The following is a 144,179-nucleotide window of genomic DNA, read 5'->3' on the forward strand; positions in this document are numbered from 1 at the left end:
TACATACATCCAATAGTTTTATTGAACATTCGCGCTGCAATCGTATCGTGTACTTATGTATAGCACTACCTGTAGTAGACCTTATAGAGGACTAAAAGTGCCACATTTTTTCTCTCAGCGAGTAAACGAAACAAAATACATATTGATATGAATAATCAAGCATGTTAGATCGATACAAACAACATATTCGCATACAACAGGAATAATTTTGATAATATACATATTTCATCCATTTATTTTTAATTCGAAGTGAAGCTTTAATATCTCACTTCGCTATATGCTCGCAAATCACATTTCTCATTTTCTCTATTACGTACCTATGTAATATATACATACATACATACATATATGAATTATATTTATATGTATATATGCTCAAGTTAGATTGTCTACCTTTGCTACAATAAAGGGGGGAGGCTAGTTAGTTCAATCTCATTCTCTCTTCGTGTTAAGGAATGTTGGAGTGATAACAATCTTACAGAATAAAAGGCAAGTTCATATTTATAGGATAGAACACATTATGCCAGTCACATAAAAATACGAGTTCTGTAAACCTTTTATCCATTATTAGTCACGTATAAGTAAAATGATATACATATCATTTTATAACAGAAAATATCTTTTCTTGGCTTCACGAATCTTCTTTTGTAGATGTATGTTTAGAAATTAAAAATTTTTTAGATTTTTTACTTAAAATGTAAATTTTAACAGATTTCGAAAATCGGCGAATATTAAAGCGTGGGTCTTAGGACAATGTCCCATTGCGCAGTACTTCAGGATAATTACACTTGCTATTTGAGTTGAATGAATTAGTATGGACATTGAATGAGTATGAATAGAATATTTAACTTCAAAGAAAAGAAACGAAAAAAAAAGAATGTGACCCTTTCAATTTTAGGATACGGAACGCATCCCTTTACTCTAAAGTTTACTTACGTAGAAGTATATATGGACTATTGATTAAAAAAATATGAAAATATAGTTCAATTATGAGCATATTTCAGAAATAATTTGTCAAGCATCAGTTACAACCTTAATCAGTTACATGGTTTTTGTTGATATATTCTTCAGGATTTTATAACACCGCAATAAAACTATTATCTTGCTCTTAAAAATAATTATTAAAGATGTTTGCAAACATTTGTTTACTATTTAGTTGGTTACTAAATTGTCTACCATTTCCTATCAAATATTTTTACTTCAAAAGGAGATATTATATAAACCTCGTGATGGAAATTTCAAGCGACATACCGTATCCGTACAATATATTTTTTAATTAAAAAATATGTATATTTTATTATAATTTGAGTCATAACTTCGAAACGATTAATCATTCGATAAATAAAGCTTGTGTTATTAGTACTAATATCTCCTTTCCTTTATAGGAGATTGCTTTTAAGGAGACAATTTTAATATAAATTCGTCTCATTTTTCAAAAAAAAAAATTCTCGTTGACAATTTCTTAATTTCTTAGTTTCTGGTTCTTATTCGTTACAGCATGTGTACTTTCTTTTTGATCTAAATCTTTTGATTTAAATGAATAAGTCTCCGAAGAATGTGAATACAGGCTGGATCTGTACAGAATTAACCGATGTATAAAACACGCCGTCATCCTTCTTACCATCAATCCTTTCTTACGAATTGTTACGATCTGGATGTATGTATAATAGCAGCAAGTTCTCCAAACCTTTACCAGACTGTTCGTTCACTGACATTTCTGATGACCGATAATGAGCATTAGGACGATAAGGAGATCAGAGCCTCGTCGGCGATGATCCGCGTTGGAATTCGCGCCGATCGTTTGCCTCTTCTTACCGATCCTTACAGTCGGCATTGAAGTTGCAACCGATGGATATTCTACGTATCCATTGATCATGTTATCCACAAATAGAAGCTTGTTTTCGATTTTCTCAATTTCTGCTGAACCATAGACGGTTTCATCCTCTTCATCGTAAACAGATGGCCGAGCCGCTGTTTGAGCTTTCGTAGGTCCTGAAATTTCTGTAATAAATGAGAGAAAGGTCATTCCACATTTACTACTTTTTATAAAATAATGTTGAGAGAGAGAAATAGTGTTACCTTCTTCCAAATTCTATCAAGCGTAAGAACCTACAATTTTTAGAATGAACAGTTCTGGTATATTTTCTTTTTCAGATAATTTAGGCAGCGAAAATTTGTTTAGATAGAATAAATAGAATAGATGGAATAAAGTTTATCTTTCCTCGAATGATAAATTTATGTTTTCTGCTAATACTAGTTAATAACGAGGTTTTGATAGATTTATTATCTATTTATTATTATTTGATAGATTAATATTCGATGCACGTAAGTAGCGTGCGGAAAATTTCTTTTACTTTAACGTGATTGATAACTGAAGAAATTAGATATTGAATTTGTTTGTAATATTTCGATCAAATATTCTGTATACAAATAATAAAAGTTCACTGATTTGTTGTTAAAGACATTCGCTTCATCGGCGAGAACAACAAGAAATCAGTAATTTTCATGAGAAAATTAGAAACAAGACCGATATAAAGTGTAATCGTGAATAAATAGAATAATTTTGTAGTTTATTAATTACAGAGAGAACCGAAATTTTATATAGGGCTGGCAAGAAGAAAATGCCTTAGTTCTAGCTGAGTGAAATTCTTAAAGTAACTTTGACTAATTATAAATTTTCTACTCTAATTAAAATTACTTTACTCATATTGAATAACAAGTTTACACATTGAGAATGGTGGCAGTGAGTCGTCGGCGATGTTCTCATGAGAAAGGAAAACTTACACGCTGCAGTATGCTGTGTGCTACGAAAAGTAGTATAATCCCTGTATTACGGAACAACATTGATTCTTAAAACGTGAGAGGCTCTCACGACGATTTATGAAGGACACGGCCGTGCGAGATCCTTGAACCGAAGTGCACCGAAGATTCCCAGGGTCGTACGTAAGAAAATGAGGATTGACCGAAAGAAGCCGAACGCTGTTAGAGGGAAAATCCTCTGGAGGATTCCGTGGCAAAGTGAAGATGCTTGTAAACGCGATCGTGTTCGATACACGTTCGAGCGAAATGCCTTCTATCACACTGCGATCAGTCTTTTATCCAAGATGCAGCCGGGCAAGAACAATTTCCACTCGGATTTTCCGGAAAGATTCGTTAACCTGTCGTCTAGACTGCTCGTATTAGCCGTGGAATAATGCCAGACCGGAGATGAATGTTCAGTGTTGAGCGTTACAACTATCAATCGAATAAGCCCTATTCTAATTGATACTTGACGATTCTTTCAGCTGGACCCGTGTAGTACGAGGCTTTTCGAATGTAACTGATTATTCATCTTATCTCGTTATTTATCGTCAGATCGACGACCATAGTTGTTGTCATTGTGTCGTTAGTTTTCGGTTTCGGTATTTGTTCTTGCGTTTATTTACCTTTCTTGGAAATACACAGCTTCTGTTTTATAAATTTTATTTTCTCTTGCATATGTGTGTAGTATATGCACAGCTACATTTCATGATTTATCGAAGGTAAAATTACTACTGTCGAGGGGAATACAGAAGTCATGCCATAAGCAATCGAACCGTGGCTAGTGCTATAATTTCAAAAGGGGACATTTCGTACATTAGCGCACATTAACGCACATTAGCGCATTTTTTGTTATGTTAAAAATTTGAAAACGATTGTTGAAAGAGAAAAAGGTAAGTAAAAGCAAGCATAAAGAAGAGCAGAGAACGACATCTAAAAAATGGCGATAAAAGAATAATATGATATAATTAAAATATAAATTTTAATACGTGTATACGAAACTATAGCTATTTACAAAATTGATTGGAGATAGATATGTAATTCTAAATCATACTTACCATACAATCGAATACTGCTCTCAACGTCACCAAGAGAATTTTTTGCCACACACTTGTAAGTACCCACGTTGTCTTTTTGTAAATTGCGAATTGTTAACACCATCCGGACCTCGAACCTTGATTTTTCAATTGTCTGCACGTCATGTTGTTGGCTTGATATTATCATCGCTATAGAAATAATTTTTATATTGTATTTAATTATAATTTTATTCCGAAGAAAGTATTTTAGTCATAGTAATCACAGATCGTAATCATATCGTAGAAATGTTAACAGGGACATGCTAACGGATCGCATGCGATGCAATCTGTAGGTCGCATATTTTCATTCATTACAACTTATGCATATACAATGTGATAAATAAACCTCTTAATCTAACCTATAACCTATTTAACAATAAGATAAGAATGAAATAATTCTCATGATTCTTATGGGGAAAATATCAATATCGGCGAATATCAATGGCAAACGATACGAATTCTCAACAGTAAGTTCTGTGTACGTTTTAATTCGCGACAAAAACCTATACCGAACTTGATGAAATTGTTGTTTTACTTTGTTATTTGTCAATGACATGACACTTGAGCTGAAAAATTTTTTCTCTTGAAAATTATTGCGAACGTCCGAAGAGAGTTTTAAAAATTTGTAATTTAAGAACAATAATGATAACTACTGGATTAATACACATTTGAAAAGTAGAAAGTTATTACTAGCGTTAATAAATTTGAAAATAATTTTCACTACAGAAGGAACCGTGATCGTAAGTGGCACATATTCTATGCATGAGTATAAGATGCGTATTTCTGTATGTAGTATCGATATATAGATATACAGTATATGACATCACCTGCGAATATTGCAAACGAACGGAAAGAACACGGAACAACGTATGAAAGTATGCAAAAATTCACTTCTTTAAACGCGCCCTGAGACTCCATATTACGGTTGAAATGTTCTTGTACATGAACACGCACGCGCGCACATACGCATTTATGTATATTTATATAGATGTATATATGCATAAGCAAGATAAAGAAAAAGGGCCACTGGATTTTTCGTACAAGCTGAAAATTACATACGAATGCATTGGAACGAACTGCTCCGCAAGAATTGTGCTGAAGCGAAAGCATGTCGTCCATACAGTGTTATGAACTGCTCGGAGAATATATTTGCGAACGAACGAGTGTAATTCATTCATGCATTTGTCTATACCTTTTTGCTAACTTCTACACGGAAATGTTAAACCTTATAAGGAAAGAGAGATGCGTTTCTCTGTTCTTACGCGGGCACGCCTTAGAAGAAACACATAAAACGTGGTCAATTCGTTTTAATCGTGCGAGTTAATTTCTTCAATTAACAAAGCTATCCTTTTTTCTCGAGAAGTAATTTTGAAGTGCGAATATCTTTTTGATTCTATCTCTTGTTTCTGACATACAGCATCTTTTAGCTTCTTAGAAGTTGTCTACCTATTTGAAATAAATCAGGTATGTAAACCGATCGATATAGAACACTGCGTTCTGCGGGGTGTTCGGCTAGTGTTTCACATAATTTAGTAAATGTTAGATACAATGTATATACGCACATATGTACGTAGCGTTCACATTCGTCGATGAGTAATGAATGTAGTTGCACATTACGAGACTTCGTTAAATATTTAATCTGGTTTTACTTTACCATAATTACTTTGTGGCGACCGATGAATGATTTTATCCAATTTAAGTACATATAAAGTATAATATAATTTATCGTGTAGATATTACCGTTGCGCTATGAAATATTTTAATATTGTTCTAAATGATACTAACTCGATTTGATGAAACTACTAAAATAATCAAATAATATGGCGAGTAAATCAATTTTATTTAAAAAATGTTTTATATGTATTGTTCTGAATGATACTAACTCGATTTGATAAAACTATTAAAATAATCAAATAATATGGCGAGTAAGTCGATTTTATTTAAAAAATGGTATATCTATAGAAAGAGAATGTCTATCGTCATTGTTGGAAAGAAAACTCGTGCGACAGTGTCACGACTGGCACACTTCAAATCCGACGGACTGACGATAGAGATAAAGATGTGGCGGCACTCGGCGACAATGTATATCGCTGAAGTGCCTAATGAACCATCAACATCCCAACGGTCCTTCCACCGAAGGTTCTAGAAGAAAGAGCACGTGGCAACGATCGCGGACTCCTAGCAAATGCATGGACGGTGGGGATGTTGAGGGATGACAAAAGAAAGTAATCGGATCCGATCGAAAGTAAAATCATGAGAGTCAGTCTTAGAAAGTCACGCCTAGAGTTCGGAAGTAGATTGTAAAGTGTATTGATGTTAGAAAAAAATAAAGTTTTCTTTTTTTATTTTTCACCTCAAATTCCTTTTTTATTTTGTTATTTTACGTGACAACAGCATAGGGGCAAGCAAGATATTGCCCTTTATCGTTTACCACCATGCGTTGCTATATTGTTTTATTTGTACATACGTATATGTGACAATGTAACGCTTTTGGCCTTTTATAGCAATATGCGTGCTTATATTTATGACCATGTCGAGTCTATTAAAAATAGCCAATTAGGTCTGCATCCCTGTTCTTCTTTTCAGCAATAAAATGAATGTAACATACTCAAATGTTGCACGAATAACCTACATATTGTATATTAGTAGAAGAATTATCGTATTAGAAATTATTTACACTGAATTTTTCAAGGAATGATTCCTTTTTCTTGTTTGAAATAAAAAGGAACAAAATAAGGTTATTATACGTTTGTAGTTAAAAATGTAGGAAGTAAACAGAAAGGGTGTCTTAGAAAAGCGATGCAAAACGATAGAGAGCGGAAAAAAGAAACAACGAGCTGCGCGCACGCTATATAAATGAAATTATACTACGTGAGAAGATTTTTGCAAAGTCGCATCAAACTACAATACTATATAGCCAGCAGAAAGATATTACCGTTATCCTTGACCCAATAATTAATTGACTTGGGCGAAGCCTCGACAAAACATTCCAAGACTACATCTGTATCCAGAGGAGCACCTACCAGTTGATTAGGCACATGAATTACCGGCGAGACTGTGAAACAGAATTCCAAATAGGATTTGTAGAGGTAGAATGCTAGTATGTTTTTCTTTGCTCGTTTTGTTAGAGATTGGTAAATTATTATCGGCCAGGATAGTCACTATTACTCACAATGGACGTTGATAGAAATACGTTTGCTGACCGCCGGTGGCACACCGTTGATAGCGATGCACAGATAAACTCCCATTTCGTTCCTCGAAATCTTCATCAGTCTTAGCTCTTCGCCGTGGTACTCGTTCACTGAAGTTACTAAACCAGATAAATACCGATAAAGATCTTGTTAATGCGATATTACGAAATTTTCTACTGTATATGTACAACTAAATAAGTTATATGTACATATACATGTACAAAAACAAAATAAATATTTTCTTCATTTTTCGTAAAAGACGTGTTCTTACTTTTAACAAAGTTAGTTAATTCTACAAATGTGTTTGAACAAAAAATAGGTTACAATACATATTTGCAGAAAATGTAAAATGCAACAGAGAATTTAAAAACATTAAATTACGCAAAATGTATTTCACAATACATAACAATAAAGGATATACGATACCTTGTGAATCATTTCTTTCATTATTATTATTTGGTGTTTTATTAATATGTATTTAATATCTATCTTATTCAATATATGGGAATTTACGTTTAATTCTATGCAACTAAAAGAAATTTTATATAACTAAGCATGTATAAGTATATTGTTTAATAATTTATAATTTATAGTGGCAGGAACGATTGAATCGTTATGTTAAGTTTTTGAGCGAACTTTAGCTTGAATTTTTATATTCTTTTTAACACAAGTGAAGCAATAAAGAAACTTATGAATTGAGCTAATTTTAACGTAAACAAGAAATTTCAAAAAACATACAAAATTTCTTTAAATATATTCCTAACAATGCATTCAAACCTAATATCGTTCTTACGGTTTCGGTTTGTTAATTAGTTTTGAACACAGTCATTTGTAGTTTTAGAATAAATTGCTATGATAATTAGAAATTTATCAATGTGTTTCTTATAGTCTGATATTAAAATTTGAGATATGATTGAATATACGATAGTTGAAATAATTTCAAGATAATATAAAACAAACACTATATTCGGGAATTTTTTAATCATGCCAAAATATATTTAGATTGGCAGGAAAAACTAGCCAACATACCTAATGTAAGCGTTTTTATACAATTTGTTACACCTGTTCCTTCTCTGTGCTAGTGATAATATTGCATTAAAACACGCTATCTTTAATGTGTTTTGCCACAAACTTGTGAAAATATCGATTTTCTTAAAATTTCGAGATATATTTAAGGTATCGGTTCACAGAACTCGTAATTCCCCATTTAATTATATAAGAACAGAAAATAGTAGGATCGTTTGCATACAGCAAACGTGCATCGTACGTTCCTCCAGTTTCATTAACAGTCACAGGATTCTACCTGGAGATGAATAGAAATCTCTGTTAGTAATACTATTAAAATCTACAGTCGTTAAGCAGAAATTTTCATTATTAAAATTGACGAAGGTACTCGAGGCTGTCGTTTCTCTTCTCTGCCTAAGTTGTTGTCCGTAAGGATCAATTAAGGAAACAATGTTGCGCCATATTGTTTAAGATGCAGTCCCTATTTAGCTACGGTAATACAATTTCTGCGCTAAAATAAACGTCTTTTTATAGCGAAAATTCGAGTTAACCATTTTATAATATGTTTTCTGTAACTCATAACGTCAACTTCATAACATCAAAATTTATCTACAAATCTTAAATAATATTATATCATTACTACTCTACGGTATGTTAAGACGACTAATATCGATATTTTTTCTCTTTTTTTTTTAACAGAAACGTTGGAAACGAAATAAGTTACATATAATTTTCTTAGAGAAAATTTCAACTAAAAAGGTAAGTTCCGCAAAATCGTCGTACTGCTTGCTAGCCATTTCATGCGAAATCGCTAATTAATGAGTTTGTAAATTATAAATCATCGCTTAAACTTTCGGTGAGCTGTATTATGTGGTGTAACATCGGTAATTACACAAGTATAATATTCAAAATTTGTCAGGAAACCACGATTTCTTGAACAAATTGAAAATTGAAAGTGAATGATTAGTCAAAGATAGAAATACAAAATAAATAACTTAAGAAACCTCGAAATCTTCTAGATAACGATATTATAATATGATTAAAAGCAAAGAAAATAGTGAATAATTATTACTATTATTGGAACGACGATATTATATATTCTTATAAATTAATCGCGTATGACATTTATAATTCAGATTTCATAATATGTATTATATTTTAATGTTCAACTATCTGAAATTTTATGTTGCTCAGATATTTCTCGTAGCCAGAGATGGAGAGTTGAGGTGGAAATAATTGTCATCTTCTACGACAGAATTATATCTAAAATATGGTAGAGATCATAAAACATTCTACAGATTTTGTGAAAGATAGTGAAAAAATTGAAGTTCGTTTTTGTGAAAGATGTATCCTACTGACATTGATTAGTGATTTCTGATATTACGATAACATGACACTTCATGTTCGAATCAAGATGAAAACAAGAAAAATATCAAATAATTCACGTTTAAATTTCCTACAAATGCATAAACACTGCAGTCTAAATAATTAGTTTGTTCGAAATCAGCATCCCGTTATCTTACCGTTTATTCATAGGCGCGTACACGAAATTGAAATAACATCTTACAATGGATGAAGTTGCAGACCTCGTAGTTGGGTTGGCAACATTTCTCCCTCGATACCCAATAATTATCGGTATTGTAGGCTAACAATAAGTTATCCCGTTTGCGCGCAGTTAGGGGCCACTGCACTTAGCACGTGTCGCGTCGAGAGGGTTGCACTCGCATACATTGCCACAGCATCTTCGATATAATTCGCCTGCTATTAGTAACACCATGCTGAAGTGAATGCTAAATGCGTCGTTTAGGTCGAATCATCGATGTAGAACATAAAGAGACAATGAGGAATATAACTCCGACTGATGCTACGCATTTCACGATCAACCATTCCGCAATTTTATGAACGCTATCTACTGATCGTTTCACGGGCATGTTGTGACGCCACGCCACAACACGCCACGCCAACGCCCCAAGAACGTAATACAGTTGTATGCATGGCCGGTGATATTATTAAAAAGTGGATTATTCCGAGAGAATCCTTTCCTTTTTTTTTTTACATTTTTTTGTTTAGTTTCGACGCAAACGTGCAGTAGATGCATATACAGCAATAACATCTGGAATACCATGGTGTCTGAATGTTAATGCGAGTCACGATCTTGATTGCTTTACAATTAGTAATTAGAACAGTTAAACCAGTCAGAACCTGTATTATGCATACGAATATAATATAGAATAAAGGAAACAAAGGCAAAAATATCTGGTTTGTCCGGAAAGTTCATCCTGATTTTTAAAGAAAATTCAAACATAGCACATTTAAATTTCGATCTACATCTGAATTATATAAGTGCCATTTTGTTCCACAACCTTTCTCCATCTTTTACACAACGTAAGTATCCCATTGCTCCAAACCTCTCGGGTATCTCGACAAAAATCTTTTCAATATGATTCTTAATATCGACCAAAAGGTTAAAGTTTTAGCCATGAAGGGAATTTTGTAATGAACTAAATGAGTGAAAATCTGAGGGTGCAATGTTTGGTGAATACGGGTGGGGTACACATCCCAAGCAAGATCTAACAGCTTTTGTCAAGTAGTCAAAGACACATGAGGCCGCGCATTGTCCTAATGAACAGCTTTTTGATTCGCTAATTCTGGACGTTTTTGTTCAATTGCTATCTTTAATTCGTCTAATTGCGGGCAATGCTTCTCCGAATTTATCATTTGGCTGTTTGGTGGAAGCTCGTAATACAAATGTAATACGTAATATGTAAAATGTAATTGTAAATAATCTATTTTTCATTCCCCGTCATTACTTGCTTAAAAAATGATGTCTCTTAAAATAGATAAAATCAATCAAATGATAAAAGAATCATCAGATTCTTTTCCGTTAAATCGTGGGAAATTATATATCAAAACATTTTACATAGTCAAACTTCACAAAATGCTCATGGATGATGGATTTCGATACTTTTAACATTTCTTCTAATTCACGCGTCGTGGGTTATTCTCGATCAGTGTTATGTTCTGATTTTCATCAATGGTGGAGGGCCTACCCGGACGTACCCGATATTCCAAGTCGAAATCACCAGCTTTAAACTTAACGAACCACTCCCGCACAGCTCTTTCAGCTATAACACTGTTATCATAAACAGCGCATATTTTGTTTGCTGCTTGTGTGGCATTTTTGCCTCTCCAGTAAAAGAAAAGCATCAAATGCCTATAATGCACTTTGTTTCCTTTCATATTTAAGAGTCTATAAAACTAACAAAAGTTAATATATCTTAACCAAACTTTTTTTTAAAAATGCCTGAAATATCACCTTTTAGAATATATGCACATGTCATTTGTTTTCAATCTTCTGATATACTCAGACTTGCTCTAATGCTACCTACCGAAAATTGGAACGAACTTTTCGAACAGCCCAATATTTTAGAAAATAGATATTCAGTTGCAGTTGTGTTTCAGTCTGTACTATTATGGAAATAATACAAGTCATAAAACGACACTATATAATGAAATAATACTAGCGGTACAACGTTTGTAATAAATCGAGGATGCGGATATCTCGAAATTGTCTACGAACGTGCTTATGTATATAAAGATAAACCAATTTCGTGAGTAAATCGTTAACGTGACCTGTACAATCGAGACTTTTATCGATTCCGTAAGACGTTGCACAAAATGTTACTTAACAATTTCTAGATAGTTACACGTCCCTTATAGGCAGTTTCGGGTGAGTCCGTCGCGAAGTAACGGTTCTCGATGAACTAAGGAAACTAAAATACGAAGTGAATTAGGTTAGAGGAAAATATAATTGTATACTCCACGTTATATCGACGAAACGGTTGAAACGTCAGCTATATTAAATCTCACCATGAGACTTCTGGTTCAAGGCGTTCCCTGCAAATGGTTTTCGAATTATAATGTTCTTTCCGTCTTCTCTGCGCCACGATATGCTAGGTGGAGGCACGCCTCTTGCACGACACATTAGCTTCACCTGTACATGTTATGGAACCAAAATTATAAAGAAACTTCGTTATTACCGGCCGCGGAATAAGGCCGTATCACGTATAAATGTTTGAAAAAATTAAAGTCGCAGGCTCGTGCGTGAAAACTATTCGAGCGAACTGTTGAACTGAATTTGTTGAAATGTTGTTCATGTTGAAATGGTGTATATAGAGAAATTTCGAAAATTTATAATTAAAGGGAAAACAAAGTGTAGTTTCGACCAATCGCGAGGAGACGCAATTACGAAGAAACACGTCACCGGGAGTCGTAAATTCCTGTTACGATTATAATAATCGACGCCATGAATAGATCCATCCCCTGATTTCCGTTGAGACAATAGGGGTGGTTGAGGTGGTATAACGCTGCGATTAACAGGGTTACAAAATTTATGTTTCCAACACTTAAGAGTTACACTGAGGCGTATGTACAAGTTAAATAAGTGATTGATTTAAGGATAGTAACCCGGTAATGACATATTGACTATTCTAACGATGAAGAATAAGTGAAGTTCGTTCTTATGTGATTACGGAGGAAAGCTCGGAGTGGGTGTGTCTTTTGAACTAAGGACGTGGATTCGTTGTTCACACTTTTCGTTAGGACAGTCAAAGGTAACGATCCGCGATAACGTGCAATAAACCTAAGGACTGTTTTAAATATCCGTTATAAACCGAAAATACTTACAGGATTAAAGGTTCCTGCAAGCTAATAAGATTCGGTTTATGGTCGGGCCTTAGGTAACACAAAGGCGATAATCTAATTCTAAAATGACAAATTTTCGGACGACGGAGAACGTCTCGGCTGACTTCAAAATTTTCGTGACGTCAGCTATTATGAAATGAAAATTTATGAAACTTTTGTATGAAATTACATGGCGCAATTGTTAATTATCGTTGAAAATCGTTTCTTTGGAAACTCAATAACCAGAGAAATTTATAGTTTCATATGGAACATTGTTCATTACCGAGTGATAAATTTCATCGCTACGTTTCACAATCTAATAATTGTTTTACTTTATTAGGTAAAAGGCGTTTTGAAGTATTTTAAATTCTTTATCGATAAAATTTCAGGCTTATCATTCAAGATGGACCGTGTTGAAGAAAACTATAAGTAGCTTGAATTTATAATGCACAGTGCTTTGGTGTTGCGAGACTTTACAGCAAAAATATGTCATGCGATAAAATTAAATTTTCCCACCATTTTAGAGACCAATAAATTTCCTACTGTACGTAGCGAACAATACTAACAAAGATATGTATCGCAAACGATCAGTTTCAATAATCATGAAATCAATCAATATGATGCCAAGTAGGAGACGGATTCTGTTTAACGACGTTAAAAATATTACACATATTTGAATGGTAAAATATATAACACAGACGACAAAATATTAATATATATTATTCATATGATTGAAAATAAATACAAGAGCATCACGTAAGACGCTACAGAAATCTCATTTACGATATTACACGTAAACTAAATGTTGTTAAATATAAAAGAATGCTCCGACTTTTAAAATTGAATGATTTTCTCGATATTATAATTGTGTGATGCTTAAATAACATGACATAAATTATATTACGTAAATTGTTTACCAATAATTACCAAAGAACCACCGATAAAGCTCTGAGCTTCGATATATTAAATTGGAACATTGCATTTCTAATATCACGATTGGAATTTAATTTGACATATCTTTACGACGTTTATGAATTTACGACCTATTTGATGAGAATTAAATAAATTAAATTAACTTAAAATTGATCGATATCCACGAGGTGTTTCTCAACCTCTTACACCAAATCTATGACCGCTATTTTTTATTTATTATTCCTTATTCGTTATTTGCCGTTACTCATTTTCACGGGAATTTCACGTGCGAATGTCTCTTTCGAATTTGAAGAATCAGCTTACACTATGTTTAAGGGAGAAAGGGAGAAAGAAGGTGGCTTTGAACAAAATTTCGTCGTTGAACGGAACGAGATAAAGTTCTCTCTATCAGTTTAAGAATATCAAACTCCGCTGACCAAATTGCAACCAATTTATCATTAGACAATAGTAAATGTTCAATTTAGTCGATGTTTCGAAGGTGGGCCATGTACATGATTCACAATCGGTGAAATTCGATTGATTCGAAGTTTCGTAGCATATCTGAAAATAGAATCAGCTTAGAATTTCGTTCATTTCCGGGATGAGCTTTCCCCGTTACGAGTTGACAATCGACGCACTGAAATCAGTCGATACCCTGTTTCGATTAAAATAATAGGGGTGGTTAATTGATTATAACATTGAGTTAACAACGTGTTAACGAACAATACACCTCTTATTCCAACAACTGTTTCTTGTAGAATATAAGTTTTAGAGATAACAGTTAAGACGTCGACTGATAGCCAATAAGTTAAGATCTGACTGAACGGAGTACACAATATAAGTAAAGATAGTGACTGATCAAAAAACGCAACGCAAGTGAAGTACGGTGACGATGATACCGCGTAGGAAAACTAGTGATGGGTGTCTCTAAGGATACAGGATAAGCGGATTCGTTGATGACAATTTTCGTTAGCAAAGTGAGGGCAACGGCCATTGGTGCTAATTGGCTAAGAAAAAAGTTGATGAATAAAGAAGGGTGCTAGCCGTCGCCGAAAGAAGGTCGCTCGCGGGAGACATCGTACGTCAGAAAAACCAGATTTCCTGTACTTTCCCGGAATTAACAATAACCCTAAGGACTGCCTCAACTTAAAACATACTTGGGTGGTCTTAAGGACCTTAACTGTAAAACATTCTAAAATTTATGTTAGGTCCTTAGGATTATTGAGGATATGCAATAAAGATATTTAGACATCTGGCGGCCATCTTGCCCGAGGAGCAATTTTATGTAGAAGGCCACGGGACGTAACAATTACTATCACGATTAAGTGCGAGTTAAATGTATGCCTATCGTATTTCTCGACTAAATTTAATGAGAAAGACTAATTAGCCATCAATTTACCTGCCCTCCTTCGCGTACCATGACGTCGCTAGATGTTTCTTCGGGAATAAAGTCCGGTGGCACGACAACCGATAACATACCTGTCTGAAAAGATATAATATTACCTTGTATCAGTTAATTTTATTCATTTATTACGCTGCTGATATTCATTTTACTAACAGAAATCTTTAAAGCTCGAAGAAACAATCTTTTTTGTAAAAAAAAGGCACCAATTATTAATATTGGTTTATGAAAGTCTTATCCAAAATATTTCATTTCATTCAATATCAAATATTGAGCGCATTAGTAATGCACAAACAAGCTTCGTGTTTCAGTGATAATAATACGTTACTGTTTCGGGGAAAAATCGGTAAAGCTGAAAATATAATGATGAATGTTTGTTATAAATACCGTGTCTAGCCGATACAATTGTCAAATATTTTACGTCATGTGTCGATTAATTAATACACGAGCAAATGGAAAGTGGTGAGTTTTATGCGCATTAAAAGAAATGAAAAGTCGCGAGTGAACATATCTTTCTAACAAGACATTTTCCAATCGGAACAGGAATTCCGTTGGAGTTACACGATATTGGTAATTCCTCTCTTATCTCAATCAAGTTCGTCAAAGTAACAGATCTCCGTCGAAAGTGAATCGAAACAGACATAAACCAAGTGTTTCTTAACTTACTAGTGGAAATCCAACGTTCCTAATCTCTGACTCGAATCATAGTCTCTCGACTAGTTATTTCAAGCTGAATTAACTAGCTCGAAGATGGGCCCAGTATTTCGATCAGGCTCTCTTGAGCAAAACCATAACTGCACCGCTCTACCTCCTCCGTGGCAAGAGGACGATATATCCCTCCTTACAATCGACACTAAAAACACTAAAAAGCGTAAACTAGAAACAATTAAAACAAACGCAAACACTAGCCAAAACAGTCAACAGGCCGTGTAATCACCTACAATAGATACGCAATACTAGAATCCACAAACACAATACAGACTCCATGGACGTTACGTAGCTGAAACACTAAGTAACCAACATACACAAAAAATCCCCCCCCCCACCTATATTCATTTGTGATTGCATCGACATTCAAACAATGGTAGAGTCCATTAAGAAAGATATAAACAAAGAAGATTACAAATTAAAAATAAATAATAACCAAGTTAAAATTTTAACTCAGACTAACTCAGACTCCTATAGAAAACTAACAAAGCTACTAAAAACCTTAAATGCAAACTACCACACTTATCAACCTAAACAAGAATACTGCCCTCCCAAACACTCCATCGCCAAAGAAGACTTTGATAACTTCCTGGATGCTCTGGGCAATTGATTCATAGCTGGAGGAGACCATACAGCCAAACATATCCAATGGGGCAGCAGACTTACCATAGTAAGAGGCAAAAATCTCTTGAATAGCATAAACACCAACAGTGTCAACTACCTCACCACATATGAACCCACATATTGGCCCACTGGCACCAACAAAATAACTGATTTACTTGACTTCTTTATAACTAAAAATATCTCGCCAAGATATGTCCAAATCAACTCCTCGGAAGAACTCTCTACAGAACATTCCCCCGTTATAGCAACAATTATCTCAACAATTATCGAAAATCCACCTAATGGCTTTATTCATAGCCAACTCACCAACTGGCAACTCTTTAGAGAAGTCTTTAATCATTCAACATCAGCCTTAATTTCCCTAAAAACAAATGAAGATATCGAAACAGCCACAGAATACTTAAACAACAGCATGATAAACGCTCTCCGCTCCTCCACACCTACTAAGACTTCTATCAACAAACATGAATACCCCCATTACATATTTAACAAAAATCGCAGAAAAACGTAGGCTTAGAAGAATATGGCAGATCCATAGAACACCCGAGGACAAACGCAAACTAAATAACGCGACTAGGAATCTAACCAAAATCATTGAAAATTATAAAAACGACTGTTTCCAAAAATATCTCGCCAATTTGTCTCCCACAGCTGACTATGTAAGGCTTCCAGGAAACTCACGCGTCCCCGGCAAATAATCCCTCCTATCCGCAGTCCGCAAGGTGGCTAGGCGCGTAGCCCTATAGAAAAAGCCAGTTTGCTGATCACCTATCTAACGTATTTAAACCTCACTCCTCCAAAACTGCCGCGGAAATAACCGAATACCTGCACTCTCCCTTCCAAATGTCTCCTCCTATTGAACCCTTCACTTCTGTAGAAGTTACAGAATTAATCCGTGGCCTGAATACCAGAAAAGCATCGGGGCATGACCAAATATGTAATAAAGCAATCAAGGAACTTTCCATAAAAGGGATTGCACTCATCACATCTACTTTTAACGCAATTCTTCGCCTTGAATACTATCTTGAGTCCGGGAAAATATCACTGATTACTTTCATCCCTAAACCCAGTAAACCAATACACGAAACTAGCTCCTATCACCCAATTAGTCTTCTACCTTCTTTGTCAAAACTATTCGAGAAGATGTAACGAATCGACTCCTTCCACCCTTAGAGGATTTGAAAACACTCCCAGATCATCAATTCAGTTTTCGGAAGCAACATTCTGCAATCGAGCAAATCCATCGCATAACACATAATGCCAGCCAAAACTTAGAAAAGAAAAAATATTGCTCAGCGGTATTCCTAGACATTCAACAGGCATTCGACAAAGTATGGCATGAAGGGCTTCAAATCAAACTTAAAAAAATCCTACCACACACCTACTACTCCATCTTAAAGTCCTACCTAACCAATCGACAATTGATAGTTAAATACTTAGACGCCACTTCCACAATATTCCCAATAGAATCTGGCATACCCCAAGGTAGTGTCCTCGGACCCCTGCTATTCTCCATCTACACTGCCGATTTACCAATATCAAAAGAGATAACAATAGCAACATTTGCAGACGACACAGCGCTATTAGCTGCCCACGCAGACCCGATAATTGCTTCATCAACTCTCCAGCGATGTCTCGACTCTATGAAAAAGTGGTTTCATATATGGGGCTTCACAATTAATGAAAAAAATCCACACACGTAACCTTCACGCTCCGAAAACAAACCTGCCTCCAAGTCACCATCAATAATACAACAATTCCTAACAAGGACACAGTCAGATATCTGGGCACGACCCTGGACAGGAGATTAACTTGGAAAAATCACATCACAGACAAAACGAAGTAACTCAAGGGCAAACTCAAGAAATTCTATTAGCTCACTGGCCGACGTTCCAACCTAAGCACACAGAACAAAATTAGCCTCTACATAATAAAACCTGTCTGGACCTACGGAATCCAACTATGGAGAACAGCAAGTAACTCCAATATTGAAATACTTCAACACTTCCAATCGAAAACGCTAAGATCCCTAATTGATGCACCTTGGTATGTAACCAATGAAACAATACACCGCGAGCTAAAGATACCCACAGTCAAAGAGGAAATAACAAAATACAGCGACAGATATAGCAAAAGAGTCAATAAACATCGAAACCCCCTAATCACTGGACTACTTGATACGTCGGACCAGATCCGCAGGCTGAAGAGGCACTACCCGCTAGACCTAAACGCTAGATTTAATTAGATATTTATATTAAGTAATATTTACTTATTTATAACACTTACTTATAAATTATACTTATCTATAATAATTATTAACTTATTATAAATAATTAGCTACGCTACGCCAGGAAAAATTACTGAAAATTCTCAATGCGAGAATTGATTGCAATTATTAATAAATAAAAAAAAAGAAAGTTCGAAGGGATTTCCACTGATTGACTAAAGCCCTTTTTTCTACTTACCACTATTGGCACGTAAGCCGCCAAGTAACACGACTAAATCGTGCGCAACGTCGAACAAAGCACAGCTCCATTATTTTTAATGGAACCACATATTTTTTAATACATTAATCAATCTGTTATGGCATTTCTTATAACAAATTAGTAATCTACTTATGTCGAAAAGCTATTATAGTATTGAAAACAAAATTTTAATAAAGAAAATAATTAAATTTTTTGTTTCTGTCAAATATTAACAACTAAGCATATGTGTAGGATATGTAGTATCGTAAATATAATATTGATGATTTATTTACAATAAATGGACTGTACAGATGTTGATTAAACGGAAGACAGATGGTTGTTTAATATGAACTAATCGCAATAATGGACTATAATTTAGGCAACTCAATAGTTAATTTGCAACTCTCGCCATCACGAATCCAACGCTCTCTCTCTCTCTCACGCTGACCACACTCTCACGACAACGCTAGTGTCACGTACAATTAAGGCTTAGCTTTTAAAGACAAGAAGGTTGAGCCGTAGCACAACTTTATATTTCTTTTCTATCGAACTTTATTAGATAACATAACTTTATAAACACAGTTTACGCGACTAATCTGAGGGATGTTGACTGATGAGAGTTTGTAATTTCAGTCCCGAGGTGTTCTGGTATTATTACGGTAAAAGCTCGGTGTGGGTGTGCCCTTTGAACTAACAACGTGGATTCGTTATTCACACTTTCCGTTAGGAAAAGTGAGGGTAACGACCCGCGATGTCAATTGGTTATAGCACACGTTAATAAATGAAAATAGGAGGAGGAAGCCTTCTACCAACGTGACTCGTAGGTGACACTGTTCATGGGGAAAAGCAGCTTTTCCGTTAGGTAAATATTCACTTTTCCACCGTAATTTGTACGAACGTATAATAAATCTAAGAACTGTTCCAAGGACCATCCATAAACCAATAACACTTACAGGGTTAATAAACTGAAAGTTTAAGTTTATGGTGGGTCTTTGAGGTTATTGAGGGTACGCGGTGAGGACCTGCACACATCTGGCCTCAGATGTGCATTGATGTCACACTAGCAACACCATCTCGACAACGCAACTCGCACTCTCTGACTTCTCGATTCACACTCTCTGCCTTCTCCACTGACACTGATTGTTTCAGCATCCCTTTGTCTTCCACGTGTTCCGCAATCACTCGTGGCCAGGGTCACATAGGCCTTTTCTACGAAACTATTCAATTGAAGGACCGACGACACATTGATGAGTCCGACGGCGCTTCGGCTCTCGCGACACTGTTTATGGTTTACCCGATATCTCTTAGGCCTTTTGTCCACGATACCACAGTTATGATAGACAATTTTTCATAATTATAATATTAAATGTCTTACATACATATATGTGTATATATATGTTGGATGAGTACAAGGATTAAGGTTGTGGGCGTCAAATGAATCTTCACCGGAATTAGCCATTGATGCGGTACAACACAGGTGTAGTTTATTGCAATAATGGGATTTTTACAGTTCTGACAATTAATCACGGCGATCAGGCACTCGCGACACTAGTGACAATGGCCTCAGGTTCAATCACGAATCCGTGGTCAACGGGATGATAGATAAACGTTCTCACAAAATCTAAGTCTGACTCTTTGTTAGCAAAACGTGAAATAATCACTGATCGTAAAGAAGTTACTCTTTTGTCGACGAGATCACGAGAGAGAATGACTTTCCGTCCCGATGATGCCACAAAGGAAAACTGTGATGGGATGTGTCTAAGAACACGAGATCATCGGATTCGTCGAGGATAGCCTTTGTTCAGGAAGTAAGGGAAATTGACGTTGCTGCTAATTGGTCAATCTTCGTATCGGTGGTTAGAAAAAGATATTAGCGGCCCTCGAGGGAAAGTTGCTAGTGGGAAACGTCGTTCGTTGAAAAAATAGATCTCCCCTATCTTCCTGTGGTTGGCACAACGACTGTTTGTCTGTTTGAAGGACTTTAGGCAACTAGATCTTAGTGTTTATAACGGCCCTCGGGCAAGCTGATCACGTACTGTGGAGACGCCTCACTTTCTGTCCGAGCAGTCGAGCTATTCAGACGTGGAAACTAGTGCCTCCGTAAGTGCCACAAGACTGAAAGAAGGGACGTGCAACAGAACCAATCGATGATGGAAAACATTCAAAAGATACCAACAATAAGAATACTAAACAAAAGAGAAACATACGCTATAAACAGAGCCCAAATAAACCAACAAGTGAAGTACAGAACTGCTCAAATACAAACGAAATAGAGATGGAAATCATACAAAAAGACGACGAAAAGAACATCAACAAGGATCTACCACAACATAACGAAAGCTGGAAGACTGTAGCTCCCAGCAAAAAAAGAAAAATAAATACAAACACAAATGTTAGGAGGACTACAGAAACAGAAAGACAACAATGGCTACAAGAAATTCCCACACAAAACTCCTTCAGCTCACTGACAGAAGAGATGGACACAGACCCTACAGAAAAACCAAGAACACACGCCCCCAAGCCACCACCAATCTACATAGACGCTAAAATAATAGACCCCCTCATTGATCTGCCAAACAGCACGGCAGGAAAAGAAAACTACACCATTAAACAGCTCAAACTGGATCAAGTAAAAGTACAAACTAATACCCCAGAAACCTATAGGAAAGTGACAAAAGCGCTAAAGGAAAAAAACGCTGGGTATCATATTTACCATCCAAAATCTGACAAAAGCTACAAAGCAGTAATCAGAGGTTTACACCCTAAAACAAATACAAACAAAATATGCGAGGAATTGGCCAAGATCGGACACCAGGTAAGAACGATCAACAATATAACCAGATTTGATACTAAACAACCATTACCGCTATTTTTAATAGAGCTTGAACCTAAAAGTAACAACAAAGAAATATTTGAAACTAAAAAAATCAAACACAATAATCACAGTCGAGCCACCCAGACATAAAAAAGACAATGCATGCGGTGTCAACAATATGGACACACAAAAAACTACTGCAACAGAAACCCGGCGTGTGTCAAATGCGCAGGAAAGCACCTAACAGTGAACTACCCACACACGGGAAAAATAAATGACGCAAAATGTCACAATTGCGGTGGAAATCACCCAGCCAGCTACAAAGGCTGCGTAGTCAGAAAACAACTACAAAGCAAACTTTTCCCGCCGATTCGAAACAGGACACACAACAATTTCCACACGCAACAGGACAACACAGAATCCATGTCAACACCAAATACACAGCATGTAATGAACAATAACCACATTAACACCAACACCGTTAGAAGCCGAAGCTACGCACAAGTAGTCAACCGGTCGTCACCCTTAGGCAATCAAGAACAGAACAACCACAGCAACGACACTACAGAAATCAAAGAGTTAATAAAACATTCCATAAAAAACACCGAAATACTTACAAACATGATAAGCGAACAAAACGAACTCCTCAGGCAGCAAACACAGCAAATAACAGGCATGCTACAATTACTTACTAACATGATGAGCAAAAAATAAAAATAGACATGCTTAAAATAACAGCCTGGAACTCTAACGGCCTACAACAAAGGGCCCCAGAAACTAAAACATTCCTGTATAGCAATAATATCGATTACTCACCAATTCGGATTCAGAAACAAACACTCCACAAGAGAACAAATGCACAGACTCGTCAATGAAATCTTACAGGCGCTGGAAACAAAACAATATTGCACGGCACTCGTTATGGACATCGAAAGAGCATTCGATAAAATAAACCACACTAGCCTACTTCAATCAATCAGGAAACAGTTCCCGGAGCAGATATACCAATTAATCAAATCATACTTAAGCAGCAGAGCCTTCATAGTAAAAATCAAAGACACATACTCTGAAGTTAAAGAAATCAAGGCAGGAGTTCCGCAAGGAAGCGTCCTAGGACCAATTTTATACACATTATACACGGCCAACATAACAACAACTAACAATAACAAAATACTGACATTCGCCGATGACACAGCTGTACTAGTCAGGCACACTAACCCTGCAACAGCAGCTACATTACTACAAGAACATATCACAAAAAGAGAAAAGTGGCTTCAAGCAAGACAAATTAAAGCAAACCCCGATAAATGTGTCACAGACGAAATTCGAGCAACTGTATATAACAAACCGAAATTCCGAACGCCTTATCGCGTGTGACCGTCCGGTCAGCACCCGTTCTCAGCCACCTGAGTGGCATTCGATCACTCCAGCCATTCTCCGAATTTTACACTAAGCATAAACAAAATCTTCTCCCACTCCAACGAACGGAAGAATATAAATGCTCCCTTCAAAATCATCCAGTCAGTCTAATAAAAAAATTCTTAACTAATCCAAGTATCGAAAGTGTATCATCGCGAACCGAAAAAATTGTATAAATTGAGTAAAAAATAAAAAGAACTTTATCTCCTTTTCGGAAATTAACAAGTTCCTTATTTTTATCTTAATTTTACACGACATTTTTGGCGATCCGTGCCAGGATCTATTCACTTCAGTGCAAACGAAATTACGATTTCGGCGTACGCGCATCATTGAAGATCGAAGGATCAACGGACCCAGTGCGAATCTTTGCTACTACGAAGCCCTGCAGCAACTTTCAACGTTCCACTACGGTGAAACTAAACGAGAGGACTACGGTCAGCGCAGAGCAAGCCTACGAATAAGATTCGGAATCTAGAACCAGCCAGAGAGGAAACATCCCTGAGACTCCTCAACGGTCATAGCTACTACGGTAAGCTGAAAAATCTGGATTCATTTTCACGATACCGTGTGAGAAAACCCAGTTTCTCAAGCGCTTCGAGTCCAAATAGCAACAGTAGTTCAGACTCAATAAGCTCAATTAGAATCATGCCCACATCACGAAAAGACAAAGTCGAAACTATTGAAACCGTTTCTACAAACGGAGGTACGGACAATTCGATTCGTGCCATACTCGACGTGATACAAAAACAAATTGAAATTCTTGCGCAACGTGTAGAAGAGACACAACGGACGGCCGACAGTGAAAATAAGAAGCGTGCAGCGGAAATAGAACTATTAGGCAAAAATATCTCTAAAATAAAAATAGGACGCGACGCTACTACAGAACTAGGCTCCCTTATTACTATGGACGAATCTGTTGCCGCGAGAGATAGAACTTCCCCACCATGCGTTCCAATTCGAACAGAAGAAGGCAACCATCCCTCTTACGAAGACCGTCCACCGCAATTCGCCTCTCCGAGCTTACGGGCCAAAGACGCGATAGTATGTATTCCGCAATTAAACGGCGAAGACAATATCGGAGTAGAAGAATTCATACGCGAAGTACGCGAATTACGAGCCATGTGTAGCGAACCCACGCTACTATTAAAAATGATCAAAATCGGGAAAATCGCGGGTAAAGCCGCAATGGCCATCTGCAATATACCGATATACGAATACGGACACCTGTACGATGCCCTAAGACGAAACGTAGCCACTCAAGACTCTGTTAGAGAACATCAAGACCAGCTACGCGAAACGAGACAGCGTCACGACGAAAGTGTGCAAAATTATATCATCAGGTTCCGCAGAGCGCTCAATAAGTTACAATACAGTATAACGAACGAATACCGTGACGAAATTACTAGACGAGCTATGAACGACAGGATTTTAAAAGACTCCGTGATCGATTTTATCCGAGGCCTGAAAGGCGAAATAGGACAATTACTACTCGCCAATCCACCATACAATATCCTTGAAGCCGAAAAGAAAGCCACCGACATCGAGCGATTCTTCAGGGAAGATCGAAATCGACGACCAAAACCAATAGAACGATTACGACTTCCTGAGCAGCAACGACTAACAACCAATAATCCAAATCCGATCACTAAAAAACCAACTCCAACACCCAATCCAATGCCAAGAAGCTTCCGACAAACCGAACAAATACCACTTGCCCAAAGGACACAATTAAAATGCTTCAAATGCAACCAAATCGGACATGTCTCCAGTCAATGTAAAAATTTTCGAACACCCAGCCAATTTCCGAGACCACCAGCAGTCCACAATCTCGAGACACACAAGGAAGAAATAGAGGAACCAATAGACAGCGACATAAATTCCTCATTGACAGCGGAGCAGGAATTAATATACTCAAGCGAAGATGCGTATTACGACCAAGAATAACAAAAGAACGGAAATTCTCGATGGGACACTCTAAATTTAAAACCAACGAACACGCTTTGATAAAACTATTTGGCAAAACTCTAGAATTTTTTGTGGTAGAAGACAACTTTCCAATTATAGAAGACGGCATACTCGGTTTGCCAGCCCTATCTAAATTCAAATTTGAACTCTCGAATCAACAATTAAAACTTGACAATAATATACTTTTATTGCAACAGGAAAACGACGTACCTCCAAAACAAGCAGTGTCAAAAACAGTCTACCTGGAAGGAAAACCGACAACGATATGCTTTATCAATGGTGGTGAGTGCCCAGCCAAAATGACTAATTTTATCGAAAATTCAAATACGTATGATCAAGTCTCCACGTTTAAAGATTTAGTTAGACTTTCGCATATAGAGAAAACCCTCCGTGAACCAATCGAAAAGATATTGCTGTTCTACCTCGACGTATTCAATCTAGAGACCGACTTATTACCATGCACTAATCTTGCTAAACACACAATAACGTTAAAAGAAAATAAAATCATTAACACAAAATCTTACCGACCGCCTGAATGCCATAAAGAAGAAATCAAACGACAAATGGACGAAATGCTACAAAAGAACATTATAGAACCATCTGATTCTCCTTACAATTCACCAGTCTGGGTAGTACCAAAAAAGGCAGACGCCTCAGGGAAACAGAAATGGCGAATTGTAATAGACTTCAGAAAAATAAACGAACTAACTGACCAGGACGCATATCCATTACCTGACATAGACGACATACTATCCCAACTAGGCAACGCAAAATTCTTCTCAGCCCTCGATTTATCCTCCGGATTCCACCAAATCCCAATGGACATAGACTCTAAAAAGTACACAGCATTCTCCACACCACAAGGACACTATCATTACAATAGGATGCCATTCGGTTTAAAGAATGCACCTGCAACATTTCAACGCATGATGGATACCGCGCTAAGAGGACTCATAAATAAACATTGCTTCGTATATTTAGACGACATTATAATATTCGGACAGTCGATTGAAGAGCACAATAGCAACCTCGCGATAGTATTGCAACGCCTACGCGAACTCGGACTCAAAATACAGCCGGACAAATGCGAATTTCTCAAACCAGAATTAGAATATCTTGGACATATAGTAACCGCCGAAGGTGTAAAGCCAAATCCCAAAAAATTAGAAGCCGTTAGCAATTTCAAACAGCCACGTAATCCCACAGACATCAAATCGTTCTTAGGACTAGCAGGTTATTACCGTAAGTTCATCAGAAACTTTTCTAAGATCGCGAAACCATTGACCGAACTTACAAAAAAGGAGACACCATTTCATTGGACAGATAAAACCCAGGAAGCATTCCAGACATTAAAAAACAAACTCTGTTCATCACCCGTACTAAAATTCCCAGACTTTGCGAAACCATTCACATTAACGACTGACGCCAGTAACGAAGGTATAGGTGCAATCTTATCACAGGACGGACATCCATGTTGTTATATCTCGCGAACTCTAAACCCACCGGAACGAAACTATTCCACTACAGAAAAAGAACTTTTAGCAATAGTATGGGCCGTGAAACGCCTCCGACAATATCTGTTAGGACGGAAATTCCTCATCCGAACCGATCACCAAGCACTAAAATGGTTACAGAATTGCAAAGACCCCTCATCACGCTTGATGAGATGGCGATTAAAACTAGAAGAATACGAATACGACATAGAATACACGAAAGGAAAAGATAATACTGCAGCCGACGCACTATCTAGAATACATGTTCTGACCAGACGACGCGAAAATTTGAACATAGAACTCGATAAAAAATATCACGATTGGGAAAAATCTACCGACGCGTTACCCAAAATTCTCAAAATGACTCCGAACCGTAAATCTTTCTATCAATTATCCAAAGCAGAGCTAGGAAATTACGACAGAATCGAATGGTTAACTAAATTAAACGAAATTATTCATATAAACGAAAAGATAGGTATAGGCGACGACAGTTTCACAGAGACCGAAAAGAACGCGATCAAACAAATTTTACTATTCCTGAACGACACCGTAAAAGAATTAAATTTTGCATGGGAACCAATTCAAACATATAGCGACGAAGAAATAGACGAATTATTGAAAGAAAATCACGATTTAGTAGGACACCCCGGTATACAAAAGACATACGACCGCATTCGTGAACGGCACAGAGTACCAGATTTGATGAAACGTATACAACAACATATAGAATCATGCGACACCTGCCAAACATCTAAAACTACACGTATCAGACCGCGCGAAGAACCTTGTATCACCGACACACCCCTCGAACCAAACGATAAAATTGCTATGGACTTATTAGGCCCACTGAAAAAGACGAAAAAAGGCAATCAGTACATTCTATCCATACATGACGAATTGACAAAATACTTAATACTCGTACCACTAAAAACTCAGCAAACGGAAACAATTTGGAACGCACTCTTGAATCATTACATTTACATCTTTTCCGCTCCAAAAAAGATATTAACTGACCGCGGACAGAATTTTATATCTAGTTTAATGCAACAGTACGAAGACGCGTTCAAAATCAAACATATCGAAACGACATCCTTCCACCCACAAAGTAACGGATCGTTAGAACGGACACACGCAGTAATAACAGACATGTTAAAATCGATACAGCGAAATTCGGATGAAGAATGGGACGATCAACTTAACTTTGTATGCCTTGCATATAACACAATGATACACGACTCTACTGGTTACACGCCATTCGAACTCACATTCGGACACCAAGCCAATCTTCCCTCCACGATATCCAAGAATCCCCAACGCACATACGCAGACGAAGTCACGTTCCGCAAAAAGGAATGGGACTCTAGACTCCGACACGCTCGCGAAACATTGATCAAAAGTAAACAGCGATATCAGCGCGATCAAAAACGTAAAATTATAAAACCTCAATCAGTTTTCAAAGAAGGAGACTCTGTTTTAATACATAACGATCATAAAAGGCATAAACTTGATGTGGAATGGTTAGGACCGTACACGATTGATAAAGTATGTACTCCATACTATCTGATTCAAGACAAAAAGATACACGGTAATCGTTTAAAACCTTACTTTCCAGGTCGACGCTCCTCTTTGCCGGAATAGTATCCGCGCAAATAAATATTACACCATTAGAAGGAAACTCTGTATTCGTAGAAAACATAGGAAAAGGATATTTATACAGCGACACTGCCAATGTAATAGTAGGATTAGACACTAGCGACATATACGAACAGATAAGCGCAATAGAATCATATAAATTAACAATAGACTCACGTGCAATCAGCAAACAATACGTCGAAGAGTTAGGCGGATTACAAAATCGCATCAATAACCTAAAACAACTCGCAAAACACTTGAAAGCGTTAACACATACCCGGAGCACACGAGGTTTGCTTAACATCATAGGTTCCGTATCGAAAAGTCTGTTCGGGACTCTCGACGATGATGATCTTACGCTCATAAACAAAAATATGGACAAACTATTCGATGATAATAATAAAATCAAGACCATAATAGCTAATCAAACATCACTTATTAGAAAAATTGTAAACTCAGAAAACCTAAACCACTTAGAGAGATCATATAGTGATATATTAAAATTACAACAGCAGGCAAATATCGATAGATCTATGCTTAAGATGATCATGAAAGTCGACACCGCGATGCAAACTTTACACTTCCAATTAGATGAAATATTTAACGTCATGATATTAGGCAAACAAGGAATAATTAGTCCACAAATACTTGACCCCAATGAATTCATAGAAAATTACGCCAAGACAATAGGTAGCCAGATGTACAACACCGCGATTTCTGCCAAAACCGAACATTTTCAATTCATACTCGACATCAGTGATCTTAAAATCTTCACAATAGATGACAAAATATTTTTCAAGATCATAGTACCTTTAGTCTCTAACACAGAATGGAACATATTACAAGTATATCCTATCCCGAGTAAAAGAAATGGAGTATTTTTGACTCCAGTAGTCGAACATCAGATATATTTAACTTCAGGTCTTTCATTTATAAACGCTGATATCGAGTATTTCAACAAACTTTGTAAGAATCGAGCCGGAACCACTATATGCAAACAAACACTACCAATCCATGACAGAAATTCAAGAACCGATTGTCGCAGCGAAATAATAAATTTCAAACCACACATTGAACATTGTCAAATAACTGTACTTAAGATTGAAGACATTAGCTTTATACCGCTCAAAACTAGCAACTGTTACATTGCGATACCAGCAAATCCGATAGAAATAGACACAATTTGCCAAACGAAACATACCTTACAAAAACTTGACAAGCCTTCCATCATAAGAGCTAACACTTCTTGCGATATATTGTACAAAGACGAACACATGCGTATAGGCGAAACAAAAAACGAAGTCATATACGAAATCAAAACAAAAACCCTAGCGCTCAAAACAAACGATAGTTTCACTCATCTATTAGATAAACTCGAGCGAGCACCGAAAATAATAGATAATTTACAAGGCTATAAAACAACGATCGATAAAATAGGCGACGAGATAGAAACTCTTAATTTCGAACACAGAATTTAAAATATACAGTATTGGGGACTAACCACGCTCCAGATATCAGGGTACATAGCATTAGGCATACTAGGTATATATGGATTAAACAAAATAGGGGTATTCAAATGCATCAGGAAATGTATACCGAACAAATTATGTATCAATTTATTTTGCTGCCGAAATGAAACTGTAATCAACAGCCACAATGCGACAGCCCCACCAGTACCACTCACCCTGGGCTCAACACCCAACATCTATATTCCAACCAACACATACCACTCAGATGAAGAGGAGGAATCAGCTGTAATTTTCAAGCCACGTCAAGTCCGATTCCACAAAAATCTTCTGAAGAAAACTTGAGGGATCAAGTTCAATCTAAGAAGGGGGGAATGTCACAGACGAAATTCGAGCAACTGTATATAACAAACCGAAATTCCGAACGCCTTATCGCGTGTGACCGTCCGGTCAGCACCCGTTCTCAGCCGCCTGAGTGGCATTCGATCACTCCAGCCGTTCTCCGAATTTTACACTAAGTATAAACAAAACCTTCTCCCACTCCAACGCATGGAAGAATATAAATGCTCCCTTCAAAATCATCCAGTCAGTCTAATAAAAAAATTCTTAACTAATCCAAGTATCGAAAGTGTATCATCGCGAACCGAAAAAATTGTATAAATTGAGTAAAAAAATAAAAAGAACTTAATCTCCTTTTCGGAAATTAACAAGTTCCTTATTTTTACCTTAATTTTACACGACAAAAGCAAACACATTACATCACACTGCGAAAACAGAAACCACCAAACATTGTATTAAACGGCACACACATAATACAGACAAGGCAAGTCAAATACCTAGGACTCCACTAAGATACACGACTCATATGGAAACAGCGTATTAAAGCAACAATAGACAAAATGCAGATGGCAAGGAGACAAATGTACTGGCTAACAAGTCGAAAATCCAAACTAACCATAGAAAACAAACTAAAAATACATAAAATGGTCATAAAACCAATCTGGACATACGGAATAGCATTATGGGGAACAGCAGCAATGAGCCATGTAACCAAAATAGAGGCAATGCAATCTAAAATACACAAAACAATAACAAACGCGTCATGGTGCGTAAGAAACGAGGACATTCGGAAAGACATGGGAATACCAACGGTCAAGGAGGAGATTAACAGAAGTGCAAGAAGGTACAGGGAAAGAACAGCAACGCACCCGAACCGGCTGGCAACGGAAACTGTCGGCGCAACAAACATAAAATGAAGACTAAAAAGGAAATACCCAACAGATCTCACAAAGGACATAACCTAACATACAAACACTCACCAAACCAAAGAAATAAAACAATCAAATTCGAAGATGGTATCCCACTGGGGGTAGCCATCCACATGTTATATTACTATATCACTAAGCTACAATATTTTACCAAATTGTCAAGTGTAAATAAATAAATAAAAAAAAAACTTTCTGAACGAAGGCTATCCTCGACGAATCCGATGATCTCGTGTTCTTAGACACACCCCATCATAGTTTTCCTCTGCAGAATCATCGCTACGGAAAGTCATTCTCTCGTGAGGTCGTATTAGCGAGTTACTTAGAGTCTGTACGCTCGGTGGATATTCCACGTTTTAACAAAGAGTTAGTTTAGTTATACTTCCATCGTAGCCACGCAAGTCGAGTACGATTTGGGCTTTGGAAAAAAGCGCATCCTGTTATCCCGCTGACCGTGGATTTGTTATTGAACCTAGGATCATTGTCACTAGATTCTCGAGTATCTAATTATCACGGTTACTTGTCAAATTCTGTAATAATCGTATTTGCACTAGTCAATGTCTTCTCTATTGCATAACGACAATGTGTAATCTTTTTTTTTTATTTATTTGTTGAAATTACAATCAATTCTCACGTTGAGAATTTTCAGTAATTTTTCTGGCGTGGCGCAGTGACATGGCTGTTTATTTACAATAAGTTAATACTTATTATAGATAGGTATAATTTATAAGTATTATAAGTAAGTGCATATGCTTAATTTGGATAATTAAATGAATCTAACGTTTAGGTCTAGCGGGTAGTGCCTCTTCAGCCTGCGAATCTGGTCCGTCGTATCGAGCAGTCCAGTGATTAGGGGGTTTCGGTGTTTGTTGATTCTTTTGCTGTATCTGTCGCTATATTTTGCTATTTCCTCTTTGACGGTGGGTATCTTGAGGTCGCGGTGTATTGTTTCATTGGTTACATACCAAGGTGCGTCAATTAGGGATCTTAGCGTTTTCGATTGAAAGCGTTGGAGTATTTCAATGTTGGAGTTACTTGCTGTTCCCCATAGTTGGATTCCGTAGGTCCAGATAGGTTTTATTACGGTCTTGTAGAGGGTAATTTTATTCTGTATATTTAGTTTGGAGCGTCGGCCCGTGAGCCAATAGAGTTTTTTTAGTTTGTCCTTTAGTTGCTTCCTTTTATCTGAGATGTGTGTCTTCCACGTCAGTCTCCTGTCCAGGGTCATGCCCAGGTATCGGACTGTGTCCCTGCTAGGAACTGTTGCATTGTTGATGGTGACCTGGGGGCAGGTTTGTTTTCGGAGCGTGAAGGTTACATGTGAGGATTTCTTTTCGTTGACTTTGAAGCCCCATTTGTGAAACCACTTTTCCATGGAGTCGAGACTTCGCTGGAGAGTGGATGAGGCTATTACCGGGTCTGCGTGGGAAGCTAATAGCGCTGTGTCGTCTGCAAATGTCGCTATTGTTATATCATTTGATATAGGTAGGTCGGCAGTGTAGATGGAGTACAGTAGGGGTCCGAGGACACTACCTTGGGGTATGCCGGCTTCTATTGGGAATGTTGCGGAAGTGGCGTCTAGGTATTTAACCATGAATTGTCTATTGGTTAGGTAAGATTTTAGGATGGAGTAGTAGGGGTGGGGTAGGATCTTTTTAAGTTTGTATAGTAGCCCTTCATGCCATACTTTATCGAATGCCTGCTGGATGTCTAGGAAAACCGCTGAGCAATATTTTTTCTTTTCGAGTGTTTGGCTGATCGTATGAGTTAAGCGGTGGATTTGCTCTACTGTAGAATGATGTTTTCGGAAGCCGAATTAGTGGTCTGGGAGTGTTTTCAAGTTCTCTAGGATTGGAAGGAGTCGGTTCGTGAGCATCTTCTCGAATAGTTTGGACAGGGTAGGTAAAGGACTGATTGGGCGATAGGAGCAGGTTTCGTATATCGATTTACCGGGTTTAGGGATGAGGGTAATCAATGAGATTTTCCAAGCCTTAGGATAGTGTTCCAGGCGAAGGATAGCATTAAAAATCGATGTGATGAATGCTATCCCTTTTGTGGGAAGTTCCTTGATTACTCTATTGCCTATAAGGTCGTGTCCTGCTGCTTTCTTGGGGTTTAGGCGACTGATTGTTTCTATAGTCTCTGCAGAGGAGAAGGGTTCGACAGGAGGGGACATTTGGAAGGGGGTGTGCAGGTATTCAGTAACGTCCGCGGCGGCTTGGGGGGAATGGGGTTTGAATACTTTTGACAAGTGTTTTGCAAACAGGTCGGCTTTTTCTATAGGGCTTCGCGCCCATCCACCTTGCGGACAGCGGATAGGTGGGATTATTTGTGGGGGGGCGTGTGAGTTTCCTGGAGGCCTTCCATAGTGAGTAGTTGGCGTCGGCTGTGGGGGATAAGCTGGCGAGGTATTTATGGAAACAGTCGTTTTTATAGTTTCTTAAGGTTCTGGATAGCTTTCTAGTTGCGTTGTTTAGTTTGCGTTTGTCATCCGGTGTTCTATAGGTCTGCCATACTCTTCTTAGTCTACGTTTTTCTGCTATTTTTTTAGTATGTATTGGGGATATTCTTGTTTGCTGTTAGATGGCTTTGTCGGTGTGGAGAGGCGGATTGCGTTTATTATGCTCGTGTTTAAGTATTCCGTGGCTGCTTCGATTTCTTCCTTTGTTTTTAGTGGGGTGAAGGCTGAGGTTGAGTGTGTAAAGACTTCTCTGAAGAGCTGCCAGTTGGTGTGTTGGTTGTGAATGGAGCCATTAGGTGTATTCTCGATGATTGTTGAACTGACTGTTGCTATCACGGGAGAATGATCAGAGGAGAGATCAGCCGAGGAGTTGGTCTGGACGTGTCTTGATGGGATATTTTTAGTTATGAAGAAGTCGAGAAGGTCGGGTATTTTGTTGGTGTCAGTGGGCCAGTATGTGGGTTCGTATGTGGTGAGGTAGTTGAGGTTGTTGTTTATTATGCTGTTTAAGAGGTTTTTGCCTCTTGCTGTAACCAGTCTGCTGCCCCATTGGATGTGCTTGGCGTTATAGTCTCCTCCAACTATGAATCTATTGCCCAGGGTGTCCAGGAAGTTATCAAAGTCTTCTTTGGCGATGGAGTGTCTGGGAGGGCAGTATACTGCTGAGGTGGTGATTGAGCCATGACAGTCTTCTATTACTACGTTTGTTGCTTGGAGGTAGTCTTTCTGGAATGATGGGAGTTCGTAGTGCTTAATACTTGCTTTGATTATTATTCCGGTGCCACCGTGGGCCTTTCCGCTGGGGTGTTGGGTATGGTAGAATTTGTAACCATTTATTTTCAGGTAGCTCTTGTCGGTGAAGTGGGTTTCCGATACGAGCATTACGTCGATTTGCTGGTGTTTTAAGAAGAGTTCTAGTTCAAGTTTGCGCTAGACCGATGGCGTTCCACAGTGCTATGCGCCTTGGTTTTATTTTGAGTCGGGGCGTGCTAATTTTTCCACGATGAGTGTTAGTAGCGATAGCAAGTGATTTATTTGCTCTGATTGTTTCTCTATTAGCTTTTCAAGCCTTGAGGAGTTGTCTGTGTTAGGTGGGTTGGGGACACTGTTTTGGGGAAGATTCCTTTGGCTATTCGGGTTATTTTGGATGCTTTGTACTGCTTGGGCATAGGAGGTTGAGGTGGAGATGAATTTGGTAGGACTGGGTGTTTGGTTGGTTGAGTGGGTTGGGGTAGTCGTGAATTTCGGCGGGCTGGGTGTTTGGTTGGATACCTCTTTTGCTCTGAGCTTAGGGTACCTGTTCGTGTATAGTGTTTTATATGCTGGGCAGCCTTTGTAGTTGGCAGGGTGGTCCCCTTGGCAGTGGATGCATTTCGCTGGGGTTTCCGGTGATTTGGCGCACTGGTCAGTGGAGTGAGAGCCTGCGCATTTAACGCAGCGGAAAGTATGGTTGCAGTATTTCTGCGTATGACCGTACCTTTGGCACCTTTTGCACTGCACTATTTCTTTTTTCACGAGCGGTGGTTCGATCTTTACTATCGCGTTCATTAGGCGACTGATGTTGTAGATTTCCTTATTGTTCGGCTTTTGTTTAATGTCTAGGAAGAATAAGGATAACGGGTCTTTCGAGACTATATGCCTTATATTACTTACGTTGATGACTTCGTGGCCGAGTTTTGAGAGTTCGTATTTGAGTTCGTCTATGTCTGCTGAGTGGTGTATGTTTCGTAGGACCACCCGGAAAGGCCTTTCCTGTTTGAGTTGGTAGGTGTGGAAGTTGGCGTTCAGGGTCCTGAGTGTCTTGGTGAGTTTTCTGTAAGCTTCTGGGTTCGTCGGCAGTATTTTTACTTTATTGTTACTTATCTTAAGGTTATATTCCTCCTTGCAGATATCTCTCTCTAGGGACTTGATCATTGTCTGTATGTTGATGACGTCGTCCACAAATATTGGTGGGGGAGGGGGAATTCTCTGTGAGTGTTGGTTTGGTGGCGGTTCTACGATTTCCATGGCGTCGTTTGAGGATTCCAATACGGCGAACCTGTTGTGAGTGTTTATTTGCGTTGTTGTTTCTATTTTCCTTTTCTTTGTAGTATTAGCGTCGTTAGTGCGGAGAGTTCTGCTACACTTCTGCCACGGGGGAGGTAGCGCGGGGTAGCTGAGAGTCTGCTCCGGAGAGCCTGGTCGCGATTGCTGGGCCATCATCGAGCTAGTTAATTCGGAATGAACAACTAGTCGTGAGGCTATGAGGCTAGTATTCGGGTTGGGGTTATGTGCGTGGGATTTTCTTCTCCCTAAAGGGTAAGGGACACTTGGCTGTGTTCTCTTTCGACGGTTGGGCGACACGTGTTGTTTTCGAACTATGCTGGGCACTAGAGACACGTCTGCACGCTTCGGCACTCCACAGCGAACTGAATGTGTAATCTAAATGAAGATTCGTTTGACGCCCCTAACCCTAATTCTAATGTTACTCCGGCATCAGAAGTGGGATCAGTGCCGGCTATAACAGTGCAAGAGGTTACGACCATCGTGCGCGAGTTAATTCAGTGTGGAACCTAACAATTTTCCGCCACCGCGTTTTAACCCTAAAACCGTTGGCTCCGACTCCGCTGCTTGATCCGTAGCTGTCAATCCGATTATGGAGGAAAATCCTTTACAAAGCAGTGCCCTGAATATAATTTCAATAACAAGTGTCGAATCGACTTACGTAGTGATCAACTGGTGGATCAAGTCATCCGGGTGAGTCGTTTCCATTTTACCCCGATTTTAGAACCGAGTGTTCACTAATTAAAGAATCCGTAGTCTTGAGACTTTCTGGCAAAAGAACGATTGATATAGTAGTAATGCGAGGAATAAGAAATATTTGTATTAAACGTACATCTCAAATCTTGTCCGTTGCCGATGTTAGTGGTTTTACATTAGAGATACATTTTTCATGTTCTCGCTGATAGTTATTTAAAATATGATTTATATGATTAAATTTTAATTATTAAATTTTGAATATGATTAAAAATTTTAAGCCAACGTTTTGACGTAATATTACACAAAATAACCTCGCTATGTGCAAAACAAGAATAATTCATGCCTGTAATAAAACCGCTGAAAACGAGATCGATGTTAATGAAGTTGACAATGAGGTGCGTGGTAGTGATAAAAGTCGATTAACCTTTCTTTTCAAAAATTCAGAGATTCATCCGATACGCGTTTCCTACGTACTCGCGTAAATACAAGCCAGTTAGAAATACAATTAGTTGATCCTAACATCACCGTACAAAGGAGTCCTAATAGACTTCGCGAGGAAGAACGGAGAATAGTACGTGAGAGAATAAGCTAATTAATTAGAGCAAAATATCATAAGGCCTAGTAATTCATCGTTCGTGAGCCCTATGTTACTCGTGATGACGAACGATGGTTCAGATAGATGATTTGTAGATTTTCGAGAACTAGATAAAAATGCAGCCGCGGATCGGTATCTCTTACCTCTTATTGCGGATCAAATTGCGAGATTGCAAAAGCAAGATATTTTATTAGTCTGGACATGGCCAGCAGGTTTCGCCAAATCCCTATTTATCCTAATTATGCAGCATTGGTTTCCCTCGATGGACAATTTGGACAATAAGTTGTTGTTTTCTTCAAAATTCTTTTGTGCCTTTGTTCGGTCTAGTCGACGTCTTTTGTTTGCATGGCATGGTTGCGTGCGCGTCTAGTGTTTCTTCCGGAATTGTTTTTCCGAACGGCGATATTATGCTGACTCCGTCGAAAACAAGGATTTTTGCATTTTCAGGCAACCCTAATAATTTTGCAACTAATACTTGTCTACATATTCTAATATTTATGTTCTTCCTTGTTGCAATATTGTAAACCGTCAAAGCGTTTACAACGGAAATCCCTAGAAGGAGTTGCATGCCAAGTTTTTACAAGGGGAGTTTATTAAGTCCAGAAAATACAGATTTTAAGTACATTATTCACAATAAACATGAATTTTTGTAATGGTATGTGGGGTAAAGGTACCGATACGCGGCGGTAGGACGTAGCCATGCTGTATTATGTGTCGGCGCTTTACATTTTTTGTTGTATGATGCAGTTTTTGGATTTAAGCCTCTGGGGAGCGGAGCTTTTTTTTTATTTTTTTTTTCTGTCCTGAAAAACTTGGTCGCAAAACAGGACGCTTCAGTAGTTTGCTTTTTGGGTGCTGTGTAACTTTGGGGAGGGGTGGGATGAGAGGGATGGGGTGGGGGGTGTCAAATAGGATTATTTACAAATATTTACAAATATTTACAAATATTTACAAATATTTACAAATATTTACAATATTTACATTTTACACCTGTGTTATGCGGTGTCAGAATTGAGTTCTGTCAGTTGCATGCCAAGTCTTCTGTACCACTTGATTCCTTCTATAATTGTGGTGGCATAAGAAACCATTTGGTCGGAGTGATCTGTGCCACTTACCTTCATTGTATTCAACAACGGCTGGTGGTTTTGATGTTGCGAATAAACAAAACGAGAGATCATTCTTGAGATTCCTTTGAAAACACGTGTGGCAGCCAGCGTGCCATTCGTACGTTGTTATTTATTGAGATGATGTTCTAATTATTGCCTACTCCATAGATCAAGCTCTAGGAAGATTGTATACCATATTAAAGACCCTTGTAAATGCCGGATTTTCTTCTAATTTTTTAAATGCTCTTTCCTAAACATATCGGTACTCTATTTGGGACATGTAATTCATAACGGAGAAGTTCGCCCCAACCCGGGTAAAATACAAACCTTGAGTTCTTTTCCTGACCAACGACCGTCACACAGCATAGACAGCTCATAGGTTTAGTTTCTTACTTCCGAAAATTCGTCTCTAAGTTTTCACTGGTAATGAAACCTCTATGCACACCTACTTTCGGTAACAAAAATATAACTTGGACAGATAAACGCGAAAAGATGAGGCAAAAGGTAATTTCTGTCCTGACTGATACTCTGGTGTTAAAGATATTTGACCCTAATTATCCGATAGGATTATATACTGACGCTAGTTCGGATGTATATGGGGTTACTTTAATGCATAAGGTCGAAGATAAAAACAGGGTAGTGGAATATTACAGCAAAAGAACTAGCCCTGCGGAATCTAGGTATCCTTTATATGAACTAGAGACGTTAGCAGTTGTTAAACGCCGTTGAACATTTTCGCCACCATCTACATGGACGAGAATTTCTTGTTGTTACTGATTGTAATTCCTTGAAGCCATCTAGTCATGGGACGAATTTAAATGACAGGGTTCACAGGCGGTGGGCTTACTTACAAAATTTTACTTTTGACATTATGTATCAAGAAGGTAAACGAAAGGCCCACGTAAATTTCTTCTCGCGAAACCCCGTAGACTTGGATCACCGTACGATCAACGAAGTCGTAGAGAAGGAAATTAATCTGACCGAAACCTCCGAAGATTGGCTATCAGTGGAACGACGTCTTGACCTTCAAATTTCTGACATCGTCAATAAATTGCAAAACTAGAAGCTCACGGTAGATATCGCGAATACGTATGAGTTACGGTCCGGTACCCTTCATCGTAAAATACAGAGAAAAGGCAGAACTCTCTGCTTGCCCATTGTCCCAAGAGGTTTTAGGTGGTCCGTTATTAACCATGTGCACCAGTCCATTATGCACTTAGGTTGGGATAAAACGCTTGAGAAACTATACGAGTATTACTGGTTTGAAGGAATGGCGAAATATGTTCGCAAATTCGTTGAGAACTGTCATGCTTGTCGAGTTTCGAAGGCTAGTTCAGGTAAAGTACAAGCTGAACTACATCCCATACCTAAGACCAGCATACCCTGGCATACGGTACACATGGATATAACGGGCAAATTAAGCGGTAAAAGTGATTCGAAAGAATATGTCATTGTTTTGGTCGACGTCTTCACTAAATTCGTATATCTGCATCATACTCGTATAACAGATCCCCTTAGTATCGTTAAAACACTTAAGTATGCTATATTTTTATTCGGGAGTCCTCGCTGGATAATAGCGGACCAGGGAAGATGTTTTACGGGCAAAGAATTTCAAGATTTTTGTCAAGATAGACACATTGAACTCCACTTAATGGCAACCGGTGCTAGTAGGACCAATGGACAGGTAGAGCATATTATGGGTGCTCTAAAAAAATATGTTCACAACAATAGAAATGACCGGGCGGTCTTGGCAAGACGCGATTGGGGAAATACAACTGGCTTTAAATTGCACCACCAACCGCGTGACTAAGTCGAGCCCATTGAAACTGTTAATCGGTAAAACAGCAAGACCCTACGGCTTGTCCCTACCCGACAATATCGAAGAAGGAGAAGTAGGCACCTCTGATGTAAGACAGCAAGCAATAAAGAATATAGAGACTAGCGCTAAGTATGATAAAGATAGATTCGACAAAACTAAAGCTAAAGTAGTTAGGTTTAATCTTGGTGATTTTGAATGAGGAAAGAAACCAAAGTAAATTAGATCCGAAATTTAAGGGTCCATTTGTAATAGCAGGATTTTAGAGGGAGACAGATATATTCTAAAAACGTTAGACGGCAATGTTACGAAGCTGAAGCGGTCGTGTATTCGCACGTACTGCCAGCGGCGATGTTACGAATTTAAATTAGTCATATATTCGCACGTACTACCAGTGACAATATAATAAAACTCTGTGCGGTCGTGCAATCTAGAAAATCGAGATTCATCTGGGTACAAAATCGCAAATAGTTCATCATGCCATTACGATCCGACTGATAAATCACAGAATGCAACTACCACTTTGAATACAAATTATAATGCTACAAATTCTTGTTCTCTTTTATTTTTCTATTGTCAAACCTCTGAACGAAATTTCGTTGTTGAAGTGGACCCTTGACTTATTTGGAACAGTTAGTTGAACGGTAAATGATATCAGTTACGTCGAGTCTAATGTTGGAAAAACGCAATATTTTAGTTACGCACGAGGACGTGTGATTGTCAGGATGGCCGTGTCGGAGATGAAAGGACATCGAAGCCTCCTCTTTGGAATTTCGAGAAAATTCCCTAACACCGTAATCTAGATTCTATCATAGACGTAATTAAACAATTGTCGTTTTTCGATCCGATTGTATTTGTTCGAGATTTGTGATAATAAGCTCGAGGCGACAGCCAGTCGCCGAACGTAGCCGCGGTCACGGGATGAACGCTTTGCCTAACAAAGGTATGGAGTAATTCTATAGCTCTCCTTAAAAGAAATATTTGTAGCGGCTGGTGACAGTAAACATTCTAACGGTTTCTGTCCCGTGGCTCGCCACACGCAGATCCTATTCTTCGGGCAAGACGATCACGAGATGCCGACGCATCTCCACCAGCTAGCCTGAGGGCCGTTATAAACATTAAGATCTAGTTACCTAAAGTCCTTCAAACAGACAAACAGTCTTTGTCGCAACTATGGAAAGACAGGGGAGATCTATTTTTCAACGAACGAAGTTTCCCGCTAGCAACTTTCCCTCAAGGGCAGCTAGCATCCTTTTCTAGCCACCGACATGGAAATTGATCAATTAACAGCAACGTCAATTTCCCTCACTTTGCGAACGAAGGCTTTTCTTGACGAATCCGATGATCTCGTGTCCTTAGACACACCCCATTTTAGTTTTTCTTCTGCAGCATCATCGTGACGGAAAGTCATTCTCTTGTGAGGTCTTATTAGCGAGTTACATAACGTTTTTACGCTCGGTGAATATTTTACATTTTAACAAAGAGCTAGTTTAGTAATACTTGTACCGTAGAAAGTCTGGATTCGATCTGAAATGTTGGAAAATTAGGTCTCAAAAGACCTAATCTTGACTCTATCTAGAACTATATCATACTTTGTCGAGATGAAATGACCATACGAGGGGAAGCTATAGGGTAGAGAAAGGGGTCGTACAATTTGTACAGCAGCGTGTATGTTGGTGCAGCCATGCTTTGAAACCAAAAGGTACAGCTTCCTTGTGGGACTTCGAAAGAATGAACAGTGACGTTTGTCTGGTACAGAAAATATCTCGATAAGTACTCTATTTTTCTCGTGCTCGGACCTTGAAAAACACTCCATTTTCCTTAAATTTACAGCACAATTGAGATGTAAAACAGTGACGTAATAAACAATGAAAGGGAACCATAAAGAATAATATGCACCGTTAAGATCGATATGCGGTTCAATTTTATTTTTGAAAACTTCCGTGTTTCCACGACTAGCAAACACGAAAGCAGCCAAGTTTAACGAAGAAAAATAATCCAGCAGATTTTACTGTCATAAGCATCTCCAACGGAAAATGTAGAAAAGAAAAGTTTTGTAACAACAATTGGTTAAGGGGAAATTGGAGATCTTGGAATATTTATAAACTAACAAAAGGTTTTATTACAAAAATGTCTATATCAAGAAAACTCGCGCTATTTTAAACAATATGTTATTATTTTAACAAATTCGTATAGTTTATAGTGCCTTAAAATAAAGATCTCCCAACCATATTTATTAGTAACATAATTCAAAAGAAAGTTACGTCTAAACTTACAGTAAACTTCTCTAACATAATATTTCAATACTTATAGAAATTTTATTATTATAAAATATCGTCATGTTATATTTGACCACAATCTAAAAAAGAATAATGTATTTTACACTAAACCTACCAGTGTTGGTCAAATTGACCATTTACAAATTTTTACAAGAATTTAACCATATTTAAATGTTATCATATCACTTCATAATTTATGACTTTTTACAAAACATGCATACAACATACTTCTTGGTATATACCTCGTTTGCTTTTTTTTCTAAGAAAAAATTGTGCTCTGTCCCGCCTATTGCAGGCGGTCAATTTGACCGGTCGATAAAATATTTTATTTACTCTTAAAATAAATGCAATCAGTACAAATAAAAGGCCATCTCAAGGTCAGATAACAAACTAAATCAGTAATAAGAATTAATAGCAACTGTTACGCCCGTAATCTTGTTATAAACAATAATCCATCCCTCGATCAAGATTGCCACCAGGTGTCAAAACATATCAACTCAGGTCCATAATAATCCTAAGGAACCGCCATAAAATTTGGCATTTTTTACGGTCAATTGTTACAAACATTTTAAAAGTTGAAAAGTTTCTTAGGGTTATTGCTCATTCCGATAAAACACGGGAAAAGCGGGATTTATCCATGTTTAATGGTCAATTCCACTCTTGAGCAACCGGAGGCCCAGGGCACGAGATTTCACACTGCATTTCTCTCTTTTGTCTCAACGGAGTCTTAGGCCATCAGACGACGCTCACATACATATTAAGGATGGGATACATACTCGTGTGTGTTTCCGCTCTACGTTCCCTCACTCTCGCACGTACAATACAAATGTACTATATATTCAACAATTAGTTTTTGAACTCTCACTTTTATCTATTTCTAGTTCATCCCCTGAGCAAGTACTCTACATAATAAGTATAATTTAATTGAGACATTTGTTACTATTATCGCACTAGAAGAATTTCGAAGAAATGGCATGATAAACTTACCTGGCTTTTCATCGGATCTGTGTTAATCTGACACATGTAGCGTCCCTCGTCTTGCTCTTGTACGTTCTTTATGTGAAGATTCCAAGTAGTATGGTCTCTATGTGATACCGAGACCCTGTTATTGTGAGTTATTACGTGATCGTGGATCGCCTGGATCGCCTTAGTATCCACTTTCAGCCAACCAACCTATGGAAATATTTATCTATTACAAGAAAAACGATGCAAACAATTAAATTGACAGTTTAACGTCGATACGGTATTGCAATATTTTAAACGTTCGATCGTTCAATTTACTGTCCTATTTTCTAACCATAACTTTTCTCACAAACAAACATTCTACTTGAAGGAAAAATTGTGTCGTACAATGCCAATTGATTATATCGTTACGTAGCTTCCAATTCGAAAAGAAGATTCGCAAAATAGTGTTTCAGACGCAATGAAACGGCGGTTGCTGGGAGAGATGCGGCAGAGTGTTCGCTTCTTGAAGTTAGCTTTAATTTAATTTAGCGAGCAATTTACTAGAGCCAGTGGCATGTAGGTTGAACCTGCTAGTCAAATGTAAATCCTCAAGCCAGTCAGATCGAAAGGGTTAATGAGACGGTAGCACACTGAGCAAACGAGAACGATCAGAGAGCACAGACGTGTTCATAGATTTCGATGGTCGAGAACACCGCAATTTTCCTATAGACTGGCCGAATACGGAATGCAAACAAGCCGGATACGTACGACACGGACGGGGAGACACGTATAGGTGGAGCGTATGCGTCTTCTATCTCCTTGGCCAAATTTTGAAACGATATTTGCATTTTCCTTAGAATATTCCAAATCTTGGGAAGTCGCAGAGGCGTATTGTGGGGATCTTGAGAACGCTTGTATTAATGGAAAATGTGTTATGGGGTGTACTGGGGCAATGCCGTAATGGTGTTCGAAACTGTTTCCGGAGAATGACTCTCTCTTTACTAGAAAGATGTAGTTGAAATTTGTTTTCGTCGTATCTATGTATAAGAACCAGAAATTCTCACGGCTAGTTAGGAAACCGAGCCAATCTGTTCATCGTTTAAAAATATTGAATTTGAGTCAAAGTTATACATAATTGTTATAATTAAGTTATAATTTCATACACATTGAGATTTTGTCATTTGCTTTTTTTGATAATGTCTCTTCTATAATATTAGTTTTATTTCTGGCACTTCAAATATAAATCTGCAACTTGAACAATTCTATTAGAATTTTTAGAATATGATGCAGTTAGTTTAATTGGTTGGTTTAAGATATGATCGGATAGAGTGTGTTGTATTACGAAACATTCTAGCAGAAATTGTGTATGCACGGTTCAGTCGCATTGTTGAACTTACCGTGACTCGGCATTAAGTTGTAAATAAAAAATTAGCTGCGGCAAATTTGCTTGTTACCACTTTACTATCGCATAATGTCATTAGACGATCGCAACTAGATTATTTATTTCTTTATAACTGTGCCAAAGTGTTCTTAATGGGAGGGAGCAGGCTTGCTGTTATACAACACCTCTTGCTCACCTTCTGTGAACAGCTACCCTTTGAATTTTTGACGTCGTCTTTTTGCTATTATCCATCTTCTCATTTGTCTAATTCGTTGAAGTTGAAACACACGTTATACGGACGGCCTTCATTTACGGTATGATAAACAGTACAATTTTTCATACGTGTATAACCAAATATTTATAGTTTACAGGATAAAAGTTGTTCTCCGTTTTAACCGAGCAAACATTAATTTATTTGCCTGGTCGTTTCTATCCTGTTTGAAAATTGCTAGCTTAAACGTTGACAGCACAGAAGATGGCAAGGCTGCCGTTGTAAAAATTTGGCAATAACAGTTTCAATAATAGCAAACAATACATCAGATTTGTATTAGTACATCCGACGATGCGTAACTAAATTGTCTTCGCGGTGACAGATATGAAATCAAATACGACAGGGAAAATGGTTTCATTTTTGTGTTCAAATATAAGGATGTGACAGTAAGAAGAATATCGAATGAAGAGCGCTTGTCGGTTTAGTGGTATATGTATACGTTGTTTGAGGAATTGGTTTTGTTGGCGAAGATACTTTACTTGGATACTTGTGATCGATTTTTCTTTTGGTACGTATGTATTCAGTCTGGAGTACATAGATTTTTAAGCACAAAATGCGCTAAGAACATTCTCAAGTACATGTTATACCGACTAGTCACATATTTAATAAGTTATTTATTTCGGATGTGTACTATTGACTACATTTTCATTATCTTCGCCGAGATACAGGATAGAAGACATTTCTACATATTTTATTATTTTCTATGATTGTATGAAAAAATTCCTTAAAACAAAGTTATAAAATGTTTTCGTTTGGAAAAATTTGGAAAGAAAATTGTATAAAACGAGTTCACTTCCAATTCACTGCAAAAAGCTACTACGATTCTTTGTCTGTCAATGAGACATAGAAAGATTTGAATAAAATGCAATTCCATAATTGCGACTCGTAATGAATCTTTAGTAAATTCTTGGCTTTTTACAATGGATGAAACAATAGCGTCGACGAGGGAAAAAAAGTTAAACGAATAAAAAATCTGGCCGGTGTACGCGTGTCCCACCTTCATCGAATGAATTTTCATTAGGGGTAACTTACCCTGTAGCCCCCTAAATGATTGACCAGACACGTAAAAGTTGCATCCCTTCCCAGCGATACCGTTACATTTTGGATAGTATCAGCGAATTCGGGTGGAAAAGCACCGCCTGAAACAGGTACGATGCACGTGAAAAACTTTTTAGATTTGCATATCTTGCTCCCTGCAATTTAAAGACATGACGTTCATTTACTAAGTTAGATACACTTGGTAAAGAATTGTAGAGCAGTTATAGAGTAGAGAGCAAGAAATGAGATAAGTTTTGTCTAGTAAACGGAAGATTTCATAGTCGCGGAAGGTTGGAAAATTCCGTGGTTCTAATTAATTAGCAGATGTAGGTGAGTTTGTGCTTTTACTTTGACACTCCTGCTCCTATGAGAAAACATATCTTCCTTTCTAAAAATTAAAATATTTCCAATCGCGGAAAGGAAAACATATCGATTTTAGTAGTTCGAATACTTTAATTCAAAATATTGCATTTTAAAACAAGCTACATTTGTGACGTTTGTCATTTCGAAACGATGTTTATTATACAACAATCTATAGGAACGTTGAACGACTGATATTTGAATCTGATCTCATAAAACAGCGTATGAAATTAAAAACATAGAATCAATTTCTATTTCCAGGCTTAATAAAATACCTGAAGATGAGAATAGGACGGCTTTCATCATGACCTTCTTTCTAATTTTGGTAATAGGTGGAACAGGCACGATAGAACGGTGCGCGATTTCGAAAACGGAATAACATTCAAATTTGCTTAGTGCATTTCATATGTAATAACGTTGTTACATTATTTTGGTACTTAACGAGCCACCGTTATTTACGATTTATTATTTGATAGATTGATGCGCACAAGTGATACGCTTTTCGAATATTTTACTCGTAGAAATGATGTTGCTATCTTTCCCCTCTTTCCTCTATTTTCATCTATTTCCCTGCATTGTGTACGTATATACGCACGCGGGCTTCTATTATCATATCCTTTCTAAAATTCACCGAATTAAGTATACAAGTTCTTTTTAACATGTGTAATACCTATAAAAATCACAATTACAAAACAAAAATGAATTTTGTAACGGATAAGCATTCGAAATGGTCGTTGTAAAGAAAGCTGTTGGATTAGATTAAGTTCTGACATGACACGTTACATGATATTTTTGAGAAGGTTATTATATTTTATTTATAACTCACAGCCAAATGTTTCATGGTTGCTCAGATGATGATTTTTAGACTTTTGCTTCTGGACGCTTGGTAGTGGCGACGAGTCTTAAGCACATTTATGTAATACTTTTATAGATTATTCGAGTTAATTTATTGTCAACATATACATACGTGCAAATTGTCCAATAAAAATAAACGGTCACTAGATCAACCATGAATCCGTGTTGTATTCTCGTGTATTTCGGTGAAATTTCCGTATAGTCTTCACAACACTTATCAATGGAAATATTTATATTATAAGAATAGATTATATTTAATATCGTTGTGTATGTTTATCCATAAGAAGGAAAACTATTCATCCCTCGTTGGGCACTAAAAGACGCAGATTTTGCAATCGCAGAGCAGATGCTTTAGTAGTTGATGCGGTCATACATCAAACTTCATGTTTAATTTTAGTGACGCAGCGCGTTACAGGATAATTTGATACAAAATAAACGAGCCATGGTTGTACGACGCCTATAATATTAAATGCCTTACATTTCGTACGATATTAAAGGGTACTCGGTTAATCCTAACTAGCCCTTCCTACGAGTTCTTCATTGATGAATTTCGAAGTTATGCGCATTTTATCTCATGTCCTTCGCGCGCGTTGCTCCACGGAAAACAGTATGAAAATTATGGAATTTATTTCGAAAAAAATTCGACGAATTTTTATAAAGTAACGCTATATTATAGGATGTACTAATTAGTGTTAATATATTTGAAATCTTCGTATTCTACGTACTATGTTCAATTTTTTGAACCTGTATATTAAGATGATACGGATTGCTCACACGATAGAACTGTAACCACAACTGTGTTCTTAACATCGCAAGGTTCAGCATAGATATTAGCAACATTTAATAACTTAAATGTAAACACAGATCCAGATAATGATAGTATCAACCCTTGCTTTGTGAAATCATGTATATTTATAATGTCCAGAATTCTTCGGGCAATCTTTAATAAATTGGTATAGATTTCTTCCTTCACAAGATGAAGTAATAGCTATTTTAAAAAACATTTTTTGGAAAAAAGTCATTGAGTAAAAATTAATTTTTATTTAACTGAAAGTGTTATAAATAAATCTCAAAGAAATTTCTCAGAAAATTGAATGATTAAATGATATTAATATCTAACTGTTCTGATTACGAATAATCATTTATAATGATTAATCTTTTATGGCTACCGCTAACCATTATCGATGTCGGAAATTTAATATTGATTACCAATGACCATCATGACTCGAATTTTATTTTAGTTACCGATAACCATTATCGATCAGGAAAAAATTCTTTTGTTACTTTTCTTTTCACAAAACTTTTTCTGATTATATTAAACTATCGTCAATTCTTATTAACATGAAAAAACAATTATAAAATTTATTTATTAAGCGAGAAAGATATGAAAATATATGAAACAAAGAATAAAATAAAAGATATTATAGTACAATATTTTTATTAACACATATTAGGCAGTTAACGCTCCTGGGAAGCGGCGGAGTAGTGTCGGACTTTACCGATTAAAACCCCACGGTGGTCCGCCTGACGCTCAACAGGGATGCCCCGGGACCTCTTTCGAAAGACTGCCAAAGCACTCCTGCGTCTTCTCCCACTTTGGGGGAGGTTAGTTCGGGCATTGGTAGGGACCTTCCCTCTCAACGCTATTCTCTGGACCGTCATACAATTCTGAGTAGATCCCAGAAACTCCTCGGCGTGTCGACCCCTATGACCACCTAGAGCGGCGTAGGGCCGCCCTTCAGCGCGGAACCCTACTAGGGTGGGATGTTCTCCCGTTCTGCCCACTCCTTTAAGAGCATTACTCCTTCGCAATAGGAGCGGATTACAAGGAACTCCTGTTGTCCCCTCAGCATCGCTGTCACAACTGACGAGGGGATTAAGCAATTAACTGTGTCCGACGTATATACACGTCAATTCGAAATTTTATTTCGGCGCGAGTGATGTGTACATTCGTCGTGCAAAATAAAAAATTACCATTTACTATAAAAACTCAAAATTTTAGTAAAAAGTAAAATAATATAAATGATGTTTTGTGGTATATCCGCTTTATACTTCCAGTAGAACTATTATGTAATTTATAAAGAAGGAAGTATAAAAAACAGAAGTGTTACGTCGTGTGAGATGATCCGTACGACGTCCTTCATTGTCTGACCGTGATAGCAACAGTCAGTTCAATAATTATCGAGAATGCACCTAATAGCTTTATTCATAATCAACTCACCAACTGGCAGCTCTTTAGAGAAGTCTTTAATCACTCAACTTCAGCCTTAACTTCACTAAAAACTAATGAAGATATCGAAGCAGACACGGAATGCTTAAACATGAGCATAATAAACGCTATCCGCTCCTCCATACCTACTAAGGCTTCTATCTGCAAACGTGAATATCCCCATTACATATTAAAAAAATAGCAGAAAAACGTAGACTAAGAAGAGTATGGCAGACTCATAGAACACCGGATAACAAACGCAAACTAAACAACGCAACTAGAAAGCTAACCAAAATCATCAAAAATTACAAAAATGACTGTTTTCATAAATATCTCGCCAATTTGTCATCCACAGCTGACTCCAACTACTCACTATGGAAGGTCTCCAGGAAACTCATGCGCCCCCGCAAGTAATCCCTCCAATCTGCCGTCCGCAAGGTGGATGGGGGCGTAGCCTTATAGAAAAAGCCAACCTGTTTTCTAAATACTTGTCTAAAGTAATTAAACCCCATTCCTCCAAAGCTGCCGCGGATATTACTGAATACCTGCACTCTCCCTTCCAAATGCCTCTTCCTATCGAACCCTTCACTTCTGCAGAGATTATAGAATCAATCAGTCACCTAAATCCAAAGAAAGCAGCAGGGCACGACTTAATAGGCAATAAACCAATCAAGCAACTTCCCATAAAAGGGATTGCACTTATCACGTCGATTTTTAACGCTATTCTTCGGCTTGAATACTTTCCTAAGGTCTGGAAAATCTCACTGATTACCCTCATCCCTAAACCCGGAAAACCGATATATGAAACTAGCTCCTATCGCCCAATCAGTCTTTTACCTACCCTATATAAACTATTCGAAAAGATGCTAACGAATCGACTCCTTCCACTCCTAGAGGATTTGAAAACACTCCCAGATCACCAATTCGGCCTTCGGAAATAACATTCAACAGTAGAGCAAATCCATCGCATAACCCACATGATCAGCCAAACCCTTGAAAAGAAAAAATATTGCTCAGCGGTATTCCTAGACATTCAACAGGCATTCGACAAAGTATGGCATGAAGGGCTACTATACAAACTTAAAAAGATCCTACCTCACCCCTACCACTTCATCCTAAAATCCTACTTAACCAATAAACAATTCATTGTTAAATGCCTAGACGCCACTTCCGCAACATTCCCAATAGAATCCGGCATACACCAAGGTAGTGTCCTCGGACCCCTACTATACTCCATCTACACTGCCGACTTACCTATATCAAACGAGATAACAATAGCAACATTTGCTGACGACACAGCGCTATTAGCTACTCACGCAGACCCGGTAATTGCCTCATCCACTCTCCAGCGATGTCTCGACTCCATGGAAAAGTGGTTTCATGAATTGGCTTCAAAATCAACGAAAAAAAATCCACACATGTAACCTTCACGCTCCGAAAACAAACCTGCCCCCAGGTCACCATTAACAACACAATAATTCCTAGCAACGACTCAGTCAAATACCTGGGCATGACCCTGGACAGGAGGCTAACTTGGAAGAATCACATCACAGACAAAAAAAGCAACTCAAGAACAAACTCAAGAAATTCTATTGGCTGACTGGCCGACGCTCCAACCTAAGCACACAGAACAAAATTAGCCTCTACAAGACCGTAATAAAACCTGTCTGGACCTACGGAATCCAACTATGGGGGACAGCAAGTAACTCCAACATTGAAATACTTCAACACTTCCAATCGAAAACGCTAAGATCCCTAATTGATGCACCTTGGTATGTAACCAATGAAACAATACACTGCGAGCTCAAGATACCCACAGTCAAAGCGGAAATAGCAAAATACAGCGACAGATATAGCAAAAGAGTCAACAAACACTGAAACCCCCTAATCACTGGACTACTTGATACGACGGACCAGATTCGCAGGCTGAGGAGGCACTACCCGCTAGACCTAAACGCCAGATTCAATTAGTTATCTAAATTAAGTAAGATTTACTTATTTATAAAACTTACTTATAAATTATACTTATCCATAATAAGTATTAACTTATTATAAATAATCAGCCATGTCACTGCGCCACGCCAGAAAAATTACTGAAAATTCTCAACGCGAGAATTGATTGTAATTTTAATAAATAAATAAAAAATAAAAATGTATAAAAATACTCGTAACTTCGTCAATTTTGCTCCAATCAACTTGAAATTTTGACACAATATTCTTAAGATGTTATGCATGCAATTAAAAAATGCAAAAAAAGATTCTAAAACCTTACCCCCCCCCCTTAATAAGCCTAGGGAACCACCACAAACAGAATCTTTTTAACGGTATCTTTAATCCTGCAATTATTTTTGGTTTATGGCTGGTCCTTAGCACAATCCTTAGTGTTGAGGTTATTCGGTATGTAAACAGAGAAAACACGTGGATAAATTGTAAGGTAGAAAATATATTTAAATAGAAGTGTAATAAGTAAAAATACAATTTGAGCTGGTCCAGATCCGCACGCTAGCTGTGTTACCTAATAACTGAAAAACCCCGAAGCCAACGTCGCCTGTCTACTGTTTATGGCCTGACTTCGTCGCAGTCTTTTGTCTACACGCTGTCGATGGCTTCAGTGCTTGAGAAAACTAAAAAAGACCAGATGTAGAGTTTTCTTAGAAGTGGTAACCACTTCAACACCCTCCCTAAAACTCTACATCCCTACAAACAATTATCTGAAATTTACAAATTATCTCTTAATATTTTTTAACTCTTGTCGTAAATATCTGAAAATTAATTTGTCAATGCCTTCTCAAGTACATTTGCCAGCCGCCTTTCTCTTTTCCATACAAATTAATTTATTACAAAAAAAAAAAAAAAACTAGAAGACTAAACAGATCATGTAGAGTTTTTCCTCTTTTTTTTTGAGAAGTAATAATCACTTCGACACCCTCTCTAAAAGCTCTACATGTTTACAAACAATTACATCTTAATATCTTTTTTACTTTTCAAACCTAACTTTTTCCTTAAATATTCAAATCCTCGGTTTTGGCAACGCCTTTGTACATATATCTGCCAATTGCTCTTCGCTTGTTACATACGTTATATCAATTTCGCCTCTATTGTATAAATCTCGCAAGAAATGATATCTTATGTCAATATGCTTACTTCTTTGATGGAATTCTGGATTCTTAATTAATTTCACGGCACTAGTATTGTCTACACATAGCATATACTTAAGGATCTCTAATTTACATTCAAGAAATATTTTCTTTAGCCACATAATTTCTTTCGCTCCTGAGGCTGCACTGACATATTCAGCTTCGGTCGTAGATAGAGCTATACATTGTTGTCGCTTACATTGCCATGTGATGGCCGCATTCGCATACTTACATACAACGCCTGATGTCGACTTTTTTGTTTCTTTGTCGCCTGCATAGTCAGCGTCGCTAAAGGTTTCGAGACTGCCTGCTTTTGTATATAAGAGTCCCATGTCTGCGGTCCCTTTTATGTAGCGCAAAATTCGTTTGACTAATTTCCATTGATACTGGTTTGGATTCTCTAAGTGTCTCGCCGCTATATTTATTGCAAAACTAATATCTGGCCTACTTACGGTTTGTAAAAACATTAAGTTCCCTACGGCTTCTCTGTATGGTGCGTTACAATCATTATCGCCTATGTTACTTTCGTTCCAATTAGTCTCGATAGGTGTAGAAACACTGTTTGCCTCATTCATATTAAATTTTTCCAATATGTTTTCGATATACCTACTCTGATGAATGAATATTGAACCATCTTCTAATCTATTAATTTCAAGTCCAAGAAAACTCTTTACTTCTTTCGAACTCGTAATTTTGAATTCTTTATTTAAATCATCGAAGAATTTATCAATTAAAGATTCGTCTGAAGCTGCTACCAGTCCATCGGCTACGTATATGGTCATCAACATTAATTTGTCGTCTTCTGTATAAATATAAAAACAAGGATCTGCGTTACTCTGATAAAATTTTAAGTTCGAGATAAATTTTGTGAAACGTTCCGTCCAACATCTTGGAGACTGCTTTAAGCCATATAGGCTTTTTAGCAATTTACAAACCCGATTTGTACCATCATCATAACCTTTAGGTTGTTTCATATAAATATCTTCTTTCAGACTTCCATATAAGAATGCGGTTTTAATGTCGAACTGTCCGAGGTGTAAATTATTTTTGGCTGCAATACTGAGCATTAATCTAATTGTGTCAAACCGAGCAACGGGACTATATGTTTCCTTATAATCTATGCCTTCTTTCTGTGAACACCCTTTTATTACAAGTCGCGCTTTGTATCGTTCCGAGTTGTCCGGATTTAGCTTTATCGTTAAAACCCACCTATTGCTAAGTACCTTCTGATCTTTAGGTTTTTCTACAAGTATCCACGTCTTATTTTCATGGTGCGATTTCATTTCATCATTCATAGCTGTTTCCCATAACTCTTTCTTTTCGGATCTCATCGCTTCGTTAAAATCCACCGGTAATTTTTCCGCTACGTACGTTACTGGGTTACCATAAAAATCGATTCGTTTGATCTTATCTCTATCTCTCAATTGTCTCACATTGTCGCTAGTTCCATGAGGTTGTTTTTCATGTTCACTCTCTGCACTTTCATACGTACATGCTCTATCGCTCTGCGCACTCACATCTTCGCGCTCGACAATTTTCGGTAAACTTAATTTTACGAATTTCGCATTTTCTAGTTCAGGCTTAAATATTACGTCACGGCTTAATATTACATTTTTTACTGTTGGCACGTACACTCGATACCCTCGTCCGTCATCTAAATAGCCTACCAAATATCCTTTGTTAGCCTTTTTGTCAAGTTTTGTCCTTTTCTCCGCAGGTATGTGAGCAAAGCACTCAGTACCGAAAACCCTAAACTTTTCTAAATTCGGCGGTTTCCCGTACCACAGTTCATATGGTGTTTTCTTATCTTGTCTTGTCGGCCCCGTCTTATTTATGACATGTACTGCTGTGTTCATGGCTTCGGCCCATAAGAACAGCGGTAGATTTGGTTTCGAATATAACATCGACCGACCTGCCTCTACTATTGTTCTATTTTCCCTTTCTGCGACACCATTCTGTTCAGGAGTGTATGGGACGTTAATCGTGTGCCTAATTCCCTGACTTCTTAAAAATTCTTTGACTTCTTTATTTTGGAATTCTTTCCCTCCATCACTATGAATTTCTTTAATTTTATCCTTAAATTGATTTTCAACTTCTAGGCAAAAGGTTTTTAGTTTTTCAATTACTTCTGACTTACGTCGTAAGAAGTAAATCTTTGTGAATTTTGAAAAATCATCTTTAAATGTCAGAAAATACAGTTTCTTGCCTAATGACTCGACTTCCATAGGTCCACATACATCCGTATAAATAATTTCGCGAGGTTTAGTCGCCCGATTGATTTTCTCGTGAAAACTCGATCTATGCTGTTTCCCGTACGCGCAACCTTCACAGAAAAAGTTATTATCCTCTGCAACTTTCATATTTGAATTCTTTAAGAATTCTTTAACATGTCTGATGTTCTGATGACATATCCGTTCGTGCCATAACTGCAATGTGTCCGCGTTTGACTCCGCTCTATTGCTAAAATTACAAACTGACGGTATGATAACTCGCATATCTACTTTATACAAATTTCCGATAACCGAACCTCTTGCTATTATTTTCTGATTTTGTAAAAATATGCAATTGGTCCCTTCCTTTGAAATACAAAAATCTATGCCCCTTCTTGCGACAGATCTAATCGAAAACAGATTTCTTTTCATACCTGGTACGTATAGAACATCGTTCATTGTACATGTTACCCATTTGCCGTCCACAAAAGTCTCTACTCTGATTTTTCCTTTGCCGCACGCATCCATGAACGTACCATCGCCGATCTCTATCTTCACCGTGTTATCGAATTCTTCGAAAACGCTGAACCATTCCCGTCGTCCTGTCATGTGATCCGTAGCTCCTGAGTCGATTATCCAAACATCAGGGTTTGCCGTTTGTATCGCTGAGGTACTTCCTAATAGACCAATTCCGCTGTGATCCCGATTTTGGTTTCTAGGTTCCTGGTTGTCTCTATTGTTGCTTCTTCTGTTATTTTTAAAACAGTTTTTGCTGGTGTGGCCTTTCCTTTTGCATATAAAGCATCTAAAGCAATCCTTCTTTAGATGGCCAACTTTTCCACAGTTAAAGCAACTTGGTCCTTGTTTCTCGTATTCACGTTTACTTGACTGCTTCTGCTGTTCCCTTTTATAATTATTACCTTTTGTTACCAGTGCCACCGATGTTTCCTGGTCGTCTTTCTTCCATCTAATTTCTTCCGTCATCAGCCTGGTACTAAGCCTGTCTAAGGTCTTCTTTTCTTCTTCCACGGAATCCCACGCACTGTGAAAATGATCGAATTTGTTTGGTAACACCGATAAAATGCGTGTTATCAGCATTTTCTCGCCAATTTCACTCCCAAGGACTTTCATCTTCGCCGCTATGAGTTCCAACTTTGATAGGTTGTAAGAGACATTTTCAGATTCTTCCCATTTAAAATCGAAGAACTGCTTCTGGACCATATTTAAATTCTCATCCGACTTCATGTCATATACTGTATTCAGCTTTTTCCACATTTCATGTGCTGTCGTGCAACATAAAAGAAGATCCAACGGTTTCTTTCCTACTGAGGTCACGATTAATTTTCTCGCTAATCGATCTGCTTTCAAAGATCTTCCACGAGCGATTTCTTTCTCCGCGCTGTTACCTGGATGACACAAATTCCCTTCACACACGTTGATCAGGTCGTCATCTTCCTCCAAAAGTGTACGCATAACAAAACGCCACTGGAGCCAATTTTCTTCGCCGCGTAACATCTCGACCTTCGCACTTGCTGATTCCATTTTAGCACTATCCCTTATTTTACTAAGCACAACACTTTAACAATTTATTCACTTCACGTTGCTACCTTGCAATTTACAGCCCTGGGCCTATAATCTGTTGAGGTTATTCGGTGTGTAAACAGAGAAAACACGTGGATAAATTGTAAGGTAGAAAATATATTTAAATAGAAGTGTAATAAGTAAAAATACAATTTGAGCTGGTCCAGATCCGCACGCTAGCTGTGTTACCTAATAACTGAGAAACCCCGAAGCCAACGTCGCCTGTCTACTGTTTATGGCTTGACTTCGTCGCAGTCTTTTGTCTACACGCTGTCGATGGCTTCAGTGCTTGAGAAAACTAAAAAAGACCAGATGTAGAGTTTTCTTAGAAGTGGTAACCACTTCAACACTTAGGTTTATTATACGCTCTTAAAAATCACGGAGAAAGCAGGTAGTTATCTAACAGGAAAAGCGGGTATTTACCTAACGGGAAAAGCTGGTTATTCCCATGAAGAAGGTCACCCACGAGCCACATTGGTAGGAAGTTTCCTCTTCCTATCTTCATTCATTAACGTTGGCTATAACCAATGGGCATCGCGAATCGTTACTCTCATTTTCCTAATGAAAGGTGTGAATAACGAATTCGCATGCTTAGTTCAAAAGGCACACCCACACCGAGCTGTCCTCCGTGATAACACGGGAACGAACTACACTTAATCTCTAGACTTGTTCTCAGGACTTGAGCTACACTACAGAACAGTCACCGCATCTCTAGACTTGTTCTACAAACAGTTCGAGTAACAGTAGCAATCGAAGCTCAGAAGTAACAATCAGTCATCACAGTCGCCAAAATCGAAGACATTCAATCGACAGAAGTCACATCAGCATAGTTGCCAACACGAAACGAATCTCAGGTTGTACTCACTCGTAGTATGGCAGTCAACATACGCATAATTATATAAAATATTGAAGTTATTGGATTGTTGAAAATATATATTATAACCTGTTAATATCAGCGTTATACTCATTCAACCACCCTTATTGTCTTAATCGAGATAAGGGATCGATCGGTTCGTGGCGTCGATTATTCAAATCGTAACAGGAATTTACGACACCCGTTGGCGCACTTCTTCGAGATCGCGTCTCCCCGCGAACGGTCGAAACAAGAAGTTTGATTATTTGATTATGCTCTTTGGTATATATATATATCTATGGTAATATCATTATGCCCCGTATAATGTATTGCTTTTTATAAATTCGGTTAATTATTTTCCTCAATGCATCGGCTATTCCCCGAATTGCTTTGTGTACTTTACTTTATTATTGTTTGACAATTTTTAAGTTTTTAATAACAATACCTTTTTTCAACAATCAATTGTTAGCTTTTTATCGAATAAAAATGTGATCCTCCCTTGTTTTGCTTTAATTTTTTCGTAAAATTTATAACAGGAGTATTTACTCTGCTCTCGACGTGTACTCGTCATTGTTTGATTTTATCTGCGCACCCCGTAAGGGATTTTCGAAACTAGACTCCGGAATTAAAGGTTAATATTGCCTGTTCTTGCTGTTTGCGGGTGATTTAAAGCTGTTTCGTGCCATTGATAATTATCGCAGTCAGCTACTTATATAATCGAACCTTACCAGCCTAGAATTATAGTTGATTCGAAATAAATTAACTCTTAATCTATTTAAGAAACAGTATTATTCATTACACACATAGAAAAAGCACTACATACATTTTTTTATTGCATAATTAATTTTCTGTTGTCTGTTGTAAATAATATTTATGATATTGACGTTACCTTTTCGTCAAACCTCTCTTTTGCTAGATACCTCTTCAATAAAACCAGCAGTGCATTTAAAACTTCCGGTTTTCCTAACATACGTAGTCATTAGATTATTTAAGAACGTTAACATGTACATTAAGAATTCTGTCTTATTATCCGTGTATTCCTCCTCACTTGCAATACTGATCAGCAGACTCGCCTTTCTATCAGTATTACCTTTGTAATATGTTTGAAAATACACATCGATTTTTCCGTTTAGTCATCTGCGGTTAACGTGTTATCACGTTTTCTCGGACATGCAAAATCAGTTAAATTTATGTTTGATTATGTTTAACTTAATAATATCACATAAAGTACGACAAAGTACCACAAGTAAAGTACCACAAACGACTCGTAACCGAATTTGTATGCTAAGGAGTTATATACACGCGAATAATAATAATGATGATACATGTATATTATTTATCATGCAAGCTCAACGTTGATATGAGAATACAATTTCTGAAGCATCCCGATATTTACGATATTTTAATTGTTATGCGTTTCAATCACAATAAAGTGTTGATGCATACTGCTTCATTGAAAATGTACAAGCAGTTTTCCAGTATCGATTATACAATTTGCTTACGCGAGATTCGTAAAGCTATTAGGTTGGCAAATAGAATATTTCATCTATGCATAACGAAACATTTTTGCGTTTCCCGTGATGTGTATTGGTAAATTCGGTTTGTAACAACGTATCTTTTAAAAAATTTTCTTTGAACAAAGTTTTCAACTGCATAAATTTTTAAGCACATACAACGAAGTATCGATATCAATGTAATATATTTTACAATAATATAAACATTTAATTCATTTGCGAGTTACAACAATACAGATAACAACATTTACGATATATATTATAATACAGTAATTTTACTTTTTTGTCTAATTACAAGTGAACAAACTTATTTATATGGAATTAATTTATAGCTAAAAAATATGTAATTTCATAAATACATACATGCTTCGTAAAAATTAACGTATCACCATTTATTTAAATTTTTCATTTATTGTTAAATAAATTGATTGTACTAGTTGTATTAATCGGTATGTCATTTTCAGCGAATAGAAACGATGTAAAATTTTGCAATTTTATTAATTTATTCTTTCGGAAATAACTTGTTTTCCAGGTGAGAAACTTTAAAGTCCTTCTACATACATACATGTAACTAACAAGTTTGCTAGAGACGCTTCGTGGTTTTGTAAGTTTCAAGAGCGTTGAATTCCGAACAAAGAATCGTACTTTTTGCTAGTCTGTTGGATACAATTTGGTTGTAGCTTGTAATTATTGTAACTGCTCGTTGTTACATCTGACATGCTAATCTAGAATTTAAAGTACGTTTTGCTTTGTCGTCATCCATTTTTCCGTTTCACTGGTCAATAATATAGTATCGTGGGCGAAAGGCCTAAGAGATATCGAGCGAACTACAAACAATGTCGCGAGAAAGCCGAAGTGCCGACAGGCCCAATAATGTACTGCCGGTCCTTCAATCGAATAGTTTCGCAGAAAAAGCCTGCGTGACCCTGACCACTAGCGGTTGCGGAATACGTGCGTGGTGGGGCTAAGACAAAAGATAAAGGGATGCTAAGAGTCAAAGACGAATCAACAGTTAGTGTTAGTTGAGAAGCCACAGAGTATTAGTTGAGAAGTCAGAGAGTGCGAATTGAGTTGTCGAGATAGTGTTGCTAGCGTTTTCCAGAGAGTGTGGTCTGCGTGAGAGAAAACGTTGGAACCGTAGTGACGAGAGTTGCAAATCAACTATTTAGTTGTCTTAATTATGGTACGTCATTGTGACTAGTTCATGTTAAACAACCATCTTTTCCTGTTTAACCAACATCTGTTTAATCCATTTATTGTAAATAAACTAATTGTAGTAAGATCCTACAATAATGCTAATTTTTTTTGGCAGTATCCAAAAAATAAATCAAAATATTTTATCCGAATCGTTCAACGGGACAACAAGAAATATTCGACAAAAAATCACAAGAATATGATTCCTTACCCAATTACTTTTTATTAAACATCATTTTTCTTTTTGTGATAAATAAGCTCAGAGAAGTTTCCATGACAATTATCGTCGCTGTCTTACAAAATTTTTGCTCAAAAGCTGCTGTTGACAAGCAGAGTGCAAGACTAATTAGAAGCTGCCGGTTGCAGAGGGTATCACAAGGGCATGAAATTACAATAATTAGCCCGACGCTGTCCAAGCTCGAGACTTTTAAATCCCTTTTCTGCGTCATGTCAAAAGTACACAGGGAGGAAGAAAACAAATGTTAAGCGACAACAGCTAATAGAAAAGAACAAGAAGGGCATGGATAAGGAAAGGGAAGGAGAGAATGGAAAGTTTAAGTAAAAGAGCCGAACTGAGAAGTCGCGAGATAATAAAATAAGAGGCACGACACATTTTCGTTCGACGGGGCAAGGTAGCGCTTGTCAGGTAAATTGCAGGACAAAAGGGGTGGAAAGATTCCGGAGCAAAGATAAGCCCAGAATCAAGCCGTGAGATCTTGAAGAGAACAAGGTTGACCTATTTATCTTATAACAGCGATAATAAGATCAAAAAGTATTATAAGTAGAAATAACAATCGCCGTGGGACAAGCAGTCTGCCGAGTGGCAGGGAGCAAAGTAAATTGATGGTGGCTGTATTACGTGGAAATAAAAGCGAGGAATAGGTTAGGAAACCTAACCTAACTCCCTCAGCACCGAACCGGGAAGGAATAAGATTTTTGTATTGAGTCTGAAACTGGAAGCTTTTGTATTATTTTAATTTGAGATTGGCATAAATTCTTGAATGGCCCTCGATGTGCTTACATTCTTTGTTCTGACCCGGTTTTGAGAAGTTGCAGGAAAATGGACTGGCTTCTTGCATTTATTCGAGAATAGGAGTACTAGCTATTTTCATGAGTCATTCGTAAAGAGTGCTCTTTCCATTCGAACAGAGGAAAAGAAATAATGTGTATAAAATAACACAATTTTTCAAGGAGCGACGTGCATATATGTATCGCTATTATATATATCTTTTAGTTTATTTTGAAAAAGAAATTGGATTGAAGTAGCTAGGATTCATATGTACTCTTTAGCGTGTAGGTACTTTCATACAATGCGTGTAAATAATTACAATTTTGCATCAAAAACATTTATACATATTTAGATAATTGCACAAACAGAATGACCGAATTCTCACTGATGACAAAATGCGTCATTTTGACGAATTTGACAGCTTTAACAATGTAGTTTGAAAACACTCTATTTCCTTAATTTAAAAGAAAATGAATATAAAAAGTTGAATCTGATATTACATAGTACTCTTATTTTCAAAATGTCTTAATAGTACCTCGTTATAAAAATTTGCTGTTTTAAAATAAGAACGTTTGATCCTTGAAATGGTAAAGATAAATTTCGAGAAAATTGATTTTTGTTCCTAATCGAATAAGACATACACCAAATTTTTTTGCGCGGGATGGTACTCTTTCTACTTTGATATTATAATATCGTTACTAATTCTAAACGTAACCTTAACTGATCCATCCCAAATAGCAAACGACTTGGTATTTCACCAGTCGAACGACAGACAGAATTGTTTGGTCCAAACTTTACCTTATTTAAAATTTTAAATCACTTCTGAATATTTGGATAATTTTACCAATATGAGTGCGATAACGCGGTTAAAACGTCAACATGTATGTTGCGTTGGTATGAGGTGTTACGATTGCGATCAAAACATGTTCCTAACTAATTACTATTTAAGAAAAATTTTGAATGTGTCCGAAGAGGAACGGGTCCCGCAATCACTTATTACATGATGGGGTATATTTCTAATAATATAATTACGAAAATAGGCCCTTAAGTGTTTGATTGTTTCGATTGCCGTTGTAGATTTATAAGGGTGAAAATTATGTGAAACCGTCAATCATTGACAATATGTATTTCATGACATTTTGACACACTCAAAAACCGACAAATTCTGGAAATATATTCAATTACTCTGTTAATTCCTAAACCACTGTGGCATGTCCTAATTTATTGTACGTCATTCTTCATTGATAGTAAATTATAAAATAAAAGCCTACCGTTGCATCGGAAAATTTTTTATATACCAATACGTCGTACCTATACATCGTACATATATGTCGTATATACCAATTCGTAATATTTTTGGTTTATACTAATTGTCCTCTTATTTACTCATTCTGGTTCGTGTCACGTAAAATTCGTGATGAGGAAATAGAAGAAAAAGGAAAGAACTGAGCAACAGCTCAACTTGACTGTCCTTTTATACTTTTATATGGTTTATTCCAAAGGTGGTTAAGTACAATATTACAATGTTATGAAGTAGCGAAGTTACAAAGTATTAAAGTGGTTGTTCAAACCGCGGCCAAGACCATGCCCAAGACTGGTCCCGTGGTCGAATACTCGCAGTTTTATATGTTTGAGTTTGTAGCAGTTGAGGGGCAAGGAGAGGATCCTGAGTGCCCTACGTGATGGGGGGAAGTTTGGTGCTGGGCTGTGTGTAAAGGTAAGGTCAAAGTCTAAAAGTTTATTATCAAGAAGTGTGGAATGACGATGACAGTTAGGCCTTGACCTAACCTTTGCACATGGTCCAACACTAAATTTTTCCCATTACGTAGGGCAGTCAGGATCCTCTCCTTGCCTCTCAACTCCTACAAACTTAACATATAAAAATTATTTTAACTTCGCTACTTCATTGTAATATTGTATTTAATCACTTTTGTGAATAAAAACCTACAAAAATATAAAAGGACAGTCAAGTTAAGCTGTTGCTCAGTTACTTCTTTTTTTATCACGAATTTACGTGACAACGCCGACGTGCATTACTGGTGGGTCACACGTGTCTGTTCCGTGAGGCGGAGCGCATCACGGTGGGTCGCACTTGTATTTCACAAAATAGATAGTACAAAATAGGTTCATGTTATTTCATCTCAACATTATAAACAGATATTCAATAATAAGAACATAACAATTGAATATTATAAACTTAACATAATTATTTACTTTTTATGCAATTTTTTAAAAAATGTTAGACAGAGTGCCGGCTGGTCCTTACAACGATTACAATATGTCGATACTTTTTTGGCATTATTCGTAGCATACTCTCTACCTTTTATTCTAGAAATACGTTTATAACGTTGTTTACACCACCGTCTCGTTTTTCACGCGGGCCCTTGGTACGACTGCAGAAAATGTGAATGATTTTTAGGCTGTACTTCATTTTCACTTGGTATTTCGTCTCTGTGGCGATTCACTGTACTTAAAAGGCGATCAAACTTTTTTTCGCGAAATTTTAAAATTTTAATACTTTTAGTATCCCATTTTCTATATATTAGGTTGTTCGAAAAGCTTCTTTTGTTTTATAAGGAAGTAATAGACGCACAATGTTTTTTGTTTTATATTAGTTTATTGAATTATGCACGAACATAATAATAGTAATAGAACGAAATGGAACATGCCTAATTCAATAAAATAATATAAAACAGAAATTGTTGTTCATCCATTATTACCTTATGAAACGATAGAAATTTTTCGGACAACCTAATACATACCATGCATTTACGAGGCAAATCCCGCATATTAATTCTATTACAATTTTTCTAACCATTTTACGGTTCTGCGCAAACAACTATAATAGGATGACATCTCATCGGATAGACCAGCCCCCTTTTTAGCATCATTATAAAAAACAAAATGTCTGGCTTTAATTTACTACTTTTCCCCTGAATAAAAATACACCTGTGATTTTTGGAAGTAGCTAGCATATATACTGGCCTTTTGTGTTTAGAATTTTTTTGATTGAATAAATTTCGTTGTTATTGGTTCTGGGTTCAAGTTCTATTAAGAGTAATGGTAATGGTTGCTTCGTATCGTATCTTGTCATATTGTTTATTGTTCTTGTTTGATGGCCAATTTTTGTTAGTTCGTCACTTAATGTTTCTGTGTTAATTTTTGGATGTAATCCTCTTATAATTATTTTGTATATGTATTTGTGGTATATAGCATTTTTTCCTTTAATTCTTTGATCACTTTCCTATAATTTTCTGGGGTGTTTGTTTGAATTTTTACCTGTTCTAATTTTGTTTGTTTTATTGTGTAATTATCCTTCCCAACTATATTGTTTAGTGGATCAATAAGCAGGTCTATTATTTGCGCCTCAACAAATATTGGTGGTGGTTTTGTAATGTGTGTTGGTTTTTTTTTTTTTTTTTTTTTTTTATTTATTTGTTGAAATTACAATCAATTCTCGCGTTGAGAATTTTCAGTAATTTTTCTGGCGTGGCGCAGTGACATGGCTATTTATTTACAATAAGTTAATACTATTAAAGCTAGGTATAATTTATAGGTATTATAAGTAAGTGCATATGCTTAATTTGGATAATTAAGTGAATCTGACGTTTAGATCTAGCGGGTAGTGCCTCTTCAGCCTGCGAGTCTGGTCCGTCGTATGGAGTAGTCCAGTGATTAGGGGGTTTTGGTGTTTGTTGATTCTTTTGCTGTATCTGTTGCTATATTTTGCTATTTCCTCTTTGACGGTGGGTATCTTGAGGTCGCGGTGTATTGTTTCATTGGTTACATTGGACCAAGGTGCGTCAATTAGGGATCTTAGCGTTTTCGATTGAAAGCGTTGGAGTATTTCTATGTTGGAGTTGCTTGCTGTTCCCCATAGTTGGATTCCGTAGGTCCAGACAGGTTTTATTACGGTCTTGTAGAGGGTAATTTTATTCTGTATATTTAGTTTGGAGCGTCGGCCCGTGAGCCAATAGAGTTTTTTTAGTTTGTCCTTTAGTTGCTTCCTTTTATCTGAGATGTGTGTCTTCCACGTTAGTCTCCTGTCCAGGGTCATGCCCAGGTATCGGACTGTGTCCCTGCTAGGAACTGTTGCATTGTTGATGGTGACCTGGGGGCAGGTTTGTTTTCGGAGCGTGAAGGTTACATGTGTGGATTTCTTTTCGTTGACTTTGAAGCCCCATTTGTGAAACCACTTTTCCATGGAGTCGAGACTTCGCTGGAGAGTGGATGAGGCTATTACCGGGTCAGCGTGGGAAGCTAATAGCGCTGTGTCGTCTGCAAATGTCGCTATTGTTATATCATTTGATATGGGTAGGTCGGCAGTGTAGATGGAGTACAGTAGGGGTCCGAGGACACTACCTTGGGGTATGCCGGCTTCTATTGGGAATGTTGCGGAAGTGGCGTCTAGGTATTTAACCATGAATTGCCTATTGGTTAGGTAAGATTTTAGGATGGAGTAGTAGGGGTGGGGTAGGATCTTTTTAAGTTTGTATAGTAGCCCTTCATGCCATACTTTATCGAATGCCTGTTGGATGTCTAGGAAGACCGCTGAGCAATATTTTTTCTTTTCGAGTGTTTGGCTGATCGTATGAGTTAGGCGGTGGATTTGCTCTACTGTAGAATGATGTTTTCGGAAGCCGAATTGGTGATCTGGGAGTGTTTTCAAGTTCTCCAGGATTGGAAGGAGTCGGTTCGTGAGCATCTTCTCGAATAGTTTGGACAGGGTAGGTAAAAGACTGATTGGGCGATAGGAGCAGGTTTCGTATATCGGTTTACCGGGTTTGGGGATGAGGGTAATCAATGAGATTTTCCAAGCCTTAGGATAGTGTTCCAGGCGAAGGATAGCATTAAAAATCGATGTGATGAGTGCTATCCCTTTTGTGGGAAGTTCCTTGATTGCTCTATTGCCTATTAGGTCGTGTCCTGCTGCTTTCTTGGGGTTTAGGCGACTGATTGTTTCTAGAGTCTCAGCAGAGGAGAAGGGTTCGATAGGAGGGGACATTTGGAAGGGGGTGTGCAGGTATTCAGTAACGTCCGCGGCGGTTTGGGGGGAATGGGGTTTGAATACTTTTGACAAGTGATTTGCAAACAGGTCGGCTTTTTCTATGGGGCTTCGCGCCCATCCACCTTGCGGACGGCGGATAGGTGGGATTATTTGTGGGGGGCGTGTGAGTTTCCTGGAGGCCTTCCATAGTGAGTAGTTGGCGTCGGCTGTGGGGGACAAGCTGGCGAGGTATTTATGGAAACAGTCGTTTTTATAGTTTCTTAGGGTTCTGGATAGCTTTCTAGTTGCGTTGTTAAGTTTGCGTTTGTCCTCCGGTGTTCTATGGGTCTGCCATACTCTTCTTAGTCTTCGTTTTTCTGCTATTTTTTTTAGTATGTAATGGGGATATTCTTGTTTGCTGTTAGATGGCTTTGTCGGTGTGGAGAGGCGGATTGCGTTTATTATGCTCGTATTTAAGTATTCCGTGGCTGCTTCGATATCTTCCTTTGTTTTTAGTGGGGTGAAGGCTGAGGTTGAGTGTGTAAAGACTTCTCTGAAGAGCTGCCAGTTGGTGTGTTGGTTGTGAATGGTGCCATTAGGTGTATTCTCGATGATTGTTGAACTGACTGTTGCTATCACGGGAGAATGATCAGAGGAGAGATCAGCCGAGGAGTTGATCTGGACGTGTCTTGATGGGATATTTTTAGTTATGAAGAAGTCGAGAAGGTCGGATATTTTGTTGGTGTCAGTGGGCCAGTATGTGGGTTCGTATGTGGTGAGGTAGTTGAGGTTGTTGTTTGTTATGCTGTTTAAGAGGTTTTTGCCTCTTGCTGTAACCAGTCTGCTGCCCCATTGGATGTGTTTGGCGTTATAGTCTCCTCCAACTATGAATCTGTTGCCCAGGGTGTCCAGGAAGTTATCAAAGTCTTCTTTGGCGATGGAGTGTCTGGGAGGGCAGTATACTGCTGAGGTGGTGATTGAGCCATGACAGTCTTCTATTGCCACGTTTGTTGCTTGGAGGTAGTCTTTCTGGAATGATGGGAGTACGTAGTGCTTAATACTTGCTTTGATTATTATTCCGGTGCCACCGTGGGCCTTTCCGCTGGGGTGTTGGGTATGGTAGAATTTGTAACCATTTATTTTCAGGTAGCTCTTGTCGGTGAAGTGGGTTTCCGACACGAGCATTACGTCGATTTGCTGGTGTTTTAAGAAGAGTTCTAGTTCAAGTTTGTGTTGCGCTAGACCGTTGGCGTTCCAGAGTGCTATGCGCCTTGATTTTATTTTGAGTCGGGGCGTGCTAATTTTTCCACGATGAGTGTTAGTAGCGATAGCAAGTGATTTATTTGCTCAGATTGTTTCTCTATTAGCTTTTCAAGCCTTGAGGAGTTGTCTGTGTTTGGTGGGTTGGGGTCACTGTTTTGGGGAAGGTTCCTTTGGCTGTTCGGGTTATTTTGGATGCCTTGTACTGCTTGGGCAAAGGAGGTTGAGGTGGAGATGAATTTGGTAGGACTGTGCGTTTGGTTGGTTGAGGGGGTTGGGGTAGTCGTGAATTTCGGCGGGCTGGGTGTTTGGTTGGATACCTCTTTTGCTCTGGGCTTAGGGTACCTGTTCGTGTATAGTGTTTTATATGCTGGGCAGCCTTTGTAGTTGGCAGGGTGGTCCCCTTGGCAGTGGATGCATTTCGCTGGGGTTTCCGGTGATTTGGCGCACTGGTCAGTGGAGTGAGAGCCTGCGCATTTAACGCAGCGGAAAGTATGGTTGCAGTATTTCTGCGTATGACCGTACCTTTGGCACCTTTTGCACTGCACTATTTCTTTTTTCACGAGCGGTGGTTCGATCTTTACTATCGCGTTCATTAGGCGACTGATGTTATATATTTCCTTATTGTTCGGTTTTTGTTTAATGTCTAGGAAGAATAAGGATAACGGGTCTTTCGAGACTCTATGCCTTATATTACTTACGTTGACGACTTCGTGGCCGAGTTTTGAGAGTTCGTATTTTAGTTCGTCTATATCTGCTGAGTGGTGTATGTTTCGTAGGACCACCCGGAAAGGCCTTTCCTGTTTAAGTTGGTAGGTGTGGAAGTTGGCGTTCAGGGTCCTGAATGTCTTGGTGAGTTTTCTGTAAGCTTCTGGGTTCGTCGGTAGTATTTTCACCTTGTTGTTGCTTATCTTGAGGTTATATTCCTCCTTGCTGGTATCTCTCTCTAGGGACTTGGTCATTGTCTGTATGTCAATGACGTCGTCCACAAAAATTGGTGGGGGAGGGGGGATTCTCTGTGAGTGTTGGTTTGGCGGTTTGGTTGGAGTGGCGGTTCTACGATTTCCATGGCGTCGTTTGAGGATTCCAATACGGCGAACCTGTTGTGTGTGTTTATTTGCGTTGCTGGTTCTATTTTCCTCTTCTTTGTAGTGTTAGCGTCGTTAGTGCGGAAAGTTCTACTACACTTCTGCCACGGGGGGGGTAGCTCGGGGTAGCTGCGAGTCTGCTCCGGAGAGCCTGGTCGCGGTTGCTGGGCCATCATCGAGCTAGTTAATTCGGAATGAACAACTAGTCGTGAGGCTGTGAGGCTAGTATTCGTGTTGGGGTTAGGTGCGTGGGATTTTCTTCTCCCTAGGGGGTAAGGGGCACTTAGCTGTGTTCTCTTTCGACGTTTGGGCGACACGTGTTGTTTTCGAACTACGCTGGGCACTAGAGACACGTCTGCACGCTTCGGCACTCCACAGCGAACATGTGTGTTGGTTGAGTTGTGATTTTGCTTGTTGGGTCATCGTCTATTTCTTCCGTTAGCGAGCTGAAGGAGTTTCTTAATGGTAATTCTTGCAGCCATCGCTGATTTTCTGTGTCTAGATTACCTGTTATTTTTCGTTTTTTATTGTAGCTCGCCACTTTCCAGCTTTCATCCTGTTGAGTTGTTTCTTTATTGGTTTCCATATCAACTTCGATTGTAACTGAGCAGTCCTGTTCTTGGTTTATTTGTTGACTTGTTTTTGATGTGTTTGTTGTTTTATTTATGTAGCATTGTTCGTCTTTGTTAATAATTTTTATCGGTGAGATTTGTTTTTTCATGTTAGGTTTGCTTGTAGTCTTCTTAGTAGAAGACACCAGGGTTTCCACCATTTAGTTATGGGTGTAGCCGTTCGTAACTTTCTCTTCCCCACTCGCCGCACTTTTCTGAAGCACTGTTTTTCACGTCCGCTTAGCTCGGCTGCTCGGACAGAACTGTTATAATATTTGAAAGGAAGATTTGAATTATCTTCTATAAAACATCATATATAGGAAGTGGGATGCGAAACTACTCTTACGAATGCACTATACAAATAAGTTATTCACATGTAGGTAGAAAAATGTTCACAAAGTCGATTTGTAATGTTGAGAAATTATTTTCCTTACTTTAACAGCTTTGGTATTGTGTTTCCCTATATCTACTTAGTATTTATTGAATCAAGGAACATTTTTCGCTGTGTGATTGTTATTGCTACCCGCATTTTGTAGTCTTTTAAGTTTTAGTTGCTCCAATTCTTCGGTATTCTGTAATTTCTCGTTTGTTCTTCGTATATTTTTCTTTCCCAACTTTTCTATATCTTACAATTAGTTTCCTTAATATCCTAGTTATCCTATCTTGACTAAAAGTTCTGTCGTCCTTCTAATGAATCGGCTTTCCACTTCTTGTCTTGCTTATTCTAGTCTTTCATCTTTCTCCAATTCGCTTCGCTTGTTTCTTTTTAATTGACATTGTTTCTAAAATACCGCATTTTTGTACATTTATTTTGTGTCATGTTTTCTCTTTCATTCCTATCCAATTCTCTCCGTTCTTTTTGTTTCTTTTCTTTCTTTCCTTTTCTTTTACTTTCCAAAGCAGATGAAATGAGAACGGACACGAGCGTGAACTCAATTTCAAGACGAACCTGTCACTATTACATGCATGCTACGTACATTTCATTGCACAAGTCATAAATATCGATGGTAAAATGCAATGCTGGAGAGGAAAACACTTAGGATTGCAATACTCTTACTGCAAATATTTATGAATAGATAGAAGAAAATTACGAAAACTATCGCTTTCCATTATCCTTATATTAGATTCTGTAACGTACAGAATCCACTTTTCTTTTTTGTTGAAACTATAGAAAACCTACGTCTCTTCCGATTTTGATGATTTTTAAATGTGCTGCAAAGTTCAACATTTTGAGCAACTTTCTTTTTTACATATAACTACTGGTCGGGAATAATTGCCGAAATATTTGCAAAAAACTATGGATACCACTACAGTGAATTCTGCTTTATAATTGTGTGTCCATAGCGTATGCGTCTGTATTAGTTTCCAACAGCCGAATAGAGTGACCTGGTCGAAAACTACCACTAATCTTCTGTTTATTTATACAAAAGAGGATGGGGTGAGCTCGGGTAAAGCTCCATGTACAATTGCATGCCCAGGACTGTAAAAATGTCTGTTATAATTCAATTAAAAATGAATGTCATCGATGTATCAGGTTTGAAATAGCTTTTTCAATTCGGCCACTATGAAGCAACCTGCAATGCTTGCGTGCAATAAGAAAAAATTTATTATAAAAATCGTAAATGAATTAATATTGAATATTGAAAATTATGAAAAAAAATACTTTTATTATTTTACGCAAGCCAGATTAAGGAAACTAACTCAAATGAAAATCCAATACATTGATGATATTCGGTTTTTATTCAATTATACCAGACATCTCTTACAGTCTCACATATGCAGCTGTGCACTAGTTAGTTACTCGAGCTCCTCCAATTCTCGTTTAAAATGTGTATGCAATTAATAGAAGAGAAGAGTTAAGTTATTATATCCGTCCACCGCAAGGTTGCCGGCAACCGATGCTAACTCATATGCCTTTACGAACGCACAATTATAGGTAGAATTCAGTATGATGGTATCGATAGTTTTATGCGCGCATCTCGAAAGTTATGGCCGACCGATAGTTACATATACAAGAAAAGGTTGTTCAAAATATTGATTTCAGCAACATATCCAAAAATTATTTATTATTATTACAGTTTCACCCGTTTTTTGAACTTGACCGCTAAATTCGAAAAGTTTTAAATAGCCAGAAGTAACTACCGCACTAACATTCATTTACTTAATTTTTGACATAAGAGCTTTTCACTTTTGAAATGATGTTTCTTAAGGAAAGACAAAGAAAAATATATTGACTATTTTAAAGGTCTATAGTAGAATACCGTCCTGTATATGTATAGCTATTGTTAATCTTGTAAGGTAATCGCAAGGTGAATGCAAAAATGTGTTGGTCTAACCTTATGCTTATAAAAGCTGCATCTAAACAGTTGCAGAATTAAAATGAGAATTAAACAACAGTATACCTGATTCAGTTGTACATTAACTTTTGAAAGTTCTAATAGTAAAATCACCATCTGTGAACGACAAAATGAAAAGTTATGTGGTTTGGGTGTGTAATAAACGATCAAAGATTGTTGAAGAAACATAAATTATCATAATTTTATTCGTGAAAAATTAGAGCGTAGCAGAGGAGGATGGGGCAAGTGAAATGTGCATCCGCAGTTAATTATTTGTTATTGCTTCGATGAAAAAAGAAAAAAGGAACGAAAGAATGTACCGATTTCCTAAAATCCTATTGATAACTTTTCATTTCTTCATTTTTCTTCTGTTTGTTTTCACTTCACCTCGATTGCTCTTTAAAACGTAAAAAATTTCATCGCGGCCGTTAAAAGGACGCTCGAACAAGGCCATAAATAGCAGCCAGAACTGATTCAATTCAATTTGTTTTTGAGTATAGCTGCTTATTCTTGAGTTGAATAGCCCCTCCCTTTTCGCTTTGCTGCTAATTAAGCAGGCGATAAGCACAAGTTCCCAATTAACTAAAAGCCTCCCTTCATGAATTCACACCTTCCTTCAGAATCTTATTTATCCCATTCACTGTTGGCCATTGTTGTTCAATATTCGATATAATGAACATGTTGAACTCTTCGCGCCCGTTGCCCTTTTTACAAGTTCACCATCCTTAGCTAGGTCAGAATTATTATTTCTCGTAAATCTGTTCCCATCGAAAATCGTTTTATAAGCATGATTTACTCGAGTCTTTCTTATATATTCTTCTGAACGTCTGTTTGGATACCTTTGTCGAACTTACGAAAGCACTTTGAGCTTATGGAATTATTCAAGTAATTGATAATTCACAGAAGATCTTAGTTTTATTGAAAAATTATTTCTTTTATACGCGTGCGCCTGTATATGTATGTGTATATGTACAGAGTCAGGTCGGACGGGTGGTACAGGATACATATAAGATTAAGTAGGAAAAGAAGAATAACATTTTTTCGTTTGAGACTCCGTTTTCGAGAAAATCGAGTTTGAAATTTTTATCGAATGGACGCGCACTTAACTATTGCTTTGAATAACACTCTTCTAATTTTGTAACTTTCAATAGGCGATTCTTGTAGACTTTTGAGGGCTAAATACCAATTCACAAACGACAAATACCCATATACAGTTTTGAAACAAATCAATTGTTTGTCACTATAAACTTTCTACTATGGAGACTTTTAGCGCTTTTACAGTAGTAATTATTGAGTTGCTCTCAATACGAAAAATTTTCTGGACTCTTCCAGATAAAATAATATGGATTGTTAGTACGTCATAGACATTTACATATGTTTAAATGACAATTGTTTAAATAATAAGTGAAAATACATCACTTTTTGCTTACATTTTTCAGACATTAAACATGTAGAAGAAAATCTTGCCGTAGTACGCATTTCGACCAAAGAAAAACTACAAAATTATTTTTTTTTTAGTATAAAACCGAACTCACCGAACTCCTCGGTTAATCGATAGGAATTGATGCTAGAAAGCGGCGTCATTACGAATTGCTAAGCCACATGCTTTCATTTCAGCATGTCCCTCTTCTACTTCCTCTTCAAGGAAATGCTATCTGCACTTATTATGAGGCGGATGCTTCTGTGAAAATAGAAGTATGTACTTGAAATAACCACGATTGCGGAATGGTAGTTCCGTCCTTACACTAAAAAGACCCGATGCTTGTTTCGAACGAGTTCCAACATCGCCAACTATTCGATGTATTTGGTGATCGAAATGCGACTTTGGAAGCGTTACGCATTTCTCAGAACATCTTAAATGCGATTACGATACCTGCTTGTGAATTATGCGTAACGCAGCGTGTGAAATCGTCAAAGAATAATTAAAATTTGTGTGTGTCACGAATTCGAGGAATATGATCTTCTCTGCTGTTATTCTCTTGTTTTGTTGTCCATAATAAATGACGATCTTTACGAATTTCATACTGTTTCTGAGAATTGATATTCTGTAATGCGTTTGATAAATATTATCAATCTATGGTATCGATAACAATAGAGAAATAAAATAGACCTGTTAATTATGTTACGACTGATCGCGGAGAGACGCGGTCACGAGGAAAACGCATCAGCGAGAGGCGTAAATTCTCGCTACGGTTCGGATAATAGACGCCGCGAATTAGTCGTTCCCTTGTTTCGATTAAGATAACAGAGGTGGTTAGAATGAGTTTAACACTGAATTAACAGGGTTAACATAAACTTGTACATTTGACAATATTTAAAAATAATGTAATGAATACGCCACAAATTATTTAATGATAGGGACAATTAGTTTGTTAGTAATTCGACCCGACTTTATAATATTTCTTGATGTATTCGTTAGACTAAGCGATTTTATTCGTCAGTACCTCTCGTTGCGTTCCGTTTGAATCCTCAAATGATACTGATTGCCCTTCGATCCTTTTCTTTGTCTTCTCTCGGACACGACCCTCACTATGCTCGGGTCGCGCCACCGTTAGCGCCTATGATCACGTGTGCCACCTTCTTATTGTATATGAAATAACGGACCGAAGGCGAATCGACGTTTCTAGAACTCGCTGCTTGATGAGAACTACGCGCTTGTCGCTAGATTGTATATATTTCGCCGGTCATATAAGACGATCTGTCTGCGACATCGTAGTACCACGAGCGACGGTTAGAGTGTCACGACCTGCGCACTTCAAATCCGATGGACTGACGATGGAGATAAAGATGTGGCGGCACTCAGCGACAATGTATATCACTGAAGTGCCTAATGAACCATCAACATCCGAACGGTGCTTCCACCGAAGGTTCTAGAAGAAAGAGCACGTGGCAACGGTCGCGGACGCCGAGCAAATGCATGGACGGTGGGGATGTTGAGGGATGACAAAAGAAAGTAATCGGATCCGATCGAAAGTCAAATTGTAAGAGCTTCAGTCTTGGAAAGTCACACCTAGAGTTCGGAAGTGGATTGTAAAGTGGATTGTTGTTAGAAAAAAATAAAGTTTCTTTTTTTTATTTTTCACCTCAAATTTCTTTTTTTATTTTGTTATTTTACGTGACACATGCTTTAAAGTATATCACACACAATTGTATTATTAATTATTAAAGTAAATTATTAAAGTTAAAATATATGCATCATATTTTTAAGAAAAATTATAATTTAGATATCAAAAACTTCATTCCGACGTGTTTGTGTAAAATGTCACACTCTGCAGTGGTGTATCGTTCACGCATAATTCGCGTCAAACTCTGCCGTACAGAGAAACAGCCCCGCGCAAAATTCAGCCGTACCTAAGAGGTTAACGAGTGTAATCTATTCATTTGAACTATAAACAATTTCTTTTGTCAAGGAAAAAAGTGCAGTGCCATAAAATCCCATGAACAGGGAGGTCACATATGAGGAACAGGTCTACGCCCTATCAATCTTATCCCAAACAATTCGTTTAAAAATTTCTATATCAGTCGATTATGGTGAGGTATATTACCATTGTGCATAAAATGAGTGAAGTGATGACTCTATTGTGGTATAATTACACGTAATTCGCTTAGGAGATGTTAGCATGGAATTTGCAATTATGTTGCACTCTTCATCGATGCAAGTAAGAAAATAGGGTCCATAATATGATTTCCAATAATTCCTGTCCATACTTTTGTGGTGAATCATCCTTAGTTAAATCATTCAACCACTACATGTGGATATCTATATGCCTAAATTTTGACACTCTGTCGATTGAGGATACTACAACTTAAAAAACTTCCTTCATCCGTAAATAATATATGCTCCAAAAAGTGTAGGACGAATTGTAACTTATCTAGCATTCAACGACAAAAGCTTCATCAAGTAGTATAATCATTCGTTTGAAGTGCTTGAACTCGACGAATTTTGTAAGGTTGTAAGCCTTTTTCTCGAATTATTCATGTGATTGCCGAACCAGTTTATGTAAGTCTAATAGCAGATAAGCACGAGGAAAAGCGATAATTAACCGGTTCATTTTTACACCAATTAATGAAGGATCGATCATCAGATATCGTAATTTATTCTTGATTACTACATTATTAACATAGCCGCTAAAAATCGCAATATTACGGGATGTCCCCTACATATCTTCCATTATTTCTATATTCTGATACATTTCACGAGCTGGTCTGTAACTTCCCGTCGCTTCAAAAATAATATGCTACTTTTTCATTACATATAAATATATGTCGGGTTTACATTAGAATTAGGATTAGGGGCGTGAAACGAATCTTCGTTAGGATTACACATTGTTGTTATGCAATAGAGAAGACATTGACTAGTGCAAATATGATTATTAATACAAGTGTGGATATTCTAGAATCGACAAGTAACCGCGGTGATTAGACACTAATGACAATGGCCTTAGGTTCAATAACGAATCCGTGGTCAGCGGGATAACAGGATGTGCTTTCTTCCAAAGCCCAAATCGTACTCGACTTGCTTGGCTACGATGGAAGTGTAACTAAACTAACTCTCTTCGTTAAAACGTGGAGTATTCACCGATCGTACAGACGCTAAGTAACTCGCTAATACGACCTCACGAGAGAATGACTTTCCGTAGCGATGATGCTGCAGAGGAAAACTATGATGGGGTGTGTCTAAGGACACGAGATCATCGGATTCGTCGAGGATAGCCTTCGTTCAGGAAGTGAAGGAAATTGACGTTGCTGTTAATTGGTCAATTTCCATGTCGGCTAGAAGAGGATGCTAGCCGCCCTTGGGAGAAGGTTGCTAGCGGGAAGCATCGTTCGTTGAAAAATAGATCTCCCTATCTTCTCGAAGTTGGGACAAAGACTGTTTGTCTGTTCGAAGGACATTAGGTAACTAGATCTTAATGTTTATAACGGTCCTCCGGCAAGCTGAACATGTACTACGGAGATGCGTCAGCATCTGGTAACCATCATACTCGAAGAATAGGGTCTGCGTATGGCGAGCCACGGGACAGAAACCGCTGGAATGTTTACTGTCGCGTGCTGCTACAAATATTTCTTTTAAGGAGAGCTATAGAGTTACTCCATACCTTTGTTAGACAAAGCGTTCATCCCGTGACAGCGACTACGTTCGGCGACTGGTTGTCGCATCGAGCCCAAGCTCATTATCACAAATCTCGAACAAATACAATCGGATCGATTGACGATAATTGTTTAATTACGCTTATGATAGAATCTAGATTACGGTGTTAAGGGATTTTCCCGAAGTTCCAAAGGGAAGGCTCCGATGTCCTTTCATCCCCGACATATAAATGTAAACATATTGCGAACAAAGCTAGTTTAAGAACTATTAATACTTTAACATTTATTTTCGGGAGAAGGGATGATTTGCGACTCATGGTACCTTTGAGACTTTTGTTCCTCGTGACGAGTAGAATTCGTTGCAAATCATAAAAATTATTGACCTTGAAGATTAAGTTTGCATGAACTTTTTTTTACAAATCTCTTCCGAGCCAGGGGCGTAGAATCGTGTTAATATGATTTTTACACTTCCTTTTTATACACCTTGTACATAGAAATGTGAGTATTTTTCACTGAATAAGTTCATTTTTTTACGGAAATCGGCAAAAATTAAAGGATGCTTGTAATTAAATGCTATCTCGCATTGCAGGTGAATATCTCCGTATTCTTTTGTTAAAAACGACCTATTGCAGCATTTGATATTTTTTTTTATTTAGTTGTTTACATCCATAATTTGTCCGATTTGGACATTTGGTAAAATACATTTGATATTTGACAATAAATTGTCGCATTTTAGTTGCATTATACCTCTTTTGACGAAATTAAAATTCGCAGACCAAGTGATCAAAAATTGTACGAATGAAAAATACAAATCTGCCTAAGTGTGGAGCAAATTGTAACATATTACTTATAAATATAATAGAATATCTTTTTGTATTTGTTCTAAAGATACAAAGAAAATGTTGCACATTTTTGTAATTACTTCCTTTTATAGTAGCCTACTATCGTTACTAAAAGTTATCTCATACACGCGAAAATATCGAAAACTTCTCCTAAGAAAAATCGCAACAAGTGTGAAAAAAGAGGAGAGCAGTGGAAGGAAGGAAAAACGTGTACATTTGCAACCACGGTGGGTTTCACGTTCTTTTTATGTGGTTCATACAAGTATTTTTGGGAAGTTGCCGCTTTATTCGATTTGTCTGTGAAAAGAGAACAGCATAGCTGGCTCGGTTCGCAAAAAGTATTACTAATATTTCACTGGGAGGGAATGCCGTAAAGTCAATATCAACGCATATTGTCGGTGATAGCGCGCATTTCAAAGGCGGATTAGTTTCGGTATTGTATTTACAAGTGGTCGTGAAAAGAACAGCTTAGAAGTAAAATTGATCATGCAATCTGTGGATGCATTATAATAACTCGCGGCATTCGTTGTATTTTGTTCGTTTTTTCAAATTCATATGGAAATAATTTTCCACGGTAATTAACGATCTCAGAAACTGGTTGCTGAATATTGTTAGTTAAGATAATTTTGTTTTCCTGTCTCGAGGAATAGATGAGAAGTTGCTCGCACGTACATCGTATCGTATATAAATAACTATATATATAGTTCCTTACTTCAATTGTTTCCACTTAAACTTAATTACTTTCGTTAAAAACAAGATTGATCGTGTGCCAAAACATTCGTCATTTATGTTTTGTTTAAGATTAAACGCTATGTGATATTGTGATTGTGCGCTAAAAATTTTCACCAAGTCGAGATTGCAATCTCAAATACAATCAATTTGCGGATTCTATTTGGAAATATTAGCAAATCCGATAAAATAATAGCAATTCTTATGTAGAGGATGGATCTATTCAAATATCACTATTAACGGTCTATATGTCGTGAGCACTTTATTAAAGGTATACTTTGATACGAAGCGCAAGTCCAGGTATAATAATCTATCGAAATAAATACGCGCGTGTCAAGAGACTCCGTATACACTATGATGCGTCGATATGCTTACGTTGAACTCTCGCTCGTCATTTCGTTTGTTTATTTATACTGGTCGGGGGACAGTCGGAAAGTTTGAACTCGACTGCGTTTGACGGTTGAAAGTAGCGGCGACATTGTTTTGCTCGGAGTTCATTACTCCTTGCAATACCCGTGACCTAACGGTCTTGATACTCCGAAACAAAACAACAATAAGATTTGAATTTATCCTGCTCGCGTGCCGCTACACTTACATAGAAACAAGATTAATTAATCAGTCTTGGCTCTTTTCTTATAAGCTAGATAGTTTCTTATCGAGAATACTTCAGAAAATGCAGGATTAAGAAAACAACTTCAAGGCATGTTAAAGTGGTATTGATTATTGTTTCTGTATTATTTGTTGAGTACTAGTCGAATTACTTATATTAATACTAATATAATTACTAATATTATTTGAAATATTTATGTTTCATATTTGCCGATATAAATGTGGCTCTTTCATATAAGACGATAATTATTGTGGCGTGTTGTTCGTTTATGTTCGTTGACGAAATTTCAAGTAATATTTTGACAGATGTCATACGTGTTATTTTTAACACTTGTCGAAAAATGTGCCAACTAAGTTACTTATTTGAAATATTTATAACATTGTGTGTGTTCAAGTGTATTGTGAAATGAAAATGCTTCATTAAAATTTTCTTTTGCGAAAGACTTACCAAAAATGTCGTTCGGATAAATTAAGAGAGCTATTAACGTCATTAGTAGTGCTTTTTGCCGATTCACCATTTTGTTACGGTTATCGATCTAGCTGGAACAATAGAAAAAGGTAATTAAACACATGAAAAAGAAAGGATTAACACAATATTCGAAATAATTAAACGGCAGTAATTAACCATTTAGAACAAGTAGAACTCTTAACTTTACGTGTGAAATTTCCGTTTAATTTCATATCTCATTTTGGATAATAATCAATCAATATGAGTAGCGCAACACTAACTTTAACTTCTTCCTAATTTAGTCATCATAGAGACATTCCTGTTGAAACAAAGAATCGTTATAGGGTTAGGGATATAAAAATCTTCGATTGGCGGAAACCGACCTTGACAATCATTTTGCTAATAGTAAAGGGAGGTCAATGTGGGGAAAACTGGTCCTTTTTTATTTCAATGAACTTAAAATATACTGTCAAAATCATCATTCGGGACAAATCCCTCGTACACATGTAACTGCTGCGCAGTCCTACTTTCTGAAGTATTTGCAAAAAATTATCGGTATCACTACAATGCATTATGCCTACATGTGCGATTTGTGACACAGTCACACGCATAACTGACATGTTCATCGCTCCGTGCGCCGCGGAATGTCCCATTTGCATCCATCGAACTATCCAGTCGTTGAACTCCTTATCTTTTTATCATATTTTATAACTCTGAATATACAGCTTCATCAAAAACCTCGTTCGTAACTACGTATCTGAGGCTATAAGAAGTATCTTCGAAAATTTTACTTCAATTCCATTCGCTTGCTCTGCTCACTTGTGAAAATCTAGTCCAACTCAATACCAATCTCACACAAAACAAAGGCGGCTTGATTTTCGGCCAAAAAATATTTTTGTTAACAATTTTTGCCTTGCATATGTGATTGGTATTGGGTTGAAGCAGATTTTGTGCAAATAAAATTTTCAAAGAACGTTTCTTATAGCCTCGCATAATTTAAATATGAACGAGGTTTTCAGTGAAACTGTATAGTTAGATTCGCGGAACGCATAATGTCGACAACTAAATAATTCTGTTTTTCAATATAATGACAGAAATATTTCCAATTATATAGCATTAGTAATAAACTTTACTTCACATTATTGCACTATCGTGGAAAATTCTTGGCAAAATCCTGAAGAACTACAGGTAGAAGACAGTGATAGTGCTGACAGGCCGGGAAGGATGGAAAATCCCAATTGGCCATATGTCCGTGGAAGTTTAGGACATTGGGCAATTAAAAAAGGTGTCGGTGACCATCTTAGGTTATCCACAACTGTGGAACATACGTATGTTGTACGAGTACTGAAGACTTTGGTATAAAAGGGGACATCTTGGTGGAGAGAATGCTTAGTGATTAATAATTACAATTGTAGATAAGATTGAGTTGCGACTAGTTGCTCTTACGAGTAAATTGCGAGAAGGTGCGTGTTAATCGTTACTCGTGAGTTATCGAGGTTTGAGTTGTCGAGTTGTGGGGAGCATGGGACGGGTATGGATTCTCATAGAGTAAGACCACGCCGCAGGGAACCCCAATGGATCTGATATCTTCTTATAGTTGGGTAGTTACCGATCGGTGTCTTAGGACACTTGTCCTAACGCCAGTCCGGTGTGGAGAATTTCGTAGAAGCTGATGAGCCTATACCGGTCAAAACCGCCCACCACACCCTCTTGTGGGGCTCCCTGTCACCGTACACCGGCCTTGACCGGGGTAGGTTGCGAAGGAGTGAGTGAGACGTGAATTCCTCGTTACGACTGGACGACAGAAAATAAATCATGGATATGGACAAACAAAACAGCAACGTGTACGGTGCAGGGGAGTGATGCCCTAGTACCGTCGTAGGTGGTGGTAGTAAAGTGGATCCCACCATGTCGTCATCATACGACCACGGCCGCTCAGGGTGGACAGCTAGGCCTCCAGACGTGTTTCTGCGTCTGGTGAGGAAGCAAAGAAAGAGATTAGCCGGAGAAACTCCGATATATCGGAGGCGTCGGGTTTGGGGGGAGCGACTCGGGATTCCTACGATAAGCTTTCTTTGTGACGTGGAGGCGGGAAGTTCTACGATGATATATCGACGCGGGGTAGAAAGAGGGTACCAGTGTGAACGTGACCGCGACGGCTCCGGCAAAAAGGAGGAGAAGCGTTGTCACCGTCACCAGTATCATCGGTGGTGGAATATAGAGAGGGATGGCTCGGTTGGCAAAACGAGAGAAGGTAGAGTCAGCCGAGCTGACTGTGTGAAGACGCTTGGAAGAAACCATGGAGATAACACCTTCACCAAACTAAATAAACTTCTACAGACTAACTTCAATCGCTGACACAGAGCATGGTGGAGCGGGTGATCGGTTTGACGGTGACGACTGAACCACAGTTTCGAAGAGACCCAAGGCGCTGGGGACTGGGACAACTTAGTCGCCATTTTTGGGACTGGGATTAGGGGTAGCCCCACCTGTTCGAAGTTTGAGCGGGTACGGGGCTTTGTAGCGGTATATTGGGGGGACCTGGCCGTTGTGACCGTATATGTGTCACCCAGTATTAGAATCACGGAGTACGCCTTCTTGCTGTGTAGACTTGCGGCTTGCACATGGCGTCTACAAGCCCGTCTATCACGGGTCCTAGAAGTCTTTAACGCTCATGCAACAGCGTGGGGTTTCAGTAGTTCCAATGGGAGCGGGCGTATGGTGTTAGAGTGGGCCGCTGCGCTGGACCTCCGACTTTTATATTGAGGGGTCGTCTAACACGCGGATAGGCAAGTCCATGGTGGACCTCATTTGGACGAACCACGCAGCCATCGACCTTGTTTCAGAATGGAAGCGGAATGGACCCGTCCAGGCTAAAGGGGCCCGGGCGTCCGCCGGGAAGGGCGGATGAAATTGCTGCGGTGGGGTTCGACGCACCGCGATGAGGATTTTATGGCGGCGGCTGCTATAGTCGTCGCTTGAGGCCACCCGTGAGGACATCCTTGCAAGGTAGTGTTGAAAATACTCCGCCCTTTGACGCCTCACGCGACGGAAGCGATGGACCCTCAGTCCCTGAAATGGGTCGTCGATACTCTGTTTGTCAAGAGCAGGGGGAGAGAAGGCGCGACCATTACGTTCCCAGCACGTTACGGAGGACTGGAACCTGTACCTGCCGGTGTCAGCAGGAGAGTGGGCAGGGACCGTAGGGACGATCGGAACGCGCAAATCTCCGGGTCCCAACGGAGTCCCAGGCCGCCTGTGTAGGGGGGTTACCGAGGAATTGGCCCCGAGGCTGAGGCGAATTGGCTTGGGGTGAATTCTCCGACCGGTGGTGGGGGGGGGGATGGTCTTTCTTCTGAAGCCGGGGAGATCTCTGTATTCTCTCTCGGCCTCTCGCTGTGTCTGCTGAATAAGGCAGGCAAGTTGCTTGAGATAGTGATAGCTGTCCGCCTAGAGGAGCACTTATCCAGAGTCCGGGCTAATACGGCTGGCGAGGGAGCGTTCTACAACCGATGCTATCGTTCGCTCCCTAGTTCTTCAGGCCGAGCGACAAGGAGATGTGGCATTGGCGGTGTCATTGGACATTATCATTGTCTCCAATAATTTGCCCTGGGAGAAAATAGAGGAAGCCCTGGAGTTCTATCGGGAGCCTCCCTATCTGCACGGCATAATTCGTGCGTATGTCCGGGACCGAAGTATCATCTATATCGGCGGGGGAGGAGAGATGATAAACAATATGCCGGGAATCGGCACTGACGTGTTACGCAGATGACACGTTGGTGTTGATCTGGGGACCATCTGTCCATGATGTCGGCTCCATCAAGGGATTGAGATTTGAGGTGTCCGTTGAAAAGACCGAAGCCCTGCGGTTTTGTAGTCGGGCAGATCGCGGGACGCCTCCAGCGGGGTATCGTCTGAGACTGGGAGGAATGGAGGTCGAGGTGGGAACGCGGATGAAATATATGGGTCACATTCTCGACAGCCACTGGACCTTTGGTGCACTCTTGTAGCGCCTAATACCGTTGATTGAGGACACGACGAATGCCTTATGACGTTTACTGCTTGGAACTTGCGGGCCAGGAGGTAGGGGGCACCGACTGCACGCCGGGGTGGTGCGGTTAATGCTCCGGTCTGAGCGGCGGACTTGAGGGCCAACCGTTACCGCCTCCTGTTGGTCGGGAAATCTGGTGGATGGGGTTGACCCTGCGGGTGCCGACATTAGAGACCAGGTGCGATAGAACCGAAGAATTAGCGGACCAACTTTCATGAGAGAGTGGGCGTGTCCGCACTTAGGGTCGTCGATGTCGTTCTGCCAAAGTGGAACATTCGGTTGGCTCCCTCCGGAGCCGGTGGGGGGGGGGGTGAACCCCTCCGGGTTCCCATGATGTACTGAGATACGCTTACCGAGCACGGGTGTTTCGGTGAGTACCTGCATCGGATAAGGAAGGAGGCGACCGCAAGCTGCCACTATTACAATGAGAAGCTGGACTCGGCGCAGTCCACGCTGGAAAATTGCCCGGCGTTTGCTCTCACCGCGGAAATAGGTGTAAATCTCTCGCCACCGGTGGTGCTTATATCTCTGCTGACGAGCGAGAATGGTAGAAGTGCGGTTACCTACTTCTGCGAGCAGATGATGCTCCGGAAGGAGGCAGCGGAAAGGAAAAGGTAGCAAAGATCCCATCCAATGTGGATCGATAGGCGAAGATAGGGTAGAGGTCGTGGACGCGTCTTAGTAAGGCAAGTTAGCTCCACTTCGCAGGTAAGATCATTAGACTCTGGCCGATATCAGTACCGCAGTGTTACCAGAATGTCTGGTTAGGTAATCGGGCAATCTTGTACGCCGACACGGAGGATGAGCCGCGATATGGTATGACAGCATTTCGCGCATTCGAAGAGAGAGGACGGTCATCAGCTCAAGGAGGGGGAGGGACTCGTGAGTGTGTTTTTGCGGTTTCAGGGTCCCTCCTGATGCGCTTAAGAGGGTCATCGTGGGGATATGAATCTGGCGCTATTCTGTGCCCTCTCCGCAGATCGCGGAGTGCCCATTAAGGTTCTCTCCACGTAAAAAAGAAAAGTTGTTGAGTTATTGTGAGTTGTTAGTTGTAAGTTGAGTAGTTAAAAAAAGTAATTGTCTATCAGACGCGGCTATTCTGTTATTATCTGGTTATTGTTTCGATGGCTGTGATATGCAGGATGTTTTGTCTACCCTACTATACTGTTTTTAAGTGTGTAGCACTATCGAGGAGGAAAACTAGTTATGGGTGTATCTAGCACACTGGACAACCAGATTCGTTGATGGCAATTTTCGTTAAGAAATTGAGGGCAACCGTCATCGTTACTAATTGGATGATGACAAGAAAAAAATGGATGAATGTTGGCCGCCCTGGACCAAAGGTCGCTCATGGGTGGCATTGTACACAGGAAAAAAACCCGCTTTCCCGTGTTTTTCCGGAATGAACATTAACTCTAAGGAACGTTTTGTCTTGAAAGATACTTGAGGGCCTTGATTGTAAATAGTACTAAAATTTATGTCGGTCCTTAGGATTATTGCGGGTCCGAATAAGGATGTTTAGACATCTGCTGAGCATTTTAACCGAGAGATGGAATATGGTTTGTGTCACAGGACATAATAGTTGACATTACTGGGGCAAAGTGGATGCCGCGCGTCCTGCAGACTTCGCCCGAAACATATACATATATCGAAGTTTCGCCTAGCTGGGACATATTTCATACATTTTTTTCACCTTTGCCACAAAACACACGAAAAGTGATTTCCTCGGTGGAATTTTAATTTGACTCGTGATTATAGCGTGATTAACGCGGAATTTGTATTCTTGTTAACTTGGAAGGACATGTCATTGGAATTTCCAATTTCATGGATATAACAATTTCTTTACTTATATTTACAGACCCCGTAGGTTTCAATGTGTCCTATTATTTCTAACGAAAATAAATTATACCATATATCAGCTGTCATAATTGCTATGATATCATTTAAGTAGTACCTTTTATTATAAAAATTGAATTATAAATACAATAAAAAATTTATTATTTTTGGACGATAATGAAAAAATGACTGGCAAAAATGAAATCTTTGAAAATGATACGAATTATTAATAAAAATGCTTGTTTTTATTCTGTGCGATAAATACAGATCTCTGCTGTAATATTAGATCGAAAATATAATGGGAGATGATACTTGCATTTCAAGACCTTTATTATTACTCACCTTTCGGCACTTTTCGGTACTATTTGGAGCCCATCCTTATTACTGTTTACCTTACTATATTAACATATTCGTTATATTAACATATATATATCTATGTATGTATATACTCTGTACATTCTACACAAATCTGACAAATATATTTACTCCGAAATACTGTTTTAGACGCTAAGATAAATTTCTCAATCGGAAACTCAACAGAGTTCTTTCGAAGCCTAACGTGATGTATTTCTTGATGTTTAATAGCAGAAAGTGCAAAAATTCCTGAAGCAATTTATTAGCTCCAATCGCTTAATAGTTATGGATTCTCCAAATTATTGGAGACTCAAAGTTTCTTTCCCAGCAGTTTATTTTCACTATACTTCCTTCTGCCGATATTTTTCATGAAAGTGTTATAATGTGTTGAAATGGCTGAAATGTGGTAAAGAGAAAGGGAAAAAGCATTCTGTCACTATGATTGGGCGGATATTAATTCATATTAAATAGTCTGCCTTATTAGGAAATTAATAATATGTCGGAGACAGGTTGGCACTTGGGCGTTCGATGAACCTTTACTTACTTTACCGTCGCGAATGTAGCCAATCTCTATCAGTACGAATGTGGACGCTACCAGGGGCTAGGAGTAATGGTAATAGGATAGTCGAGATGATGGTGGCAGCGAATTCAGGTTCGACAACGAATCCACGGTCCACGGGAGGACTCGTATCAACGTGCTACTCGATTCGGGTAACTTCCCGATAACTCAATCGTCCAACGACTCACTAACTAACTCCGTCAATCCAAAAGAGGCTGCCCTTATATACTCCTGTCCCCGCGTCTCGGGTTAATCTTTGTTTTAAGGAGAGCCATATCATTTCATACCTCTGTCAGGTACATGACCTCCCATGACCGTGGCTACGACCGGTGACCTGTCATGTCACTTCGAGCCCAAACCCATCGTCATAAAGTCAGATTGAAACATTAAGACTATTTCTTATTTTTATTACTTAGGGCGGCTATAGTGAAAGTTTGGACTAGTGTATTGGGGTTTGTCCCAACATTGCGGACGGGAAATCCCGCTGTCTTTCCTTCTCCGGCAAATATATTATGATCGAAACGGTTTTATTAAAAAAGAAAACTTAAACTGTTCAATAATTATTTACAAAGCGGCTGGACTCACTGATTTCAATATGAAATATGTTGTTTAAGTCGACACTCTAAACAATCTTTCCCCATATATGTTATCGTTGCTCGGTTTTAGTTTCCGAGATATTCGCACAAATATGTCCGATTCATATTTTACTGTTACAATATGTATATCGCTGGTCTGTGAAATTCTACATTACAAGCCACGCAGCTCTAGACTTTTTTGCATGTAAATTATGTATCGCAAGATTGTAGTACCTTCAGAAGTTTGCTTCAGTACCGATGTAGTAATTTAATTCTTCACAGAAATATCGTATTAAGATTCACTACTAAATGAATATATTTAAATAAAATAAAATTATACGAATAGTATCAAATGAATATTACACATATTTATGTGTAGTAGCTGCAATGAATTAATTAATTTTTTAATTGAGCAGAGTGTAATTCATGATAACATGAATTGCATTAAATGTGGAAATGCAATGAAATTTCATCGTGACAGCTTGATGTATAGATGTCATAAAGTACCACCAGACCAAATGTAATACGAAAATTAGTGCATACTATCAGTCTTAATTCAGTAGCATACATGTTCCTGTACAAGATATTTACCGTTTGATGTTAGGAGCATGGCAGCAGCAATTTCTAAAGAATGAATTGGGACTATTATTGAAAACAGTCGTTGATTGGGCAAGCTTTTGTCAAGAAGTGTGCATCTTATGGATGGAAAAACATTCGACTCAAATTGGTGGTGAGAGTGAGATTGTAGAAGTTGATGAGACGAAAATTGTAAAGAGAAAATTCAACGACGGTCGACTCATTATTAGCCAGTGAGTTTCTAAAGGTTTTATTTATCGAAGTAATTCCTTATTAGACCTGGAACCATCATTATCTCAAATTGCTGGAAATTCTACTGGGATTTGGATAAAGAAGGATGTAAGCATTTAATTGTTCATAAACCAAATTTTGTTGATCCAGACAGTAAGATATAACATATCGAACGTGTCTAGCGCGGAATCATGTAAACATTATTCGCTTCTTTCAATATCGTATCGGAAGTGTTTCCAATTTCGAATAACGATGATATAATATTAGCCTTAATATGTATTGTATCTGTCTTATTATTTAATACCTTACCTTATTTCACACAATAGCGTTATCGGCGGCCTTAATGTAGTCGAATAGTTACCCAAAATACCCCATTACTTTTTCGTTTTTAAGTGAGTTGAAAATAATTATCAAAAATGAGTTGTGTTATGTTATACAAAAGCACGGATCGCAGAATGAACTGTAATCGTAACGTAAATTGAACGGTTTTTTTTTTTGCAAATATTTCGAAAATTAATTTCCGGCGACAATAATATGTATGAGAAGAAACTGTTCAGAATGTTGGTCTTGACAACATATTTCAAGGCCATTGAAATCAGTGAGGCCAACCGCTTTGTAAATAATTATTAAAAAATGTTGAAAGACAAATGATTTTATAGAGCAAATTGGGTGTGGATGAAATCTTAATCTAGAGCGATATTTCTTCAATTAATTTAATTTAAAAAATATTTAAGGTAGTATAGTTTACAATACATAAGAAAAAATAATCTAAATAATGATTCGTCATTAATATTATAAAGAATATTAATTATCACGATATTAAATTCCATTTTATAATACGTTTATAATACGTTCACTACGGCTTTATTTGTGGACTTTCTTATTTGTTAGTTTGCACTGAAGAGTAATTTTTATTATTGCGAGCAGTTTTAAGGATGAAACTAGAGGATAGAAGGAAACTAGAAGATAGAGGAATACAACTAGAATACTGAAATACATACAGCTTCAACACACTAAACATATCCTTGTTATCATTATTTACGAAGAAATGTTTATTATGCGCGGTAGAAACTGAATTTAATGTATTTCGGCAAAGAGACGACGGGACTGTCATATCATTCGCGATCACGTTAGAGAAACTAACTGTGAATTGTCACAATTGATGACAAAAGCCGAAAGCAGTTCGTGGTAAACATGTCTCTAAGAAAATTGGTGAACGAGCAGGTATCAAACGTTCTTAGCTTAGAGTTAAAAGATAAATTGGGAGTAATATTAAGATCATGACAATTTGGTGCGCTTAAAGGAGCCGTGACTACTGTGATGAAGAAAGGGCAGGCATTAGGGTGAAATTCCACGCGTAGCTGTGAAAATTCAGGAAGGTCCAGAATTTTAGAGGAAGCAGAAGCCACAGATTTAATGTTCCAGAATGTAGGCAATGCCATAGATAAGCGGAACTTGCAAAGAATTTTTATGCACGTTTAAGCATTCTACGATTAGTTTCACCACCTGATCGCCCTCCGTCTAATCGCTAAAACTTTAGAATGCAACGGGAGGTACATCGCGCTGCAATAGTTTATGTCTACTGCAAGAGCTCCAGATATGTCCTGAGTGATTGCACATATAACGTTGACCAGTCAACGACGGAGAAACGAAAAGTAGAAATAGCAGAGAAACGTTCAGAAACCGACATGACAGCAGTAAGCAGAAATAGAGTAATTAGATCGTATACAAGTGAAGCAAGTAATAGACCTCGAGGATCAGGTTCGAACGAGAGACGAAGTATTAGTTCTTATCAGGTAAATTGTATTTTTGAAAGATTTAGATAAAAGAATATAGTAGAAATAGAAAGAAAAGAAATAAAAGATGCGACAGAGCATGTGTTAATCGACACGGGAGCAGATATAACTTTACTCTGATAGTAGCAAATAGGGTTAGTAAATACTACACGCGAAATAATAATCATGAAGGGTATAAGACTCACAGAAATTCCTACGATTTGCAAAATTGACATTAACGTGAGAATAGGCAACAGGTTCGTTATATATTGTGTTGTAGTGAAGGACAAAAAAGAAGGAAATTTCCTGTTAGAAGTTGATAGAATGTTAGAATTACATAAGTAAATGCAAGGCAATAATTAAACCGAGAACACGCGTAGAAACTTCGAGCAAATATTGACCACTGGTATAAAAGGTTAGTATACAATCACGTATAGAGACCATAATACGAGCTTACAAACAATAATGGACAAGGATTAGTAGAGAAATGAATGATAGAAATAGGCGTATATGCAGGAAATTATTTGACTACGGCTAGGAATGCCACGTGCCCCATATCAATAATTAACATGACTATTTATACGATACGGTTAGAGCTTCCGATAATGTAACTGTAAACACTACCAACAGTACAGTACACTGATCTATCTGACGAAATCGCCGCTGAAGACCGCAACATTATGCGAGCACACGATACCCAAGCGTTGACTAGGAAAGACAGAGTGAAGAAATTACGTGATAATATAAAGATAGATTTTAAAGGCAATTTGAATGACGAAGAGAAACCTTGATGGAATTGTATGAGATGGAGATTTTCAGAGGTTAAAGACTCATTTTCTCTACCAAATATATCTGAAATATTCGATCATTTAGATATGTCGGAGAAGGGTCAGGAATAAGGTTGTGGGCGTTTGATGAATCTTCATTGGAATCGGCCATCGTCGTGTTATAACGAAGGTACTGTTATAACGAAGGTCTGTTAATACGAGTATGGATGATACCGACTCGACAATCAACCGCGGCGGTTGGACACTCGCGATACTAGTGATGTTGGTCTTAGGTTCAATAACGAATCCGCGGTCAACGGGATGATAGATGTACGTGCTTACAAAAATCTAAGTCGGACTCTTTGCGAAAACGGGGAATATCCACCGAGCGTACAGACTCTAAGTAACTCGCTAATACGACCTCACGAGAGAATGACTCTCCGTCGCGATGATGCTGCAGAGGAAAACTATGATGAGGTGTGTCTGAGGACATAAGATCATCGGTTTCGTCGAGGATACCCTTCGTTCAGAAGGTGAGGGAATTTGGCGATGTTGCTAATTGGTCAATCTCCATATCGGTGGTTAGAAAAAGATGCTAGCCGCCCCCGAGGGAAAGTTGCTAGTGGGAGACGCCGTTCGTTGAAAAATAGGTCTCTCCTATCTTCCCGTAGCTGGGACAAAGACGGTTTGTTTGAAGGACTTTAGTCAACTAAATTCTAAGATTTATGACGGGCCCTCAGGCTAGCTGAACATGTACTCCGAAGACGCATCGACATCTGGCAATCATCTTGCTCGAAGAATAGGGTCTGCGTGTAGCGAGCCACGGAACAGAAACCGTTGGAATGTTTACTGTCGCGTGCCGCCACAAATATTTCTTTTAAGAAGAGCTATAGAATTACTCCATACCTTTGTTAGACAAAGCGTTCATCCCGTGACCGCGGCTACGTTCGGCGACTGGCCGTCGCCCTAAGCCCAAGCTCATTATCACAACTCGCGAACAATTACAATCTGATTGAATAACTACAATTGTTTAATTACAGCTATGGTAGACTCTAGATTACAATATTGCGGGATTGTCCAAAATTCCAAAGGCTCCGGTGTTCTTTTCATCTTCAACAGATATATTTCTCCACGTTAGATTTATCAACATCAGATTGACATGGACTCTGAGGATCGTGAGAAAATGGCATTTTTAACACAGCATGGGTATTTTGAATTTAATCATATGCTGTCCGAGCTTAAAGGTGCTCTTCCAACTTTCCAACGAGCAATGGAGCTGGCTAGAAAGGTTACGCGGAATAAAATGTTTCGTGTATACTGTATATGGATGATATAGTTGTTCATTGACGTTCATGTAAAGCATATTGAAGAAGATTATAGTAAATTTCTTAAAAAATAAGTGACAGACAGTAGATTAAAGTTGTAATCTAATAAATGCCAATTTCTGCATAAAAACACAATTTATCTAAGACATGTAATTACTGAAGCGGCATAAATTTTTTTAGGTAGGTTTGGTAGGTTATAACGAAAAATTTATAGTATATATTTCAAATATCGCGGGTCCACTGCCGCAGTTACAAAAAAAAAAAAAAAGATAAAGAATTCTTATGGACTGATCAGAAGCAAAAGGCTTTTGACATATTTAAAGAAAAGTTTACATCTGCATCATTTTTACAACATCCAGTGTTTTACCGGTTTGTTTTACGGACAAGATTTTGCAAGTACAGTGGTTAAAAAAGCCGAAATTAATTATAATACAATGGAAAAGAAGTTAATAGCAATCGTTTGCGTGACTCAGCGTTTCCGAACTTACCTATACGGAATTAAATACCAGTAACATACTAATACATAATAGTAACTGTTACGTAGCATGAGATGGTTTGTGCGACGTCCTTCATTGCCTGGCAGCCTACGGTCCACGTACCGTCACTCCGAACCTCAATAAACCTAAGGATCCACCATAAACCTTTTTAACTTAATTGTTAACATATGTTTTCAAGTTAATGTGCTTATCCGGAAGGATTTTCTAATCCTATAAGAGTTTTCGGTTTATAGCTGGTTCTTAGAAAAGTCCTTGGGTATATTAGGCGCTCTAAAATATCACCTAATGGGGTAGTCACCTAATGGGAAAAATGAATGTTTGTCTAACGAAAAAGCTGATTTTTCCCATGAACAAGATCACCCACGAGCCACGTTGGTAGGAGGCTTCCCCCTCATATCTTCATGCATTAACGTGGGTCATAACCAATTGGCATCGCGGATCGTTACCCTCACTTTCCTGACGGAAAGTGTGAACAACGAATCCGCGTTCTTCGTTCAAAGCCCACACCAAACTTTCCTCCGTAACAACATAAGAGTGACCAGTCAGTCTATTTCGAGCCTACGTCAACAGAACAGTCAAGTAACAGTCAAATCTCATCAGGGAGTCTAAATCAACTCGAGTCAGAGGCCAGTGCAAGGAACGGCAGGAGTCGGAAGTCCAGCAAGAACCAACAAGTCGAAAATAGTCATCATCATCGTCAACACGAAAGGAGTCTCAGGTCGCACTCGTTCGTAGTTGTCATATCAAATATTCAGCCTTGTATCATACTGAAGTTGTTGGATAAGTCAAAATATATAATAACCAGTTAATAAAAGAGTTATATTCCCACATTATTATCCCGCAAGAAATAAGGGATCCAACGATTCGTTTTTTTTTATTTAGTTGCTAACATTCACAATTTGTCCGATTTGGACATTTGGTAGAATTTATTGGCTACTTGATTATCATGTAGGTAACTACCCCCAGCGGGGTACCATCTTCGTATTTGTTAGGTTGTGTCCTTTGTGAGGTCTGCTCGGTGTTACCTTGTCAGTCTTCTATCCATGTTTGAGGTGTTGATCATCTCCGCAGCTAGCCGGTTTGGGTGTGTTTCTATTCTTTCTTTGTATTTTCCTGCGTATCTGCTAATTTCCTCTTTGACCGTTGGTATTCCCAGGTCCTTCCGTACGTCCTCGTTTCTAACGTACCATGGGGCGTTTACTATTGTTCTAAGAATTCTAGCTTCTATTGTCTCTATTTTGTTTATATGGACCATTGCTGCTGTCCCACATAGTGGTAATCCGTCTAGATTGGTTTCATGATCGTTTTGTATATTTTTAATTTATTTTCTATACTAAGTTTGGATTTTCGACTTGTTAGCCAATACATTTGTCTCCTTGCTGTTTGTATTTTGTCTGTTATTGATTTGATATGCTGCTTCCATGTGAGATGTGTATTTATGTGGAGTTCTAGGTATTTGACTCGCCTTGTTTGTGTTACGTGCGTGCCGTTACGAAAGATGTTTGGTGGTATCTGTTTTCGCAGTGTGAATGTAATATTGTCGAATTTACTGGGGTTTGCTTTAATTTGTTTAACTTGTAGCCACTTTTCTATTTTTTTCATATGTTCTTGTAGTAATGCGACTGCTGTTACAGGGTTAGTGTGCCTGACTAGTACCGCTGTGTCGCCCGCGAAGGTCAGTATTTTCCTATTGGTAGTTGTTGGTATGTTGGCCGTGTATAGTGTGTATAATATTCATCCTAAGACGCTTCCTTGCGGAACCTCTGCCTTGATGTCTTTGACTTTGGAGTATGTGTCCTTGATTTTTATTACGAAGGTTCTGCTGCTTAAGTAAGATTTTATTAATTGGTATATTTGCTCCGGGAATTGTTTCCTGATTGTTTGTAGCTGGCATTCGTGGTTTACTTTGACAAATTCTTTCTCTATGTCCATAAAGAGGGTTATACAGTATTGTTTGTTTTCTAGTGCTAGTATTATTTCGTTGACCAGTCTGTGCATTTGCTCTATAGTTGAGTGTTTGTTTCTGAATCCGAATTGGTGATCCGATATTAATTTTTCCTTCTCTATTATGGGTTTTATGCGGTCGTAAATTACTTTCTCTAGTATTTTAGAGAAAACAGGATGTAATGATATTGGTCTATATGATGTAGTTTGGTGTGGGTCTTTGCCTGGTTCAGGTAACGTTATGATCTGTGCCAGTTTCCATAACTTAGGAAAGTATTGAATTCTTAGTGTTTCATTGAATATTATTGTAGTTAATCTTATCGCTTTTGGCTGAAGGTTTTTCAAGATTTTACCATTGATTAGGTCGATTCCTGGTGCTTTATTATTTTTTGACTTCTCGATTGTGTTTCTAATTTCTTGTGCTGTTATTTTAGGTATGGTGTAGTGTTTGTCAGTTGAGGTACTAGTGGTTTGGGGTATGTCATTTGGGGTTGCTGTTGTTGATATTATGTGGTGTAAATGTGTTGTAAATGTGGTTGGAAAATTCTTTAGCTTGCTCTTCGTTACTTTTTGTCCATGTGTTGTCTGCTTTTCTGATTGCTGGGACTAGTTTTATTGGTTTCTTTATTTTTTTCGTGGCTTTCCATAGGGAGTAGTTGGAGTTCTCGTGTGCAGAGAGTGACTCTATGAATATTGTGAATTCGTTATTGTTGTGCTCTTTTATTTTGTTTTTTATTTCCTTTGCAAATTTGTTTGTGTTTTCTCTTTTCTCGTGTTCTATGTTTTTGCCATTTTGCTTTCGCTTTCCTTTTTTCGCTGATTTTGTCAAGTATGTCTGGTAGAATTATTTTTGTTTGTCTGTTGGTTGGTTCAGGTATAGTGGTTGTCCATGCTGCTTCTTGGATCGTTTCTGTCAATGCTGTTGCTGCATGTTCGATGTGTTCGAGTGTTTTCAATGGGATGTTGCAGTTGATTTTGCTCTCGATTATTTCTTTAAATGTTTGCCATTTGGTGATTTTATTGCATAGTGTCTCTGAGTTGCTGTAAAATATTGGTTTGTTTCTGTATGTAATTATTATGGGTGTATGATCGGAGCTAAGCTCGAGGCTGGGTGTTATTGTTAGTTTATTTGCGTTTAGTCTCCTTGTAACTGCAAAATCGAGTATGTCAGGAATTTTGCTCAGGTCTGTCGGCCAATATGTCGGCCTTCCTGTGGATAATATATTGAGGTTGTGGTTCCTAATGTATTTTTCCAAGGTTCTGCCTCGAGGTGTGGTGATTCCTGATCCCCATAGTGTGTGCTTTGAGTTATAGTCTCCCGTTGCGATATGCTTATTACCTAAGTGTTGAAAGTACTCTTCCTACATTTGTGTTGTCATTTTGTGTCGCGGTGGTACATATACTGCTGACAACTGGAAGTGGTTGCTGCTAGTTTGTACTGTAACGGTGGTTGCTTGGGTATATTCCTCTCCTACTTGGCTGTGTAAGTGATGTTTGATATCGTTTCTTGTTATCACTGCGGTAGCTCCGTGTGCTTTTCCTGAGGGATGCTTGGTATCATATATGTAGTGTAGTATCATATATCATATATGTAGTGCGGTATTTTTATGTAGCTTTTTGGAGTGAAGTGTGTTTCTGAAACTAGTAATATGTCTATATTGTTGTTATACAGGAATGTTTTAGTTTTTAGGGCCCGTCGTTGCAGGCCGTTTGAGTTCCAGGCTGCTATTTTCAGCGTGTCCGTTTTTATTTTTTGCTTAGCATGTTTGTAAGTAGTTGTAGCATGACTGTGATTTGTCGCGTTTGCTGTCTGAGAACTGCGTTTTGGCGCTTATCATTTTTTTTAGCATTTCGGTGTTTTTGATGGATTGTTTGAGCAGTTCCTTGATTTCTGTAGTGTCATTGCTGTTGTTGTTCTGATTTTAGTTGTCTTAGGATGACGATTGGTTGACTACTTGCGCCTAGCTTCGGCTACCAACGGTGTTGGTGTTACTGTGGTTATTGTTCATTACGTGCTGTAGAATTTGTGTTGTCAGAGTTTCTGTGCTATCCTGTTGCGCGTGATAGTTGTTGCGTGTCCTGTTTCGAAACGGCGGAAACAGTTTACGTTGCAGTTGCTTTCTGACTACACAGCCTGTGTAGCTAGCTGGGTGATTTCCATTGCAGTTGTAGCATTTTACTTCATTTATTTTTCCTATGTATGGACAGTTTGTTATTAGATGCTTTTCTGCACATTTGACACACGCCGGGATTCTGTTGCAGTAATTTTTTGTGTGTTCATATTGCTGACGCTGTGTGCATTGCGGTATGTCTTTTTTTATATCTAGATTGCTCCACTGTTACTATTGTGTTTAGAACCTTTTTTATTTCAAAAATTTCTTTGTTATTGTTTTTAGGTTCGAGTTCTATTAGGAATAGCGGTAATGGTTGTTTAGTATCGTACCTGGTTATGTTGTTTATTGCTCTTACCTGATGCCCGATTTTAGCTCGTTCTTCCATTATGTTATTTGTATTTGTTTTTGGATGCAATCTTCTGATTACTGCTTTATAACTTTTATCAGCTTTGAGCTGGTAAATGTGATACTCGGCGTTTTTCTCTTTTAGCACTTTTACCACTTTTCTATAAGTTTCCGGGGTGTTAGTTTGCACTTTTACCTGGTCCAGTTTTAGTTGCTTAATGCTGTAATTTTCTTTACCTGCCGTGATGTTTAGCAGTTCCATTAGAGGATTTATTATTTGGGCTTCGATGTAAATTGGCGGTGGTTTGGCGATGTGGATTATTGGTTTTTCGACCGGGTCAGTTCCTTTCTCTTCTGGCAGTGCGCTGAAGGAGTTTCGGAGTGTGATTTCTTATAGCCATTGTTGTTTTTCTGCTTCTATAGCTTTCCTAACGTTTGTGTTTGGTGATATTTTTTGTTTTTTGTTATAACTTGCCACCTTCCAGCTTTCATCCTGGTGGGTTAGTTCGTTACTGGTTTTCTTCATTGTTTTGTATTGGTTCCATTTCGACTTCGTTTGTAGCTGAGCATTCCTCCTCTTCGTTTATTAATTGGCTTGGTTTTGAAATATTTGTTGTTTTATTTATGTACAATGTTTCGTCTTTACTAATTATTTTTATCGGTGGGATGTGATTTTGCATTTTAGATTTAATAATAGTCTTCTTAGTAGAAGACACAGATTTCCTAAATTTATCAATTGGTTCCCGAAAATGATGCTAGAATTTTACTGCTATTTTCGACACATTTCTCAATCACTTTTTGCATTCACTTGACGATTGTTTATATGTCTAGTTTGGCTTGTTTAAGCAGTTTGATAGTATACTGTCTTCCATACTGGTAAATAGCTTTTTCTTACAAGAGTATCTATTAGTACTAATGTTTTATATTGAATGTTCATCAACTTTTAATTGATTTTAGAAAAAAAGATTAAAGAGTACTTGCGTGACTTTTTGTACGTTAATTAAGGGCACATTAAATATTATATTAATATCAGATTTAACTGTCCAAACTTACCAAAACCGGAAAAAATAGTCACCGCATCGCAGTTTACGACATCGTTCTAATCTTTGGCATAGTCTTCATGTTTATATATATGTCGGGGTAACGTCGGGAATAGAGTTGTGGGCGTTTGATAAATCTTCATTGAAATTAGCCATCGTTATGGTATAACAAAGGTACGGTTTATTAACACAAGTATGGATACTACAGACTTGACAATCAACCACAGCGATTAGGCGACACTAGTGACAATGGTCTTAGGTTCGATAACGAATCCGCGGTCAGCGGGATGATAGATGTACATGCTTACGAAATCTATGCTGAATTCTTTGTTAATATTCACTGATCGTAAGGCGTTACTCTTTCCGTCGATGAGATCGCAAGAGAGAATGACTTTCCGTCCCGATGATGCCACAGAGGAAAGCTATGATGGAGTGTGTCTAAGGACACGAGATCATCGGATTCGTCGAGGATAGCCTTCGTTCAGAAAGTAAGGGAAATTTCTGCTAATTGGTCAATCTCCATATCGGTGATTAGAAAAAGATGCTAGCCGCCCTCGAGAGAAAGTTGCTAGTGGGAGATGTCGTTCGTTGAAAAAAATAGATCTCCCCTATCTTTCCGTAGTTGGGGCAAAGACTGTTTGTCTGTTTGAAGGACTTTAGGTAACTAGATCTTAGTGCTTATAACGGCCCCGGGGCTAGCTGATCACGTACTGTGGAGGCGCGTCGGCACCTGGTAACCATCATACCCGAAGAATAGGATCTGCGTGTGGCGAGCCACAGAATAGAAACCGTTGGAATGTTTACTGTCGCGTGCCGCTACAAATATTTCTTTTAAGGAGAGCTGTAGAATTACTCCATACCTTTGTTAGATAAAGCTTTCATCCCGTGACCGCAGCCTCGTCCGGCGACTGGCTGTCGCCTCGAGCCCAAGCTCATTATCACAACTCTCGAACAATTACAATCGGATTGAATAACTACAATTGTTTAATTACAGCTATAGTAGACTCTAGATTACAATGTTGCGGGATTGTCCAAAATTCCAAGGCACCGGTGTTCTTTCATCTCCGACATATATTTATATATGTTTACATTTTGAAAGAACAATAACATGCGGTTAATTGAAAAAATTAAGAAAATATTTTATACAAATGCAAAATTATGATCTTTTCGCTGAACTAACGGCATGTTGTAACTTTCTTAACGATTAACGGGATTAGCGGTTACAAGGAAAGATAGTCAAGCATTCGCGACCTACTTTCCTGGGATAAAAAATACGATTATCGACGATCGTTTCATTTATTCAATTTTGTTGTAAATTAATTTTCGTAAAAATTTGTTGCTTTGATATTAGATAATAGTAGCAATGTAAAAAGTTTAAGAAGACTGTAAAAAAGACGGTGAAAAAATTAATTTAGCCATGTAGAATGTTGATCAATAAATAACCAGGTACCAATACTAGGAAGTAGGTAGGAAGTATTCCTATCATAGTAGCGGACAGTAGCGGGTAGTAATTTTAACGAGTAGCTTGATTACTTAATCGTTTACATTCATATTACAATGAAAGTAATATAAATACCTCATATTTTGAGCGTGTAACAAGTACATATCGATTTTATAATTAGCTTCAATTTACCAGTCACAAATATTATACAATATGTATAATAAATATCTTGACTCTGTACATGTTGAAAGATAATTTGACGATGAGGGAACTGAATTATTTACTTGGAAATGTACACATTCGAATTATTAATCGGACGTTCTATTAAAACCACAACTTGTTATATGCCGATTCACGTGATTTTGCAATAAAAAAAATATTCTTCTCCCTCCTGTTTTGAATATAGCTCGCGTTAAAGAAGCTCGGTTTTTCGCGTAAAAGAAATAGTAATGTTTCACAATTGAATTCGGGAACGAACATAATCCTACTCTATTTTATTTAAATGGTAATGGAGCTTGTTACGTATCAACAATTATAAATATGCATAATAGACGGGTTACCTTGTAAATTGTACGTACATCTACAGTAACTTGGCGTTCTAAATGAACTCGTCCCATTTCCCTATATTTACGATATATTATGACTTTCTCAATCCAAGGTTAATTAGGTCCATATAGAAAAGGAAAAAACAGTTGAATCATCGATATTTACAAACTTGTACCGTCAAATAGGTTTTTAAGAATAAAACTATCGAGAATACGAAGGAACGCATCTGAAAAGCGAATGAACTTGCAAAGTAATACAATTAAGAACCCATTGTTAACTTAGAGCCACAGCCCTACGATAACGTGTCGTAAATTACATTTAAGAATCATCGAAGCATAAATGCGAGATGCGAGCAACTACAAAGTTTTACTCTGCATTCTTATGTCTGACAAATTCCCTCTGTCGCACATATGCATTACACGAATAATCGCGCATACGGACTCGAGAGCAAGAGAATTTGATAAGAGATCAGCTCATGAAAAACTGGGAGTGGCGCGTATGGTGTAAATCAATTTTCGTATTGTTTCACGCGATCCCCCGTGATTAGGAAGCTCCTGCTAATTGCTCAATTATCTTAAATTACAAAGACGATCGCAAGGCCCCATAGCGAAGCGGCAGCTACGCCGCCCGTGGAATTTTATTTTTCATAAGAATTCGACAACCGGTCCCGATGCGGTAATATCAACCACAGCCGTTGCACCGTTTTATAGTTTATAGTCTAGTGTATATTCCGGGGTCAGCATGCAAATACAGACACGCTTACCAAGCACGTGCCTCCATGTACAATATGTCTCAATTAAAATATTGTAAAATAATAAAATAAAAGTCAAATATTGCCCGACAATATCCGACCCTTTCCGAGACCTACCTACCCATATCGGAGACCTTTCAGAACAACGATGTCTCCTATACTCAACATATTATGGAAAAATTGCTGTAGAAACTTTAGAAAATTCGGGGCGTGCCATAAACAACAAGGTTGGTCACACGTCGAACCTTTTCACAGTTTGGCTGAGCGTTCGAGTTGTGCAAATTGATATGTAATTGATATGTTTTGATATGTAAATGCATGTGTAAGGTACAACTAATTTTATTTTGCAAGATGTTTGGTAAATTGTTACTACCAATTGATCATTGAACATGAAGGATTTATTATCTTGAAGTAAATAATAAATCAATAACATCCACATACCGCGTCTCTCACACGTGTTGTTTATGTTTGGCCCGATTGACGTACCATGTCTCTCACACGACATTATAGGTTAAGGGATTTAATCCTTTTCGTTCCAAACGCATCATGGCAACGGCTGACACGAAAAGCTAACTGTGTTCAAATGAAATAATTGAGGAATAAACGTAGTTTTCAGAACAAAGATGATGTTTTCTACTGAAACAAGGATAGCGAAAGAATACCATAAACTAATTTTTGCCTCGAAGTAAAAAAAGAAGAAACTATTTTTCTTATGTTTAAACAGGGTCGGGCAGACACTCTCTCTCTTTCTCTGTATGCGTTAATATACTCACGGTGAAACGTTGGATGGTTTCCTCATTCGCGATCAGTCTTCCATTAACATAACCACAATCGAGTTATCAGCATCGAGACGGAGTGCTACTCGAGACTCGATGGAACTTACATAGATCCTCAACTCCATCGATCTTCATCGATACACAACGATTCACTGAATTTTTGAGTTATCCCGAATAGAAAAACATCCTCCTAGTGTAACTAAAAAGTTCGTCCCGTTCTCATTGTCAACGACTTGTCACAAAATATGTATGTACATATGAAGAACACGCGGAGATCTTCTTTCAATTCGCGAAACTCATCCCTCTTTCGATTGCACGTGTGAAATAAAGGGAATCAGATTTATCCGACTAAATGAATTTATTTCAAATCTGCTCCGATACCCTCGTGGAAGTTCCTCATATCTTAAAATCTTCCAGAGAACCACAAGTCAGTTAACCTCGTATGTAGAAACTTTTCCGACATCCTGTGTGAAAACTAACCAATTTGATTCTCTATTTTCTCTTTCTCTATGTGGTCGCGCGATCGCACGGTGATCGCCCGAGTGGTGAGAGTCGACGTCTCGCGTGGATGCACGTGTTCAACAGCACATGGATTACTGATACCGAACACGCACTCACGGATTGAGAGATGCCGGTAAACTGATCGTGATCCTGACGGTGATCTTCCTTCGTCGAGAAAACCTCTTCCGTACAGGGTAAGGTGCGCAAGCCCGCTGAAGCGCAGGAGTGACAGAGAGCAACACGCGGCCACGGGAGAGGAAGGGACGTCACATTGGTGAGAATAGAACTAACGAAGGGTATAAAAGATAGAAATGAGATGCAAGATGCACGCCGTTCATATTGCAAAATTTGATGTCTATCTTCAATAAATCCGTTGAAATATTATTACTTATTGAAATTACACGTCCACTATCTCAGTGAGCAAAGTATTATTTTTAGAATTATTTCAGTGTTTATTTATCTTACTTGTTATTTCGTATACGAATACATATTTCTCAAAATAATCTCTCATATATTTCCTGATTCTATTATCTCGCGCAACTCAAAATTATGTTAATTTCTTCCTACATTATTGTTGAAGTAGCAAGAATAAAGTAATCGAAACGATTAATTATTTCAAATTGACATCTTTCGTTTCTGTTTGAATCCAAATAAATAGTAATATTTGCCAAAATCTCTAATTGTACGTCGTAAGAAAGAACGGCGAGAGAAAAGGAAGAGGATAGAAATAATAGCGAAGAATCATGGAATGATCGAAATGATCAACAGGAAAAGACAGATAAGAAAAGGATTGAGAAGAGGTTCACAGTAGAGAAAGAAGAAATGATCAAGTTTTGGTTCTGAGAGGTAATGGCATGATACGATGAAAGTGGAGGAGTGTAATAAATAACCACAGAGATAGAGATACGACTAAGTCGCGTCAAGGATCATAAAACAAATGATTTTGAGGAAGGAAGGTATAAATACAGAGGGACTAAATACGGGAGTAACAATTGAGGTAGTTTATTAAACGTGTTGGTTTGTTTTAATAAAGAGACGAGTGATAAAATTGTAATAGTCAATTATATTGAAATCACTACAAGTACAAGTATAGAGATAGTGTATGCTGATCGTAATCGTCGCTCGCTCGAAACTTGTATCACAATTCAACTCTTCTACTCGTTAACTACTCAATTATTCGACTAACTATTCGACTATATATCTGTCCTAGAAAGCATATTCGTCTATTTGTATGAACAGGGGTTATTATAAAAAGTTCAAATGTAACTCCAGTTGATGATTACAAATAACGGCAGTAATATTTTGTCCGGAGTTCGTTTACCTTTAGACCTAGCAAATCAAAACAACGTTGGTATTCAAAGGCACACTAATATGAGTCTCTCCCGATTCACATTGACTCATTGACTCTTCCATTGACTCATGTGCCGTTACACAATGAAGATATGTATGTCGAAGAGGATTTAATAAAATAGTGGATATCCGAAGAAAAAAGAATTAAATAGAGTTAATCGAAAGAGAAGGGAAAGAAAATGCAAAGAATTCTTCGAAAAAATTAAAGAAACAGTTGCAGCTATATAATAGAAAAGAGAGAAAAGGTATAGCATATTTAGAGTAAAATACCAGTAGAATGATGGATACGGTAAGTTTCGTAGAAGGGGAGAATATTCAAGGAGAGAGCATAAAAAAATAACGGAGATGACAGAACAACGTGAGAAATTAAACTTAGCAACAAATTTGGAAAAAAGAGTAAAGAAAATGAAGAACGGAGAAAGGTCTAGAATAGCGAAGTGAGAAATGAAGAAAAGCGGTGTGTGAGAGGAGAATATGCAATAGACAAAGAAAAAGGGACTAAGTGACAGACTAGAGAAGCGACTGTCGAAGATGATCGGAAAAGATGATTAGTGAAAAATGAAGATAAAAAGAAATGAAAAAATAAGTACGCTGTGTGCTTCGCTGGAAGTTAGACGAAAATAAAGAAAAACAGAAAATGAAAGAGTAATGTGTGAAGAAGTTGGAATGTATTGATTGAAGAAGGATGAAGGCAAAGAAAAGTGGAAGTAAGTGGTACTGGGTTATCATTCAATTCTCAAAAAAACTTAATTCGCTTATTCTTAAACAAACAAGAACGAAAGAACCGTGGCTTTGACGATACGTCAATTAAAAAAGATTGGAATTACGCTACCAATGATTATTGTTAAGGTATAGAAAGGATTCGGAAATACAAATAGTTTACTTTATTTCACACACAACAGCTATACATATATATTACACTTTGAAGACCTCGATAACCTTCTTGCACGCACGCTTGTTCTCAACCGACCCTTCTGGATTCTTCTAACATCTGGCAACAGTCTTTTGTCTCAACTAAGACCTGGACACCCCCTAACGCTTACACACACATTCACATGTACAGTGTAAATCTACCCAACACGCCTCCTTACATTTATACTGTACACTTAATTGTATTTACATGCTTCTCGAATTAATTAACAGAAAATTTAACACTTATTGCTTTATTTACATTTCTTTTATTGTACATTCAACCATGACCTAAACCTGTCGAATTTCTCCCTACACAGTGACTTCGTAAAAATATTCGCAGTATTTTCGTCTGCACTTACTTTAATTATATTTATCTTATTTTCCTTTAAGCATTCGTGAACGTGGTGGTAATGTGGAATGGTGTGACGTTAGCGAAAGACGTGGCTGATTGTTTATAAACGTTGTTAAGATATGTTAATGTTGTCAAAGAGTGTTGTGAGCGTTGCCAGGGTTTGTTACAGTAATGGTAATGCTGTGAGAGTTAAATTAATCGTGATCGAGAGAAGTTCATCGTGTTGCTGTGACGTAGAAATAGTGTTAAGCGAATTCGTGAAGTGCGACATTATATTCAATTTTGCGAGAGTGTTACAATATTGTGTTTATCATACTGTCTTTTCTGTTAATTTATAATAAACATTCCTACAAATTGGGGGCTCGTCCAGTTTAAATTGTGCCAATCTAAATTTCGGGAAGCAGTGTGATAAAATCTCGTTAGCTGTTGTGAATAATATTGTATGTATTTGAAGTAATTATTGTGAAGTTAAAGATGGCAAATCGTTAGGAGGAACAATTTTCAAGCGAGGAAAATTTAACGTTAGAAGAATTGAGGAATAAGCTTGCTCAGATGAATCTTCCGATATCTGGGGCAAGGTCAGTGCTGGTGGCCAGGCTAAATAGAGCAATTAGTGCAGGTCAATCAAATTTTAAAGAACAAGTGAGTAGTGAAAGATCCGTGGAGAAGCGAGGTACGGGGACGAAACCAAAAACTAAGCATGGTCGAGATGTAGATGAAAGTTTCGAGAAGCTTAGGTCAAAGGAATTGGGAGAACGTCTAGCAAGTTTGGGGCTAAAGACAAAAGGAAGAAAAGCAGAATTACGTGAGCGTTTACGGGCGGCCTTAGAAGAAGATGCGTCGTCGGAGGAGGAAACCGACTACGAGAGTGAAACGAAAGAGGATGAAGAGGATGAAAGTGAACGCAGAAGGAGCGAGCGAGATGGACATCAAAATTGTGATAGATGCTGTAGAAAAACACGTAGGCGAACAACGTTGAGTTTTCAGGACGTCCAAGAAGCTTTGGAAGATTTTACAGGTGAAAATAATGAAAATATTAAACAATGGTTCAGGACATTTGAAGAAACAGCGAGTATGTGTTTGTGGACGGAGGAACAAAAAGTAATCTATACAAAAAAGTTGATGAGAGGATCAGCTAAAATATTTGTAAACTATGAGTGCCGTGCAAAAACTTGGTGTGAATTAAAAAGAAGTCTAATAAAAGAATTTTCGAAAAAATTTAATACATGGCAAGTACACCATAGACTTCAAGAAACGAAAAAGGAAAAGATGAAGGATGTACAGCTTATATGTATCGTATGCTTGGTATAGCAAGTCACATGGATATGGAAGAAGCAGCAAAAATGCGGTACATCATAAAAGACAAAGAAGTTAATAAGGCAATACTATATGGGGCAAGATCAATGAAAGAACTTAAGGAAAATTTGATTATCTATGAGGAACAAAAATCTCGCATAGCAGAGTCGTCTATGAGACAGGTTAGAACTGAGGACAACAGGAAATATAGGCAGTCTGGAAGTGTGGTGAAGTATAGAAGATGTCATAATTGCGGCGATAAAGAACATATAAGTGCTAATTCTCCAAACAAATCGAGAGGTCCTAAATGTTTTAAATGTAGAGAATTCGGACACATTTCAACAAACTGTGCGAATATACTTAAGGTTAAGACGCGTTGTGATGGGTGGCGGAATGAGAATAAAGGACGGGTCAAGCAAATTAAGATTATGGGCAAGAATGTAGTGGCAAAGATAGACACAGGTAGTGATCTAAATTTAGTAAGAATGAATATGTATTTGCGTTTAGGAGCACCTCAACTTGAGAACAGAATTATTAAATTCGATAGTATAGGAGCCGTGAACGTACATACCATGGGACGATTTAAAACAGAAATAGTGATTGACGGTTTGAAGGCAACTCTAGACTTTGACGTAGTTCCTGATAACTACTTAGGACATGTACTATTAGGAATTGAGTTAACTGAGCAAATGGAAATAAGAGTGAAACATAAATAAGTTAAGTTTATACAAATTAAAAAGAAACAACAGGAGAAACAACAGGAAATCGAGATTCTCCGGAAAGAACGAGATTTAGAACGTGAACGAATTACGAAAGCCGCAAATCAAGCAGATCAGGCAGAACAGTCGCTTATTTCAGTAGTAAAAGAATATGAGCAGTGATCGCGAGAAAATGCAAAGAAGCGTTACTGACGCGGAGGTTGCGTTTTCAAAATTACTCAAAGAGAAAAATGCACTAGCTTTACAATTGGAAGAAGAGAAGAAGAAGTGTGAAGATCTCCAGTTTCATTTCGAGGAAGAATCAGTTAACAAGGATGATATTCAGAAAGAAAGAAGAGAGCAATTTGTGATAAATACTGTAAATGAAAATAAGATCAAGGATATCGAAAAGCTGTTGCTGGAAGAAAGAGAACGTGTCGGTCAGCTAGAACGTGTTAGCATAAAATCATTCGAAACAGAAGAAGAAATGACACGTCTACGCAATGAAGTCTCAAATGCTACTGCTCAAGAAACGCAGCAAATCGAAGACTTACAGAGTCGCAATAAAAATTGGGAAGGAAGTAGAAATAATCTTGAGGATAAGGTGCAAGAGAAAGAATAATTATGGAGCAATGTATAAATCAAAAATCTGAATTGCAATCAAAATTGAAAGAAAATCAGCAAAAAAGCGCGGTTCATAAAGAATCAGAGAAAAGTTTGCGGACAGAAATAGAACGTGCGACGAAAGATTTGGAGAAAAAGAATACGTTGATAGAAGATATGAAAAAGCAATTTGAACAAAGTACAAATACTTTGAAGGAGCAGTTGCAAAAAGCTGCAGAAACGATAGAAAGTATTAAAAGAAAGATTGAAAAATTAGATTATAAAATCGAACATAGACCAGGTACCTTTAGTAGAAGAGTTATTAGTACAAGAAGGCCGAAGCGGTTTGGGTGATCGAGTTTGCAAAGCTCAAGAAGTAGGAGACGATTTTGAAGACAACGAAGGATAATCGTTATCCATTGAGGTTGTTAATCGTTGCAGAATAGCAAGAAATCAGGAGTACAAGTGTAATTAGTATTATTGGGTACATCTGAGGGCAGATGTATTTGTCAGAATGGCCGAAGTTGTGATGGAACTGTGAAGTGTGAAGATGGTGTGACGTTAGCGAAAGACGTGGCTGATTGTTTATAAACGTTGTTAAGATATGTTAATGTTGTCAAGGAGTGTTGTGAGCGTTGCCAGGGTTTGTTACAGTAATGGTAATGCTGTGAGAGTTGAATTAATCGTAATCGAGAGAAGTTCATCGTGTTGCTGTGACGTAGAAATAATGTTAAACGAATTCGTGAAGTGCGACATTATATTCAATTTTGCGAGAGTGTTACAATATTGTGTTTATCATACTGTCTTTTCTGTTAATTTATAATAAACATTCCTACAGTAATGAACTTCAATGTGTTTAGAATTTTTTGTGAAATCTCCGTACTTTGCTATACTTATCACTCCAGAGTTATCCTCATGCAGGAACAGCACATAACAATCTATCGTTTCGCACTTTCCGTTCACTTTATAATGCAACCTTAAATCTCTAGTCCGGTACAAATATTCCAATATACGCAAAGCATATTTAAAATGTGTCTCGCTATAACAATCTTGAAATCTACTTAAGATAATTCACTCTATAAATTATATCGGGTCTAGTACTTGTACTAATATACAGCAATGCATAAATTAAATTCTTGTGTCCAATGTCCTTTCTATTTATCTCAGCTTTTTCAATTTTTAAATTTGTCGCCGTAGGTGTACAGTACAATTTGCTGATTTGTAATTTATATTTGTTTGCTATTGCTATAATTTCTCTGTACCTTCTTGCACTTCTGTTAATCTCCTCCTTGTCCGTTGGTACTCCCAGGTCTTTGCGAATGTCCTCGTTTCTAACGTACCATGGCGCGTTTGCTATTGTTCTGACTATTTTAGATTGCATTGCCTCTATTTTGGTCATATGGCTCATTGCTGCTGTTCCCCATAGTGCTATTCCGTATGTCCAGATTGGTTTTATGATCATTTTGTATATATTTAATTTATGTTCTATACTTAGTTTTGATTTTCGACTTGTTAGCCAATACATTTGTCTCCTTGCCATCTGTATTTTGTCTATTGTTGTTTTAATATGCTGTTTCCATGTGAGTCGTGTATCTATGTGGAGTCCTAGGTATTTGACTCGCCTTGTTTGTGTTATGTGCGTGCCGTTACGAAAGATGTTTGGTGGTATCTGTTTTCGCAGTGTGAATGTAATATGGTTGAATTTACTGGGGTTTGCTTTAATTTGTTTAACTTTTAGCCACTTTTCTATTTTTTTCATATGTTCTTGTAGTAATGTGACTGCTGTTACAGGGTTAGTATGCCTGACTAGTACCGCCGTGTCGCCCGCGAAGGTCAGTATTTTGCTATTGGTAGTTGTTGATATGTTGGCCGTGTATAGTGTGTATAATATTGGTCCTAAGACGCTTTCTTGCGGAACCTCTGCCTTGATGTTTTTGACATCGGAGTATGTGTCCTTGATTTTTATTACGAAGGTTCTGCTGCTTAAGTAGGATTTTATTATCTGCTATATTTGCTCCTGGAATTGTTTCCTGATTGTAGAAGGCCTTCGTGATTTATTTTGTCGAATGCTTTCTCTATGTCCATACAGAGGGTTGTACAGTATTGATTGTTTCCTAGTATTATTTCGTTGACCAGTCTGTGCATTTGCTCTATAGTGGAGTGTTTGTTTCTGAATCCGAATTGGTGATCCGGTATTAATTTTTCCTTCTCTATTATTGCTTTTATGCGGTCGTAAATTACTTTTTCTAGTATTCTAGAGAACACAGAAAGTAATCATATTGGTCTGTATGATGTAGTTTGACGTGGGTCTTTGCCTGGTTTTGGTAACATTATAATCTGTGCCAGTTTCTAAGTTTTAGGAAAGTATTGAATTCTTATTATTGCGTTATATTGTGATTTGTCTTCTCGCTTTTGGCGAAAGGTTTTTCAAGGTTTTACCATTGATTAGGTCGATTCCTGGTGCTTTGTTATTTTTTGATTTCTCGATTATATTTCTAATTTCTTGTGCTGTTATTTTAGGTATGATGTAGTGTTTGTCAGTTGAGGTACTAGTGATTTGCGCATCCTCGTCCGTATGTCATTTGGGGTTGCTGTTGTTGATATTATGTGGTGTAAATATTATGTGATTATAAAGGTGGTTAGAAAATTCTTCAGCTTGCTCTTCGTTGCTTCTTGCCCATGTATTATCTGTTTTTCTGATTTCTGGGACCAGTTTTCTTGCCTTCTTTATTTTTTTTTTTTTTTTTTTTGTGGCTTTCCATAGGGAGTAGTTGTAGTTCTCGTGTGCAGATAGTGACTCAATGAACCTTGTGAACTCGTTGTTGTTGTGTTCTTTTATTTTGTGTTTTATTTCCCTTGCAAGTTTGTTTACGTGTTTTTTGTTTTCTTTTGTTCTATGGTTTTATCACTTTGCTTCCTTCTTCCACTTTGCTTTACTTTTTTCTCTAATTTTTTCGAGGATGTCTAATGGAATTGTTTTTGTTTGTCTGTTGGTTGATTCAGGTATAGTGGTTGCCCATGCTGCTTCTTGAATAGTTTCTGTAAGTGTTGTTACTGCTTGATCGATGTGTTCAGGTGTTTTCAATGGGATGTTGCAGTTGATCTTGCTCTCAATTATTTCTCTCAATGTTTGCCATTTGGTGGTTTTATTGCATAGTGTCTCTGAATTGCTGTAAAGTATTGGTTTGTTTCTGTATGTAATTATTATGAGTGTATGATCGGAGGTAAGCTCCAGGCTGGGCGTTATATTTAGTTTATTTGCGTTTAGTCCCTTTGTAAATGCAAAATTAAGTAGGTCAGGTATTTTGCTCAGGTCTGTAGGCCAGTATGTTGGTCTTCCCGTGGATAATATATTGAGGTTATTGTTTCTAATGTAGTTTTCCGAGGATCTACCTCGAGGTGCAGTGATTCTTCATCACCATAGTGTGTGCTTTGAATTGTAGTCTCCAGCTGCGATATACTTGTCGAGATGAAAAGAACACCGGATCCTTTGGAATTTTGGATAATCCCGCAATATTGTAATCTAGAGTCTGCTATAGCTGTAATTAAACAATTGTAGTTATTCAATCCGATTGTAATTGTTCGCGAGTTGTGATAATGAGCTTGGGCTCGAGGCGACAGCCAGTCGCCGAACGTAACCGCGGTCACGGGATGAACGCTTTGTCTAGCAAAGGTATGAAGTAATTCTACAGCTCTTCTTAAAAGAAATATTTGTGGCGGCACGCGACAGTAAACATTCCAACGGTTTCTGTCCCGTGGCTCGCCACACGCAGACCCTATTCTTCGAGCAAGATGATTGCCAGATGTCGATGCGTCTCCGGAGTACATGTTCAGCTAGCCTGAGGGCCCGTCATAAATCTGAGGATTTAGTTGACTAAAGTCCCTCAAACAAACAGTCTTTGTCGCAGCTGCGGGAAGATAGGAGAAACCTATTTTTCAACGAACGGCATCTCCCACTAGCAACTTTCCCTCGAGGGTGGCTAGCATCCCTTTTCTAACCACCGATATGGAGATTGACCAATTAGCAGCAACGCCAAATTCCCTCACCTTCTGAACGAAGGCTATTCTCGACGAATCCGAAGATCTCGTGTCCTCAGACACACCCCATCATAGTTTTCCTCTGCAGCATCATCGCTACGGACAGTCATTCTCTCGTGAGGTCATATTAGCGAGTTACTTGGAGTCTGTACGCTCGGTGGATATTCCACGTTTTCGCAAAGAGTCCGACTTAGATTTTTGTGAGCACGTACATTTATCATCCCGTTTACCGCCGATTCGTTATTGAACCTAAGACCAACGGCACTAGTATGGCGAGTGTCCAACCGCCGCGGTTGATTGTCGAGTCGGTAGCATCCATACTCGTATTAGCAGACCGTACCTTCGTTATAACATGACGATGGCCGATTCCAATGAAGATTCATCAAACGCCTACAACCTTATTCCTGACTCGTCACCTAAGTGTTGAAAGTACTCATCCAACATTTCTGATGTAATTTTGTGTCGCGGCGGTACATATACTGCTGACAACTGTAAATGGTTGCTGCTAGTTTGTACAGTAACGGTGATTGCTTGTATATGTTCCTTATTAACTTGGCTGTGTAAGTGATGTTTAATGTCGTTTTTTATTACTACTGCGGTCCCTCCGTGTGCTTTTCCTGAGGGATGCTTGGTATCATATGTGGTGTACTACGGTATTTTTATGTAACTTTTTGTAGTGAAGTGTGTTTCTAATACGAGTAGTATGTCGATATTATTGTTGTACAGGAATGTTTTTGTTTCTAGGGCCCTTTGTTGTAGGCTGTTAGAGTTCCAGGCTGCTATTTTAAGCATGTCCATTTTTATTTTTTGCTTAGCATGTTTGTAAGTAGTTGTAGCATAACTGTGATTTGTTACGTTTGCTGTCTGAGGACTGCGTTTTGTTCGCTTATTATTTTTGTTAGCATTTCTGTGTTTTTGATGGATTGGTTTAGTAGTTCTTTGATTTCTGTAGTGTCTTCGGTGTTGTTGTTTTGATTCTGATTGTTTGCGTGCGTCGGTTGTCTAATGTTTTGGGTTATTCGCTCGTAGCTTCTGTTTTCTTGGGGATCTGTGTTTCTGTTTATAGCTTTTGGTTCATTTTGTGCTTTCAATGTTGCTTCATTATCCCTTATACTTTGTTGTGGTTGTAGTTATTGACTGATCTATTGCGAAGTGGTGGAAACAGTTTACGTTGTAGTTGTTTTCTGATTTTACATCCTTTATAGCTGGCTGGGTGGTTTCCATTACAGTTGTAACATTTAACTTCGTTTATTTTCCCTATGTAGGGACAGTGTGTTGTTAGATGGTTTTTAGCACATTTAACACATGCCGGACTTCTGTTACAATAATTTTTAGTGTATCCGTAGTGTTGACACCGCATGCATTGTGGTATATTTTTTTTGTGGCGTGGTGGTTCCACTGTTACTATCGTATTTAGAATTCGTTTGATTTCGTAAATTTCCTTGTTGTTGGTGCTAGGTTCTAGCTCTATTATGAATAATGGTAGTGGTTGCTTCGTATCGTATCTTGTCATGTTGTTTATTGCTCTTGTTTAGTGGCCAATTTTTCCTAATTCGTCACTTAGTTTTTTTGTGTTAGTTTTTGGATGTAGACCTCTTATAACTACTTTGTAGCTCCTTTCCGTTTTGAGCTGGTACGTGTGGTATATAGCATTTTTTTCTTTTAATTCTTTTATCACTTTCCTATAACTTTCTGGGGTGTCTGTTTGTATCTATATATGTTCTAGTTTTGTTTGTTTTATTATGTAGTTTTCTTTCCCAACTATATCGTTTAGTCGATCTATAAGCGGGTCTATTATCTGGGCCTCGACAAATATTGGTGGTGGTTTTGTAATGTGCGTTGATTTAGTTGTGTTTTTGGTTGCTGGGTCGTCATCTATTTCTTCCGTAAGTGAGCTGAAGGAGTTTCTTAGTGGTAATTCTTGCAGCCATCGCTGCTTTTCTGTATCTGGATTTGCTGTTATTTTTCCTTTTTTTGTTGTAGCTCGCCACCTTCCAGCTTTCATCCCGTTGGGTTATTTCTTTATTAGTTTCCATATCAACTTCGTTTGTAACTGAGCATTCCTGTTCTTGGTTTATTGGTTGGCTTGGTTTTGATATGTTTGTTGTTTGATTTATGTAGTATTGTTCGTCTTTGCTAATTATTTTTATCGGTGAGATGTGCTTTTTCATTTTAGATTTGCTTATAGTTTTCTTAGTAGAAGACGCGGGTTTCCACCATTTAGCTATGGGCGTTGCCGTTCTAAACTTTCTCTTCCCCACTTACCGCACTTTTTCTGAAGCACCGTTTTACACCTCCGCTTAGCTCGGCTGCTCGGGCAGAACTGATTACCGAATATGATCGGCTGACGAGGGATCGTGACAGCAATATCAAGCGTCATGTGACACGTTCCCTTTTATTCAATAATTTCCCATAAGAGGTTTTCTCATTAAATATATGTCGGTTCCACATAGGGGCGTGTAATGAATTTTCATTTGGATTAGACATTGTTATTATGGAATAAAGAAGATATTTACTAGTACAAATATCATTATTACAGAATTTGACAAGTAACCGTGGTAATTAGATACTCGAGATACTAATGGCAATGATCTTAGGTTCCCTAACGAATCCGCGGTCAACGGGATAACAAAATGCGCTTTCTTTCAAAGCCCAAGTTGTACTCAACTCGCTTGGCTACGGTACAAGTATTACACACTTACTCTTTGTTAAAACGTAGAATATTGGCCGAGCGTAAAGACGCTATGTAACTCACTAATGAGACCTCACGAGAGAATGACCTTCTGTCACGATGATGCTGCAGAGGAAAACTATGATGGGGTATGTCTAAAGGCACGAGATCATCGGATTCGTCGCCTTCGTTCGGAAAATGAGGGAAATAAACGTTCTTGTTAATTGGTTAATTTCTATGTTGGTGGTTGAAGAAGGATGCTAACCGCCCTCCGAGAGAAAGTTACTGACAGGAAGCGTTGTTCGTGAGAAAAGCAGATTTCCCGTATCTTCCCGTAGTAGGTGACAGATTTTTGGACTGTTAGGATAAAGACTGTTTGTTCGTTTGAAGGACCTTAGTTAACGAAATCTTAAGATTTATGGCGGGCCCTCAGGCTAGCTGAACGTGTACTGTGGAAATGCATCGACACCTGGTAATCATCTTGTCCGAAAAGTAAGGTCTGTGTGTGGCGAGCCACAGAACAGAACTCGTTAGAATGTTTACTGTCGCGTGCCACTACAACTATTTATTTTTAAGGAGAGCTATTCAATTACGCCATACCTTTATTAGGTGAAAACGCTCATCCCGTGACCGCGGCTACGTTCAGCGACTAGTTGTCGCTTCGAGCCCAAGCTCACTGTCACAAATCTCGGACAATTATAATCGGGTTAAATCGTAAAGACTAAAATATTGGGATTTTTCCAAGAATTCCAAATGGGATGCCCCGGTGTCCTTTCATCTCCGACATATATATTACTCGAATTACGACCATATCATACTTTTAAAAAATTTTCTCTCCTTCTGTTACGTATTTGTGTTGTTCAAAGTACCTACGATTTTATATTTTTCGTTTACAAATTAATTCGGTTGGAGATTTATTGGAGATATTCACGGGGTTAAAGATAGGCATAAATGTAAAGAAAAAAGTCAGAACTCATTTCACGCATATTAATAATCAGAACGAATTAAGATAAGATAATAGGGATAAAATATATAGGTTAGAATAGTAGATAGTAGAGATGGAAATATGGTTTAAATCTTTTGGAAAACTTAGGGAAGGTGGAGGAGGAAATTTGAAATAGAAAAAGATACTTACCAATGTGTAATGTTATCTTTTACATGGATAAATCAAGTTCATATTCCTAAAAATAATCATTTAAGGCAATTTAAAGTAACATATGATTTATCATATTATAGAAAAGTAACAGGCAGTTAAAGTAGGAGAAATAGAAACGTTCTTCCTCTTTTATGGATTCACCAACGAATCAGATAGACGATGTTTTCATAAAATTGTTAAACAATATTTGAGATAAATTTCGTCCAAGTAGACAGAAAGTTTCATGCTATCCTCTCGGTGTATTTGCCTCACGCGACTCTGGTTATCCAGAAAGTTGTAATCACGTTAGACTGTGTCATTGTTACCGATTCTCGGGCTCCTTTCGATCGCAGCCAGGACGGTCATCGTGGAGGTTTTAGTCGGTTGGCGTCCGGCACTACCACGCCGCTTTTCCCCAGAAGCGACCTGGTGTCCGTGCGGATTTCCTCCACGTTAATAAAAAAAAAAGAAAAAAAAGAAAGACTATGTCATTGTTGGCCGAAAATTAATAGATGCTCCGTCAAAAATACATAGAGCTCTCTAGGCACTCTTGATTTCATAAAGAACCCGAATGTCTCCTAAAAATAGAATGTTGTTCAAAGTTTAATGAAAGCTTTGCGTAAATTTGAACGAAATTCGACAAAAAGTCTTGCGTCATGTCTAGGAAAATTTCGATTAAACTTGATTTTAAAAGTCAATTGTTCTTCAAAATGAGGTTAACAAATTTAGGACGAATTGTAAAAATACAACAGATAATATGTGTTCGGTCAAACAGTAAGTTGGGATTACTGATTTTGTATTGATCATGCTGTGAGACTAAAATAAATATTTCAATTATTAATTTTATATATTTTGCTGGGTCATTCGCCATTTTAGCGAAATGAATAATTTCATAGCATCGTAAGACAAGAAATTTATCCTAAATGTTCTCTGTTCGTCCTTAACCTTCGGTTGGTATCGTCGGGTCATAGAAGATCTACCATGTTCGAGTTACTTTGTTTACTTATTCTATTCTTATATGGATATAAAGATACATCGCGATAGGATGATTATGTCAGAGTAGTTAAATATTTAACAAATGATAGATAACGATCATTGATGAAGGTTAAGTTGCGCAGCTAGAATCTTTAATGAATTATTCGAACGATATTTGTTTTACGGTTAGCAGGCACAAGTTTCGTATCGTGAATATCTTCTCCCTTTCAGCCATTGTCTTGAAAATAACTCGATAATTAAGACATGCTTCATTCGAAACAAATGACAATTCTACTACGTGACAAATCTTCTCCCTTTCAGCCATTGTCTTGAAAATAACTTGATAATTAAGACATGCTTCATTCGAAACAAATGACAATTCCACTACGTGACAAATAAACTGTTCGTAGAAATATTTTGGTACTTTCCTGTTTCTTTTTTCTTTTTTTTTTTTTTTAGCATTTTCCTATGAAATTGGCAAACCCAGTTTGAGAAAACTTGTCATAATTAACAATGTCACTCTAACTTTAAAGCGGAACAAGTTTTTAAATATGACGGTTTCGCCAATTATCATGATCAATTCGGTCCACAAAATGGACATAGAAAATCCCGTTATATAAAAATATTTATCGTCCAGGGGAAGCTGTTGGATAAATTCGCCAAGCTCAATCAGCTCGATTCCCGGGAATAGGGAATCAGAAATAGAACTCATTCTAAAACAATAGGAAGAACATTACGCGTGAAAATTCCTTGCTTTGGTCAACAAAATGCGCACGTAATATGCAAAAAACTGTTTTCGTTCTATCAGTCAATTTGTATTAATTCAGTTTTGATGTTACAGAAAAAATTAATCAATGGTTAAATTACATGTTATTACAAGTTAAGAATGACGAGACGTGAGTTTTTATTATTCAACTCAGGATAATTAAATTGATTGCAATTGGCACCTGCTAATTCTAACTTTGAAACGTAAATTCTCTCATATGGCTTGCTTCGATTCTTGGCGTACAAATTTCATGTAATGAAAAATTAATTAAATTATTAAACGTCAGAGGCTTAAATGGAAATAGCCAACCATTTAAAAGTTGTCACAATTACCTAACAGAATCTTGCAATTTTGCAATTCTCCTGGCCATTGAAATTTTAGTCGCAACATACAGACGAAATTATTTCGAAATTACATTCACAATTAACGATGATTACTCGATTTAAAAAAATTGGAATAAAATTATCACAATATGACTAAATTAGGTGAAAAAGATGGAAAGGAAGAGAATAAAAGCAAGAGGGAGAAAAAGAGAAGGCGAGCATAGACATAGGAAAAAAGATAACTAGAAGCAGGCACATGCGATTCGTAGAATTAGCGATAGATACGGAGACGAAACTCCATTTGCTCTTCATTTTCTGGGGTTGAGTAGGTGATACACACAAGCCCGGATGAGTACGCCGGATTTCAGTTATTACTGCCGGAAGAATGTGCGTATCGACGAAATGCATTAAAGGACATTGAACTCCATAAAGTTTCTTTGTTGTTGGAAAATTGCATTATTGCCATTTAGTGACTGTAGTAATTATTATGTGATAAACTGCTCGGCCAGACAGCTGCGACGAATTAAGCGGATCTCGAAATTTTCTTTAATGTCGCACGCACAATCAAATGTTACGCGGTTTGCTAACGACAATCACCGATTGTACAATAAGAAATTCATAATAATACTAAATATTTTATAACTATTATTTCCACATCTAAGCTGCTAACTTTCGTCGAGTTACCAATTAATTTTTCATGGATAAAGTAATTTTCATTGCCCGCCTTTTTCCCTATTTTCAAGATTGTATACAATATACTACTTATTATATTGTTATATTATATTATTATATATTGCTGTACTATATATTATACTACTATTACAATACTATCTCAAAGGTACTATTCGAAATTTTCTCCTCATTAGAATTGAGTATTTCAATTCGATTAACTCTTTAGTCCGCCGCGTTGCTTGGCTTAACGTACGCGAACAGTTTTAGTCCTTCGACGGCTTTGATGCGAAATACACAAAGACACTACGACTTAAACCGATTTGCCGACCTTTTGTAAAGTTTTTTTGATGTTGCACATGTCCATCTATTCGGACGCATTTATGCGGTCATGGGTGTTTGTGTGCAAGGTATTCCCGTGAAAATCCTGTAGCAGTGAGCGCAACTAGCAAAGATGAAATATTTGAAGAAATCGTCGTTGGATTAAAGAGCGTTCTCTTGCTTTGAACCCAGAAAACGAATGATAATTAAAACTGGAAATTGCGGTCACCCGCTCGCAGATTATTAATTAAATAAGCTTTTGTCGGTTTACCAAGCAAACCGATAGGTCTAAAAAGAGGATGTTTAAGCGGCAGATATTAATTGAACGTAATTTTTAACGGCCAGTCCCTGCCCGATGGTTAACAATTATTCTAATCATCTTCAAAAGTTCCTGAAAAATTGTCCCGTCAACTTTATGTATAGTGTTAAGCAATAGTATGAAATGGTCCTCAGACTACTAATTTTCTCTGTAAAATGAAATTGCGCATGCATCTACGTAGGAACAAGCGAAAGGAAAGTCGGGATATCATGATGTATCTACATCGTCCCCTTTTAGCCTCTGGTGTCTGCGAGTAAACTTTAAATATATCGTAGCCCGTTAAAAACGGATGAAATTGTCTCATGCGGCAGCACGTGACTAGATCTGTCTCCTTACGATGGCAAATGTTATCTATGTAATTTCCTTTTCCAAGCCTTTTAACGCCTTTCCCCAATCCACCAACCTTTACTCTCCTTTTTTTGAATGGAGCAAGGGTGAACATTCTCCCTAGTTATTCGAGAGACTCAAAGTTTGCGGCAGGTAATCTTTGAATATCTTAGCAAATTATAGGGGAACTGATAAATAAGTTTAAACAATTGTTCTTTGTTATTACCATGTTAATTTAATTTAATTATCTCTTCGCTTTCTTTGTTTTTCTTTGTTTTAATAAAATAATTATCTCTGTGTAATCGATTATTCTCCTTTTCCTACGATATAATAGCTATCAGATTTTCTAGTTCATCTTTGTCATAATCTAACTCCGTGTTACAAATGTCTTATGTCGAAAGACGCAACTATGGTTATTTGTACAAAATTAATATTGCTAATGTCATTTGGGGCCGTCTTGCTTGATACACTGTTGATCTCAACAAAAGATTTATACGCGAAACACGCATTGGAACTAAGTATTATCTGGATAAACTTTTCGTTTATCAATGTACTCAGAAAGCTATTTCAAACACACTAGGAAAAGCAATAGAATATAGTAGAAAATAAAATGTTTTCCTCCATTATTTTCAACTAAGTGCCTATTGATTTTCTCACATGGAATTGCATAGCTTGAAATAAAATCAGGCAGTGTATCATTCTAATAACCGACTAATGAGCCAGTTGAAAAATCTTGCGATATATTTGCATATTTCAGAGCCATGCGAGATTCTTTTTCTTATATAGCCTTATATTCTTACCACGTAACATAGAAAAAAGTATCGTTGTATTGTAATAGGCAAATTACTATCGTTCGACTACAAATGTTTATTGTAAAGCACGGAATTCGCCTGGCAAATTTTCTAGAAACATCATGAAACGGTTCGGATGAGTTAATGAAGGGTACGAGCGTTTTTAAACGTTACTAGTTAGTTATAAACAAATTCCCCGAATATTAAAGCGAATGGAATAACGTTTCGCCACGAGAAAATTATAACAACGACCTGATATTTGCGTGTCTGCTCAAATCTTCTTACCGGTTTACCAACAAAAATCCCAGATGCACTGGGAGAATAGAAAGAAAAGACACGATTCCCGTGCTCTTTGCCCGTGTTATATTCCGTTTCATGCGAGGAAAATCCCGGTGGCGCATTTGAATTTTTGTATGGAACACGCAGTCAGACCTGTTATATATGTGTCATTGAGTTAGGACCTTAGAAGTTTGTCTAGAACATCCCATGAAGAGTGCACTTCTATAAAAAATAAAAGCAAACATTACGATTTTGATAACGGTAGTCGAAATTAAATGGTAAATTCGTTCAACTACATTTATAGGATTTATTTATTCAGAAATATTAGAAATTAGGATTTTCAATGATTTCTATCCTATATGATAAGTTTATCGATAGATGGATTTATTTGCAATGGGTTAAACAGGAAACGAAGGTTATTTAACGTGAACTAAATACAGCAATGTGCTATAACTAAGACAACTAAATGGATAATTCACAAGTCACAACTAATAGTTTACAACTCATAACAACTCGGTGACTCTCTCTCGACTCAACCCTCGACTCCTCACAACTCGACTCAACCCTCGACTCCTCACAACTCGACTCTCAGACCTCTGATTAATTCGTCTTTCTCCCTTAAGTATCCCTCTGTCTTTTTTCATACCCCCACCATGTACGTATTTCGTAACCGTCCGCGATTAAGATCACGTACGTCTTCTGCGTAACTATTCGACTGAAGGACCGACGACATATTGTCAGTTGAAGCCCATTGAAATTTCGCGACCCTTTCGGCCTGTTGGCATTTAGGCACTCTCGCAACATTGTTTATAGTTCACCCGATATTTCTTAGGCAATCTGTCCACGATACTATATGTTGAGAAATAGACGTTAATAGCTTTTGCGTTTTCATAGTCTTCGGTATCTTGCTTCGTTTTTAAATATCGGAAACTGTATAATTTATAAAGCTATAAATATAAAACTATTATTTTATTTAATAATTGAATGTGGTATAATGAAGACATATTCCAGGTCAAAAAGATTCTCCGACCTTCATTTTTAAATTTTATCTTGCAAGATACGCGAAGAGCGGAAACTTGTTCCAATTGATAATATTTCAACGTTTGTCTCTTTTGGAAACTTTTTTATATTTTACGTGGAGGAAATCCACACGGACGCCAGGCCGCTTCTTGGGAAAGCGGCGTGGTAGTGTCGGACTTCAACCGACTAAAACCTCCACGATAACCGTCCCGGCTGCGATCGAGAGAGGCCCGGGAACCGCTGTGAGCGTCGCAACGGGGCGTTCCCCGCGCGCCTAATATCACCGCAGATGGAGCGGTGTGTGACCATTGTCATCACACCCCGCCTCGTCGCTGGAGCCGCCGTGCCAGGCAGCCCGGTTCCCCTACCGGACTGCTTGGCGGCCCCGAGGCGCTGAGTCGTCAAGCGCCCGAAGCCCCAACGGGGGCAGCGCGCTTCACCAACGCCGCACGGAGTACCAGGCGTTCACCCATCCAAGTACTATCCGTGCCCGGCGCTGCTTAATTTGCGTGATCTGACGGGAACGAGTGCATTCAGCGCGGCCAGGGCGTTGGCTGTCTCTTTTGGAAACTAATCGCAATTCAACTAATAAGGAACCATTGCGAATATCTTTTATCGATTGCCTTCGATGTTTCACGAGATCATTCAACCGAGCTACCTCTGGGAATTAGTTTCCTCTTTCCGCGAGTTCCAATGGCGATCGCAGCATATTATTTTTCCCAACACATCTAGATATATTTAAATTGGAATTATTTTTTTTGTTACAACCCACGCAAAGGAAAATCTCCTTTCTTCCCGATTTATTTTTACTATAATATTTTTCGTGCTGAGGAAGAAAGTTTATTTATGACATGGCCGACGTGACCCCAACTCTTCGAGTAATCGATTAATACTTCTACGAATAATGAGTAATTCTTGTGGTTATCTTATCAATGAATATATTTTGTTACTTACTGTTTTTCTTATTGTTTTAGTGTCATAGATCTTTAGTGCGAAGAAAAAACTTTTCTCGCTGTATGTTTAATTTAAGTTTCTTACGTCTGTTAACACTAAAAAGGACTTGAAGTTGTAAAATTTTTATGTCAAACCTCTTGTGAGAAACGATTTCTTCATATTATGTTTGTATCATAATTCAGAATTGTTGAGAATTGTGGATCTTTGAAGCCGAAATAATATTATAGGAGCACTAAATTTATACTGAGGATTAATATTAAAATAGTAATATATTTATTTCATGGACGATTTCTTATGTATTCATCGATACACACTTGCGCGCGTCTCAGCACTTTCTTCTATACCCGACTGTTAACCGGCTGAACAGTTTACATTCCTTTGTTCTCGAGACGCTGCGACACACATACTTCCACACACTGATATTCACATACAAGTATTTCAACTACGCATTTAACCCAGTTCAACACAGAAAATTATACATATTTCAACAAGAATAAATATTTTACACTCTAAATACTTCAATTATTTTGAAATTTTACCTATTAATCTCTGCAAAAAGCTTGCTATGGTATTTAGATATGTGTGAGAAATTAACAAATATAGGAAGTTTAAAACATCAACTTTTTTTCGATGAATAAAAAGTATGTCAAAAATGTACTTCAAATAGTTTAATGAAGAGTTTGCAGAAATAGCAAAGTTGCAGTCCATTTAATGAGGGGGGCACCAGGCGGCTACGGATTCTCAGGGCGTAGGACCACGCCCTGGGAAACCCCGATGAATATTCTCCTATAGCCGGATAGTGGCTGGTCGGCGCCTTTGGCCTCCGCCAGTTTGCCGATCCGGTGCGGAGAACCTCGGAGAATTTGGTGGGCTCGTATCTGCCAAGAGCACACACCTCATCTTCTTGTGGGGCTCCCCGTCACCCTGCGCCAGCCTTGACCGGGGTAGGGTGCGAAAGAGTGGCACCAGGATGGAAACCTTTGTTGACGACCTAGGCGATCCTTTACGAAGTATTATGGATAGAAAAACGAACCAAAAAATCGTTTACGGTGTAGGGGAGGCATATCCCAGTATCGACGCAGCCATGGATTGTGCAGCGGGCCCCGCTGCGTCGTCATTGAGCAACCATCCGGGGATGGGCCGCTAGGCCTCCGGACACGTTCATGCGTCTGACGAAGGGGACACGCGAATCGGGAGGTCTCGAAGAGGGTCGGAGGAACCCGACGTTATGACCATCGGCCCGTGATCTTCGTGGGGTGACGGGTACCGTCGTCTTTTCCGTCGTCGACGTTGCGAACAAGGGTCTTGGCCCCCGGGACGGTGACCGGCAGTGGCGGAACAAGGACAAGGACTTTCGCGAAGGTGGCCGCTCGGCCGCCGGTGCTTCCCCGCACGGGAAGGAATCCATGCGAGGAGCGGGCAGCGGCGATGGATCCGGAGCTATCGGGGCAGGAAAGAGATGTAACGCTTGTGGGCGAGACGCACGCGGTAAGAAAGTGCCGGGCCTTCCCCGACCCCCACGGTGTGCCGCGGTATCGCTCACCGAGAGGGACGGCTCGGGCTTCACGTACAGGGATACGGTATCGGTGGTGAAGAGGGAAGTCAAGTTCTCCGAACTCGACATTACGGAGTTAAGACCAATGGGGGGGATCACGGGGGCGCTGCTGTTCGAAATCTCAGGACAGGATGCTGGGAATGATGATGGAGATACGGTGTAGTGGAGCAGACACAGACAGGACGGAGCCGTGAGCTTACCCGAAACCTCCGGAAAACTGAAGAATTCAGGCAAGGAAAGTAATCATAGTGAAGGACTAGCGCCCGTGAATGCAAAGCGGGTGTAGGAACCCACGAAATCTGGTGTAGAAAGGCGCTAAAGGCGGAGGTAAACCGAGTGCGAGGTTATGACGGAGGCGTAGCCATATTGGGACGCGTGACGACAGTACCGCCACACGGGCTACCCGAGGAACTACACAGACGCAGCCATATTGGCACGTGCATCAAAGCGCGCCGCACGGGCCATTTGAAAGCGGCAGCGACTAGCGGAGCAGCAAGTGTGAAGGAAGCGGCCACATTTGCGCCCACTGGCGAAAGAAGACGCAACGGTGGCGAAAGATAAGGAGGTAGGGGAAACCGTCGGAGGCGAGGGCGAAGCGGAGCTGGTTGCCGAGCCGTCACACGTCAGCACCAGGAGCATGAAGAGGGGGGCCCTGACAAAAGAGGGGCCGTCCCACCCCACACTGGACACAGAGAACCCGCAGACCGAAGAAACGACGGAGGAAGAGGACCTAGCCCAAAAGATGAGAACCGCTACTATGGCAGACATAGGAGCGGAACTGATCCGTCGGGCCGCAGAGATGACCAAGATTGTCGAGACATCTCGCAACCTCAAGAGTACGCAGGAGGAAACGTTGAAGGAAGTGGCGAGGACTATCACCGCGGGCACAACAGAGCTGGTGAGGAGAATAGACCCCGCCATCGTCGCCCTCGCTATACGAACGAGGCGCACAAAAAAGAACTGGCCACGCCCCCAGAGAAGAGCAGCGACACGGCGCGTCTCGCCGCAATCGAACATGAGCTAGGGGAGATAAGACCCTCGCTCCACCGGCTGGAGGAACGCCTCCAGAACATGGAAAGGAAGGAAGAAAAGGAGGTCGCCCCGGACGAGAGCGCAAGGAGGGTTGAGACCGGAGCCCCAAACGCTCCATCGACCAAGGGAGGACAAGCGGCTGCCACGGAATGGCAGACCGTCGGAAAGAAACGGAAGAAGAAGAATAACAGAAAGAAAAAGGGGGCAGAGAAGAAACAATCGGCCAAACCAACCCCCGGGACAGAGGCGAAGAGCCCCAGGAAATCCCCAGAGAACGGTCGAAGAGAGGGGGGCAAGATGCCCCTCCCACATACACCACGATCGTCAGCGGTAACGATCACCCTGACAGACAAATCGGGAAGATCCTACGAGGAGGTTCTGGCTGCGGCCAGGAACAGCGTCTCCCTGGCCGAGATAGGCATCAGCACGATGAGGATGCGAAAGAGAGTCACTGGAGGCGTCATTCTGGAAGTCCCTGAGGATCAGGAGCGGAAGAAGGCCGCAGCGCTCGCAGCATGCCTGACGCGGGCTCTGGATCCGAACAAGGTCCGTGTGGCGACACCCTTCCGAGCCGCCGAAGCAAGGGTGTCAATGATAGACGTATCAGCCACCAAGGAGGAAATCCGGAACACCCTGGCGAAGGAGAGCGGCTGCAAGCCGGAGGACGTCCGACTGGGAAAAATCCGCCCCGCCCGAAACGGTTTTGGATTTGTGTGGATACGAGGCCCGGCCAGCGCAATGAGGAAACTGGCCCAGGCTGGCAAGGTCGCCATAGGGTGGTCAACGGCGAGGGCCGAAGCCATCGCGCGAAGATCTCTACAGTGCTGCAGGTGCCTGGAGATCGGGCACGTAAGGAAGTTCTGCATCGCCAAGGAAGGCAAGGGGCACCTATGTTTCAGATGCGGCAAACCAGAGCACCAAGCGAAAGCATGCACTGCCGCGAGCCCGAAATGCCTACCCTGCGAGACGCTTGGAGCACCATCCGGGCACAGGATGGGTGGACCGGCCTGCCCCCCCCCCTCCCCTCCGAAGAAAGGAACAAAAGGAGCCACCCGCGGATCCACAGCTGCAAGTGGCAACGGGGAAGGCTCCCCACCGCAAGGCGACCCTAAACCCGCGGACAAAGAAGCTGGCACGGAGGAAGCCAGAGAAGCGATGACGCTAGGGGGCCGAAAATGCGCATCCTCCAGACGAACCTAGGAAGATCAAGACGAGCGCAAGACCTGCTCTACCAAACCATTCGGAAGAGCACGGTCGCCCTAGCAGTGGTGGCGGAACCATACAGAGACCCGGACGCTCCGGAATGGGCCGGAGATACAGACGGAATGGTTGCCGTCACCTGGACATCAACGCCCGGGGCGTCCGCCCACGGAACCCTGCTGAAACGCGGCAACGGATACGTCGCGATCGAGTGGACAGGAATGGTGGTGGTGGGTGTGTACGTGTCACCCAACAGCGGAAAGGCAGCATTCGAGGAATTCCTGGACGGAGTCGGCGACTGCGTCAGGCGACGACTCCCCCGGCAAGTGCTCGTCCTGGGAGACTTCAACGCGCACTCCATGGTATGGGGGAACGCCAGGACCAACGCGCGCGGCTGCACGCTGTCAAACCGGCGAGATGCGCGCATCGCGCCGCGCCGGCTAAGCGAGCTGCCGCCCGAAAGGGCAGGTTCAACTTGTCCAAAGATCCGAAAGGGGAGGGCAGGGTTTTTCCAAGTCGCGCGTCGACCAGCTGCGCGCCGTTCCCCGGGCAGTGGCCGTCAGGAAGTGGATAATAAATTACCGAACATCTATAGAGTGAAGCCAGGATGAGTTTTATACTCCAGGAATGGCGCGGTCGGCCCCAAGCCGAGCTCCTTATACGCTCAAACTAATTGTGACACGAGCGTGGATTAAGCGCGGCACACGCTGGAATACTGCCCGGCGTGGGCGCGGCCGCACCTCGTCCTCATCGTGAAGTCAGATGGGACCTTTCGCTGCCGACGATCCTCGAGGCATTGTTGGTAAGCGAGAGAAGAAGAAGGGCCGTGACCTCCTTCTGTGAGCAGGTTATACTTCGGAAAGAGGCGGCGGAGAGGGTGAGGGTGCGGTACTCTTACCCCGAGAGGCCGTGGACACGCTTCGGTGAGACACGCTGGGTCCGTCGAGCCTCCCGGTGGGGTTCTAACTTAGGCGCTGGCAGCTCAGCGCTTCGGGGCCGCAAAGCAGTACGGTAGGGGAACCGGACTGCCTGGCACGGCGACTCCGGCGACGAGGCGCGGTGTGACGTGGCCACACATCGCTCCATTAGGAGTCGTATTGTGCGCGGGGAGGGGTCCAGTGTGTCGTTCACACCGGTTCCCGGGCCCCTCTCGATCGCAGCCGGGGCGGTCATCGTGGAGGCTTTAGTCGGTTGGAGTCCGGGAATCCGGCAGTACCACGCCGCTTTTCCCATTTCCTCCACGTTAATAAAAAAAAAGTCCATTTAATGAGACACGTAAGAGATCGAAACAGTAAGAAGTTTTTTTTATTATTGTTATTTAATTTGTACTTTACAATTTATCCAGCTGAACATACGGTACAATTTTCTAGCTTAAAAAGTAAGAAATGAGTGAAAAACTCGACAAGTTTGACCATCAACCTAATTTTCTCACACATATTCAAGATTATTCGTAACCAATTTAAACACTCATATCCGGAAAGTATCCTTCAAAAAGATACTTAGATGGAAGTTCGGGATTTGGAGTGGCCACCTGGTAATTACCGCGACGCCTTGTATGAACCAGATGCGATTCTCGGGCTGGACGACCGTCAAAGGTTTACGCGACCCTAGTGCGGACCCATCATAAACAGTGGGCCTATTGTACAGTCAAGGTGCTTTAGGACCACACTTGAAGAACCCATAAAGCACGTAATTTCTTTATTTTATGGTACATCTCAGGAAGACCGGAAACGCGGCTTTTCCCCAAGTGCAAGGTCACCTGCACACGAACCATTATTAGGACGATCAGCCCATCCTTAAACATACGTCTTTACCCAATGATCAGTTAGAAACAGACTTGAGACACACCCACCACGAACTTTCCTCTACGACAGCAACACCACCAAGACTCACTCTTGCACCAGTATTCTAAGAGTCAACATCTTGTAACAGTATTCAGTCAGTGACAATTATATTTAACAGGATAGCCAGTGAACTCAAAGACATCTGTATTCAGAGTTATTGAGAGGAATAAATAAGGTGAACTAAACCTTACTCTTTACATTTCTTATAATCCTCCACCTTGGACGCGAATAACGTTCAAGGCTGGCGATACTAACCGATCAGTTGTACCTGGCTGGTCGCTAGTTAGTTGAGCGTTGCAATAATGGATTCATAGGGAATTTCAACAATTTTTTGTTTTTTGTTTGTTCATGCTAGACTGCATGCCAATAATGAAATACATCGCACAAAAGGTTCATAAACTTGTACGCTATCTGTTTATTCGACCAGTCGCGGAGAAACGCGATCGCGAAGAAAACGCGTCAGCGAGAGGTGTAAGTTCTCGCTACGATTCTGATAATCGACGCCGCGAATCAGTCGTTCTCCTGTTTTGGTTAGGATTACAGAAATAGTTCAAATGATTGTAACACTGAATTAACAGGGTTAACTTATATAAGTTATATAAGTTATATATAAGTTATATAAGCTTGTATTTTAACAATATTTAAAATTATAATGAACACGACACAAATGATTTAACGTTTGATTAGTTTGTTATTGTAATTCGGCCCGGCTTTATGATATTTCTCGATGTATTCATTTGATTAAGTGACCTAGATTTTATTCCTCTGAACCTCTCGATGCATTCGGTATGAATCCTTAAATAGTACTGACTGCCCTATGATTTCTTCCTTTGTCTTCTCTGGGAGAACCCACTATGTTCGGATCTCGCAACTGTTCGCGCCTATGATTACGTATGCCATCTTCTTTGTGTAGATAAAATAACGGATAGAAGGCGAATCAATGTTTCTAGAACTCGCTGCTTGACGACAGCTATGCGTTTGTGACATCAACCACATCTTAATCTGCACCAGAGATAAGACATCGACCCCCGAGCTTCCGACTCTTTTGCACACGTCACCACCTTATCATCATAGCCTATACCGAGCCTATGACACATCTTAATCTACATCATAGATAAAACATCGACCCACGACCTTCGAACCCTTTTGCACATCATAACCTACACCGAGCCCCTCAACATCCCCAAACCAAAACGCATATAAGCCGAGACGTCAGCCAGTTCTTGTTCAGCCTTTCTCTAATTCAGTATCATTCTACCTCTGTAAAAGCATTGTAATCGTAGTATTTATAATAAAGTTCGATAAAAGAAAGTTAATAATTGGGTTACGGTTCAACCTTCTTTTCTTTTATAATCGAAGTTTCAAGTTTATGTGACACGTTTATCGTTACTTTGTGTATATCTCGACGGTCATATAAGACGATCTGTCTGCAATCTGTAGTACTAAGAGAAATGGTTAGAAATACAGCATTGATAGTAAGCCTCGGGGCGTAATAGGTTGCAATTAATTCTCCTTTAAAGTATTTCGGTGATGAACTACGCATTTTTATCCTCCTGTAAGGTATTATATCTGCATGTATAGAGCTGTTGTCACGCGAGAAACAATAAATTTAACGAAAATGTTCGGTAGTAAGCTTCTTCGCGCAAAATAAGGAACTACGGGAATCAAGTTCCTATTTGATCGCCTGCGTCGTGAAAAAGAAAAGAGAAATTTTCACATCGACAATCACTTATTCATGGTATATCAGAGAGCACATCATATTGCATTACAATGAAATGGCGACTGCTACTTTCGAACGTTTGTTTCGCGCAACTTGTTGACCAGCGTCTTGGTTTGAGGAACGCGTTGTTGTGGATTGATATATTAAGTGATGTTAGCAGCACTGCTAAAAATTTCCATGTAGTAGCAGTAGGTATACATTGATGTGTAACGCGATAGCGCGTAAAAGCAGTGTATGTTTTCGAATATCAATGCATATCAAATGCAACATGGTATACTGCGTTCGGTGAATACGAAATAGGCTGCCACGGTAATTTGAATTCCGTGAACGGTTTCAGATTTTCACGTTAACTCGAGAATAGATAATGAAGAATTTAATTAATCTGAAAAGGTGCAAAATGTTTGACAAGATGTTGGGATTTGAAAATGTATGTAAACAGGAAATGGGAAAGCGAAAATGGTCTGTTCCAAAATTAATAAGTTTACGGTGTAGAAATCTAAAGGAAACATCAATCGAACTAGGCCTACGTCTGGTAATGAGTAAAATGAGAACTAGTAATGAAAACATTATTTACAGCTTTTTTCAGCATATCATCGTTATTTGCATCGGTCAATAGAACTCGATCACATGTGCTTACTAAAGTTATGACATATTCTGTGTTGGCTAGTTTGTTTATCTGATAAAATCTTGACAATTATTGAAGATATATAGGTAAATGTTTCTTGATATTGTGGCGGCACTAGACGACGGAACTTTCCGACGGCTTCGCGACACAAAGCATAATATCTTCGAAGCGTAAGGCCGACATGCTTAATGAGCCATCGATATCCCTACGGTCCTTCCGCCGAATATTCGGAAGGAAGCGTACGCGGCAACGGTAGCGGACGTCTAACGAACGCGTACGTAGTGGGGATATCGAGAGGCAATAAAAGAAAAGAATCTGTTCAAAAATTCATTCCGTTTTGAACAGCGAAGTGCGAAGAGTCAAGTTTAACAGTGGAGCAAACATAGTTGAGAAGCGAGGATTATTGATTGTTGATTGTTAAATCAATTATATTGTTGAATACCGAGAGTATTTCTTGGACACCTTACATCAAACACCACCACAATATAAATTATGTTACATGTCACATATTAAAATATATATGTTTCTTTCTATTCATCACGACTTGTTGCTAAATATTGTTAATTCATGACACTTATAAAAATTGTATATTGGGACAAAACTGCCATTTGTTCGTAGATCGATAAAAATAATTTTTTACCTCTTATTGCGGGACAAAATTGAGAGATTGCAAAGGGCGAGATACTTTATTGGTCTGGACATGACCAGCGTGTTTCACCAAATCTCTGTTCATCCTAATTCTACGGAGTACGCAGCCTTCGTTGCTTCCGACGGACAAGACGAGTATATAACGATGCCGTTTGGATTGAAAAATGCATCGTCCATCTTTCAGAGAGACATTCTCAAGGCCTTAGACGACCTCGCTTATTCGTACGTTGTTATCTATTTGGATGGTGTTCTAATTATTGCCAACTCGATAGATCAAGCTCTAGAAAGATTATACATCGTACTAAATACCCTCGTAAATGCCGGATTTTCTTTTAATTTCTCTAAATGCTCTTTTCTAAAGACATCAGTACTTTATCTTGTATACGTAATTCATAACGGAGTAGTTCGCCCCAACTCGGGTAAAATACAAGCCTTGAGTTCTTTACCTGAACCAACGACCGTCACACAGCATAGGCAGTTCATAGGTTTAGTTTCTTACATCCGAAAATTCGTCTCTAAATTTTCACAGGTAATGAACCCTCTATACACACTTAGGTAATTTCCGTCCTGACTGATGCGCCGGTGTTACCGATACTTGACCCTAATTATCCTATAGAATTACATACTGATGCTAGTTCGGATAGATATGGGGCCATTTTAATGCATAAGGTGAAGGTAAAAAAATAGAGTAGTAGAATACTACAGTAAAAGAACTAGCCCTGCGAAATCTAGATATCATTCATAGGAACCAGAGACGTTAGTAGTCGTACACGCTGTTAAACACTTTCGCCACTATTTACATGGACGAGAATTTCTTGTTGTTATTGATTGTAATTCCTTGAAGGCATCGAGTAATAAGGTGAATTTGAATGACAGGGTTTACCTGTGATGGGCCTACTTACAAACTTTTAATTTTGACATTGTGTATCGAGGAGGTAAACGAATGACTCACGTAGATTTTTTTCCGCGGAATCTCGTAGACATTGATCATAGTATAATTAACAAAGTCAAAGAAAAAGAAATTAATCTGGCCGAAATTTCAAAAGATTGGCTGTTAGCAGAATAACGTCGGGATCCTCAAATTTCAGAAAGCGTCACTAAATTGCAAAATGATGAGCTCGCGGAAGGTATCGCAAATACATATGAATTACGACCTGGTACTCTTTATCGCAAAATACAAAGGAAAAGAAACAGAACTTTCTGCTTGCCTATTGTCCCAAGAGGTTTTAGGTGGTCTGTTATTAATCATGTGCACCAGTCAATACACTTAGGTTGGGATAAAACACTCGAGAGGTTGTATGCGTATTACTGGTTCGAAGGAATGACGAAATATGTTCGCAAATTTGTAGAGAACTGTCAAGTTTCTAAGTCAAGTTCAGGTAAAATACAAGACGAATTACATCCTATACATAAGATCAGCATATCTTGGCATACAGTTCACATAGACGTAACAGGCAAGTTAAGTGGTAAAAGTGATTTGAAAGAATATGTTATTGTTTTGGTCGACGCTTTCACTAAATTTGTATACGTACATCACACCCGTAAAATAGATTCCCTTAGTACCGTCAAAGCACTTAAGTCTGGCATATTTTTATTCGGTAGTCCTCGCCGGATAATAGCGGATCACGGTAGGTGTTTTACGAGTAAAGAGTTCCAGGAGTTCTGCCAAAGCAAACGGATTATACTCCACTTGATAGCAACCAGTGTTAGTAGAGCTAATGGGTAGGTAAAGCGCGTTATGGGTACGCTGAAAAATATGTTTACTATTACACTATTACAAATTATTGTCACTATTACAAATATTGAACAAATGCAATCGGATTAAAGAATCTAGATTATAATTTTAAGCGTTTTTCCTAAAGTTCCAAAGGAGAGGCTCTGGTGTCCTTTCATCTCCGACATATATTATATAACGTGTATGTATATCTTTTGTGGAGATGAAAAGCACTTTACTTCTTCCAAGTCTCAGAACAACAGTTCAATAAAAAAAGCTTCCTGTTTAAATATCTACATTTAGTAACAACGTCACGGTAAACAGTTAATAGTGCACCATACAAATGTAAGGGAAATAAAAATGGAAACATGATGGAACCGAACAACAGAATTTATTCAATATTGGCATCTTTCAAATGCTCGAGTTTAAAAGTTTGAGTGGAAAATTACCTTGCTGTGAATATTGTATCAGAGAAAAATTCGTATTCTATTTCCCATACGTTTTAAAACAACTCTTTTTCTCTGCCTCTACTGGATTGAAAACATTTTTAATATTCATTTAATCAAGCTGAACGAAATATTTTCCAAAGTTACAGCAATTTAGAATTAACGTTTAATTATTTTAACGGGCAATTTGCAATGTCTATAATACGATACAATTCGAGTTAATTTGAGGTGACGTGTCGGGGTCACCAATTTAAGGTGTAGTGTTGTCCGTGATGATTGTAGATGCTGGCTGTAGATGTCGCTGCTGGGGTACTGCTATTTTTTTCTAATTTAAATGCGTGGAAGAAAAATAGGACTACGGAGCGCCGGGATTCGAACCCGGGTTCCGAACGTTCGTAACCTAAGGCGCTAACCACTGCGCTACCATCGCCCGGTAGAAGTTAGTGTCGAATGGCGGTATTTGTTGTCGAGTGCCACCATAAATTATATATGTACGTATTTAAGTATAATTTTCTACGATTAGTACAGTACAATTATTTACAATATGCAAAAGGATTGTCATGAGATAAATGCACTTGAGCCTAATTACTTAAGAAACCAGCTGATTCCTTCGTTTTGTTTCACTTCCTTCGAAAAGAACAGGATGTTACATCCCGTGATCCTCTACATAAGCCAGACTCTATCCCTCGGGCAAGATGGCCACCAGATGTCTAAACACCCTCATTTCGGATCGTCAATAATCTTTAACCTAACCCCAATCTTTAGGAGCTGTTAGAAAATAGATGTATGTACATCTGTATTGCATGAGCGAGGAATGAAAGAGAGGAATACAGAAGGAAAACGCCATGAGATGAGCGCATCGCATATGTGTTGAATGAATGAATGTGCAATAAAACAAATTCATTTCTGTTTGAGAAGTACAAGAGAATAGAGCGCTGTTCGTTAATATTTCAAGTTAGTGTTATATATATATGTTGGAGATGAAATGACATCGAAGCCTTCCCTTTGGAACTTCGGGATAATCCCCTAACATTGTAATCTAAAGTCTACTATAGCTGTAATTAAACAATTGTAGTTATTCAATCCGATTGTAATTGTTCGAGATTAGTGACAGTGAGCTTTGGCTCGAGACGACAGTCCGTCGCCCAACGTAGCCGCGGTCAAGGGATGAACGCTTTGTCTAACAAAGGCATGGAATAATTCTATAGCTCTCCTTAAAAAGGGAATAGCTGCAACAGTCGACAGTAAACATTCCAACGGTCTCTGTCCCGTAGCTCGCCACATACAGACTCTATTCTGCGAGTAAGATGATTGCCAGATGTCGATGCGTCTCCGCAGTACATGTTCAGCTAGCCCGAGCGCCCGTTATAAATCTTAAGATTAAGTTAACTAAAGTCCTTCAAACAGACAAACAGTCTTTGTCCCAACTACGAGAAAATACGGGAGACCTATTTTTCAATGAACGACGTCTCCCATTAGCAACTTTCCCTCGAGGGCGGCTAGCATCTGTTTCTAACCACCGATAGGGAGATCGACCAATTAGCAGCAACGCCAATTTCCCTTACTTTCCGAACGAAGGCTATCCCCGACGAATCCGATGATCTCGTGTCCTTAGACACACCCCATCATAGTTTTCCTATGTGGCATCATCGGGACGGAAATTCATTCTCTTGCGATCTCGTCGATGAAAACAGTAACCCCTTACGATCAGTGAATATTACGCGTCCGACTTAGATTTTCTGAGCATGTTCATCTATCATCCCGTCGATCGCGGACTCGTTATTGAACCTAGGATCATTATCATTAGTTTCTCGAGTATCTAATTACTACGGCTACTTATCTATGATAATCGTATTGGCACTAGTCAATGTCTTCTCTATTGCATGACGAAAAGGTGTAATCCAAACGAAGATTCGTTTCACGCCCCTAACCCTAATTCTAATGTAAACCTGACATCAGAAGTGGGATCAGTGCCGGTTATAACAGTGCAAGAGCTTACGACCATCGTGCGCGAGTTAATTCAGTCGCTAGTGCAAAAATCGAGTTTGGAACCTAACAATTTTTCGCCACCGCGTTTTAACCCTGAAACCGCTGGCTTCGACTCCGCTGAATGGTGCGCAGTTATCAATCTGATTATGGAGGAAAATCCTTACACGGCAGTGCCCTGAATATAATTCCAATAACGAGTGTTGAATCGACTTCTACGTAGTGGAGCCACCAACTTGTAGATTAAGTCATTCGGGTGAGTCGTTTTCATTTTACCCTGATTTTGGACCGAGCGTTCACTAATTAAAGAATTCGTAGTCTTGAGATTTTCTGACAAAGGACGATTGATATAGTAATAATGCGAGGAACAAGAAATATTTGAACTAAACGTACATTTCAAATCTTGTCCGTTGCAGGTGTTGATGGTTAGAGATAAATTTTTCATGTCCTCGCTGATAGTTATTTAAAATATGATATCGCGATTGATCGTGAAATTTTAAATCAAGGTTTTGACGTAGTATTATATAAAATAGCGTCGCTATGTACAAAACAAAAATAATTCATGCCTGTAATAAAACCGCTGAAAACGAGATCGATGTTAATGAAGTTGACAACGAGGTACGTGGTAGTGATAAAAGTCGATTAATCTTTTTTTTTTCGAAAATTCAGAGATTCATTCGTTACGGGTTTCCTACGTACTCGCGTAAATACAGGTCAGTTAGAAATACAATTAATTGATCCTAACATCACCATACAAAGAGGACCTGATATACTTCGCGAGGAAGAGCGCAGAATAGTACATGGGAGAATAAGCGAATTAATTAGAGCCAAATATTATAAGGCTTAGTAATTCACCGTTCGCGAGCCCTATGTTATTCGTGAAGACGAACGATGGTTCAGATAGATGATTGGTAGATTTTCGAGAATTAAATAAAAATACGGTCGCGGATGGGTATCCTTTCCCCCTCATTGCGGACCAAGTCGCGAGATTGCAAAAGTGAGATATTTTATTAGTCTGAGCATGGCCGGTGGGTTTCTCCAAATCCCTATTCATGCTAATTCGACAGAATATACAGCGTTCGTTACCCCCGACGGGCAATGCGAATACATAACGATGCCGTTTGGATTGGAAAAATGCACCCTCCGTTTTTCAAAGGGCTATTCTTTCTGCCTTAGGTGACCTCGCGTATGCATACGTTGTTGTTTACTTGGATGACGTCCTCATTATTGCCAACTCGATAGATCAAGCTCTAAAAGGATTGCACGCCGTAGCAGATACCCTTGTAAAAGCCGGATTCTCCTTTAACTTTTCAAAATATTCTTTTCTAAAGACATCGGTACTCTATTCGGGATATCTAATTCACGACGGAGAAGTTCGTCCCAGTCCGGGTAAAATACACGCTTTGAGTTCTTTACCTGCGTCAACGACCGTCACACAGCTCAGGCAGTTCATAGGTTTAACCTTTTATTTCTGAAAATTCGTCCCTAAATCTTCACAGGTAACGAAACCCTTGTATGCACTCACTTCCGGTAATAAAAACATAACTCGGACGGATAGGCATGAAAAAAAAGACGCGCCGGTGTTAATGGTATTTGACCCCAACTATCTGATAGAACTTACAGACAGACGCTAGTTCGGATGGATAGGGGGCTATTTTAATGCATAAGACGGAAGGGAAAAAATAGAGTAATAGAATATTACAGTATAAGAACTAGTCCTGCGGAATATAAGTATCATTCATAGTGATTCGAAAGAATATGCCACTGTTTTGGTCGACGACTTCACTAAATTCGCATATCTGTATCATATTCGAAAAATAGATTCCCTTAGTACCGTTAAAGCACTTAAGTACGCTATATTTTTATTCGGCAGTCCTTGCCGGATAATAGCGGATCAAGAGAGGTGTCTTACGGGTAAAGAATTTCAAGATTTTTGTCAAGATAAACATATTAGACTCCACTTAATAGCAACCAATGCTAGGAGGGCCAATGGACAGGTAGAGCGTATTATGGGTGCGCTAAAATCATATGTTCACAGCAATAGAAACGACCGGGCGGTCTCGGTAAGACGCGATTGGGGAAATACAACTGGCTTTAATTTGCACTACCAACCGCGCGACTAAGTCGAGTCCATTGGAACCGCTAATCGGAAAAGCAGCAAGACCCTACGGCTTTTCCCTACCCAACAATATCGAAGAAAGAAAAGTAGATATCTCCAATGTAAGGCAACAGGCAATAGAGAATATAGAAATTAGTGCTAGGTACGATAGACGTGGATTTGACAAAACTAAAGATAAGTGGTTAGGTTTAATCTCGGTGATTTTGTATTACGCAAAAACGAGGAAGGAAACTAAACGAAGTTAGATTCGAAATTCAGGGGTCCATTCATGATAGCAGAGATTTTGGAAGGAGATAAATATACTTTGAAAAATTTAGACGGCAAACGATCATATGAGGACAGACATGACAGACTGAGAAAAATGCCAGAAAGTTGCGTCCCTGCCGGGTTGGACGTCTGTGGTGATGACAACGACGATGATAATAACGATGCAAGTACACGGACCTCAGAGGATCATTAACACCACGTTGTGGTCTTCCACCCAGTATGATGCCCTGCGCCTTCAAAATATGTCCAGTGTAACCTCCTATATATATGTCGGATTCACAGTAGGAATAAGGTTGGGGGAGTCGGATGTGTCTTCACGGTTATTAGCCATTGCGGTGGTACAGCACAGATGTATTTTATTCCAGCAAAAGGGGTACTTACAAACTTGACGGTTGATCACGGCAGGTAGGCAGTGACGATGACTTCAGGTTATTTGACGAATCCACGGCCCACGGAATGACCAGTATCAGCGTAACTCACTCGGCAATTCGTGTAACGACTCACTAACTAAAAACTCTCTCAATCCAGATGAAACCGCCCTTATATACTGTCTCCGCTTCTCGGGTCAATCCCTGTTTTTAAGGAGAGTCATAAAATCATTCCGTACATCTGACAGGTACGAGGCCCTCCCGTGACCGTGGCTACGTCTTTTTTTTTTATTAACGTGGAGGAAATCCGCACGGACACCAGGTCGCTTCTGGGGAAAAGCGGCTTGGTAGTGCCGGACTCCAACCGACTAAAACCTCCACGATGACCGTCCCGGCTGCGATCGATAGGGGCCCGGGAACCGGTGTGAGCGATACACTCCTCCCCCGCGCGCCTAATACTACCGCTTGATGGTGCGGTGTGTGGCCATTGTCACGCCGCGGCTCGTCGCCGGAGCCGCCGTGCCAGGCAGCCCGGTTCCCCTACGGGGCTGTTTTGCGGCCCCGGGGCGCTGAGCTGCCAGCGCCTAAGTTTGCACCCCACCGGGGGGCGCGGCGGACCTCACTGAAGCGCGTTCATGGCCTCTCCCGCGCCCTCGCCGGCCAATCCTCTCAGGGTGAGAGTACCGCACCCTCACCCTCTCCGCGGCCTCTCTTCGAAGCATAACTTGCTCACAGAAGGAGGTCACGGCCTTCCTCCTTCTCTCGCTTACCAACAATGACTCGAGGATCGTCGGCGGCGAGAGGTCCCATCCGATTTTCGCGATGAGGTCGTGGCGCGGCCGCGCCCACGCCGGGCAGTATTCCAGCGTGTGCTGCGCCACATCCTACCCGATTCGGTACAGATACTCACCGAAGCAGCCGTGTCCGGTGAGCACCTGTGTCACCCTGTATGTCAGGGGAGGTCCGCCGCCGTCCAACCAAACGTCCCAGTTTGGAAGGATGGCACCGAGGACCTTTATCCCCGGTGCACCCGCTCTCGTGTCGAGGCCGGCGCGCCATCTGTCGAGCAAAGCTCGCCGAGCACGAACCCTCACGTCGGCGCCCGCCGGGCCCACCCCGCCCGACACACCCCGAGTGTGGAGGTAAATCTCGCGACACCTCAGAGCCTGCAATTCGAATGGGGGAAGCCCGGCGAGCACCGCCGCTGCCGCCGCCGAAATAGTGCGGAAGCCCCTCACTACCCTGATGGCCACCGTCCTGATCGCTAGGAGACTGCGACGATTGGTCATCGGGTCCTCTGCCTAGATCGGAGCTCCGTAGAGGAGCTTCGATCGCACCACGCCGGCGTACAGCCGGCACACTCCGTCCTCGAGCCCGCCCAGCCGAGGGAGCAAACGTCCTAAGGCATTCGCCAGACCGCCCTCTCCGAAAACAGTACTGGCCGTCGTGGAGTTCGGGTACACTCCGGGACAGATGCGACTCCAAGTGGGCAGCCACCACTCTCTCCAGCAGCTTGCCCGCCTCGTCTAAAAAGTACACTGGCCGGACGACGGAGGGCGAGTCCGGGGAGCGCCCCGGCTTCGGCAGCAGGACCATCCGACCCTCCTTCCACGGCGCGGGGAATTCATCCCGAGACAGGCACCCGTCGAACAAACGCATTACTCTCGGGGCCAAGACGCCGACGACGTCCTTCCACAGGCGGGCCGGGACTCCGACGAGACCCGACGCTTTCCGCGCTCCGATCATCCCCACGGCCCCGGCCAGTTCTTCCTCTGTGACCCTCAATTCCGGGCTCCACCCTCCCACGTGGCTCTTCTTCTGGCGGTTGATGGTCCTACTCCTCCTCGTCGGTAGGGCTGCCATCTCCCTCGTTCGCTGCTCCCGGAAACAAGGTTCCGACGACCTCGTCCACAAATCGAGGGTCCATACTCTCCGTCAGGGAGGCGGCCATGGATGGAGTTTGTTCAATACCATTTTGTAAGGGCGCTCCCAGGGGTCAGAGTCGAGGCTGGCCAGAAGCTCCCAGGCCCGCCTCTTCGCCTCCTTGATGGCTCGTTGCAAGAGCCTTCGCGCTTCGCTGTAGGCCTCGTACAGATGAGCCACCGTATCTTCGTCCACCCGCCGCCTACGGCGGGATCTGGTATACCGGCGCCGGGTGCGGATGCATGTCTCGCGGAGACGAGCTATCTCCTCGGACCACCAGTACACAGCGCCGGCGCGGCACGGGGCTCCAGACCGCGGCATACACGAATCGCAGATCGCGTGTATGTCGCGCCTCAGCCGGGTCGCTCCCGCTTCCGCGTCGGTCCTGGATTCTTCTAACCAACCGACGGCTATAGCGGCCGCCGCCATGAAGTCCTCGTCGAGGCGGATCACCGCCCACCGCGGGAATCTTCTTTTCCTTCCCGGTGGGCCGATGGGCCCGTGCGCACCCCATGCCCATCGCGCCGGCAACCGGCACCTCCATCGAGATGTAGAGGTAGTCCGAGAGGGTCTCCTCAGGGGACACCTCCCAAACGGAAACACGGCGGGATGCGGCAGGGTTTGCCCATGTGAGGTCCACTATGGACTCTCCCCACCACGCCACGCACGTGCTGGACGACTCCCGGCTCATAAGCCGCAGGTCGAGTGCGGCCGCCCAGTCCTGTACGTTGCGTCCCCTTCCGCTGGTCCTGCGAGAGCCCCACGCCGTTGAGTGGGCGTTGAAGTCCCCGAGGACCAGTGACGGGCAGAAAAGAAGCATACTCTGTCCGGCTGATGTTGGGCGACACGTAGACGGCCACCACTGCCTGGTCGTCTCATTTCACGGCCACAAAGGCCCGCCCCCGCTCGATCACCGAGCAGGAGGGGCACCCCGCGATCCCGGTCCAGAACACGGTGACGGAATCGATCTGATCCCCAGCGCCTCGTGACGCGTCGGGAATGCTGTACAGCTGGGCCACCGCCGCCGGAGCAATCCGCCGCTCCGTCAGGCTCTGGAACATTAAGTCCTGAGCCCGGCGGGAGCGGTTAAGATTGCACTGCAGGAGCCTACACTGCAGGAGCTCGATGACGACGCAGCGGTGCCCGATTTACAACCCGCGGCTGCGCCGGTACTGGGGTATTCCTCCCCTGCACCGTAAACGATTTTTTGGTTCGTTTTTCTGTCCATTGTGATTCTGAAGTCGCCGAGGTCGTCAACAAGGATTTCCATCCTGGTGCCACTCACTCTTTTTCACCCTGCCCCGGCCAAGGCCAGTTCATGGTGACGGGGAGCCCCACAAGAAGGTGAGGTCAGTGGTCTTGGCAGATACGGGCCCACCAACTTCTCCGAGGTTCTCCGCACCGGATCGGCAAACTGGCGGAGGCCGAAGACGCCGACCAGTCACCATCCGGCTATGGGAGAACATCAGATTCATCGGGGTTTCCCAGGGTGTGGTCCTGCGCCCTGAGAACCCGTAACCGCCTCGTACCCCCCGACCGTGGCTACGTCTGGTGATCCGTTATGTCACCTTAAACCTGAACCCGTCGTCGTAAAGCCAGGTTGGAACATTACAAGTTATTTTCCTTATTTTTATTGCTTAAACATAAAAATATTGACTATGGTAATGGAGGGTTTTCCTAGCATTCCCGACGGAAAATCCCGCTGTCCTTCCATCTCCGACACGGCCATTCAGACAGTCACCCGTCCTCGGGTGTATCTACAATATTGTGTATTCCTATATTAGATTTGATGCAACTGATTTACAATTTAACCAAATGTAAGCCAAGGGTCCAGTGTAACAGCAAAGTTTCGTTCGGAGGTTTGACCACAGAAAAATAAAGGATAACAAGAATTCTAGTTTGTATTATAACCGCTAGTTGCATTCTGTGAGTTACCAGTCAGACCGTAATGACACGACAGATCATTTTCGATTTCGTACACGGATGAATCTCAGTTTGTTGGATCATATTACCACGTTAGGTACAGAAGTACAGAACCCCACACACTGGGTGTATCTCAAAATACAAAACACCACACACTGGGTGTATCTCACAATACAAAACACCACACACTAGATGTATCTCATAGCGCACGACGTCGCAGTGGACATATTCTGGAAGCACAAGATGTCTCACTGGACATATTCTGGAAGCGCAAGATGTCACAGTGAGCATATTACTACGACCACAACGTGATGTTAATGATTCTCTGAGGTCCGTGTACTTGCATCGTTATTATCACCGTCGTTGCCATCACCGCAGACGTCCAACTCAGCAGGAACGCTACTTTCCGGCATTTTTCTTAGTCTGTCATGACTTTCTTTATACGATCTTTTGCCGTCTAAGGTTTCTAACGTATACCGATCTCCTTCCAAAATCTCTGCTATCACAAATAGACCCCTGAACTTGGGATTTAACTTCGTCTGATTCCTCTCTTCGTTTTTTCGTAACACAAGGTCACCGAGATTGAACCGAACTATTCTAGCTTTCTCTTTGTCAAATCTGTCCTTATCGTATTTAGCACTAGTCTCTATATTCCTTAGGGCTTGTTGTCTTACTTCAGCGATGTCTATTGTCTTTTCTTCTATACTATATTCTATACTATATTCTTCTATACTATATTCAGGTAATATCAAGTCATAACGTCTTACTGCTTCACCGATCAGTAGTTCTAAGGGGCTCAACTTAGTTACGCGGTTGGCGGTGCAATTTAAAGCCAGTTGTATTTCCCCGACCGCGTCTTGCCACGACCGCCCGGTCGTCTCTACCGTCGTGAACATATTTTTTAGTGTGCTCATTACACGTTCTACTTGTCCATTGGCCCTACTAGCACCAGTTGCTATCAAGTAAAGTTTAATGTTTCTATTTTTACAAAAGCTTTGAAATTCTTTGCCTGTGGAACATCTTCCTTGGTCCGCTATTACCCGGCAGGGACTGCCGAATAAGAATATAGCCGACTTAAGTGCTTCGATGGTGTTATTGGAGTCTATTTTGCGAGTATGACGCAGATATCTATGCGCACTGTGATATGATATCCATGTGCACTGTGTGCCACGGTATGCTAATCTTGGGTATGGGATGCAGCTCGGCTTGTATCTTGCCTGAGCTGGCCTTCGAAACTCGACAAGCACGGCAGTTTTCTACGAATTTGCGAACATATTTCGCCATTCCTTCGAACCAGTAATGCTCGTATAGTTTCTCCAGCGTTTTATCCCATCCCAAGTGCATAATTGACTGGTAGACACGGTTTATCACAGACCACCTGAAACCTCTCGGGACAATGGGCAAGCGGAGAGTTTTGCCCCTCCTTTTCATCTTACGGTATAGAGTGCCGGATCGCAATTCGTAGGTGTTCGCGATATCGTCCGCAAGCTCCCCGTTCCGCATCTTAGAGACGATTTGCGTAATCTGGGGATCGTGTCGCTATTCCGCTAATAGCCAATCGTCGGAGATTGCTGCCAGATTGATTTCTTTTTCTGCAATTTTGTGGATCGTACAGCGATCCGGGTCTACCGAGTTTCGCGAAAAGAAATCGACATGAGCCATTCGTTTACCTTCCCGATACATAATGTCGAAGGTAAAAGTTTGCAGGTAAGCCCACCATATGTAAACCCTGTCATTTAAATGTGCCTTATTGCTGGATGCCTTCAGGGAATTGCAATCGGTGACAACGAGAAATTCTCGTCCGTGTAGATAATGACGGAAATATTTGACGGCGTTTACAACCGCTAATGTTTCTAATTCATAGGAATGGTATCTAGATTCCGCAGGGCTTGTTCTTTTACTGCAATATTCCACTACCCTATTTTTACCTTCAACCTTATGCATTAAAATGGCCCCGTATCCCTCAGAACTAGCGTCGGTATGTAGTTCTATGTATGTAGTCGGGTAGTTGGGATCGAATATCATTAACACATTCGGTCAAGATGGAGATTACTTTTTGCCTTATTTTTTCATGTCTATCCGTCCAAGCTACGCTTTTATTACCGGAAGTAAGTGCGTACAGGGGTTTCATTATCTGCGAGAATTTAGGGACGAACTGTCGAAAATAAGAGGCTAAACCTATGAATTGCCTGAGCTGCGGGACGATCATTGGCACAGGTAAAGAACTCAAGGCGCTTTGGAGTTCTCCAGACGCAAGTGCGCACCGAAAGAGCGACGCAAGTCTGGAACTCCACTAACGCCATTTAGTAACTCCATTTAATAACGCTGTTACTAAAACACGACATTTTGGGTAATTCGAGATCGCGCTGAGCTGGTGGCGAACCGATTCACACAATTCTGACCAGTTGACAGACGTAACAGCACTTATAATACATTAGCGGTCTTAATATAAAGACAAAAGGAAAAGAAATTTTCGAAATAGTCTTTAAAATATTTCTGGTAGCAGCAACTACCGAATTAATCGGGAACTCGAAATTTAAAAATCAAATACAATTCCTTCCTGTTCCTTTCAAATAAAATTTACGACAATCAAATTGAAAACACATAATTGAAAACATAACATATACGTCGAAATATCTGAAATAGGAACTAAATAATACTTAGTTTTCGTCAAAATCATCGAAAGATTGCGCTTTGCGAGTTGCTGACATTGTTTAGGCGCTGAAAGATTAGTGCACTACATTCGGCGTGTAAAATGGAGTGAAAAGAGCGTTTACACGTCGCAATATCGTAAACCGGAACAAAAGTAAATCGTCTCATAGGCGAAATGTAAGAGAATATTTCAGGCAGAATCTCCAAAACAGCAATTACGATGGATTTGTGGATTTATGGATTAGATAGGACACAGAGTATATATAGCGCAATCCGGCTGATGTGCACTGTATTAGGCAGCAAATGTGGTGTATAACGCGTATCGAATTTTCGAGACATCTGGAATAGAAACTGGGATACGTTCAATTGAATATTTCAGGCAGAATTTTCTAAAACGGCAATTAAGCTGGACTTGACATCACACAGAGTTGACATTGCGCAAACCAGTTGATGTGCGCTGTATTTGGCAGCAAATGTGGGGCATAACGCGCATCGAATTGTCGACATGTCACCAACAGCAGCGGAGATTCGTTCAATTGAATATTGAAGCCGTAATATGCAGAACTGCAATTACAATGTATTTGACAGGGCTCAGTCTTGTACATAGCGCGAACCAGCTTATGTGCGCTTTATTTGGCAGAAAATGTGGACTAGAACGCGCATCGAATTGTTGACACATCTGCAATAGCAGCGTAGAAATGTTCAATTGAATATTTAAGACAGTATCTGCAAAACTGCAGTTTCGGTGGATTTGATCCTCGACCAGAGTTTACATAATGTAAACAGGAGCACGTGCGCTGTATATGGCAACAAATGTGGAGTATAACGCGCATATAATTGTTGACACATCTGCAATAGAAACGGAGATACGTTCAATTGAATATTTAACACAAAATCTGCAGAACTGCAACTTTGGTCGTTTTGGCAGGGTCGGGAGTTCGTGTAAACAGGAGTACATGTGCTGTATTTGGCAACAAATGTGGAGAAGAACGCGCGTCGAATTGTCGATATATCTCCACTGGAAACGGAGATACGTTCAATTGAATATATAAAACAGATTCTGCATAATTGCAATTACGCTGGACTTTACAGGGCACACAGTTGACACAGCGCAAACCGAATGATGTGCGCTGTATTTGGCAGCATATGTGGACTATAGCGCGCATCGAATTGTGGACATATCGTAAATAGCAGCGGAGATACGTTCAAGTGAATATTGAAGCCTGAGTATGCACAACTGTAACAACATTCGATTTGACCTTAACCAGAGTTGACATAGCGTAAACAGCAGCACGTGCGCTGTATTCGGCAGCCAATGTGTAGTATAACGCGCATCAAATTGTCGAGATATCTGAAATAGAAACCGAGATACGTTCAATTGAATATTTCGGGCAGAATCTCCAAAACGGCAACTACGCTGGATTTGACAGGACACAGAGTTAACATTACGCAAACCTGTTAATGTGCGCTGTGTTTGGCAGCACAAGCGGGTAGAACGCGTACCGAAGTGTCAAGGTTATAGCAGTTCTGAATATTCCGGCTTCAATTTCCATTTGAACGTATCTACGCTGCTATTGGTGATATGTCGAAAACTGGATGCACGTTGTATTCCACAATTGCAATTCCAAATACAGTATCAGCTGGTTTGCGTTATACCAACTGCGTGTCCTGTCATATATAATGTAATTGCAATTTTGCATATATTATCTTAAATATTCAATTAAACGTATCTACGTTTCTATAACAGATGTGCCGACATATCAACTCGCGTCCTATTCCACATTTGCTGCCGAATACAGCGCACGTGATGCTGTTTATGTCAAATCTGTTCGATGTCAAATACAATGATATTACACCTCTGCATATTCAGATTTCAATAT

The 144,179-nt window shown here is 39.4% G+C and overlaps 1 protein-coding gene and 1 pseudogene across 1 annotated transcript; both read right to left on the reverse strand.

The window, feature by feature from the left end:
• Positions 1-1,705: 1,705 nt before the first annotated feature.
• On the reverse strand, positions 1,706-78,544 carry LOC117241965 (lachesin-like). Its single transcript, XM_033508273.1, has 9 exons — positions 78,475-78,544; positions 45,546-45,652; positions 42,904-43,089; positions 15,066-15,149; positions 11,942-12,065; positions 7,048-7,185; positions 6,811-6,930; positions 3,858-4,025; positions 1,706-2,001 (listed from the first exon to the last, which is right to left on the reverse strand). Exons 1-9 carry the CDS (start codon positions 78,542-78,544, stop codon positions 1,706-1,708), a joined length of 1,293 nt encoding a protein of 430 aa, XP_033364164.1.
• A 41,216-nt stretch (positions 78,545-119,760) lies between these two features.
• Positions 119,761-119,878, reverse strand: LOC117242032 (annotated as a pseudogene).
• Between the last annotated feature and the right edge of the window lie 24,301 nt (positions 119,879-144,179).

This window comes from Bombus vosnesenskii, unplaced genomic scaffold, assembly GCF_011952255.1.
Source record: "Bombus vosnesenskii isolate JDL3184/JDL3185 unplaced genomic scaffold, Bvos_JDL3184-5_v1.1 scf7180000016262, whole genome shotgun sequence".
NCBI classification, from domain to species: domain Eukaryota; kingdom Metazoa; phylum Arthropoda; class Insecta; order Hymenoptera; family Apidae; genus Bombus; species Bombus vosnesenskii.

Bases quoted from the DNA above. Each gene is read 5' to 3' on its own strand.
- LOC117241965 (XM_033508273.1), bottom strand. From the start codon at position 78,544: ATGGTGAATCGGCAAAAAGCACTACTAATGACGTTAATAGCTCTCTTA. The intron at 12,066-15,065 runs GTAAATTGATGG...TAACATGTACAG, and splicing joins TGGTACGCGAAGGAGGGCAG to GTGAAGCTAATGTGTCGTGC. The intron at 6,931-7,047 runs GTGAGTAATAGT...TCTGTTTCACAG, and splicing joins TATTTCTATCAACGTCCATT to TCTCGCCGGTAATTCATGTG.